This window comes from Manacus candei, unplaced genomic scaffold, assembly GCF_025592945.1.
Source record: "Manacus candei isolate 608988 ecotype Guabito, Panama unplaced genomic scaffold, ASM2559294v1 h1tg000153l, whole genome shotgun sequence".
Lineage (NCBI taxonomy): Eukaryota > Metazoa > Chordata > Aves > Passeriformes > Pipridae > Manacus > Manacus candei.
The window spans coordinates 1432895-1577073 of NW_026138201.1; the positions used below are offsets into that span (position 1 = coordinate 1432895).

Genomic DNA, 144179 nt, shown 5'->3' on the forward strand with positions numbered 1-144179 from the left:
GAAATAAAGCAGGACGAATGAAAAGGAAGGTACAGAGTGCTTGGAAATTCTCTGAAAATCTCTGCACTTACACAGAAACTTTCCTCGGAAAGCCCCAGAGCTACAAGGGAAATTCTGCATGTTCTGCAGATGGAATTACTCAACCTTTTTATTTCTCTGTATGCACTGGAGGGACTCAAGCCTTGGGCTTCTCTGTGGTAGGATCTTCACAAATGCACAGAAGGGAACCAGACCCCAAAAAACCTATAGTCTAAAAAACATGCAGAAATCAAGCAGCAAGGCAGGGGCAACATTAAGTTGATTATCTTACTGGAAGGTCTTCCAGAGAGCACAGGCCAAGTACCATCTTCTGGCTCATCCTACCAAAAATCTCCAATTAATACTACTATGATCAAGTAACTCATAAAAAGCTGTTTGGCCTAAAGGAAGGCTTATCTGTTTGCCATATACTAATATTCCTTATCTTGTATGTGTGCCTGTATTTAAGTATACGATTTCAGTTTATTCCTTTTTTTTTTTAAGGTTGATTCTAGCAATAAAGATAGCTGGAGTTCCCAGTAAAGATAGCTGGAGTTTGCAATAAAAGATAGCTGGAGTTGCCAGGGATAGCAGATAACAACAAATAGCTTTCCTGGTAGTTGAATAGTGCATCTGATGAAGATCTCTGCACAGAAGAGAAAGGATTTTGCAAATCTGCTTACTAGAGGTAGTTTTAGAACCCCTTACACAGTGTCTTTGGAAGCTGTAAGTTAGATAAATTCCTCTGGTACCCAGGAATAAAGGCCAAAACAGAAATCAAGACTTCGAACTTGTGCAAATAAAGCTTTCACTTGGCACTAAAGCCTCTAAGCTAATCAAGAATTGTACAGTGAATTTCAATTAGCTTTTCATTCAAGATTTGCCTTGTAGGCTTTGATATTTTTCCCTGTGTTACTTCACATGTGTTCCATCCTTGCCAAAGAGGGAGGGGAACTTTTGTGCGTGGTGTGTAGTTGTACATTTCCCTGTAAACCCATCAATCAGTACCCATTGTGCCTGCTGCTAACTGGGTATTACTGCTAAATATGCACATCAAATCATCCACTTGGGAAAGTCATTAAATGTGAGATGGCCAAAAATCTCCAGATCTGCAGCAGCTACTGCCCAGGAGCTTTATCAATAGGAGGCAATCAATACATTGGGTATCTTGCCATCTCGAAGTGCTGAAGGGCTGGTGCTGCCTGTGCTTCCACAGAGAGCAGCTCAGACCTTTACAGCAGTAATTGGTAGCTCATCACTTGAAAGCTCAGGTCAAAATCAATGGCTCTGCCAGCTTTCCAGGAATTGCTGTAAATTACCATCGGTCACCTTGAGAAAAGCACCGAGAGCTGAAGAACAGACCAAAAGCCCAGTTAAGTAGCTCATCATCAATTATGTTTAGACAGAGCCCCCTGTACTGAGCTCACCCATCTTTCAAGTAATTTAAATAAGTATGAACAGCAAAGGGTCTGTAATTATTTAAAGCTGAAGTGCACCCATCCCTCATTCACTGCACAGGTTCCTGTGAAATACTGGGTTTGTCCCATTCATTTATGCTAACACTTTGTCTGTCATTAATGCTTTAAAAGGACCACACTTCATGTCTCTGAATCTCTTTTTCCATGTTTGAGAAGAAATGTGATTTACTGAGGACTCTGTAGCTTGTGGGAGAGGGCACACAGGGCTGGAAAAGAGCATTTGGCCAGTGAAGAGAGTGCCATCATTTCCATACCTATCAATCCCATTTAACTTTGTTATTTTTTGGCAAGACAAAATTTTGTTATTTTTTGGCAGAGTTGAAATGACTTGTCCCACTATGTAAAACAGTAATGTCTGTTCACATATTGCTGTTCTAGGGGTATTTGTTGGGCAAAGTAATCTCTGAAAACAGTCAGGTGAGTGCTGTGAAAGGCAGCGTTATTCTGAAACCTACTGAAGAAAAGCAAATGTCTCTGCTGGAACTCACACAGTGATCAGTAGTTGGCTTTTTGGTGATGTTGCAAATGCCTCGGGCAGACGTGGAGGTTGTACAAGTCAGTTGCTTGAAGTGTTATTACAAACAGAGTGATTCTTGAACACTGCAGACAGTCGATTGCCCTGGTGTCAAGTGAGGCCCAGTTCCACCAACCAGTGCTAATAAAGACATCCTCAGCTGGCATAAAGTTTTCAGTGAACACTGGATACAGCAGTGCCTAACAAGCACTGAGAGACAGACCCTTGCCTTGCAAAATACTCAGCAGGACACATTTATAACCCAAAGAGCCCGTGGGCTAAACAGGCAAGGGGATGGCAATCATCAACTGCACGATTATTGCTTTTTCCTCTCCTGGGTTTACTCTGGAGGTGAAGTGTCAATTGGAACTCAAAGCAAAAAAAGGAAGGGAACTTAGGAGAAATAAGGATGAAGGGATTAGGAGACAGGGCTTGAGGAACTGCCAGGTAGCACAAAAAGAGAGAAAACTAAGCAAGAGCTGTGGGCTGCTGCTTTCTGTCTGGAGAAGAGAAAGTTGTGGTGGAGAAATCACAGCACCTGAAGGGGCTACAAGGAAGCTGGAGGGGGACTGTTCATCAGGAACTGTCATGATAGGACAAGGGAGAATGAATTCAAACTGACAGAGAACAGGTTTAGATTGGATATTAGGAAAGAAATTCTTCCCTCTGTGAGTGGTGAGGCCCTGGCACAGGTTGCCCAGAGAAGCTGTGGCTGCCCCAGCCCTGGAAGTGTCCAAGGCCAGGTTGGACAGGGCTTGGAGCAACCTGGGCTAGTGGAAGGTGTCCCTGCCCATGTCAGGGGGTCAGACTGGATGGTCTTTAAGGTCCCTTCCAACCCAAACCAGTCTGGGATTCTGATTCTGTGATTCTTTCCCTATTTCTGCAGGCACTGCCTGGCTCTTCCACAGCGGCTGCAGAAGACAGAAATAGTGGGAGTGCTGTAATGCTGCTGAAGTTTCAACCCCACATTGGTGTAACAACCTCTGGAAAGGTGTCCCATCACGTCACCCAGGCTGTCCACATTTCATTTTAGCATGGAGCAGGTGGCCTCAGCATTGCCAGGGAGAAAGCATCACTCAAAATTAAACAGCCTTCACTGGATGGCCAGAATTGAACAGCCTTCCCTGGCATGTCACAGGACTGAGCTTAATTTTGCTTTATACCAGATGAAAATAGAAGTCAAGGAGATCTTGGCCTCCAGAGTAATCAAATAAAATAGACTACACACAACTCGTTCTACAATGGGCCAGGGAAAACAAGTGTCAATCAGCTGTAAAGGTAATGCATGAGGAAGCAATCTCCAGAACTGAATTAGGAAGCTAATGCCTGCATTTCCAGGAATGGGAATAAAAGGTCCTGAACTTCCAGGTGAGCCCTAGAATTCAACCAGGTGTCCATTTTCTGACCACATTCCCCATAAAAACCTTATAGCATCAACACGAAACAAAGAAGTAATAACAACATTTGCACTGCAACTTCCATCTCAGGATCTAAACCCCACCATCTAGAATCCCCAAATGCTAACAGTTTTGCATGCCTCAAAAGGGCAGTTTGTTTCAAGTCATTACTATCTATTTCAGAATCCAAATTTATACATGAACTGAAGATTTTTGTCGGCTGGTATGACATTATCAAATCATGTTCGGTGAGGCTCAAACCACAACATTTTGCTATAGCATTTTGAGACAGATTTTTTTGCTTCAGTAAAACTGTTCCTGTGCAAGATCCGCCAGGTGATTGTAAAGTGAGCTGCTGACAACCAACAGCACGCAGAGCATCCCTGTGGCTGGGAATGTTGCACAGAGCCCACGATAGGAATTAAAAACCACCCCCACACAGTCCTGTCCGAGTCAGGGGTCAGAGCAGTAAGCTGGAAACCTGGAGTCTGACATGCACTAAGAGTCAGTACTCTAGGGTTTTTTTGGGCGTGTGCATGACCTGCAATCACAGCTCTGTGCTTGGAGAAGAGCAAAACACGACCTGCTGCTCTCAGCACCGCAGCTCATTGAATTCCCTCTCACGAACGTGCCTTCGCATCCCCCCAGCCTGACAAAGCAGAGCTAACACGGGGTGTTTATTAAACAAAAAGATAAGGACAACTGAGCTGATCTCAGTGTTTAAACACACTGTAGCATCTCAGTGTCTGTAAACGTTGTAAAAACAAAGCTGACGAAATTTAGCGGCGCTGAATTGAGCTGTTTGCACCGAGGCTAAAAAAGGCTCGGCTGGTATTTCCTGAATGCAAGGTCACTGTGGCTCCGGGGGAGGAAAAACAACTTGCAGGAGTGGGAAGGAAGCATCGTTGCAAGACGAGAATATATGGTACTCTCTCTAGTGGGAAAAAAAATCATTTAAATTAAACTACTAATATCTATCTAGCTCATAAATATGTAACTCCAGATCCTTCTGCCTTAATTTTCCTCCCCTTTTTTGCTGTTGCATTTTCAGCTTTCCCGTGTGTAGCCAGGCCCCAATGAAATCCAGAGCCCACCTTAAACTCAGGACTTTCCCTCTCAAGTCTCTCATTTAAGCCAGGTCTACCCCGACTTTAAACAGCTTCAGCCAAACCTGTGCAAAAAGCTGTCTGCCTTTAGTTCTGGGAAGGTGCTTTTGGATTCCCCAGCAATTTCTTGTGGTTGGATTCCTTCATTCTCTCTCTCAGTGGCAAAATAAATAATATCAGAGTTGTGAAGGGAATCTTTGCTACTTTCCTATCTCGGGAGAGTCCCTGCTTTGTGGGTTACAAGCTCTGCCCTGCAGTTGATACATGGTGAAGGCCAATATTGCAGAGTATATATTTATCTTTGTGCTTCCCATAAACTGAGCACAGATATTTTATCACATCCCTTTCAAATCAGAGGACTTACCCATTTCCTTTCAGGAGACAGAGAGATTACTAAGGGCACAGAATTGCCCAGCAAAGTTCTGAACACAGTTGGACTCAGTGGTCTCAAAGGTCCTTTCCAACCTAATCAATTCTGTGATTCTAAACGAGGACTTTTTTTTTTCTCCTTTTTTAAAGATGAAGGGAGAGGAGGATGACTAGAGATGGAAGGCAAAAGCAACTTTTCTGCTTTGCTGGTGACAGGGAGATAAAGCTTAAGAAGTTTTCTGGAGGGGAAAAAGCATATTAGAAGAGATAAATATTTCTTTACCAAAAAGCCCACAACCCAAAACTTCACTGTGCTTTGATGCAGAGATCAAAACCAATCCTGCCATTTAGAAAATGGCAGAAAGGTGCCCATGCAGGCAGGGAGCACTGGGGCCTTGGCCTTTGGGTAGATTTCTTCATGCTCATGTTAGTGATGGCATGTTATTAGTGCTACTTAGGTGAAATGAATTGATGGAGCAAGGGACAAAATATTCCAAGTTTCAGCTCTGGTCTGAGCTTCTTTGCACACTTCTTCATCAAAATGCTTGGCAAAACCATCAAAGAATGTGATTTTCTGCCTCTCTACAGCTGCCATTTAAATCTTGCTGGTTTCAAAAGAATGAGCACGGGATAAAAACCAAACTGTTTTGAAACTTCCATCATTCTTTGCTCTGGGTCATGACTGAAGAATTGCATAAAATATTCTTTTTTCTTATAGATTATGTACTGTTCATTTAGAATCAAGGCAGGGACTTCTTCCTGCAGTTTTTGTGAGAATTCATCCCAACACAACACATCGATTTACTTTTTATTCTTAACAGAGCAACACAGCTCAACACCAGCGAAAATTATGATTTGAACCCATTTCTGCTTCTCCTTATGCTTTCTCAAAGGCTAACCTTGGCCCAGAAATGCCACATTTGCTGTATTTATGATGATTCATCTGCCCATCTGGGGCAGCCTAACAGCTCTGAATAGAAAGCTCTACTGGCTGGTAAATCAATTTATTGTTTCCATGCACACCAGCCACTTGCCTCACCTCCAGAAGCCGAGTCTGCTGTGGCATCAGACAGCTTTGCCCCCGGGGCTGTGTCAGCAATCAGTACAACATCAACTGGATAATTAAAACACACCTAACACAATCTCTTTTGGCATCAGTCCAGTTCTAGGTGGCTGTGATCTGTACCAGAGGAATGAAAACCAGCAGGTGCTGGAGCCACCTCGGCAGTGAGGCCAAAGGAAATGCAGGTCTCCTGCACCCTGTTAGACTGGTAAGGGTCTGGGTTCTGGAGATGAGATTGTCATTCTGCTCCTCTTCTCTGGAGGGAAATTTTACTTTGCTTCTTCTTTCCAAGGGGCAGAATTCACACTGAGAAAAAAAAAAACCAAACAACCCAAACCCAACCCAAATCCTCCAAGTGACGAGCTGTCAGCAGGTTCTTTGTGGCTGTTACTTGGCATACACTGTAATACTGACAGAAATTTCCCTTTCCCAGTCATTGTCAGAAGGCACTAAGCCATTTTTCTGGTGCCTTCTCCCAGCCCAGAAAAGTGTGTCCAGAAGGGCTGGCCTTACAGAGGGATAATCCCAACACAGGGTCCTTTGCAGGCAAAGATTTGAAGGGCAGGAGGAAGGGCTGTGCAGCCCAGCACAGCAGACAATCCCAAAGGGAATCATGCACTGCTATCTCCCCCTTGGTGCAGTCTTCTACAACAACACCACCAAGTTAACTGTGGGTTTGGTTTTTTAAGCCAGGTGTGCAAAACAAAGCAGCTTCTACACTCTTCAGTATGGCATTACCTCTACAGCATTACCACAGTAATGCCACACAGATAAAGACACAAACCCCCTTATCTCATGCTCTGAGATATATATTAAATTCAGTCATTCTTGAGACAAATATTGTGTATCACAGCCAGGAACAGCAGCATAGAGCTTTTATCAACAACAAACTGTGAAACCTTCTTGCAAGCCTAACTGAATCATCCAAAGCATCCCTGAAAATGACTGCACAGTTACATCAAATAGCCTCAAACAATCCCAAATATTTGGCAACTTGTAAAGCTGGGTTACTTCCTCCCTACTCTGAGGATGTATTTTTAAGATACAGGTTCCTTTTGAACTCAGCATTTCCTAAGGGCACCTTAAATTACAACTCAACAATGACTGCAAAGCTTAACTGTCGTGTTTGCACAATACATCTGGTTTTCTGTGAAGTAAATACACATTCCACCGTTATTTCTCCAAATAACAGTGCTGGAGTACATTGTAGAGATTCTTGCAGTCTCTGTACACACAAGTAATCCCAGTGACTTTGATTGCAGTGAAGTTTTTTAATTTAGCCGAGGTCAGGGGGCACAGTGATAAAGCAATGAATATGTCTTGCTAGACGTGAGTTAAGCACCTCAGTCTGAACTTGTTTTGCAGCCTGCCTTGCCTTAAGCCCAGCTATACATGAGCTCAAGGACTGGATGCAATGCCAGGGACTCCCCTTCTCCTGTGCTCTGGGAATGGACCATGCACCACCTAAAGGGAAACAAGGCAAAGCTCTTCTCTTGTTTTCAGTGCCAGCTCTTCCCCCACTCCCACAGCTGTGCTGATTCTGCACAAGTAGCTTTATATCCTCCTTGGTTCAGAAAAGCCAGCAAGGTGGCCCACCAGTCATGGAATTGTTAGGGTTGGAAAAGACCTTTAAGATGATTCCTCAGCACTGCCAAGCCCACCACTAAACCCACGTCTCCAAGTGCCATATCCACAGGGCTTTGAAATCCCTCCAGGGATGGGGACTTAACCATTTCCTTGGGCTTAACCACCCTATTTTCCAATGCTTAACCAGCCTTTCTGTGAAGAAATTCTTCTTACAATGCTCAGGTTTTTCTCATCATTAAGGTTTTGCTCAGCATAACAAGAATCTCATTGTCAAAAAGGTTCTCAGAGTTAATATCAGAGGTTTTAGGCACAAGCAATCACGTTAATACCCATGAGAGGAGCAGTGTTACCAGAGGAAATAGAAATACCTGAACTGTGGCTTTTAGGTGATGGGCTAAATATCAAATGAACTGGAACTTCTGGGCAGTCAATCCAAAGTCACAATAGAGAATTAGGGTCCACTGAGGCATCTGACAACACAAAGAAGAATCTGACTGACTGAGCAGAGACCTGCAATGTAAGCACAAGCTGTGGCAGGTCAGGTTTGGGGAAACTCCCCCAAAAACCTCAGAGGAGACCCACTGGAGGATCTGAACACCAATTATAGGGTTTCCTTGCCTTGCACAAGGCCTGAGGCAGAGGATCTATATGTGGGACCCCTGGTCCAAACCTGTAGGAGGGTCAGCTGGCCTCTCTGTAGCAATGGATCTGTCACCGAGCTCCAGCAGCCCTGCAGCAGCCTCAGGCTGCTGGATCCTGGAGTGGGGCATAGGGACCACAGCAGCAGCTCCAGGCACACCTGGGCTGAGAGAGGTGATGTCTGGGGTGGAAGCAAGACAGTTATTGCAAGAGCCATTTGCTCCAGTTCATTAAAAGGCCTTTCCACACCCCAATTCTCCACATCCCAGAAGACAGCTCTGCTGTCATGGATACGTTGTGCAGCCTGGACTCTGCCTTTCTGTGCTGTTGCTTCTTCCTCTCACCAGGGTCTTTCAAAAGAGCAGTTGGTTCTCTAAGCTGCTCAGCCTTCTCACCTTCACCATGAGATGAGAGGCCACGGACAGGATGTTCTTCTGAAGCTCCAGGCAGCAGCTCTTGCCCAGCTCTTCACCAGACCGTGTGTGTGGCCGAGTACACCACAGGAACCAGGGCCTGAGTGCTGGTTGTGTTTCTCATCCCCACCAGCCCACAAAGCTCGACCAGAAGCTGATTTTCTTGTAGCAGGCTCAGCATGTTGGTGCTGTTCTCTCAGAGGGACCCTGGGAAGCAAGAACACAGAAGGTGTTTCACACACAGAGCTGGCTCTGCTCTCAGGAGCTGCGCTGCTTTCAGATGCATTATTTGGAGCAATGGTGCAATCCAGTGGCCAGTTTGGATAGTAACACAGAGATACTGTGCAAACTCACCCACTGCAAACCCAGGAAGCACCTAAAGGGAGCTGCAGTGCCCCTCAGCCTGCAGAGCAGCAGTGATATCTGTCAGTGAGTGACCTGAAAGAGCCACAGAGAAGCTCCATGTTTCCTGAGCAGAGAGGCCCAGGACTGAGTTGCTGGAATCCATAAATGGGGCAGCTCTTCTGAGTCCTCACAGGACTGTACAACCCCCACTGACATTTTTCTGAGTGTAGATAACAGAGGTGATCCTGTAGATCCACTTCTTTACCTTGCTCCATGTGCTCTCGAGGCCTCTCACCCCAACAGAAAACGGTGTAGGCTTGTTACCACTGCTCAGGCAAGGAATCACAGAGGTGAGGCCATGGAAAGGGATTTCTGTGACCAAGACAGTGGAAAATCTTAGTCTGAAGCTTAACTGCTATACCTAGCCAGTTGTGAGGAAGGATCTCCCCTCTGAGAATTACCTTTGGACTCCTGAACTGGAAAAACATCATCTGGTGGCAGTGACTTGGGCAAACCTTACATGGTGCTCCTGAAAAGCCTCTGCTGGAAGGGGAAGCATCTATGCTGAGTAGACTCCTGCTACTCTCCACACTCCTACTACTCTGTGTGCTTTTTACATATGCTTCAGTCTGGAGAAAAGAGAGAGGAAGGGCTGCTGAAGGAAGCTGATCATCAGTTTTTAGACCACATGAGATGAGGAACTGTCTTCTGCAATTAGGCTGCAACACGAGCACCTCCAAGGAAACAGACCCTGCACCCCAACGAGATTATTGTGGTGTCTTTCTCTGTAGCTTGTAGATTCAACAAGCTTGGTCAGAAAGGCAACAGCAGCTGGATTGGTGATGGAAAGAGGAATCCCAGTGGAAAGAGCAAACAGCAAAGCCATTCTGAGTCAGTCCTGTGTCTCAGCTGGCATGGAGCCTGGCCACTGGCACACTGCTGAGGGAGCATCTCCTTACATGAAGCCAGTGATCTGCTTTGTCACAGTGTCCCAGAGAAGTAGCTGGCAGGGTTACTGTACAGCAGAAGAAATAATGACACTACAGCCATCTGTATTAGAAAAAACAGAGGGATAACCCCAGCATGTGCCAAGAGAAGAGGAGGAGGACTACAGGTTTGGTTTAAAGAATCCTCTTGGAAAACAACAAACAAGTAAAAAAAAAAAATCCCACACCACACATGTAAATCTCTGAACTCTGCTTAACAAGTAAGTGGAAAATACATGACAGTTCCAAGAATAAGGAGAAAAACAACCTTATCTTCCTATGTATGGGACTGCTTAGCAGTGATTTGGGGCTATATTTTAACTCTCCTACAACCTGAACCAAGACTACACATCCACTGGGAGCATTTGAAACGAAGCACTGAATTGCAGCAGTACCAAGAACCCTCACCCACACACAGCATTTAAGAAACAGCTTTTGGAAGATGCAAAAGGTGAAATATCAAATTTGTGCTTCAATGTGAGTGAGTCTTTAGGTGATACTTGCTGACAGAAGGTCGGATTTGCCCAAGTCTGCAGAGTAACCACGTGTGTGGTCCTCGAGACTGCACATGCAAAGAGGAGGAATCCACGTGTGGCTTCTTTCCCTGCTCAGTGTGGCACCAGCTTTACTCTCCTCCTTCATCATTTGACAATTCCAGACTGACAGGACCAGACCCTGAGCTGTGCAGAGGCTGCAGTCCACGGACGAGCCCAGTGGAACTATCTGGATGGATCCCCACACTGTGGATGCATCTATAGTACCTTCCAGGGCTTGACCCATGCAAGACCACTTCCAAAATACTAAAGCTGTTTGTCAGTAATCAGTAATTACTTGTTTATAGGAGGTTGAAGAAAAGGAGGGACTAGTGCTGCCATGGATATGTTTGGCTGCTGACAGAGTAAAAATTCAAATGCCACCTTGGGCCTTGGCACCCAAATCCCATTTTGTGCAGGAACAGAGTCCTTGGTGTTTAGTCCAAGTAGGGGAGAAGTCAATCTGGAAAATAATTAATGTCTGGAGCTTGTTTTTCTCGGCACTGTTCCTCATATCCCGGAGAGTGCAGCTGATCCCTTCCCCCTGGCTGTGCACGGCAGCAGCTGGGGAGCTGCAGGAATGTTTGTGCAACAAAGCCCTTTCTTCCTCCTCTCAGTCAACATGCCCTGGGAATCTGCAGTTTTCTTCAGAAAGCTTTTATCCACTTGAGCCCTGCCTGGTTTGCTCGTGGTGCCACGTACCCAGCTGCCACCACTCCTCACTTCGGGAGTGGATGACACAAAAAGCTGTTAAAAATAAATTTAAAAGCCAATTTTGCCAAAGATCGAGAACATTCTGTATGACAAATCAGGGTTTATACTGAACCAGTGAAACTGAAAATGTTTTCCACCCTTACCCTGAGAAATTCCTCCCCTCATAAGCCTTACAAAATTCTCCATTCGGGAGCTGTGTACGACCTTTTTCTTCAGAATAATTTCTGCTCACCTTCCTCCCCTGGGAGGCTTGAACAAGATTTAAGAACAGGGTCATTACAAAGGTGCTGGCCAAGATGTGGGGTGTGATATTAGAATTACAGAATCCCAGAACAGCCTGGGTTGGAAGGGATCTTGAAGATCATCTCATTCACCCCCTGCCATGGGCAGGGACACCTCCCACTAGCCCAGGTTGCTCCAAGCCCCGTCCAACCTGGCCTTGGACACTTCCAGGGATCCAGGGGCAGCCACAGCTTCTCTGGGCAACCTGTGCCAGGGCCTCCCCACCCTCACAGCCAAGAATTTCTTCTCTAATATCTAATCTAAACTGCATTTGAAGTCAGTTGAGTTTTGCCTCAAATGATTTGCATCTTTTGTCTGCTCTGGCACCCACATCCCATTCTGCTTCCAATTTTTAGGTGCAGCATTTCCATTTCTACTTTTCCTCCTCCATCTTACCATTTAAAGGGATTGCCTGTGGATACCCCAAGGGTTGCCAACTTTCTCCAGCTTCCTGTAGTACGTTGCCATCCCAGATGATTCCGTACCCATGAGGTTTAAGAATGAACTGGTTTAATAATTCACAGCCAAGGGAGCACTTCTGACAGACAGACATTGCTGTAGAGAACTGGAGAGCACAAATACCATATCTGTATTTAAACATATGCCTGAGGCTATGATCCAAAAGCTCACAAACTAGCAACCTTTACATCTATATCTGGGAAAAAACCCAGTTTGAGTTATCATGAAGAACAGAATATTATGAGCTCAATTTTCCACAAAACTACTGCAAGTGGGAAGATAAATTTTCGTCTTTGGAAGTCAATCCTAATGCCTTCCAGTTTTTCTGATTGGAAGAGATGAATGAAGTATGAGCAGAGATATTTGATCCTGGGGGTTACAGAACATGAGGAATTGCAGAGGGAACTATTTAGAGTAATGGGCAAGAAGAAGCTCAAAGCTGGTAAGACAAAAGTAAAAAAAAGAGGGAAAAAAAAGTCATGGAAGTGGTCAGAGCTCACAGGGTATTAAAAAGGTAACATCAGCTAAAGAAAGAGAGCTTAGTGACATCGTAAATGTGTCAGTGAAGATCACAATTAGGAGGAAAGACAAAGACATGTAGATAGATAGGGAATGCATGATAAATAAGAATTAATTAGCATGTACAGACCTAAATTAGGGATGCAGTTACATTAAAAGAATATGATGGCACCACAATTAAATACAGAAATGTTAGGGGTGCATTGCTAATTTACAATTCCCCACTCCACAGCCTCCTCTCCTCACTGTGGACACTTTATCAAAAAACCTTTAAGCAACAGACAATCCACTAAACAATTTGAAACGAAGAAAGACAGGTAAGAACATTATCCCCATGTTCTGAAGAGATATAGAGCTATTAAGTGACTTAAATCTATGCAAAAAGCCCACCGAGGACATGGGATTAAGGCATCTCAGCCTCTGAGTTCCAGCCCAGCAATCTGATCCTGACTAATCTTCATGGTAAAGACAACAGCACCCTTAGAATTCTCTTCAAATCCTGGTTTCCAAACCCAGAGTTCAGAGGGCGAGGATTTATAAAGCTAAAACTCTGCCTAAGACTATTTGCTTTTGCAAGGGAGAAAAATATTTCATCAAAAACCAATCAGGAAATAAATACACTTGGGAAGAGTTTGCAATCTTAAGGTGAAAATGCTGATGCAGACCCTCAGAAACACAAGCTTAGCCCGCAGTACCTCATTTTACAAAGACAACTAATAAACTTCTGGCAGGTTTATTAGCCCAGCACTTCCACAGCTGTTCACACCTCCAGTTTTCCCTTCCCTCTCTCCCGTGGCTTTGGCAGAGCATCCTGGCAGCTCCTGTCCCAGGTAGGCAATCCAGCTGCAGGCAGGAGAGCTGCCAGCTCCTAACCCAAGGATGCAACACAAGACCCGAGGGGGCACTGTTTGTGAAAGAATAGGCTGTGCTCATTACTTAATTACCAGTCAAGTTACCTGCCCAGAGAATATTAAAATGCCAGAATAATTGTAACACTGAGACTCAGTCAGAGCCAGCTCCTTTCTGCTGATCACCCCAAGAGGTGCCTTCTGAGGGTGGCACAGAGAAGGAGCACTTTAAGAGAGGCAGGGGATTGCAGGGAGATGACTCATTAGCCTAATTGATGAAGCCAGTCAAGTTCAACCCTGGTTTTGATGGAGCAATAGGCCAACATGCACCATCTGGGGGAGTTCATATCTGCTCTCCTGTGGTATCCTGGGACCACACAAAACATTTCAACCACTTTCAGGGACTTCTCTCAGTAGCTCGGGGAGTTCAATCATTTGGTGTCACCTCCACCCCCCAGAGATCCCTCATGTGTCAGTAACATCAGAGAACAGCCCTGAGGTCCTCCAGGCCTGATGGAGTGACCACCTTGGATGCCTCCAGCTGCTCTTCTCCAGTGGGCTGGAAACTCTGCCAGTGCAGCCCCAGAACCATCAGGTGGCCTGTGGTTTTCTGCAGTTCTGGCAAACTGCCTCGAGCAGCTCTGAGCTGGATTTCAGGGGACACAGTGGCCCAGCTGCTTTCCTGGCACACATCACCCTGCCCCCAGCTCGAGGTGCTGGCCACCTCCTCCAGTCCCAAGCACCATCTCCTCCCTTCTCACAGAAGAAAGAGTCTAGCACCTCTGAAACCACTGAGCACAGCAAGCTGCTGCTGCTGCTACCACACCACATGAAGAGAAAGGGATGCTGGAAGTCTCTCTGACACAAAATACATTTATTCTCCTTTTAGAAGTGTGTTTTTTCCTTTGGGGAAAGGTGCAAGCAAGACTTCAGCTGCACACCAAGCATTTTGTTCTCCTGGAGAGCACAGCAGCACTGATTTATGTATTATTAAAATGGCTACATATGTTCTTTGCAGCACTGCTGGCTCGACTGGTATCTGGGTTTCTGCTCCCTGCCTCCAAATTTTGGTGCTTTTCTCAAAGTTCTGGAACGACAGTCACATTTTTGTAGACCAGAGCTCAAAAATAACACTAAAGGCTTTCTGACATCATCATTTCCAAGGTGTTCTTTGAGCATATAATCATAATAAAGGGGCAATCCATACATGTCCAACAGAACTGTAGAGAGATCAGTTATTTTCACACCCTCACATGTCTGTATGGTGGCCCTAGAAGGTGGCCCATAGCTCTCCTGTCACCACAGCTCAGTTGTTCAGGTGTTTTGTTTTAGTCAAAAGCCCCATCAAAACCAGCGTGCCAGCAGCTAACTGAATAATGGGAAAGTCATTTTCCCAGCATTATCTGCAGCCAATTATTCTGCTCTTTCCAGCAGTGCTCCAGGGAGCTGCAGCACTTCTCCACAGGGCTCAGCAGCTGTTCATTAGGTTGGTCTCCCAGTTCCCCTGGCTTGCTTAATGCTCACCCTGCAGTGCCAGATGACAGAAGCTGTACCTGCTATCTGTTGCTCTGTCTTATCCCCAGTAGGGCTCTGGAACCTGTCCCAGCCAGGGAAAGAGCAGAGAGCTTCGATTCTTGGATTAGGATACAAAATGCCACGATTTATCCCAACGAAGGAAAGGTGGTGAGGAGTAACTGGCACACTGAAAATGCCCCCCTGGGGCAAAGCTCCAGTACCACTTGTGCACTGGGACACTGCAGCTGGAAGCTGAAAAACATCACTTCATTAATATATTTTGGCAAGAACCTGCACTATTCTCTTTGATACACATCTTTCCTTTGTAAGGACTCCCTGGTTTGTCTCTGAAACCACCACACCCCTGACCTGCCTGCACTGGGATTACCAGTAGGAGCATCACAAATGTGGGTGGTCTCTCTCATCTGTGCAACATTTACAGCCAAGGAACACTCCTCAGAGGAGGATTTTGACTGTGCAAGGTGGGAGAAGTCAGTTCATTGCCAGCATTCTCTTCCATCAGAGGGGAGGGCACTAACCATGCAAAAGCTCAGGTGGGAAGGGTCCCAGCAGTCCTCTTCTCCCTTGAAACTGTGCTTAAATATTCCCCAATAATTAAATGAGCTTATGACTCTTAATACATTTGTAGTTCCTTGAAGGAAAAAGGTGTGCAGAGGCCTTGATCCACTGGATTTTTTTATGTTTTCCTGTAGAAGTCTGAATCTCATCTTTGGATTTTCCTCAGAACACGGCTGTGGATACCCTTTTCCTCCGAGTTAAATAATAATTCAGAGGGGTAGTTCAGTGCCTGCTTCCTAAACCATTTCATCTGTTGGACCCCAAAGATCCTCCCAGGCACCAGAGCTGGTCCCACTGAGGGCACGTTCCGCTGCCTGTTGGTGTTCAGCCCCCCCTTCCTCACTGATTCTGCCCCACATCGTGTGTTCCCTGGCTGTTTGAGACTGCTGGGACGTAGGAGAGATTATTTATCAATTATTTATCTCTGCCTAAGAGAAACTTTTCAGCATAACTTAAGGATTAGACAGGATTTCTACTTCACCTCAGTACCCTGTGCATCAGCCCTCTGACACAGCTCTTACACCACGTTACTGCCAGGGGAAATCCCAGAGCTGGGAGTGCTCAGGAGGAGAGGGGCTGCAAGGTTCACACTCCCCAAATATCTACACTGACAGCACGTGCATTATGGCATTTCTTTAAGGATACAGATATATAATTAGGATTTCCCCCAAGAGGCCTTAATAAATTGTCATTTATTAAGGAAACAAGTAGGTTGAACTGTCGTGGAATCTCTCTGCACAACGGATGCTCCAGGAGCTGACAGCGCAGATTTCTTGGAAGTGTCACATTCAGAGCAAATTAACACACAATTAAAAGCCAGTTTCGAGACAACTCTCTCACAGACACCAAGCACTGGCTGTGACACAGGACATGAGACATCTCGTGACATCAGGAAGCACATTTCTGTTTATTTGCCTTTCTTCAAGAACTCTCACTCACCATCAGGCCAAGGAGCGCATACAAGATGTACAAGAGAAAGATTAAAAGAGACTTCTTTATCACTGTACTCTGTGGTATAAAGGCCCACAGCCTCTGGGGTTTGTTTGTTTGGTTTTCCTTTTTTTTTAAAGGATACGTTTTTACCCTGGCTGAGGTGTTACAGTTCAGAGAACAACCCGTTGTCTGCGGGAAATCTCTTTAGACAATTAGAAGTGAGCACAGCTACTTGCTGGGCTGTTTTACTGAACAAACACTGCCAGCTGCACTGAGAGCATTTTACCAGACACTTGCCAGCTCCTGAACGCCCCAAGTTCATAAAGACAATAGGAAATCCAACTGCAGAGTGACAGGGAGAAGTGGTCGGAGCTTCTCCCCCCTCAGCACATTCCTGCCTGCCGCAAACTTGGGTTTCTTCACTTGAGCAGAGCTGTGGTGACCTACAGCAGAGGTTCTGCCCTGGAACAAACAGCTGGCCCACAGTCTGACTCCTCGTGTTAGTAACTTCCATATGTAATACTAAACCCCAAGGTTTGTCTCCCAGTCTCCTTCACATGATGCTCTGCCTGTTCACGTCCACGTTGTACGCCGAGGAATTGGCACAGCCCCGCCCGAAATCGATAAAAATGCCTTCGGGATCCGAGTCCATCGACTCCAAAATCTGATCCACTATGTTCTCGGGGCTGGAAGAGGGAACTGGAATCAAGGAAGGGTCTCTCTCCAGCTCAAAAGACCTGTGTGGGTCGTCCATGGGGTGGAAGAGTCCTTTCTGCTGCTCGGCCGCGCCGAGCTTGCCGGAGCACTGCCCCGAGCCGGCGCTGGGCCGCTCCTGCTCCCCGGACAGGGAGCTCTTGGTGGTGGTCACGGAGCTCTTGGAGCCGTTGTCCATGATGGTGGTGAGGTTGGAGTAGCCCTGGAGCTCGAGGCAGGAGGTCATTTCGGACACGGAGTGCCTGCGGATGCCGGTGCCGTTGGAGGCCATGCCCTCGGTCTCGTACTCGGCCACGGGCGTCAGCAGCGGGTTGTTGTAGCTCTTGGACCTCACCACGGGGTTCTTGGCCAGCACGTCGCCCGACTTGGAGCGCCTGAAGAACCTCTTCTCTGTGAACACAGGAACAGCCAGAGTCACCCCCACAAACTCCGTCTGCATGGCTCTAACAACCACGAGTGCTCAAAATGCACGAGCTTTTCCTAAACGACAGAAGCTCTTACACAAGAACACGCTTCACTGGTTTTGTAGGTCTGCAGGCTTCACGTTTCCTGCTTTTCTTCAGCACGCTGAAGCCCCCAAACCTATCTTCACAAATAACAGCTGAAATTCACTTTTATTTACACAACTTCAGCGGCTGGAGCAAAACAGTAAATATTGTGGGAGAGGTAACATAAAATTGTAAATATTTTCGTTATTCAAGAGCAGAAAGTGCAGTTCTGCTCTTCTTCAGGCTACAATCACTCTTTTCTAGCAGCTGAACTTTTAAGTTTTCCACCTACTCTGGGAAAATCAAGTCTCTTTAAATGTGGGGCAACGAGGATTGAGACAGACAGTCTTTCTATTGACTCTGGAAAAATCAGATTCAAAGCATCATTCAGAGATCACACGTGGGGACAGCACCAGGGGTGTTTGGAAATGTCAACTGGAGGGCAGTGCCCACAGGAACCTATTTTTGGGGAACAAACCTGCACTCAAGCCACTGACTGCCCGAACGCTGCTGTTAAGCAAGTGGGATTTTTCCAAAAAATAGGCAGCAGGTGGCAGCACGGAAGCACAGAGCTCCTTCTCCAGCAGTGGTTTAGGACTGGAGTGCTCTAAAAATCACCAAGCAAGCAAACTTTGTGCTCAGACTCACTCATGCTAACAAAAGACAAAGTGGTGTGAATAATGAGTCTCACTTTGGAAGCTTTCTTCCTGCTCCTCTCATTTTGCCATCCATGGCTGGAGCAAGGGATCAAAACACCCTCTGGAAGTCAACCACAGGCACTGCAAATACACTGTCTGCTTTAAATCAGGATGCTGGTACATGTTCCCTGCAAACCAGGCAACTTCCTTTACAAATGCCAGCCTCATAAAATTACACTTATATGTAATTATGTGCTTACCTGGACACAAATCCCAATCATGTGCTGTACTACTAAAAAAGCCAGTTTCTGTACTTAAAACTGTATTTTGCTGTTGTGCCTGTGACAGCAGTGAAACATCTGAACCAAGTTCACTTTTGGACTTTTTCTTTGTTAGGAGTCTGACCTGGCAAACAGAGAAGGTTTCCTGGGGCTGCCCTGCCACAGGAACTCTGGCTTTTGGTCACAACATGTCACGTGTTGCCAAAGCAGTTCGGTTCAAAAGCAGCAGAGACTCCAGCACTCAACTTCCTTGGATCCAGGCTCAGTGACTGCAGTCAGACCTATTCAGGGGTTCTGCTACAGCTCCACACCCCAGACCACAGCAAGAGGCCCACCAGAACCTTCCTATCTTCTGCAGTCATGTAATGCAACATTTATTTTCTAACAGTTCATTTCACTGGTGTTTTATTCTCTTTGGGTGAGTTTTTTTCCCCTCACATACAAAAGCTTGTATTGAGAAAACTGTCAATTTGGGGCTCCATTTAAATGCTTGTGGCATTTTAGTGGCAAGCAGTGAATACAAAGTAGTAATTCTGAACCATTTTCCATAAATAACTGGCCTCTATTTATTCACCTAAAACTGATTTGTTTCTTAAACTGCAACACAACCACTTTTCCATTCAGCTTCAAGGGAAAATCAACTTCCTTACTGACCGTTTCTGACAAGCAAACAGATTAAATTGACTGCACAGAAAACACACAATTGAACTTATTTTCCCCTCTGTTTGCTCTATTCAAGCAGGCCATCACAGCATTTACATTAAAATGCTCAGGTGCTATCACATTTCCTATTTCATTTACACTGGTTGTATCCCTCCTGCATTTTCAACAGACTGAATTGCTATGGGGGATATTCAAAAGGCCTTCCTTCATCTTGGCCAAACCTTGCCCTCACAGAAGTCACAGGATGCTTCAGAGCTCAAAGAATCCCAGAAAATAAGCTGGAGGGGACTCCAGAAGGTTCTGCCTCAGCCTCTGCCACCAGGCTGGCCCACGTTTACCCCCCCTGCTCCTTACGGGTGTTGATGTAGGTGACATGTATGAAGTGCCTCACAGTGAAGATTTAACAGCCTCCAGAGGCAGTTCATGTGACATTAGAGATTTTTCCTTCCATGTAACCTGAATTTCCCCTGCTACGTGTGGCTCGCTCTATTTTTCTTACCTCCACTGGGATGGAGAACACTTTATTACCTTCTACTCTGCAGAAAGCTTTTTACCTGTTTGAAGGCTTATGGATTAGTCTGCTCTAAGATAAATTCCTGCTCTCTTCCCTAATTTTAACAGCCTTGTAGGATCTTTGTGTACTAATGAACACTAATGAACCACCGAGCACTTCAGAGGTGGCTTCTTGCTTCTTCCTCTCCCTGCCCATAAAACACCCCGTGTTAAAGCTGTCTTGTTAAAAGGCAGGATGGAAATGCTAAACACACTCTAGATTCACTTTTACTGATTTTTATTACTGAGCACTGTTATGATGATCTGTTTTCATCTTCTGCCACTGGCAAGTTTCACTGTGACTCTGCACACTGCAAAGAGCAAGGGCACAGAAAAGGAGCCTGACTGCCTGCTGTGGGTACTGCAAGCTGTCTCTTGTGAGGATCCTGGCCCTGTACAGAGCAAGGTTTTGGGGAAGCCTCTGTGCTGTGCCAGACAGAGCCCAGATTCTTACCCAGGATGCAGGAAGAGTGCGTGAAGGGTCCGTCGCTGGAGTACAGACCGTACGTGCCCAGGTAAGGAGACACAACCTTCTGGATCAGGGATTCCAGCTTCAAGTAATCTTCAGTCACACCTTTCGACTCGTGAACCCCCTGAAAAAGAGAAAATACCCAGGATGAGCCCCCTCCAGCTTTCCTGGCTCACCAGGGCAAGCATTCTCACTGAGCCATGGCAAAGGTGCACTGTGGTGTGATCCAGGTTTGTTCCCACAGCTGATTCCTCTCACTGTAAAGCCAAGAGATGTGAGTCAGGCCAGAGCTACTTCCAGGGCATTTAAACCCAGGAAGGTGCATCCTCCTTAGTGCAAAGGCACTCAGGGATGATGGAGGGTCTGGTCCAGTGAAGAGGAATTAGAAACATCCTGGACTTTTTGCTTATTTACACTGGTTGTATCCTTCTTGCATTTTCAACAGACTGAATTGCTATGGGGGAATATTCAAAAGGCCTTCCTTCATCTTGGCCAAACCTTGCCTTCACAGAAGTCACAGGATGCTTCAGAGCTCAAAGAATCATAGAAAATAAGCTGGAGGGGACTCAACTCCTGAACGACAGTGTCTGGTACCACAGGGTGTCACTGCCACCTCAGCCATACCAGCAGCACTAAGGAAAAGGTGAAACTGAGACCCTCAGAAGTATTTCTTCCAGGGTATTTTCAACAATGAATATTTACAGTGAAGAAACTTGTTCTCCTTCCTCACCCCTTCCCCGGCACTTGCCATTATTATCCAGGCAAAAGTCACATTATAATTAGCAGGGTAAGAGTCACCCACAGGGAAAATCTTTGGCCTTTAGCTGTTAACTCTGCTCTTCCACCCCCAAGTGGGCTTGTAAGGCTGCAGAGGTGATGGAAAGGCCCTGCAGAGCTGTTATTCTCCCTTTGTGTGCTCCTGCACTGTCTGAGCAGAGCCCTGCACACTCACGTGCAGGATTCCTCCTGCAACAAGGAGCAAATTCACATTTTAGTGTGTTGCTATGTGGCCATATGCTTGAGACACCACGTTGCAGAATTTAAGATCCTAAATGCCACGCTCAGCAAGAGCTCTGCTTGAATTTTGCAGAATCCCAGATTTCATAACGTGCCCCTGGAATTACTGTAAGAAGAAACACGTTGGGATGAAAGCCTCCAGAGAGCAATATGCAGATCAAGTGAGTAAAACTGCAACACTTCCTTCAGCATGTGAAAGGATCCTGACGTTCAGGATGTATTCAGAGCTCAGTATGACTCATTAACCAGAGTCTGGGGTGACTATCAGAGGTGTTTGTGAATGGCTGACTTCACCCCTCGGCTGCTCGTCACTTCAGAGAAGTTTATGAATGGAAAATGAATAATGGCCAGCAGAGAACCTGAATTTGGACAGAATTGGAATTTGGGCAGAATTTGAATTCTGTGTGGGTCACAGATTCACCTCATCCCCATCACTGCTGCCCTGCAGCTGCTGTGCCTGGAGAGCCCATCAGCTCCTTGCTCATGAGAAACACCCTCTTCTCTCAAAACCCCGACTCCAAAATCACCTCAATCAGCTGCTTCTTTAGTCTTGCCCTCAACCTTCACCCCTGCTCTCCCCAGAGCAGTGCTAATCCCCACCCCCTTTTCCTTTCACCCTCTTTCAGTTCACACTTTTGCAGTGCAGAGGCCACAAAACACCACCTTTACAGTGTAAACCCACCAGCACTGACACAGCCTGCCACAAGCCTTTTTCCTCAGCTCTGCATCCTTTTAAAAACATCAGGATGCTTTTAAAAACATCCTGAAAAGTCACAAAACAACAGCTGGTGTCTGCTGGAGCCGTGCTGACTTCTCTTCTGCTCTGCACCTTGACACAAATGTGCTGTATCCACCTGCAACATCCTTCCTGCTCTGGCCATTGTTCCAGCCTTTCCTGCAGTTCCCTTGAACCATTTAATTGCTGTGGAGCTTCTGGGAGAGCAGGAGTGTAACAGGCTCCTGAACCTGTAAAACAGTGGTTTTCCTGCATTTCTTTCTGCTGTGCTATTTATTGACAAACGCCCCCCGGGCCTCTATTTAACCACACACAACTACATCCCAAAGGTCAGCAAGGACTATTTCAGCTTCCCAAACCCAAACTTTCCATATGATCTGAAGGACACCATCACTTATTTATGAACCAGCCCGGCCCAAGTAAAAAGTTTAGGTTTGGAAAGCTGAAATAGTCCTTGCTATATGGGGCAAAGGAGCTTCATGGGGAAGGACAGACACCCCCTAGAGCAGATCAGCTTTTAGGAGGTCAGGGAAAGCTTCTGTTTTGCTTTATCTGCCAGCCCTGAGGGTGCACTTAAACTCTTATCTCTCCACCAGAGGTTTCTACCCCATCCACTGTGCCACAGGCAAAATGACTTGTTTGTGTGACACCAAACTCAGTGGGAAGGTACTTCTGGTGGAAGTTTAGGAGAGAGGAAAACATGGTTAGAATACTTTATATAGATATAAACCCATAAATATTTCATATATCTGTGTGTAAAGATAGATACATCTAGACATTTATACATCTATTCACATCGATATCAATATATACTTAAAGTTACATGAAGTCCTTCTTAGACCCTTCACCAAACTTGTAAGTGATTGTGCTTAGAAAGGCAAAATTAGCTTCAGAGTTAAACCAGCTTGGAATAGTTATTAGTGCCAAAATAGTTTATGAAAAACTGATGACAGGACTTAAAAGTCACCAATAAAATAATAATAATAATAATAATAATAATAATAATTTGCTGTTATTTTGGCAGCTCATGGTTCTTCTTGTATTTGCTTGATGACTTACTGGTTTGGTATGTCACTACAGAGTAACAAAGCAAAAGTCATATCTAGCAGGCTGGCTGCTCAGCTGGCAGGAAGCTCTACCACAGTTTGGAGGAAAAAAGAAAACTTGGAGCATTATCAGCAAAACAGAGACTCTCCCCTTATCTTTAATGCAGCATTTGCTCTGCAGACATGCAAAAACTTGCTTTAAAAGATAACTGTGACCTTTCATGAACCCAATTTCATTTTAGCAGGAGAGTTTCATGCTTCTCTGTGACTGTGAGACGTATCTATTAAATTCCTTTCAAAGGCCTTGCCTGACCTATTTATTTCTCAATTGAGGGCCAAAATAGCTCAATATCAAATATCTGCAAGTACCTCAGCACTTTTGGAAGAGTGGAGCTGCTGGATCAAATCCTCATCTCAGTCACAGTGTTTTGAAATGCAACAGGAGTCACATCATTATCTTTGGAAGGATGACAATGTTATATTATGACAAGAGCCTGCCTTGCTCTCAAGGCACGGAAAACGAGGATTTGAGTCCTGAATAAGTGAACACCATTGCAAATGGAGAAGTTCTATCAAGAACAAAGACATGTATTTCTGCATTTAACACAGCATCCATGTCCCAAACTTCATTAACCTGTAATTAAATCATTTAGGACCAAAAAATTGTATACAGTAGTTCAAAAGCATTAAAAGGGCCCTATGCATGATTATTTTTGCTGTGTAAATATATAAGTATTCCTTGAAGGGCCATATACCCTGAAGACTACAGGTTATTGATGCATCTACTTTATGAAGATGCTGCCCCATCTGCTGAACTGCTGGAACAAAACTTTTCTTCTGCTTGAGAACAGAACCAAAGACAAACCTATAAGTCATTCCAGGAGAATGGACCCTCTAAACTGCTCAGGTTTCTGTCCCTGTTAATTCTGTAAATTAACCACAAACTCCTACTGTGTTTTTAAAGGGCACAAGGGCTTCTTGCAAAAGCACAGAGGAAAGAACAAACACATCTGTTCAGAAGAATAGAGGGAGGGTTTCACAACCCCACATAAGGTCACAGTCTCCTTTTTCCATGTGCAGAATCAGAGAATGGTTGGGGTTGGAAGGGACCTTAAAGATCATCCAGTTCCACCCCCCTGCCATGGGCAGGGACACCTTCCACTAGCCCAGGTTCCTCCAAGCCCCATCCAGCCTGGCCTTGGACACTTCCAGGGATCCAGGGGCAGCCACAGCTTCTCTGGGCAACCTGTGCCAGGGCCTCCCCACCCTCACAGGGAAGAATTTCTTCTTAAAACAGGACTTCTCTACATGTCTCTATATGTCTCATATATGGCAAGAGACTAGAACCCAACCTCTGCTGGCTGTTCTCTTTGCTCCCTGGCTGCTTTCCCTTGCTGCCTGGCCATGTAACTCCAGTTCAGTGGCTGAGCTGGATCTCCCCCTGGCCATCACTCCCTCATGCCTGATTCCTTTCGTTTTAACCCTCAGCTTTGTCCCCTTCACATCTGCAGTTCCAAAACACCCCACATCCATCCTCAGCTCCTCTTTCAGGCCCTGGGCAAGCCCCCTGTCATCTGCTGATCTTCTCTGCCACATGAGCCTCTCTGCATTCATCTTTACTGCAGCTGCTTCAGCTCTGGCTGGACAACTGCCCATTGTCCCAGGTAACTCCTCACTCATCTGTGTCTGAAAACAATCATAAAGAACTCTTAAACACCAAACTGCTTTTAACTGACCAGCAGTAACTCAGTGTTTTGCTGAGTGTTTATAAAAACCACAGGCCCTCTGTGGTTTCCAGTTCTGACTAAAAGCACCCACCACCAGTAACATCTAGAAATGGTGGTACTGCTCAGTTGCTTTTCACTTCCCTCTTTAGCACAGAATACTGTAAGGTCATTAACCTAATAAATCATACATTAAAAAGTATCACCAGTGTCTAAGGGTGCCCTAAAAAACCACTTCACACCCTCCTGCAGCTCATGGATGTGCTGAAGTGTGCACTGGCCATGGGTTAAAGGATGCAGCACTCAGGCTGAGCTGTAACACTTCAGCTGAGCAGCACCTGTACATGAATGAGTATCAGTGCAGAAGGCTGTCTTCTGTTTCAACTGGCAAACTGCTGCATAGCTTTTAAATTAAGAAAAAAAAAAGAATAAAATAAAACATAAACAAAATCTGCCTTTCTCCAGCCAGGGTGGGCAAAGCAGGGCTTCTGGAGCAAGTCCCACCCTCTGCCAGGAGCAGACATGGCACTGAGGGAGGCACAGCATGTCTTGGTCCTTGACAAAGGGGCAGCTTTACCCCAGGACACCAAGCAGGACCAGCTGTGAGCCAATCCCTGGGTCACCAACTTCTGGACTCAGGAGAGAAAGGAGTAAAAGACAGACTTCTGGATTATTTAATGATCATTTCAGCAATGATCACTTCTGGTAACTTGATGGACCAGAAGGGCAAAGCCCTCTGCCCATGGACAAGAAGTGACTGTGTACAGCTCAGCTCATGGCCAAATAACACCCCCTGACCCTCAGTCTGTGGGGCACCCTCAGTGTGGGTGCACAGGGGCACCCTTGGTGGCTGGACTCACCCTTGGTGGCTGGAGCAGTCCTGACCTGGTGCTGTGTGACAGGAACACACTGCCAGAAGCATTTACAGGGTCAGGCCCCAGAGCAAAGGGAGGTCCTGGCCTCATGTCTTAACCACACAGGAAAGCAGCTCAGAAATGTAACTGCTTTGTGCTCAAAAGCAGCAGATTCCTCTGAGGAAAGACAAACGCAGCCAGAATCCCATTTCTTTCTGTAAGTGACGACTCAGATCAATATGACTGCAAGAAACACTCATGCAGTGGTGATAATCTGACACATACTGGATAATAATAGTTGCCCAGCCACTCCCAGGGAAAACTGAAATGAGAAGTCACAAGACACACCGCAAGGCAGACACGGAATAATATCTGGAGTGAAAACACACGTTATTCAGCCAACACTGCTGGAGAACTGATAAGGGTGTGCAGGCTGCAGTGCACACCCTGCTGACCACAGGAACAGTGAGAGCTGCTGCTTGGCTGTGTCAGAGACAAGCCTTGCTCGTAAGAGCTTGGGAAAGCAGTGCTCTTAGAGGCTGTGACTGCTGGTTATCCCACTCTGGTGCAAGGAACAACTTTCACTGCACCACATCTGGAACCTGAGCAACACAGACTAGCCCCACCTCAGGGCAGGCACAGGCATAAATAGGGCCCCAGTCCTTGCCACCTGCACCACTGGTGGCACAGCACAAGCCCCCAGTTAGCTTTGGGTCACATTCTGGACAGAGATCTGCAGCCCTCCCTCTGCCTTTGAACAGAGGTATGCACACACTTAAAGGCTAATAATCCAATTGTTACTGATCCTGCAATGCTCTCAGACAAACCTACAGCAGAAAAAGTTATGTTTTGGTTTACCTGGTTGAGAAGAGGCTTCAGGAGTCGTCCCCAGGTGTGTACAGTTGTTGTTTTCTCTACAGCACTGTGGCCCTTTCATTGACTAAGCCCACCCAGCCCCATCTTCAGTGGACATGCACAGCACTCTACTGAAAAACAGAGACCTTGCTCTTATACCCCCTGGGCTTCCACACAAATCAGAAAGCCCAAGCAGAAGGAGGTACCCGGTTCCTTCACCTCCAGCTGCCCACCATGGTCCCTGGAAGTCAGCCCTGCAGAGCAAATCTCCCAGTATTACACAAACACAATTCCTTTTGTGGAGCAGCACCTCCATTTACACATGGAGGCATCAGATGTGATAATGGATTCTTCTCAGCCTTTGCAATCTTGGCACTGAGGGTAACCCAGGGCACAGAATCAGCTGTGCAGTGTCAGACTAAAAGTTAACTTAATTCAATGTTTTCTTGCCAACAGTGGTAGCAGGACAAATGCACAAGCAAAGAAAGGAAATAAGTCATGCTCAGTGCAGGCTTTCTTGCAGAATCTGTTGGTGCTTCTGGCAGACAGGGATGTAAAAACCTGCTGCACGGGACTCTGTGGTAGCCCTTAAGCATAAACAATCTGTGCTAGAAATTATTTAACCATCAAGATGAAGATGTTCAATAACTGATAGAGCAACTAGTTTCCAGAAATAAAGAACCAGCTTAACTACTGAGTCCTCTGAACATGGAGAGGATGGACTGTTTTGCTACTTTTGCCAAGTGCTTTTCTTGACCCCTTCTGCTCAGTCACCTTCACAGTCACACAGTGTTTCCTGATGTTCAGAGGGACCCTCCTCTGTTTCAGTTTGTGCCCATTGCCTCTGGTCCTGTCACTGAGCACCACAAAAAGTCCTTGGCTTCATTTTCTGTACATTCCCCCTTCAGGTGTTTGTAACAATGGATAAGATGCCCCCGAGCCATCTTTTCTGCAGGCTGAGCAGTCCCAGCTCTCTCACTCTTTCCTCACACGAGAGATGCTCCTGTCCCTGTATCATCCTCATGGCCCTTTGTTGGATTGTCTCCATTGTGTCCATGTCTCTGTCGTGCTGAGGAGCCCAGAACTAGACACAGCAGGTGTGGCCTCCAAGATTGCAGAGAAGAGGGGAAGGATCACCTCCTTCAACCTCCTTCTATCCCACTTGTCTGTGTTTGCCAGGCTAGAAAATGTCAGGTACTTCCTCCTGGGTTTCCCTGATGACTCAGGCCACTTTCATCCCAAGCAGACAACTCTGACATTTTTTAGCCTTTAGGAAACAGTTTCAGAACAGGAGCAAAACTGCTCTGAGCGAGGACTAAATTTTGCTTTGTCAAAGCCTGTGTTGACTAAGCTGAACCTGATCTGCTTGAACTGTGTGTGCCCTCCTCCCTGTGGGGGTTTCTCTGCTGCAGTCCAAAAGCAGAAACAGAGGTCACACCTTTGCAGACTGGAACAAGCTGGAAGAAAGCAGACTGCTCTCTGAGAGGGCTCTCTGAGCCCGGTGCAGGGGGCTGAGAATTCACAATGAACCCATTTTCAGTAAACCTCTGTTTTGTGTTCACAAACAGGTATTTATCTCACAGTAAAGAACAAAGTGGGAAAGGTAAGACTGACACATCAAATTCTCAAGTGCTCTTAAATCAGAATAACCCCTGTTGGGTGAATAATTTAATACCAGTTAACAACTGCCCTGGGCATTACATCCCCATTCCTGGGCACTGGTGTTCTTTCTGCACGTGCTGGACAGATGCAGTCATTATGAACCCACGAGAATGTTGCCTCACAATATTTTTTCCTCTCTCCATTTTATCCTAAGTCACTGGCAGACTGCTAAAGCCTCTGCCTTTCTCATAGCAACAGCAGTCAGGGCAGGGAGAGAAGCTTGCCACTGCCCCATTGACAGGAGTCAGCACTTCAGGGCCCTGTGGCTGCCTCAGAAATAAAGATCTTGTCATATTCCCTCGACTCTCCAGCACGTGCCAAGTTGTGTCACTGTCAGGGGGAGAAGCTGCTCTGTCTCTCCCTCTTTTCACTGGTGGTACTGAGACACAGACAAAAGATAAGGATCACTAAACACCCAGACAGGGTTTGTGTGCAGCTGGTGAGAGGTTTTCAAATGTCTTGGCTGCAGAGGGAGAGCCAGCAACAGGATTCTGCTTCCCAGAAAGCATCAAACACTGAGACAGGCCAGTCTTCCCCTGACTCCCCAAACCCTATGTGTTAATTTTCTTAACCTGTCACTAAACATTTCATATGAGACTGCAAAAGACAAAGCAGAGGATGAAGATTAATACAAGATATGAAATGACTGGAAGCAAGGAAGTTACTTTTGAGGCTTTAAATACAGTGCTTAGAGTCCTGAAGCAGAAGCTGAACAGCCAGTTTGCTAATAAAGTTCCAATAGAAATAATGGCATGAATTTCTGCCTTTTACAGGTTTAGGGTTAGAGGTTTCTGATTCCCAGCTGAGTGACTCCCCTGAGCACAGACCAGAGCACTCAAACAACCTCATGTGACTTTGAAACAACCTCATGTGACTTTGAAACAACCCACCAAAGGAATCTGTACGACGGTGAGTGTCTCTGAAGAGCTCTTTATGGAATAAAGTCGAGCTGGAGTCAGTTTATGTGCATTTACAAGTGCTTTAGGACTGTCACATCACACTCCCAGGCAAGCACACATGTGCACAGAAGTGCACGTGCAGCCCCTGCAGAACCAGCCTGTGAGTTACCAAATTAGATGTGATGTTTCATGTCCAAGAGAATAAATCTCTTTCTTTTTTTAGGCTCCCTCCTGAAGTTCTTGCTGATCTATACATGTTAAGCTCATCTAACCTTGCTGGGGAATTGCTGACTTTGAGCATTCAAGGCCTTTACCTACTCTTGGCTCTGAGTGTTTTCTCATTTATTACAAGAAAATCCATCTCGCATTTATTTTCAGGTGGATACTCAAAGACAAAAAGGATGGCAGAGCCCTCCTTCAGTGCATCCAGGCTGTTTTGATGCTTTTGTGGAGCCACAAACATTCACTTGGCTACTTTGACCTGCTTGTGAGGATTTCTGACACTGCCTTTCAGAGTCACACTCCCCTTTTAAACCATTCATGAGCATTCCTCCCTCAGCATCCTCCAAGCTGCTTCACCCTTCACAGGTGACTGAATCTACTCCAGGAATCATCTTCTTTTCTGAAATACACTTGAATAGACTGAGCAGATGAGCTCTGCCTTCTGGATTTTTAAAATTTTCGCTATTTCTGGTGGCAACACCATTTCCATCACCAACACTCATCCCTGTGAGCCAGGAAGCAGCAGATCACCTGTTTACCCTGGCACTTTGTGGTTATTCTCCTGCCCAATGAGGCTGAGCTTCCATCAATCCCAGAAGGCAATAATTTAGGAGCCCAGGTGCCCAGGCCTGAAGGAGCCCTCCTGGCTTGTAGCTAAAGCTTTGTTGAAAGCAACACCTTTCTACATAACAGTTTAATTTCAATAAAAATGTCTTGACAAATTCAAAATACTTGGAAAGCAACTGATTGGCTCTGGAATGGATACCCTCCCTCAGCAATCCAGTGTGTAGGGAATAAGAGGAAACACAGAAACACAAGCAGACAAATCTGAGTTTCCAGCACTGAGCAGTGCCCTCCCCAAATGCAAACAGCCCGGGCATCAGGGATGTGACTGTAGAAATGGCTCTAAAGGGACGATTTTCTCTCCTCCATCACCCGCCAGGGACTGGCAAAATCCAGCAGCACTCAGAATTCCTGCAACCACCAGAGTAATGGAAACCTGTGTGGCTGGAACCAACAGATACCTCTTGGCAATATGACCCTACTACTGAAGCAAAAGTGTTTCTTTTGCCCCTCAGCACTGGTGCTTTGATTTAGTGCACACAATATCACACAGCCACCTGCAGGGAGCAAGCCTTCTCCTTGCTTCTGTTTCAAGTGTTAACAACACAGCTCTGTGTATAACCACATTCTACAGCTTTTCAGGCAACACTGCTGCCCAGTTCCCCCTCTGCTACCCAGGGGCTTCAGCAGAGCTGCACCAGCTTCATACTGCCTGCACATCTGTCCTCGTGGCACTCAGGCATTCTGACAAACAAAAGAAATATCCCACAGCTTCTTCCAGGGTTTTGTTCTTTTCAACTGAAGAAGGAAAGCCCAAGAAAGGCTCTCGAGTGACACAGGAGGAATGAGGGATGGATTTTTTTCCTTGGAGCCCAACAAGCACCCTACAACAAGGAGACAAGTCCACAGTCTCTGGGGGACATCAAGAGCACCGAGGCCAACGATGTGTGATTGGTGTGGCTCAATGGAAACAGGAGGAGGCTCCCAGGAGATAATGGTTTAAATCAAATAATGTAATCTGAGTCCTGCTCTATCACATGAAGAACTGTTTACCTTTTAATTGTTTGTAGTAATTGGGTAGCTAATGAATTTCACAGTACATGTTGCACATCACCCTGTCACATAGTTGTTCCTTCTGCAGCTGCAGCAAAACTACGGGTGAGACCGTGAAATTACTGATAGAAGACAATTAACCCTGCCCACCCAGCAGGGGAGAAAGGATGCCTCCAAGAGACTCATTCCATCCTTCCCCTACCTTGAGCAAATTATAACAGATTTGCCTTTTCATTTTTGGGAGAAACACTCCACAAAGCAGCTGCCCTTTGCAGAAGTCCCTGTGCCACCAGCCTGGTACCCACTGCACCCACGGGCTGCTGGTTCTGGCACCTGCAACCACAGAGCAGGAGAGGAAAGGCCTGGGGATGGGGCTCAGGTGGTGTGGCAGAGCAGGAGCTTCCACAACTTCCACAACTCTTCCCCCTCTCAGTGCACCTTCTTGGGAAGAGAAAGAAGCTGAAACATTTAATATAATTTGTTTTGATCACCCTGTCAGTTTAAATGGAAACACGTCTTCCCATAAGAGTAAAATTCTATAGCAGAGAAGCAGGCAGGCAACAGGCTGCTACTGGGTCTTGACCCAATTTATGGGCATAACCAAAGCCAGCAGAGGGAAACTGAGACCAGAGAAGGAGCTGCCTGCAAGGATGAGCCTCCAAGCTGTGCTCTGTGGGACTGACATGCTGCCAGTCACTCCCCTCTCTGCCTCCCTCCCTTCTGCCCCAGGGGAGAGCAAGATGGGGAGGGGGAGGAAAAGAGGCAGAAGGCAACATATGGAAGGTAAAAGGTGATGAAGCAGCCAGGAAGATGAGGGGAGAAGAGGCTGTTACCAGTGCCCAAAATGCAGAGAGCACGTGCAGCTGCAGGAAAGGTTTGAGGAGCAGGAGAACAGGCACCTGGGCTGGCTCTGGAACCCCCTGGCAGGGAGTTTCTCTGCCAGGCCCGTGCTCAGACAGACAGCTCTAGGCTGTGAGAGGGCAGGGGCACAGTGGCACCTGCCCAGGGGACCAGCCAAGCTGCTCTGTGCCCAGCAGGTCTGACTGGAACCCGTGGCCACTTGTCTCTGAAAACCACAGGAAAGCCCACGGTGGGACACTGCAAAACAGCCCTGCACAGCCTCTCTGTTGGAAACTCCTCCTGCTGTTCTTCTCACGAGCAGGAGGTGCTGCCCCAGTGACCCCAAACAGCACCAGCTGACCCTGTTACCTGCACAGACACAACCCAGCCCCCCTTCTGTGCCTGGTGCCACCACTGCCACAGGCTGGGAGACACCACTCACGGGGCTGGTGGCACCTGGGATGGCTCCCAGCTCTGTGGTTGATCCCAAAAGTGAAGAAGTGAGAGCCACCTCCTGAGGACCTCACCTGTAGCGCCCTGGGCAATTCAAAAGCCACTATTCCCTATTCCAATTTGTCTATCTGGAATTAAATTAAATTAAAATGGAATTACACTAACTGAATTAAGAACAGAGAGCTGTTAAGATAAACTGTGCTTAAAGCCTCTGATGTAGAACTGAAGTGCCATTAATTAAACTTCCCTCCCTTCCCACTCCCTTTAATTGTCAGAATGAGTGTCCATACAGAGTTGTAATGAGGTTTAATTAATCTTTTTTAAAAGGTAGCTTAGATTAACTTTCTTATGTTCCCCCTGTAGACAACCCATGAATTACAGTATTAAAGCACCCTGACTCAAAGGATTCTTGCACTGTGGGAACATTCCTTGCTCAGAGCTTTTCAATAGTCAAAATTTCTATGCCTTTATGCCAGTTTTAGTCTACTGGCCCAAATGGGTCCACAAAAGTCATTGGTACAGATTAATGCAATTAGTTAAAACCTTCTCCCTCTTACTCAACAAAATTATAGGTTCTGCAAGGACCAATTCAAGTTAAGAATAATTTTACTGATTTTGCTCTATTTTAAGGATTAAGGATTTGCCTACCAATGAACTTGCACTGGTTTAAATAGGCCACTTTCATTAACACAGGCAAACTCCAGGAGACATTTTACATTATTTTGACCAACTCCACCTGCAGCCATGCCCTTGATTAACTAACTGGTATCCTGCACAGAACTGACACTTTACTTGTTGCAAGGTACTCTTAAAATGCACTGTGAGCACACACCCAAAGGGAATCTGCACAATGCAAACTGCCTTGGAAAACCATCATATTTAATTGGTATGGACAAGGTTACAGTCATGTTCCCAAGAACTGTCCTTCTGCTAAAGATGAGGGACAAGATGCACATTTAAATCCCTGTGCCATGGTGTTCATGAGCCAGGGTCACATGTAACAAAGGAGAACTGTACCATTTTATGTAGTTTCCTTGTTTTTCCACTGCCTAAGGTTACAGAAGTGTTAACACACGGTGATGTCAAGTATATTGAGAGCTAGTTTGGGAGAGCACTCGATCTCAAAATGAAATCTGTTCCCCTCACGTGGCAATGGCCTTCCACTGGCCTTGGTTACAAGGGAGGGCCCAGGAGTGCAGATCTATCTGTGTCTGTGGGGGTGAAGCCCAGGTCAGGTCACTGCTGCTGTCACTGCTCTGAGCTCTCTGGTCAGCTCCCAGCTTCTTGTCTCATTAACACAGCACATCCCAACCTGCCCCAGGCAAGATGCAGATGAAACAGTTCCAGCATTTCTGCTGCTTCCATGCAGACGTGATTCCCAGCGCCAGAAAACCACCACACTAACAGAGACCACACGAAGGAACTCAAAATCAAATGTGACAAGTACTCCTCACTGGCCAAAAGGTCAAGATTTTCTTTTAAAAATATCTTTTTCCTACAACAAATAAATGCTGTGCCTTGCTAAAAACCCCAGCAATACAAATTCACTCCAGGATAACAAACTCCTGTCAATTTAATCACTGCAAACTGCACTTGCTGATAGAGACAGTAAACAAAACACAGTAAGAGAAAATATTGCACAGAAGCAAATGTATCCACAAAATACTCCAAAGTGTAAATCTTGAGGGCCAGATTCTCAGTTTTTGCATATGTCAACACAAAGCAACAAAGGACTCTTCCCTTTGTGTCAGGCAGTGTCCTGGCTGCAAGATTTCTTCCCTTTTGTGCCTGTGGAGCTGCTGGAAACACAGACAAGTCACCCCTTCACCAGGAAGGAAGGAAGGAAGGAAACAAATTTACGCACAACCCAGGGGAAGCACAGGTTTTTTGATATGGTGATTTGCATTTAAATAAGGTCTGCAATACCTGGGTTTCTTCTTTTTGTGTCTTCTAAACCAGGAATTCAGAAAAAAAGGGAAAGAGAAACTAAAAGCATGTGGAAACCTCACACCCAGACCACTTTGTTCAACCGATGCCTTCAGGTAGAAGAGACTTTACAGTAGGACAAGCTCTCAAAAGCAATCACCGAATTTGAAAACATATGGCCATAAACAACTGATCCCAGCTGACACACACTGCAGTGCTACAGCAAATCTCTGGCTGCAGCTTTGTGATAGCAAAGGGTATTTTGTTTTTTAACCACTAGGCTGCCTTTGGTTTGCTGTGTGGCTGCTGAGATGAAAAAACAGCCCTCTTTGCATCTTGCTTTCAGATCTTGCAATGTACTTTTTCTGCCCCCTTTAAAGTGTAAGGAACTTTCCAGAGATAACAAATAGGTCCCACTGGGCAGTTTTATGTATTTATTTTGTCTTCCTTTACAGACAAAGACAACGGGCAAGGGAGTTCAAACGAAGCTCAGAGAGCCAGAAAGGAAACCACAGGTTTCATTTTTCTCTTCAGAGCTTATGTTTAGTGAGGCCTCATCCCTCAGCATGAGATATTGTTTTCTGTTCTGTGAGGCCTCATCCCTCAGCACGAGAGATATCATGTTGTGCTCTTCTTGGCTTTTTAAATACCCCAGGTCACCCAGAGAGGTTCTGTGAACTCAGATAATCTTGATGTCAACTGGAAGATGCAGATAAACACTCTTCAGTTCTTCTCTTCCAAATTTCTCAGACCTCAGGAGAGATACCTGGAGACAGGATGTTCCAGTTTCGGTGGCAAAGGTAATCTCTGACAACACGCCTTGGGAAATAAGTCAGATTGTTTATCCTCTGCTGGCAGTTTTGCTCTCTTTGGTTCACAGAGCACAAAGAGATAGCTCTTTTCTAAACTCTTCTCCTGTCTATCCCTCTCCCTCCAGCTCCCTAATTTCACCCAAAGTGAAAGGGTCATCAGGGTGAGACTGACAACTTGCTGCAGTCTCGAGAGCTCTTGAGCATCGCTCACTGCTCAAAAGCACTTTTACTTCTTTTACCTCCCTCAGTCGTGACTCTGGCTCTTGAAGGCCCTGCAAGTGCAAGGGGAGCATCCTGGAGGCCTTACATTGCCTGTCAGCAGCCACAAAGGGTGAACATTTCAGTGTGTGCTTCCTAACCAGGTCACGCTGCGCAGGCAGCTCACACTTTGAGTGGTACAAGGCCCTTCTTCCAAACTGTGAGAGAACTGCCACTGACTTTACCAGCACAGGAATATCCCTCCTCCCCCCAGTTCTGGGGACTGCCTCTTTCCTGGCAGATTGCTGGTCTGTCATTAGACCAGGTTATAGCACTGGTGACACTGAAGAACCCAAGTATAATGATTAACCAAGGACTGATTTCTCTCCTTTCAAAGGAGAGTATCTTCCAACAAAGCTTCAGATATACAAGCTGCTATTATAATACTCATCACAGCTTTATCCCAGAGATGAAGGTTCTTCTAGTCCTTCAGAAGGAGACATAGGGAAGATACATTTTCCTTCTCCAAGGCTTTTTAATAGTCTGAAATTGAGGTATTTGTCTCTCTGCACAAATTGTGAGATCTGTGCCAGGTTGATGACCCCATCTGTCTCAAAGTATATCCTCTCTCATGTGTGCCAGAGGACTGGTGTGGGTGCTGTGTCCCACACCAGGGTGTTCCATCCATGGCTGGCATGGAACTCCAGCAAACTGCTCACTGCGGACAGGAGAAAAGATGTGATGCAAAGAAGGGAAAACAACCCACCAAACGACAGAGTAAGGGGTGCAACTTAATTTCAGGCCCTTTTATTCAGAAGGCCTTTGGCAGGGATTGTTTTATTCTCCCTGCCAGGGCCCAGACAATGAGTGCACCTTGCAGTAGGTCAGTCAGGGACTTCCCAGAGGTCCCTGAAATCCCACACAAGTCTTTTCCTGACAAACTGACAGAGCTCTTCCCCTACACCGTGACAAGCTGCAACATAATACCAGATGCATCAGTTACCAAATCTGTGCCACTTTAATCCAGTCATGGTGGACACAAACAGGGATTAGACAACATCCACATCAGGACATCAGCCCTCAGTCTGGGAAATACAAGCACACAAGGCCACCACGTGCTCACTGGACAGCTGATTTTTTATGTCCCTTCCAGCCCCATTAACACATGGAGTTAAACTGAACCAAGAAAATTCCATTATTATGTCACAAATGTATAAAATTTGCTGTTGTTTAATGTGACATTTGAGTTAGGAAAAAAGCCTTTGTTCTGAAATCCAATTACTGACTAACACTGCTAAGCATGTAAATAGATAATTCCCAGATCTTCTTCTGACCTTTTCCCACAATTTCCATTAGACTTTAAACCACCAGTTTGGCAGAACAATTTCCAAGAAAGGACTTTCACCATCCCCACCACACAACCAGAGGTAACCTATGCAGAAATAAACACCCAGGGGCAAACTCTCTCTCACTTGGTTATTGATTTCCATCAACAGCTTTGCAACTAGAATGCATTTGGCCTTTTACCCTAAACAGGCAAAATGAGAAAACCAGGTTAAACACACCATTATACACTCCAACAAATGGACACTGAGAAAATCCCTTTTCTTGACCCAGCAGATAGAATCTTACTCCTTGCCTCCGTTTTCATCACTGGCCTGATTAGATTATTGTGCTCTTCAAAAAAATTTCAGACACAGAACTAATTCATACTGTGAACAGCAAAGAAACATATTTATAAAAAAAATGAAATCATGAGCCAGGAACATCTCAATTTCCTCAACCTCTAAGAATCCACTGTTGATTCTCTGCCTCCCTTCTGCCTCATCCCCCTTCTCCTCACATGCTCATGCTTTTCTTTAATTAAGCAAGTAAAAAAATCTTTGCCTGGAATTCCTCATTTTGTTTCTCCTCATTAGTACTAAAAAAAAATAATCCAACACTGAAGGCAAATAGCACTATCTGGTCTTAATATTTTTGTATCACCAGCTTTGATAGAATTTGGTTCCAGTGACCAAATATGACCATGATTCAACCATAAATTGCATATTCACTTTGCTGCCTGCTCCAGATGTGAAGCTTCATATCCTGAACTGCCAGTGCAGCAAAACCCAGCATTTAATGGAAATCCTGCCGTTACCACACACACTGCTCTGTTTGCAAAACCTGGTGTTTCAAGGTCCACAGTTTCAATACAAGTCTGTGCTCAGACCATCTGGATCTCAAGGCATCTCTCCAGCCCCTACTTTTGGACAGCAAGACCACAGCTGATTGTTCTGGAACTCTGGGTCAGGAGTCTTCAATGAACGAGCAAAGATTTCAGCAACACAGCACAGAAAGACAGAGGGAAAAAAACCAACCTGAGAAAAGTAACCAATTTACCTGGAGTATTAACAGCATCTGAATGATAGAGGGTGGAACTCTGGCTCTGGAACGGGACAATGCATCTTCCAGCTTTATGTTGAGGGTGATGATGTTCCTGAAGTGCAGCAGAGCCAGCTGCCGGACCGAGGGCTCCTTCCCCTGGCACACACAAACACAGCAAGGCCCAGCACGGCCAGGGTGAAACACAGCTTGCAAAAACCCTCTGGCAAAATCCCTTCCTCCCCTTCTGAGGGACTGCAGGAGTGGCAAACCCAAGTGAAAAGCCAAAGAAACATAACAAAGGCTGGGGAGCAGCCTATGAGTCTGCACAGTAAATCTGATTTTGGCAGCAGTGAAGGCTACAGGCAATGACTGAGTGTGTGTGCAGATGAAGGGCTGGGGTGAGCACTGAATTACACATATATTCATATATATATGAATATTTTGTACTTAACAGTATATCACTAATGAAATGTATCATATGTTTGAAAAAAAAAATAATAAAAAGCAGGGTTGCAAACTGGTTGAATTTCCATTATTTCCTAAGATTTTCAATACTGGCTGGCTACTGTTTTCAAATTGTGGCTGGAATCCTGAGTCAGCCCCACCTGTGGATCCTCTTTTCTCTCCAGTTTGAGAGACTTCACTACAAGGCAGGAGGAGCAGAGCTGAAGTTTCACAGTGCATTCTCAAAGACATCTTTTTGCAGTTCAGCATTACCATGTCACTGAAGGAACTCTCAGCTGAAGAACACAAAAGAATACACCACCACCTCTGTCTGCAGAGATTAACAGCTCTTGCCTTAGGGGGAGTTGTAAAACTGTTCCTCCTGCTGGCATTAGGGGTTTTCCCTTGGGTATATATGGCTGTACACATATATTTCTGCCCGCTGTTGTGAGAGTTGTGGGCCAAATATTAACACTTCTGGAAGGTCTGGTATTCAGGTGGTGTTGACTTACCTAAGTCTGGACTAAAGAAGCCTGACCCAACCCCACCCATTCCTTTTCACTTTGTTAATATTTATACTGAACACTTTGTTAATATTTATGCTGAAGAAGAGAAGACTCCAAACCTGCTTCAGTTGCTAATGAACAGAATTTAGAAGAGCACATAAGCACCAGTTGGGCTTTGTGAAGTAACCTCAGGACATCAGCAACAAGATCTACTTGAATTTACCCCTCAAGGTTCCCTTAAAAATTCAAGTAATTATTTCCATCTGATAGGGGAGGAGACTCGTGTTACTAAAATATTTTCAAAGGCCTCAGAAACACAACAGAGAAAAGGAGTGTTCAGTGCAATTTCCAAAACATAATTTAGTTAAGTGCTTTGGAAAACCAGGTTGAGAGCCTACTTATATCTCTAGGTGCCCAAATAACTTGGATTTAAATTATGGGGCACTTAGAAAAACCTCCCTTTGTGTTTCAGTATGTTTTTAATACCATCTTATTTCTGTTGTTTTGAAGTTTCTCCTGGTAAGACACAAGCCTATGAGTGAAGTAGCCCTCTGTGCTTTTGAGCTCTTCCCTTTCAGAATCAAATTCTGTGTGAAGTTACAGCTTTTCCACTGAAATCAGATTTCATGTACCTGTCACTATCTGCAAATGCAAATGGTAATATTGTTAATATCTGGGCATTCGTTTTAGGCATGAAGTTCACTTGGAAAAAAGGGAGAAGGTTTCTGAAGTTTCCCCAAATATGTTCAGGCACCAAGCTCCCACTAACATCTGAAGGCACCTATGAGCAGCCCCAGAAAGTCACTTGTACCTCTCTGGTACAGATTTCCTTGGGACCTCAGTGATAAACAACACTTTGTGGCCACCAGTAAATTAGAAGATTGAGCCTTCACCCAAAGCAGATCAACTATCTGTGGTGAATTTAAAATTACTGGAGTCAAAATCTGTGCTCATCTAAACTGGTGTAACTCCACTGGCTATTGCTGTCCCCTTCCAGCAGCACAGGATTTGATCTCAGAAGCATAATTCCTTCTCAAAAGTGGAAACACTACAGGAACAAATTCACAGTGCAGAGGAGGAAATGCAATATTGAAGTCCACACAGCTCCACTTATTTCATGGTGTGCATATCTCAGTTTATCAGTCACAACACTTTTTTTCACTTCTAGTGTGAGTTGGCACAAGGACCAACCAGCCTCCCTGCACTCCACTTTTGTTTGCAAAGTTCCCCTTCACGTTTTCCACCCAAGCACTTCAAACCCATTTGCATAAGGAACTTATTTGCATGACATGACTGTACAGAACAGCTGCACTGTGAGGTTGGCCCAAGGAGAGAGAATGAAGGATTGCATCAATCTGCTCATGAACCAGTAAAGTTGCTTTTTCCAGTTTTTCAAGATTCTGTAGTAACAGAGTAATTTTTCACCTGCACAGGATAGAAAATAGCCTGGAGCATGGGCAGGACATCACTGAAGAAAAAATCCCAGGTTTCAGCTAAGGTATCCAGTAGTTTCTGCCCTGCAAAAACACAAAACAAACTCGTGAAGTGTTTAGGTTGTAACCAGCTCACTGCCAAGAGTAAAACATGCAGGAAACAATGTGAATCTCCTATTAAACACTAAGATGAATCACGTAGCAGCTACTGGCAGCAGTGTGGAATTAGTACCCTTTTGGTGGCTTTTCTGGCTTTTCAGGTGACACGTAAAATCAGTAAACTAATAGTAAACTAATTAGTAAACTAATAGTAAACTCTTAGTAAACTCAGAGACTCTGAGGTTACTCAGGAGCCCAGATCCACAGGGAGGAAACGTGGCTCGACAGCTGGATGCTGGCTTCAAATCCCTGCTCCCCAAAATGGCCCTGTGACTTTTTGGACAAGCTCTTTGCCATCCCTGTGCCCCAAAACCAACCGTGAAAGGAGAGCAATGCCCCTGCACCTCCACCAGCACTATGGAGATGAACACACCAATGATTAGGAGGCTTTCAGATGAGACAACATGACTTATCAGGAAGAAAATTCAATGGCAATCAATCAATATTACTATTGGTGTCAGAATCAGATACTATTCTTAAGTTTTGTATTGCTCTGGGCCTCAGTCAGGGAACATTTTGCCCAGAATTCCACACATATCAGAAAGCAACTACGCATGAAAGCATCTCCAGTGCTAACTGCAAAGTTAGCCAAGTGCCAATCTTGATTATGGGATACTTGATCCCCCTGCATTTTTAAGCACATGACCAACAGCACCAGCTCTGGCCCATCTGCAGCTCCTGAATTATTCCTGGGCTGCTGACTTTAAGTGCTTTCAGTGACAAATGTGGATCACCAGGCTGTACTGCAGCTGCTGGCTCGTGCAGCACACCAAGGTCCTCATTTCTGCACCACCAGGCAGGAGTTCTCCCTGTCCTACACACTGAAGAGGGTGTTCTCTGTTTCAGGTTTTTAAAACTTTCAAAAAACTTCTCTTCCAATAGTTCTAATGAAACACAGCAGGGAACCAAGTCCAAAGTTTCCTGGGAGCTGTAGCAGTAACAATAATAATAATAATAAATACCTGTGCTGGTTTTGGTTGGGCTAAGGCAATTTTCTTCCCAGTAGCTGTAGGGGCCGTGCTTTGGGTTTGTGCTGGATCAGTGCTGGTAACACAGGGATCTTTTAGTTCTTGCTGAGCAGGGCCTGCACAGAGCCAAGGCCTTTTCTGCTCCCCACCCGCCCCACCAGCGAGGGGCTGGGGGGCACAAGGGCTTGGGAGGGGACAGGACAGGACAGCTGATCCCAGCTGGCCACAGGGACATCCCAGACCACGTGGGGTCATGCTCAGCACATAGAGCTGGGGGAGAAGGAGGAAGGGGGGATGTTGGAGTGATGGTGTTCATCTTCCCAAGCCAGTGCTGTGTGTGATGGGGCCCTGCTGCCCCGGAGATGCTGAACCACTGACCAACCATGGGAAGTGGGGAAGGAATTCCTTGCTTTGCTTTGCTTCCATGCACAATTTTTGCTTTCCCTAATAAACTCTCCTTACTGCAACCCATAAGTTCTCCTCCATCCCATCAGGGGGGTGGGACAGTGGCTGTGTGGGGCTGAGCTGCCGGCTGGGTTCAACCACGACACCACCTTTGCATTTTAACACCCATCTACCAGTGCCCGAAACACTGAAGTGTTTGCAAGACACCAATCTGATCATGAAGGAGAAGCCCAGCCACTCCACACCTCCAGGGCAGGGTTTTAAAGAGTTAAACAAGTTAGTTGTCCACAAGTTGAGGTTAGGTAGAAAGGAAGCCCTTACAAATCCGGTCCTTTCCAAACCTTGCTGCTAGAATTGTATGAAGTCAAATTACCTGGTGAGATAAACATGCCTTTACTGTCACACACTTATTCCACCTTGTGGGCAGCTTGTTCTGTGAAGTGATGGATTTCTGTACAGCAGTGTTAAATGCCTTAGGCAGGCAGGCCTTTTATTGAGGGCTGTGGAAGAATTCCTATGCTTTGCTGATGATTTCACATGAAGGAACAGGACTTACATGTCCTTTCAAAAATATATCTTTTTTTTTACTATCAGGCAAAGGTCCCTACATTTACCATAAGCATTTGCTGGATTCCAGGAAACTGGGTTACTCTAAATGCTCATTTTAATGAAGCACAATATAATCAATATTGTATGACATAAAAAATGCATGCATCACTTTTCACAGGGCTTCTAAAAGTTAACTGAAACTCCTGAAAGAAATGTAAGAATAAATAATTAGGTATGAGGAAGAAATTCCTCCCTGTGAGGCTGGTGAGGCCCTGGCACAGGTTGCCCAGAGAAGCTGTGGCTGCCCCAGCCCTGGGAGTCTCCAAGGCCAGGCTGGACAGGGCTTGGAGTAACCTGGGATAGTAGAAGGTGTCCCTATTTAATCCCCACCTTACCAGAATTTCTGACCATATTTTAAGGGGGCACCCACAAAAGGACACACTAAATCAAAAACACAACATAAGCTTGAAGTCAACAGTTTGCTAAAATTTTGTATTTCCTAAACACGTTCCTATATTTGAAAGTCCTTCAGTGGTCTCACATTTCAGTTTTTCATCTCAGCTTTGATCTCAAACACCAGATATAGTATTTTTGATTTTCAAGCTGGTAAAATCAGAAAAAAATAGGGTTGGACCTTGCTAGGTCTCATTTGCTGATCTGATACTTAAAATCCAACTTTCTTTGTGATTTGAAAAGCAGCTGTGAAGGCCCTGAGATCCTTACAGCTCCCCTTGTGCTCTCCAAGCTGTTATTTTATACCACTGAGGAATTTGGTGTTCAGCTTAAAGAGTTTCAGTACTCTTTTTGTGGGTTTTGGGGTTTTTAATGTGAAATTGGTTCTCTTTTTGTGGTGTTCAGGGCTATTGTCTCTTCATCAGGAAAGCTGGGTCCCAATAGCACCATCTTAATCTGATCAGTGGTACTGTCAGCAATGAAAGGTCACATCCAGGATTTATAGAGAGCTGAGACTAATGGAAATGGTTGTCTCCAAGCTCCTGCTTGAGCAGTTTATTTAAACTAAGTGATATCATGACTGCATCTTTGAAAAAGGAGAGACGGATTTCTTTAAAATCGAACTTAACTTCCCAAAGGTCTTCGGACTGTTTACATGGGCAATAATTCCTGAAGATACTCCCAAACCATTTCACACCTGATGATGTATAAAATCAAGAGAATCACTGAGGTTGGAAAAGACCTTGAAGATCATCAAGTCCAACCATTCCCCCAGCACTGCCCAGGCCACCACAAAACCTCGTACCCAAGTGCCACATCTACACTTTTAAACCCCTCCAGGGTTGGTAACTCAACCACTTCCCTGGGCAGCCCGTTCCAGTGCCTGAACAACCCTCTTGGTGAGGAGATTTTTCCTAATATCAGATCTAAACTTCCCCTGGCACAACCTGGCATATTTAACAGCACATCTAAATGCCACTTCATAGCACAGGACACAAACCAGGGGCGGCTGTAAAACAACCCATCAGGTGGAGGTTTATCCTTCACGTCCACTTCCATAAGGTGACGCCTCCAGAGGGTGCAGACACTCAAATAAAGTGACTGCTGAAAAGAGACAGTGTCTTACCTCATTTATGGAAGCTCTTAAAACAACCTACTGCATTATTCTGGACTGAGATACTTTGACTAACTGGGATCTTCCTGCTCCTTTTTTTGTTTCCTCAGAGATCTCAGTCTATTTTTCCACTTTTCCTGAACATTAAGCAGGCTATAACTGAAGGAGGTGTCCATAGTGGAGGCAATCCTTCCTTTACCCCCTGGATGCTGCTCCAGGCAATCACCTCCCCTTGATGAAAGCTCATGAGAACACCAAGGCAGGACACAACAGGCTGTAGGAATGGATTCCTACTCGCTAATCCATAGTCCCAGGAAGATAATGGAAAGCATTCCACTGCCTCCAGAATGCATTTGCTAGAACTCCTGTGACAGACACAGCTCAAAAGCCAAGTTACCTTCATAAAACCGGATCTTGTCCCTTAGGATCACCATGCCTTTTGTGAGCAGTTGATTCTGTAAATAAAATATAAACTACCTTTACTCAACTCTGCACTTCCCTGCAGCCAGCACATTTCACATTTTGTTCATTCCTAACCTTTGACAATGAGGGGGATCTTTTATTTTATCTTAATGATCAATCATCAGAGGGCTCCTCCTGTGTCCATCCTGCTTAAATCACCTGGGACACTCGTCAAATGATGATGTTTTCAGGACACAGCACGTATTTTGTGCAGTACAAAGTGCTTCTCAAACTTCAAATGGCTGACCCACAAAACATGGACTCTATTTTAGAGAAGCCAAAAGAATATTGCTTCAAAACCAGACAGTGGTACTTACTGTTAAATGTCTTTCCTAGCAACTGTACTACAAGGAACTTCACTGGTTTACTCAGGAACTTAAATTTTAAGTTAAAAAAGAGAATGTGTGAAATCTGCTGAAAGACAGCAATGTCATACAGAAATACAGGGGCAGCTCAGGCTTTCACTATCTAATTATATATATTTATATATAAAATCCAAATCTTACTAGCCCATAAATGACAAAAGCTCAGAGAAGCCAGTGCACATCTCTGAATGGTTTCAAGGGTCTCCAGATCAGCATTTAGAGTGGGTGACATGATTTTGCTCAGTAGCACATAACAAAATTGGATTTAAATAAAGCAAGCACGTGCCTACCTGCAGATATTCAGTGAAAAAGGATCCCAGTTCTGTTTTCAGTAATTGCCTGTATTGAAAAGAGTAAGAAAAGAATCCGTGTGATCAGCTGTGCACTGCATGAGAGAGGGGAAGTCACTGACAGCAAAATATTTCTGTATGGGCACAGAGCCTGTCAGTAATGACTAACTGCAAAAAGGGCCAGCAGGATCAGCAAATACCAAGACTCCCAACCAGCCTTTCTGGGTGTTGGAAAATATCTGCTGTGGTTTTGGATGGCTCAGTTGCACAAACACCCAGGAAAGGAAATTTAAGATTTGATGAAAAGAGGATGCTTTCCATCCTACATCCAACCCTTTTAAAAATGCTCCAGTTGTTCCCCTGCAGTGCCAGGGCTTCACTGGTGCCTGGTGACACGGGAGAACTCCTGGTGACCTCTGACCATCTGTGGCTCTGAGCCCAAAACTGAGCACGTGACTTGGCTGTCGTCTTCAAAGAGTCAAATCATCCCTGTCCTGCACAAGGGTGAAAAACAGAGCTGTGAAAAAATACTTGGAGAGAAACCTGCAGCAGGATGATACTCTGTGTGGTTTGTTGCTGGTGTGAAACTTTTCACTGAAAGGGCCACAATTTTCCACTCAGGAGACTCAACAATTTAAGTTTTATATGCTTTCAGGGGAAAAAGCAGGCAGGAACTGAACAGTTTAGCTCTGCCTTTCATGATTCCTCCAGACTCAAACCTGCAAAGCTACTCTGAAGAGTAAACAAAACTAAAAGAAAATATCCCACAAACAACCCTCAAATCCAGAAATTTAATTCAATTCAGTCCATGAGCTCACTGTTTGTATCCAGGGAAAACTCATTACATTGCTAAAAAGCTATATGTTATTTAAGTCTCACATATTAGTTCTCTGCAGCCAGGTCACTACTTAAATGCATAAATGACAGCTCAGGCCTCACAGAAATGCAGCCCCAGCTGGGTTTTCTGAACACATGCAAGTCTGGCCTGGAGCTCTTTTGAAAACCTGTCTGTGTGACCACCTCAGGTCCCATGAAGAAATGAGGTCAAATTTGATTTAAAATCCAAACACCCACTGTAATTAGGGTAGTAATGAAATTCTACTTTCAGTAGCTTGTCATCTATCTCTTTGTGTTATGTCTTTGACTGACAAATAACTCCTTAATCAAATTATTTTACCAGTAAACAAAGAGACATCAAACCAATTCCATGAAAGTCTACAGGAGCTGGTTCTGATGTTTTTGCAACAGATGCTTTGGCACAGCCTCTCAAGAACTCCTGAAAGTTCAGGGCAAAGAGGAGCAGGTCAGTCTCTAGGAGGCTGAAATAAGAGTATCTGATTTATTTATCCTTAAGCACATGTCCACACTGACCCCACAGCACCCTGTGGAAACACTCCAGGCAGAAATGAAAGAAAAAATAAACAAAAAGAAGAGGGGTTTTTGGATGCTCACAGGCATCAAAATCCTTTTCAGCTTGAAACTTGATTGATCAAGACAAACTATCCACAGACAAGAATTCTAAAACCCAGCTCAGGCTTTACCCTCAGGTCTCTCATTGCCATGAGGAGCCATTGGGTTGCCAGACCCTTTGGCACGTGGTTGCAGTGGCACTAAAGGTTCATCTTGCTTTGAACATGGATACAGAAACTATTTTTAGGCTAAAATAATAAGGAAGTTGCAGTTTTGAATTCTCCTGCAAGAGAGAATTTATTCCCAGGCATCTCTTCATGCCACTGTCTCAAAAAAATGCTGATACTCTCTGCTGACATTTCCTTAACTTCCTACCCTCTCCTCAAGCTGGCAGCTCCACCTGGATTCCTCACTGCCTTGAACACAGTCTTGCAAATACCTTCTCTCTTCATATTTTAGGTTCTACTGATAATTCCTGGCATTTAGGACAGGAAATTAAAAAAAAAAAAAAGTTCTACTTATCCAGCAATAAGCAGACATAAACCAAACAGATAAACCAAACAGATAGACAGATAAAACAAAACCCCAGCACATTTCCATTCTTTCAGCTGGGAATGAACCAAACAACCTGTTTGAAGTTAATTACATGCACTGGACTGCACCACACCAAGCAGCACCACGGCCACACAACATCTCTGTTCACAGGGCAGGAGAACTGACAGCACAATTAATGCATCTTGCTTTTTGAATCCCTTATAATAAAGGTCCTTCAAGCTACTTAATTAATTTCTAGTGAAACAGTGAGGCCCTCAGGCCAGATCAGAACACTGGGGTTTGATGTTTTTTGTATGTATTCATTTAAAAGGGATCCCCAGCAAAACTGGATCCAAGACATTGCTTGTGATTTCTTTTTCACCCTTGCTTCGTTTCATTTAACAGGAATCAGTCAGATCCTGGAGAGTTCCAATTACTGACCAACCTTAGACATGTGGACACCATGGTGGAATCCAGGGGAAAATCTGATTAAACCTGAAAGAGATCCCTGACCAGACTGCAGGGCTCATTTCAAATACATCTAATTTTTAAGCCACTCCTGTCTGCCACTGCCATCAGGTCTTCATTGCCTATCTAATGAATTAATAAATTAAGAAAATATAAATTCACATAAAACATGCTAAAGTAGCTCATGACTATTTTTCTCCCTGCTGCTGCTTCTTTGGTTCATTTTGAAGTTAACTCTTGCAACATTACTCAGAATGGAAAGGTTAACACTGTAATAACTACTCAATACAGTTAAATGAAGCACATGGAAACAAGTGATTTGACTGGGTTTGAACTCTTGCTGTTGAAGAGGAAATGCCACTAAAATGTGCTTTGTTTGCATCAAATCAGTATCCTGAAACTCAGAAAAGAGGCAGCTATAAATATGTATTAGCTTTAATACAGGACATCCTGCTTCCACTGCACTTCCTTTTCCTTCCTCTTCTTCCTTGTTTTACAAGTGGTCAAAATAAACACTTTGAAATGGTACATGAAATAAAAAAGGACCACTGTTGGATTACAAGCATCTCACACTTGCACCAAGGGAAAACTAAACAGTACATATACAAATGTAGATTTCTACTGCCTGGCTTTTGGATCAAAAGTTACAGCAGTGTGAGAGAAACTCAAATCCCACGCTGGTTTTATTGGCAATAGGGATTCTGAGTGCTGTGAAACTGCATATTTAAGGCCACTTTCTAACACCAGAGGAATGCAAGAATAGTGTCAAAAGGTACAGACAAGTGGCAGCTCTTATGAACCAAATCTGGAAGAAAAGTAAGTGGTACTGTACAGATTTGTACCCAGTGATGTTTCCTTAAACCATCAGGGTTCAAAGCCTTGAGATGTGTGCTCAGAAAAGGAAGTTTTATGTATTTATTTGCATGTATGTCATAACAATATAGGTGACACTCCTGAGCCAAAACAATGGTGAGCAAATATTGTTCAAATATTTACACTAGGGTTGGGAGTCAACTTGGACATTCAGGGGTTTATATTATGAAAAGTATTCCAGAATCTGCTGTAATTAAAGTGGTAAGATAAAATAACATCTTTTACTGTCCTGTAACTGTTAGAAAAAGTAACTAACTAATATTAACCATTTACCTGAGTGCTGCCCAGTGGAAAATAATGGCTGTGTGTTTCTTTTTTCATTATGTAGTTGTGGGGAAAACGCACCTAAAACAATCATAAGGCAAGCATACACTTGTTCCACTTCTGAGGTCTTGCTAATGAATCTGATATTTTTGCACTCAATAATAACATGACCACAAAGAAAGTTATTTTGAAATAAATAGCAGTAGGACAAGTATTTTTGGCATGTATCAGATCAGTAATTTCTTAGCTTAGTTTTGAGCTGAACTTAAGTGAGGCAAAAGGGTTTTGGTTAAAATTAGTTAGGAGGTTCATGGTCTAAAATGAAGTGCACAGCAGGAGTGCAGCAGCTTCTGGAAAGAGGTTGTGGCTGGATATGTGAAAAAAAACCCCTAAAAATCAGTGTATTTGTAGTCAGCTGCCTGTTCAGCTGCATGGGGTGTTGCAATAAATTCAACACAACAGTTTTGTAAGGTGCAGGGTCTACACCCAGGTAAATTCAAGCAAAATTTGGGCACAATTCTATCTGTCTTCTATTTGTTGGTTTGTACAAGATGCCACCAGCCTCTGTCACAGCAGCAGACAACTCTTCCTCTTTGTCCCCCACCAGGCAAATGCACTGGGCCAGGAAATCTCAGCCCAGAACTACTGCTTTTTGTCATTCAGATAAAGCTGAAGAATCCTAACTGCACTTACAATAATGATGATTAACCATTATCCCAATAACTACCTCAGCATGATTGAAGGATCAGGCTAACTGACAGCCATCCTAGAGAAGCTATTCTTTGCATGTCATTTTCTCCCCAGAGAAGTAAGAAATAACTGAGTAAGTTTCTTTTCATTTTAAAAAGAAAAAGAGAGGGAAGAAGAGTGAACACAGGCTCAATGCCATTTGTCTGGACTTCTCTGAAGGTATTCCCACAATTAAAGGCCAGCTACCCCAGACTGGGAACCAGACAGGGACAGATAAACCCCGAATATCTGGATATTTTGGGGATTTTGTCAGACTCCAGTGCCCAGACAGAGCAGGAATAAGCAGTAAGGGAAAGGGAATAACTGAGGCTCTTATCTGAAGACAATCAGGGAATGCAATAAGCTGTCTGTCTTTTTGTAAGTGCAGATCCTTCTCCACCATTTATTTTACAAAGCACTAGCACAAATTTCTACAAGAAAATCTGCTGCCTTGCCCTTGCCAGCAAGAGAAGGTTTGGTGAGCAATACTAAGTGCTGAAAAAGCAGTAAAAAGTGAAGTGCTGTAAATCCAGATATCAGTTTATCTCTTGGTAAACTTTTCAACTATACCTGAAATAACTTGAATGGTAGGATTTTTGCCCCCCCTCTTTTTTTTAAAGAAAAAAATTCCCATTATACACCTCTTGGTGTGCATTTAGTCTGTTGCAAACAATGCCATCATAGTATGAGAAGGGAATAGGAACCTTAACCAATGTTGACAAGACAGCTTTGTAACTTCTACTCATGTTCAGGCTGTGAGGAAGGAGCAGCTAAATCCAAGGGACCACCAGGCAGCACATCTTCCCTTGCCATGTCCCACTGAGTGCTTGGAGGCTTTCCCTCCTCCAGGGATGCAAGGGAAGCACCCCAGAGCCAGGCCTGGCCCATGGCAACGGCAGCACCACTGCAGTGGAACAGGGCTGCATCACTAGAGGGGTCCAGGTTTTCCCTTCCTCAGTTTTAAACCAGCACATCAAGACAGAAATAAAGCCTCCTCCTCTTGGCTGGATTCCTTCCCGCAGGAGGAACCCAGCCCAGCTCTCAGAGCACGGCCAGGTGTCGGCACACGGCAGCAACAGCGATTCACTGAGGCCAAACTGACTCAAAAACCACCACTGGGGGGGAAAAAACCACCTTAATAGTGCTGCAGGAGCTCTACAGTGCAAGTGCTGCCAACAACACCCCGCCAGAGCCGAGCCTCTCACCTGACTCCTTCGTTGAGGTTGTAGAGTTCATGGTCTGGGAGACCCTTGCGCTGGAACACCGCGATTACTCCATTGTGGATGCTGCAAGAGGACACGGGGAGACATCAGCACCCAGAAACACTTCAGAAGGGTCTCACTTCCACAGTGAGCTCAACATTTCTTTCTAGACACTGCAGGACCTTTTTAGAAGTCATAGGTGATTTCTGGTACCCCATCCATGCCCTAAAGGGGATTATTGCCTGGAAAAGAGATGACACCTTTGAAAATCAGCTCTTTTTGTTCTGCTCCAGTTTTGTAGCTTTAACAGTTGCACATCTGAAATCAGTAATTTCAGAAAACTTAGGCCTATATATTTTAGGTATTTTAAGAATCTTAAGTGTAACTTTTACTATATTTGCATATTAAGTATATTTGAAGTATTTTGAAATATGGTTTTGTCTCTGTGGCTCACTAGAGAGACAATTAACAGCTTTGCTATGAGACCAGTGATGATATTCCCAGCATTGCTGGCATATATTTGTTTGAGCTGTGGTTATTTGATTTCATTATCAACAAATCATCATTTATACAGGCTAGACACTATACCTGAACTTTTACCCCTAAATATAGCATCCCTTTTCTAGAATGTAATCTCAAGAATTTTTAGTTCTTAACCCCCCACGAGCACCAGATAATTATGCATTTTAAGTCCATTTAACCCGTCTCTCATTCATTTTTGAAAATGGAACAACAGAAACAGGGCAATTGGTTACAAAGACTGTTTCCTATCACCACTCAGTCATTTCTCAGAGATTTACCCTTCAGCTAAAGCAAAGGCAAGGCTGTGCTGAAAGAACTACAGGTTAAGAGTTTCTAAGGGGGACAGCAGGAGAGGAAGCGACGTGCTCAGCACAGGCCAACCATCTGTCCTACAAAAATGCTCCATTTTCGCTTTCAGTGCCATTTGTAACTGTTCTGGAGGCAGATGTTGCTCAGAGGTGATGACTTTCTGCTGCAATCAGGTGCAATCAATGCCAGGACTGAGACCACAGAACTCTCTAGCTCAGTACAAAGCCACACACCCAACTTGTCTCTGGCCACCTGCCCTAAGAATTCCAGGATGCTGAAAGACAAAAACCTGCCAGGTACTGCAGGTACCTGGCAATTCACATGCTGAAGCAGAGACACTGAATGGTGCCCTGACCTCAACAAGACTGCACCTCAAAGGATGACTGAAATGAGTGTGTGCTTCAAAAGGAAACTCTGAAACGCTCCTGAAATACACTGAAAACAATTAGTGTGGTGACACATCACCCTAATTCACCGAGCTTGGGTCTGAGGACAAAGGTGAAGCAGTGCCAGAGAAAAGTGAGACTAAACCTGTTCCAGCATTAGGAGAAGCGTCCTTCCCCAACCCAGTGCCACCTTTTTTAGCCTCACAGTTTTGACTCCAGAAGGAAAGAAGACTCACACAGTCCCTCCATCTGTCAGCTCACCCCCTTTTCTCAAACACTCCTCCACTCTTGTAACTGCTTAGCAACTTCTACCACATTTAACTATGGAATGGAAGTCCCCAAAACATTAAGGTCTTTTAGGTTTCAGCTGGGGTAGAAGGAGCTTCTTTTAGTGACTAAGAACACTGTGCAGGGTGAGCTCAGCCTTTATTTGACATGCACACAGATGCTTTTATAGCTTCCTGACACTAACACACAAAAAAAGCAGCTTTTATCTGCTCCACTGCCCGTGGTACTGCTACATGAATTCCAACGTGACTGCTCTTAGTGAAGTGACCCAGTCAGTGCCAGTGGTGGGAATGAAGTTATTTCTGTCTGACTTTACCCCATGTGTACCATAAAGATGATGCCACAGCTTCTCTGGGCAACCTGTGCCAGGGCCTCACCACCCTCACAGGGAAGAATTTCTTCTTAACATCTAACCTAACCCTACCCTCTGTCAGTTTGAAGCCATTCCCCCTTGTCCTGCCACCACATGTCCTTGTAAATAGTCCCTCTCCATCTTTCCTGTAGGCTTGGTCAGCTCCAGGGCCACATCCAGCCCCGTGGGGCTGCTCCCCCTGCAAGGGGATGTCACTGCAGGAGCTGTGCCAGGAGGCAGCACAGCGTGCCTGGGGCCCTCAGGCACCCACACTGAACCTTCCCAGGTAAAACAGTCCCTTCCAGTGCCTGCTGGGAGCACAGGGAGGGAGGTGGGGGGTAAACCCACCACTGTTCACCGAGAGATTCAAAATGCAGGTACACAGCAGCAAAGAGAGGCACTGCTGGAAAAGCTCTGCCACGTTCAGCTGCGGGAAAAGGAAATTAAAAGTGGCAGGTGAAGGACAGGGTACACTGTGGAGAAACCCAGAAGCAGATAAAAAATAAGAACCATTATCCTCTTCTCTCTTTTGGAGACGTTTCCCTTATCCACTCCCCCCCCACCCCAGCAGCCCCTCTTTCCCCCCTCCACCCACGGGCACAGACACACACTCCTGATCTCACCCAGCTTGTTTTGGCTGGCTCCAACAGACACACTCAATTTACGATTATTTGAAAATTGGCAGCTAAATGTCTCTGGTACACAGGGAAGTGACTTGGGTGTTTTAATATTATGAGTAATATGGGAAGAACGATTAATGTAGTGAATAAAACAAGCAGTCTTTACACGCTCCTCTGATTCGGAAATGAACTTTGCAATGTTCCCTGCCAGCCTTCTGCAGAGAACAATGACTAAATATCTCTCCTAAAAGCCAGCCTGCTCTCTTCTCTTTCTCTCTGGCACTACTTTCTGAATGAGGGGGAGGTTTTCTCTCTCCAGCTTAACAGGTCCATTATTATTCCTTAAAGAAATAAGAGAGAGTAAGCTTTTTAAGCAATAAGGGGGACAGGTTGTGAGGATTTAAGTTATTGCCTGCATAAAACATCCCAGCAACCATCTTTTAACCTGCCTGGGATCTCCCTTGTAGTGAGGGACAATATCCTTGTCTGGAAAACAAGTCTTGGCCTCACTATGTTGACCTTTCCTTTCCATTGCAGACAGCAGTGCTTGTATGGAGGGTGCAGGATTACAGCCCCTGGCTGCAGGTGACATGGGAATGCCACCATGATCTGGCCCTCCACTTGCCCAAGAGGCAACAAAAAGGAACTGGAGTAACTAGCATGCTGTTGGTGGCCTTGGTGCCAAGATATTAAAAGGTTGGCTCAAATCTTCTCAGTTACATTAAGCTAATGAAAAAAACCCAACCCTTGCTTGAATCAAAGCAATTCTATGGTTTCTACGAGTGATTGTTTAAAAGGGTTTGGTCACAATGGTATAACCTTTTGGTGTAAAGAAAATCTGAGCTGCTGCTTACAAACCAAAGTCCTGCAGGATGCTTGAGGTGGGTGGATCACCCTTACTGTGCCTGTGACCAGCCTTCACTGAGGCTTAAGTCAATAATGAATGCAATTAAACTCACATTGTAATAGTTAACCTGAACTGAAAATGCCTTGTAAACTCCCTGCTGTGACTCTTTTACAATGTGAAAGTTAATAATGGGGGCACTCGTGCACTGATATTACTCGGAACACCTTCCCTGTAGTTGCTGTGTTTGTAAACGTGTGCACAAGAACACAGGAAACAAAACAGAGCCCAAAGAGCTCTACAGAGCAGGCTGGCTGTAGGAGGGGAAATCAGGATCAGAAAACTGAAGAGACCAGTCTTTTTGGAGGGGAAACAAAATGTCAGATGGCTCCAGCAATGTATTGTACTTATCTATCCCACCACAGGCACAGATTGCCAAAGGAAAACTACGTACAACCAAGGCAGCACTCACAGCCACAGAAATCAAGCCAGCAGCCTAAGGAACTTCACCTCTCTGGAAAGACAACTCGTTCTGGATTTGTCTGATCCTCCAGAGGAGGAGGAGGCAGCTCCAGGACTCATTATTCAGCTGTGCAGGAGGTGGGGAATGGCAGCTCCAGCACTCACAGCACGGACCTTCCCCACCTTTTGCTTCAGCACAAAGGGATCAGAAAGGTGTAAATTCCCAAAGCACAGAGCTGGATCCTCACTGATGTTCTTTCACTGACATTTGGAAGCCAAGAAGGAAAAACTACTGTGATTAAAACACCCTTTTCTGCCAGGTGAGAATCAGTTTGGCCACAGAGATGAGGAACAACTCCAAAGCTGGACTCGCAAGTCTCTAAATCCTGACCTGTGTGCTTCAACTGAGGCCACAGTTCTCCCAGCTCAACATTTCCTGGGAAAAGCATTTAGACTGGCCCGTGTTTACATTCCTGCACAGCACACAGGTAATTTTAGTTCTCTAAAGCAGCCGCTGCCTTTGTATGCAAATAGCATGGGTGAAAATACCACTGTGATTTTTATGTAGTGTTTGCAAATTCTCCCCTTCCCAGAGCTCCAGGTGAGGTCCCGGAACAAAAACAATGCTGTGTGAATAATCACACCCTGTGACTACCAGGCAGTTAAAGACAACATTTTCATTTTCAAAAGGGACTAAATGACTGAGGGCTCGTTTCCTCTGGACAGTTACAGGAACAGCTAATTAACAATAATTAACCTGATACACTTGCATCAAAACCTTCTTGAAGACATCCTTGCTACAGAATAAAACCTCACTTTTCTGAACTAGCCTAATCCAATTGGGAAGAGCCCATCTTCAGCACAGCTTCAGTCCAGCTGCAACTGCACAGGCTTTCCATGAGGCTTTGACCACTTCCAAATAAGCTTCCAGCTGCTAGTTCACTTATGGTCCTGGAATTTCTACCAAGGTAAAGCAGCCTGCAAAGAGGGATAGGTTTCAGTTTTGCACTGGATCATGCAACTGAAAATAAGCTGGTCTGCAAAACTCCTTCTTCAAAGAGTTTGGGAGGCATTAGTTCACTGACTTCACCAACTACAAACACCTGTCTTACACATGAAGAAGCTGAGACAGCCAGCTGATGGGATTTCCCAGAGGTGTTACTGAGTCAGTATTTCTATGGATTGTAGGACAAAGGAGACTTTGGCATCCAATTATAACTGCATTGAAGGAAGGATAAATAATTAGGGAGGGCTATGGGGAGCAGCAATTCTCCATCATCACCACCACTTTGTATTACTGCAGTCAAGGCTGGAACATGCTCTGTGGTGCAGTGGTGGCTTGACCAGTGGGAAATCCCTTCAGCAGCCCCATTCCTCCCCCTCACTCCAGTTAGGCTCTGTCTACCCTCCATGCACACAGTGTCAAACATTCCAAATAAAGGGTCAGGGAAAAAAAAAGGGTGATCCTCAGACAGGCAGAAGAATTTCAAAATATTTCTAAACAACCACGAAATATTGGAAGAAGTAAAATTTCCTAGTAGTAGAAGTCACAGATAAATAGGCTAGTCTGGAATATTTTCTCCATTAGAAAAGCCTCCCCGTGATCTGAAAAAAACCCATTCATTTTTAATTAGAAGATGAAACATGGTTTGCATAACTGTAAAAATTACTTTACAGCAAGTTATTGTGCTTATTACAACCCCATAAAAAATTAGCCCTAACCATAAAACCCTCTGTGATTCCATATGTCTCCTCGGATTTAGTGCTGATCCCACTAATGTCACAAGCATCTCATCTGCGTTTTCTTCGCCTCCTCTTTGCTGTCTCCCACTCCTTCATGTTTCCGTGGATCTTCCCCGTTTTCTTACACCAAAAAGGATCTAAGTGCCTTTGACCAGAGGCTTTTCCCACAGCACAACTGAGACAGCATCAACTCCTGATTAGGCAGCCTGTGTGAGCTCAGTCAGAAGGAAAACCTCGCGATGGATTTTATTCGCCCTGAGAGGGCCCCCCTGGCTTTGCAAAAGGCTCAAGATTAAAACCCCGGGGTTCTCAGTCCAATTGGTTTAGTCAGCGTTCAGCCCTCAGTTTTTGCCTGAAGCAGAAATGGGGGGGGGGGGGGAAGAGGAACAGAAGACAACGCTAGTGAAAAAAAATCTGAACTATTTTAATACAATGCAAATTCTGTGAGCTGTGAGGAAACCGGGCAGTTCTGCTGTTGGCTGCCACTGACATTGCTCTGCTGCACACATCTTCTGGGGTTCATGGGAAAGCCATGAGATAAAGTCTCATTTGCATAACAGCAGACAGCAGCTCGGCACCACTTTCTCTTTGATCTCACAGCGTGGAGAAGTTTTAGTTTGGAGGTGAAGGGAAGTTATCAGGGAGGAAGAGACTTTCCTTGCTTCCACAGTGCTGCTTGACCCCCTGCACGCTGAACCCGACATTTGGCTCCTTCAGCTTGTCCTCCCCTGGTGTCAGAGGGCAGCAGGAACCCTCTGGTATGAACAGTCTGAGGCTGAGACTGGCCTGAACAGAGCGGAGGTGGCGGAGGGGACATCGCTGGGCGGCCGGACTGTGGCCACACACCGGGGCACTGCAGAGGGGCAGCTGCATGTCCTCCTCAGAAGGACCCCACAGTGCCAGAGCTGCTAACACACCCCACCAGGATGACTCCAGCTTGAAGCTTTTCAGCTTTTCCCTGGCGTGGCTGGAGCAGCATCCTTGGTCTGCCTCAAAAAATCTTCCTTTCAGCTCGGGACCCACAGACTCGCGTAGGGCCGGGCCCGAGCGGGGTTGTGCTCTAACTCTCCCCACCTTGGTTTTGATGAGCCTGGTTCAAAGCCTCTTTCAAAAGCAGATACACACATGCCACACCCAGGTAAGGCTGCTAACATTAGGCAAGAAACCAGCAGACATTTAAATATAGAACAGCCAGGCTTGGTGAGAGGGAAGAGCTCTGCCAGCGCACCTCGGCTTCTTGATCAGCAAGCTCTTAATGCTCAATATTGCACAGAATGAAAGAGCACAGGCAATCCTTTTGTTTGGAAGGAAAAATATCCCCGTAAAAAGAAGGATGGTGTGCTAGTCCTGTGTTGTGTTGTTTTAAATTTGCAGCGGAAAAATAAAAAAAAAAATCTTCCACGGCCCAAGATTTTAAAAACCTGGACAAGATTTCTGCCAAGTTTAGATGCCCACTGACATGATGGTCTCTCCAGGAGAGATGAACTCCCTCAAGACCAGACCCTCCTATACATGTCAAGATGGGCACACACTGGTGATAGGTAGAAGCTACAGTGGGTACCTTCTTAATACAACTTACCCAACAACATTTAAGCCCTGGCTCTCCTGAGGATAAAGCCCCAGTTTTACAGCCTGTAGACTACTGGAGCTCCTTAAAACCGGCAGAGGATACAAGCCTTTCTGTGCCTGAAAGAGGCATTACCCTCACTCTCTCTCTCACTCAGGAGAAAGCCTTGCACTGTTAAATAAGAAGTAAGAGGCCTTCCCTTTGCCCATGGCTCGTAATCTGCAGTACTTGCCACAGCTTTAGGCAGCTCTCAGTGCAGGCACACGGTGCCTACTTGACCTGACACCACACAACAGCCCTGCCAGTGCTCCCAAGGCGTTTTGGAGGTACGTGCCACCAAAGAGCAGGGACAGCCCAGCAACCCCTGCACAGGGAAAAGGCAACCCAGGGCAGGAAAACACAGCTAGGTCTGAATCCATGCAAAGCAGGGACAGGATGACTGGCGGGCACCCATTCCAGGAACAGGCGGTGGGACAGTTGTTTAGTTGTTTGGATGAAAGGTACAGATGTCTGGTTCAATGATACTTCTGGCCAGAGTTATATTTGTCTTGTCCAAATTAAAAGTAACAATCTCTTGCTCCATCTCAGTTAGGAAAATCCTCTGGTTTGAGTACCAGCAGCCCCTGTGCCTGGAAGGCTCCCCCTCCCAGCCAGCCTGGTGCCTGACCTTCTCCCCCTTCACATCTGCCTCCACAGCAGGACCTGGAAAAGCTGTCAGAACACCACCACAAAAAGGCTCTGGGGACTGTGTTCTGTCACCTTGATTCACACCAAGGAGTGTCTCACTCCCTGCTGCTTCCTGTGAGGCTGCTGGCCAAATGAAGTCCAACTGGCACAAAGGTTGCCCAGTCTATCCTTTAATTACCACCACTGCCCATCCAGACCTCAGGTGCAACTTTGGGTCATATAAACAGCGTGATATTTGAGCAGAAACTCAATCTCCTTTGTGACCAGCACAGTTTCAGTGCACTGCTGCCATTCAACAACTAATTCTTGATGCTGACATGAAACCACAAATGAAGAGGTGAGAAGGACAGAAGATGTGGTATTTTATATGGTTCATTTCTCTCAAAACTGAACTACCTTTAACAAACGTGTCTGTAATCCACTGGTATTTTTCTTCCTACACTTGTACTGCCATACAATTATAAAACATTACAAGACACTTGCCAAGCTGTGACCCAGGAGATGACATTTCATTTTCAAAAATGACTTGAGAATTTAATTCCTAACAACTTAGAGACTCATGTTCATCTTTTAAGAGCGTCACCAAGACCGTCATTAAGATGCTTTCTGAATATCTGGGCTAATTCCCGTTCACAACAAAATGTTTGTATGGGTTTTCTTGTAGAACAGTCATAAAATTCAAATGTATAAACACAGTAAAGGAAACAAGCAGGTTTTGTCCAAAGTGCAGGTGCTTGCGTGGGCACATACACATATAGAGAGTAAATATTTTTTGTAATAATGGGAGTAAATTGAGTAGACTTTGTCATATCTGTATCAACAACCAGCAATATGGTTATGCAGATAAAAACAATGTGTTTTAATAGCTGCGTGTAACTTTTTAAAAAAGAGCAAACTAAAATGAAACCAAAATAAACCTTGAATGAGAGTATCTAGATAGACACAAAGTCACATCTGCAGCCGGGCAAACATGAAACAAGTGAAACAAGTCTCGGTGTGCCAGGAGGAAGGCTGAGCCATCTGCAGGGAAGGCTCTTCGCTGTCAGCCTTTAGAGAAAGGTCGACAGCGACGGGGGAAAGCGCCGCTCCCGCTTCCACCTGCCCGAGGCTGGGATGGGAGCCAGGCGTTCCAGCTGGGAGCCGGCAGGGCACCGGCCGGGCGGGCACCGGCCCGGGGAGGCTGCGGGGAGCGAGCCCTTACCTGTTCCAGGTAGCGTTGGAGCAGGCCCGGCGCTGCTGGGTCCCCCGCTCATCCAAGGCTGCCTGCTCTCTCTTGCCCAGATCACTGAGGCTGGGCGAACTCATGAACTTCAACCTGCGAAGAGTCCTCATGGTCAAATGTGTGTTCGCGCGTGGCGGCTACAGACACACCATCCTGCTCACGCACCCACGCACGGCGGGGCGCGGGGCAGCTCCCTCCGGCCGCTGGGCAAAAAGGGAACTTAAAGAAAAAAAGAAGAGAGAACCAGTCTCTACGGAGCACACCTTCTCTGCCAGCAAGAAAACAAACCTTTAATCAGATCAACTCTGACGTCATCAACCGTGGTTAATAATTTTCTCCAGTCCTTTTTCAAAAAAAAAAAAAAAAATAAAAATAAAAAGTCCAACTTTTCTGGCGGCTGCTGCTGCTGCTGCTGCAGCGCTTTGAAGGGGCCCCTCGGTGCCCCGGGTGCGAGGGCTTCCCCTCCCCCTGTGCCCGGGCACCGCGTCCCGGGAATGTCGCTCAGTGCCGCGGTGCTGGGCTCCACCTGCCATGGGAACCGCTCGGCTCCTCCGGCAGCTCTGGGGGGCTCAGGGCATCTCCCAGTCTCTCCCCCCTCCCCTCTCTCTCTCTGCACTCATAAATGGAAATGAAACTGGAGGGCAACGGGCAGGGGAAAAAAACAAAACAAAACAAAACAAAAACCAAAACAAAAAAGCAAAGCAACCAAACCCCAAGCAACCAATACTGACGCACTGAGACTTTATTGGGAAGTTTCATAACTGGCTGTGCCCTGCCACGTTACGACACTGCACACACGCTCCCACAGACACATCCACACCCTCCCTTCACCCTACACACTCAGCTCCCTCCCAGGCTGCTCCTCCTCACGGTGCCACAGAGCCACAGGACGGCACAGGATTCACAAGCAACGCGACTGCGGAGTGAAAGTGCTGGCTTGGGGTTGAGCATTTTGAGGAATATCTGGCGGTGCACAGAAGAGCCAGATGCTTTGTCTTTCTCTGCCTTTTAATTGAGATAACAGCTGCACAACTCAGGGCATACTTCGTTTCTACAAAAGCCCCAGGTGTCTTATCTTCAAAGGAAAAATCTCCTTTCTCTCCCTGACTGCAGCAGTCAGCTGAAGGATACGCTGCTACAAGACTCCAGCCTGCGCTCAGCTCGCTGTCACTCACTGGCAGTTCTGGTTTAAATTCAGGAGTGCCTGGCTCATCTGCTGGGAAGTAACCTAACAAAACAGTGATTAGCTTTCTCAGAAAAGGAATTGTTTGCAATAGACTGAGCCAGAGTGTAAGAACTGCTCTCTGTTGCTACGGCATTGGTCTGCAAATAGTCTGGTAAAAGCCACGATGGCTCCTTGCAGAGTAACCTCCCACTCACTGCAAAGGGGCTGCAATATAGAACTTACCCTTTCTTTTTCTTTTTTCTTCCTGCTTTCTACTTACTCTTTTCATCTGTGATAACCTATTGTCTAGATTCAGGCTACAACTGCATTTTCTGTGTCCAAATAATATGGCAAACCTTACACTGCAGGAGAGCTGAATTTCTCAGAGAGAGCTCTGCCTTATGTGCATCATTTACTGACATATTTAGTAAAAACCAATTTATCTCACTATTCACCCTAAGTCAGATAAGATGATTGCATATAAACATTCACTTCCAAAGTTTGTATTTGGTATTACCTCCATGTGAACCAGCTGCAGAACTACCTTGGGAAATCAATCCATTTTTACCTTGTGCTGGTTTTAGCAGTAGTGGTTTTATCCAGCTGCTTGGATTAGCGTTATACTGACTGCCCTTCCCACACCAAAATCCTCAGGTATAGCTCTCAAGTTTACAAACAAGCATCACAGTAGATGCCACATAACATTTCACTTTGTAAGGGACGTGCAGCTCCTCATCTAAGCCATGGACAAAGACATTGCTATCCCTGGTCTCTTCCAGATGTTTAAACCCTTCAAACAAACAAACAAACAAACAAACAATTCACTCTGTACACGGCAGCAGAAGGAAAACAAACACAACAATATATGGCTGTATTCTAAGGAATACAGCATACAAATCAGGGCCCAAGCACAGCTCCAGCAGAACACTGCCCTGTTCAAATCCAAGGAAGGGCACTCCATTTCTGTGGATAACACAGCCAGGGAGCACAGCTCGGGCTGAGCTCCTGCTGAGGCCTCAGATAAAACCTGTGTCTGCCCTGCTAAGTGAAATAACCAGTTAGATAAACCCGTGGCAACATAATGCCACCTAATTTCATTTTCCACCTAGCTCGGTTGCTTTTCTGCTTCTCACTTTCCATGAATTCGATAGGCCTCGCAAAATGTCATTATACTGGATTAAACCCTGGGGATTTTTAACTCTTTGATCCTTGGCAGCACCAGAGACTTTACAAACTGTGGTGCCAGTATGTCAGCATCTACCTGGTAATGTTTCATCTGCTTTTTTTCCCTAAAATCCCCAAGTAGCTAATTGACTAAACTCAAGGAGCTGCTGTGTCAGCCTTGGACAACGCTGCAAAAAGCAGTTCTTTGCTTCCTCATAAAATGCCGAATCCCAAGAGACGAGGGGAAAAAAAAAAAAAGATCTCTTTCCTTCTGTATGGTGAAATATTACACCTATGGAAGTCAGTCTATTTTTATGCCACCCATCCATCTCAGTAACCAGGACTGGATTCAGAGCCTGTGCATGCAAGTACACGGGAGAGCCAGCATTCCAGCTGTCTGAAAAATTCCTGCTTGAGGTAACAGGCTGCCCTTCCTCTATACTTCCTTCTCCTTCCCGTGATTTCACCTGATCAAACGTTGATTTCTGATGAAATAACTCACTTTCAACACGTGTTACCTCCCCCCATAATTGCTGGGTGATACTTCACGTTTGCCTTGTGCTGTGTGTCCATGGCCACCCCTGACTGCCCAGCATCACCTCGGCCTGAGCAGCCCCTGGGAACGAAGGGAAAAGATGTGATCTGCACTTCAGCTTTAAGAGTGAAGAAGACAAAGGGGCAGTGACTTGCCCAGGCCACCCCATGATGTCCCAGGGTGTCTGCCTCCTGTTCCAGCACACTACACCCAGTGGATGCTGCCAGGAGGGAGGGGAGGACTGGGGAGCCTTCCCGTAGGCTCAACACAAGCTTCTTAAACAGAACAACTGCACTCAGCTCAGTCAGAGAGCTGAGACTGGAAAGCACTGTCACATCAAGTCACTGAAACCCAGCAGGCCCTACCCTGCTAATTCCACCATTTCCCTCGGCTCAAAGGTCAAGTGACTTAATCAGAGCCACACAACCACCTCGGTGTGGAAGGCACATCCTAACTCCTGCTCCCTCTCTTTCCCCTCCAACATTTCTCCTCATAAAACCAGGCCTGTCTCTACCAGACAGGTAGATTTGGGGGGCCCATGTCCCATGGGGACTGCACGGCAAGTCCCGGAGCCGCCGCGGTGCCAGGAATTTCTGCTCACCTGGACTTTCTATCTGGAGGCCTAAAACAATAGGTAGGCTGGGAGTCCAAGAGGATTTATGCTGTTATTAGAAGACAACATTAGCACACGAATCCAGGACCTTGCAGCGAGCATGGCTTTGAAAACAAGGGTAACTCCACAGTCACCTCCTGGTCCGCCTGTAAATCTGCAATATTCCCCCTGGGAGCTGTGCTTTTGAGACTGTGTTGCTGTCCCTAGCAAATGAAAAAAACCAAAAAATCCAGGCACACCTCCTCAAGTACATATGTGCTTTAAAAAGAATGAGATTTGCTAAGAATACAAACAAACAAAAAAAAAAAGAAAAGAAAAAGAAGAGAAACCCTCCTACATTTTATTTACGTAACGCTATGCTAATTTTCACAGTATAACTGTATTGTCTCCTTACAAGTTTCTTTATGACCATGATGAGGGGGGAAAAAGAACATTAAGAAATTCATAATATAAGAAATTTATAATAAAGCTGCCAGTGGTGTGACTGTGATAGGTGAAAGGTGTCTTAGGCCTGCTACTGCAATGGCAGGTGAGCACTGCAGTGCCAGGGGGAGGATAAAAACAGCAAGAGAATTTGCCATCTTGGCTTGCCATGTAAAAGAACTTGCTATGTGGAAGAACAACTCAATAAATAAAAATTTTAATTGGGAAAAAAAAGAAAAAAAATGTCCCCATTTCTTTTGGAGAAGAGAGCAGAGCTCCCCATGGTGATGCCGAGTGAGCAAAGAACAGAAAGGTAAAGCACATCCATGGCAGAGAGGAGTTAAAAACCTCCCTAGACAAATGCACTTTAGTTTTTCATAAAACACACCACCAAAGTGAGGGCATGCCTCGACACATGCCAAAGCTCAGGAATTAGTCCTCTGACAAAACACTTCTTAAAGGCACAGCACGTCCTGCTGCGCCAGCAGAGGAGGGGAAAGGCAGAAAGGAAGGAGATGGGACCATCAGGAAAAAATAAAGAGAGCCAGGGGGAAATGCAGTTGTAAACCTTATGACTCATCAATTCCTTTGCTGCAATATCCACATAAAGCTCCTTTATGGTCAGAAAACAAAGAATAAAGAGAGTAAAGAGAGTACAAAACCAAGCAGGCTCTATTGACACCCTTCCTCCTCCATCCCACTGACTCTCTGCAACCTCTGGAGATAAAGGCACTCTCAAGGACAGCTTCTGGCTGTTGTTTATTGAGGTTGGTCATAGGACAGCCTTGCTTTTGCCTGATTTTTGCCCTCTCCACAGCCAAGCACTGATTTGATTTATAAGAGGGGGCTTGGGCTTACTTACACATCTTCCCAACCTTTGGAACACCTCCTGTGTACTACTCCTGTACTTCTGCATCCTGTGACCAACCCTGCCCCCAACCCTTTGGACAGAGTTGGGCTCTCTGCCCCTTCACCTGCATGAGGGACACACATGGGGTTTGCCTTTTATGCAGTGGAAAAGAAATGCCCAAGACACCATCTCCTCCCTGAGCATGCAGAAGGTGACACCTTCTAAAAAGAGCCCTTTGGCTACAGTAGAAAGAGATGCTCTGGTAGTTTTTAAATATAAAGGAAAAAGGAAAGGGAGATCAAAATGTTGGTACTAACGCAGTGTTTGCAAACCACTCCTCAGCTGGCTCTAGGTGAATCAAGGCTTCATGTTTGAATTGTGAGTTCTTCTTTACCCTTTTCTCTTGGTGTTTGTGCTCCAGGCAGCAAAACAGGGCCCTGAGCTCAGACTAAGTCCCCAGTCCCCAGCCTAATGTAGCACAGGTCACGAATCGAACAGTGCCTGCTCAAAGCATCCATGAAATCCCACCCCTTTGTCAGCAGCAGTTTTGGTTTACAGAGCACAGCAACATAAGCAGTTCTTAAAATACACTAGACAGCTAAATCTTTTTTCCTTCCCCTTCAGGAGAAAGGCATTAAGAGAGAATTAGGATAGGAACAGGCCTGTTACACCACCATGTCAAAACATCAAGCTTTCCATCACACAGCAATTCCCCTGGCTGGCAGTATCATTCCTTCCTACCTCTTTATGGGTTCTGGGGATTAAAGCTAGTGCAGTGATCAGAATAAACATAATGGTCATGCTGGAAGAGGTGAGGATCAATGCTCTGGATTACAGGGCCTGTGGCATTACCACCTTCCATTCACACCCCCCTCCAGGGGAGGAAGGAGGTGGATTTCTGAGCACCAGATGTGCCTGTTCCAGGTTTCACTGCTGCCCACTCACTGAACTCACAACCCATTGTAACCACTGTATATTCCAAAGCGAGCTCACGACTCTGCTGTTAAATGGAAGTCAAACCTTTAATTTTGATTTAGGAAGTAAAGCCTCAAGAGTTCTGATCAATAAGTAAATCAAACGTTTAAAATACTTTGTGCTCTTATTACAAGATCATGAGATAGTGGAAAATTAATCTTGCAAAGTAACTGAGCTCATAACGCACATGACTTTCTTCCCTTCCTGAGCTCTATGTGAATTCTTTCCTAAATTGCCTATCTTGCATAATTTTAATTGGATCCTGGAACACCCTGACCTTGATGCAGCCGCTACAGTATCTCAGTGCTGTCTTCTACAGTTATATATGGTACAGTGCCTTCCAAACCCGTGAACCCTGAGAGATCACAAGTGTGTGCTGCACAGGGCTGGTTTTCTCCTACCCAAACATTTTTTGATTCAAGGTCTTCCAAGAAGGCTCTGATTGCTTTGGAAGGTCACCAAGACAAAGAACCCACTTCAGTAACTAGCTGAGTTTCTAATCAGCTGCACTGGTGGCCAGCTGGTAGTTCTGAGTGATAATCCTGGCTTTGCTCTGGAAGATGGGATATCACTTGTGTGATGTTGTCTCTCAGAATCTGAGCATGGCTGGAAACATAAACCACACCTTGAGGCTGCTGCCACCTCCTGTGCCTAAGTCAGGGAGGTCACTTCAGACCTGAGCAAGGCAAGAGACAGCTCTGCACACTTGGGGGATCTCTGGTGGCACTACACTGCTGTTACTCAAAGGGTACTACAGCTCTCCTGAAGTCCTACAAAAGCCTTGCCTTCGATACAAATGGATTCTTACAGAAAATTTATCTTTCTCCCTTTGCATCACAAGGAATGCAAAATTCACCAGAAAGACTTAAAAGATACTCCCAAATTGCAACAACTCGCCATGCACTTTGGCTCTGCAGCATGCAGCACGGTGGAGCCTTTCATTAGGAACATAAAAATGGGGCCTTTTTGCCATCTTTCATCCAAACATGCTGAGGCAGTCCCTGCAGACTGAGACATGGGGCAGTGGGAACAGCAAGAGTAAAAAAAGGCTTCTTTGCACACATTATTTTACACTTGTACCTATAAATCCCCATTTCACCGGGTCAGCAGGGCCAGTACTACGACCTCTCAGCATGTATCATGTCCTGAGTGTTTTCTCAGGGTGCTCTGTGAAATAACTGATCTCAAAAGGCAGAGTGATGGAATTTTCTAAACTCCGCACCAAGGTTTGGAAAAACTCCTTCCACTCTCACTCCAGCTCTTAAGCCTGTCTCAGTCTTCAATCAAACATCCCCGTTTGAGCTATCACCATGAAGGAATGCCTCATTATCAACGAGGTAAGACAAATTCCATTACGTTTCCATCAGGAAAACACTCTTTTCCCCACAAGGCAGCAACAACTAGATAACTAGTCAAAGAACTCCCTAAAACCAGCATTAACACCAACCTCCTCAAGCCACTGAGGGATGCAGGACAAGAACACAGCATCATTCAGAAGGTCTGTGCACCTTCCTCAGCTTTATGGTATCGTCCCTGTCTCTCCTTCCTGACGAGTCCTGCTGCTCCAGCTCTTGTGTCCACCAGGCTTCATTTAATCATTTCAAATGATCTGTTCTCCAAACTCAGGCTATAGTGATTTTCCATTGCAAAACAGTTCAAGCTCTCTAAACCTACAGAAAACTTAAAACTTTTTTTTTTGGTCTCCCTCAGAAAACCATAAAGGTTTGAGGCTTCCTGGCATCAGGAGCTGTGAGCCACGCAGGGTCTTTCAGGTTGGCTGCCCCAGGGCCAGATTGAGCTCCCACACTCCAAAACAGAAAGGCTGAAGGACTCAAATCCTGAGCAAGGCTCCCAGATGCCCTGCTGAGATCCTGGTACCAAAAGCCATGTTTCTAGGATGCACAGCTCCTTCACACAGAAAGCCCCATAGGCCAGGTAGTCAATGCCAGGCTTGCATCCAGCACTTGTGTGAACTGCTTCCTTCCTTCCACATTCCATTTTGGGAATGTCATTGGAAAAATAAATAAATTGAAAACTTCTCATGAGTGGAGAAGTGGTGAGCTCCACACTCAAATCTGTCTCTCAAGTCCTTTTGAGATACTTTAGTCTTTACAAATATGTTCACACCAAACTCCACAACTCAGCGTTTTCCCAGTGACTGGAGGATCACAGGAGGGTGGACAAAGCTGGGCCCCAGGAGAAACTGCAGCCTTTGCTCACCCTGACTCTTAAAAACATCTGCCAAACCCGCTTGTGTCAGCCTACTTTTTTTACATTTTATTTCAGGCCCATCTGAGCCACGTGCCGGGTTTGGGTGTGACGATACCTGAGGTGATGAGGGCACTCGGGAGGGCTGGGCTGGGGCTGTGTCCCCATCCCTCAGATGCATGGGGAGGGAGCCCTGGAAAACACAGAAACTCCCCCAATAAAACCTGAACCTTAACAGCTGTGAGCACCTGCTCCCTGGTATGTTGCTTTTAACAAGATTTTAACTTTTTAACCGAGCCCCTCGCAGGGTTAAACAGCTTAACTCCCACAAACACTTATAAATCGACCTCTGCTCTGTCACCTGTGGGGTTTTTTATAAAAGGTGTCTGCCTTTGGGCTTTCCAGATGGTATGAAAGGGGCAGTGGCTGCAGGGCAAACACGACAGGCAGGACACATCCCTGGCACCCTCTTCCCTCAGGGAGCTTGGGGGAGCCACCCCCGGTTTAGAGGGGACAAAGCTGAGGCCAGCACCCCTCCTGGCTGGGAGGTGCTTCCCACAGGGCACTCTGTGACCCTGGCAAACAATTGGAACCTCCTCACCTCACACTTCTGCTCAGTTCTCCACAGGGCTCCCCCCCCTGCTCCTGGCACATACCTGAGCAGTGGCACTGCGAGTCTTCCAGCTCTGCTGCATCCTTAAAGCTTCAGGCCCTGCTGGGATATTTTAGCACTTGCAAATTGGAGGGGCATCAGTCAAAAGATGGAAAAGGAAATAAATAAAAAAAAAAAGGATCTCCCTTTCCCCCCCCCTCAGTCTCGGAAAGGTCAGACTTGGAATTAATTTTATCCTGTGTAATGTTTTGGCTTGGTTCGTATTTATTCCAAGTGAGTTCACCCATTTCTACTGCAGAAATAAAAGGTCATGAAACCAGTGAATTCTCTTTCTCCTAAAAGGGGTGAATCCCTTCTAGGGAGTGAATCACCAGTGAAGTGTAGGGAAAGAAAAGAAAATGCAAAAATATCTTCTGTGGGACTGTAATCACAGCTGGGTGCAATTACAAAATGCACAAGGGGACTTCGGATGCCATTTGTTTGCATCAATTTTTAAGCCATCTGTTTAATTTGATTGATGAAAAAAAGTAAACCAAACCTTTTATCTTCTTGCTAAAACCAAAAGAAAAAAAATAAGGCAGTTCCTTTCTGCAATATTTGTCTGTGCAGCAATAGGAGCCAGCACAAACATTTGACCAGACTAGGAGAAGGGAGGAGGACAGGGCAGGGACTTGAATCACTTTTTCATAAGATAAATCTAAAATGATCCTGGCTCTCAGCTAATACTCCACATGTTAAACAGGAGATATGTGTGTGCACATATGTGCAAGTCATTATGTTGGTTTTATGAGTCATCTGTTATGGAGATTGGTTCCAACAGAAAGTCTGGGCTCCAGAGCTGGACTCTCTGAGGAAGGACAGTATCCAGAACTGAACTTTTGACTCAGACTGGCATAAATACAAATGGCTTTTGAATCCAGGTTTTTGGTTCATTGACTCCATTTGGGTTTCCTTGGTTTGTTTAGTGCAAGAATTTCAGCGTGTCAGAAGAAATGTAAATGCACCTAAACTTATTCTGCTGGGACAGAGTGAAAAGTTTCAGTGTTAGTTTGTAGTGCATTGTTTTCAATCTGATGCTTTCAACAAAAAAAATCTTCTTGGTTCACATGTTTTGAAGCATTCTTTTTAAAGGCTTCCCAACTCTACTGTTGGTACCCAGTAGTGTTAAAAAAAAAAAAACCAAACCAAACTAACAAACTAACAAACTAACAAAGTATAGGAGCCTTAATCTTTAAAGGCTGAATCCTTAATAGTGTAAAACTGTCCCTCCCTATGAGAGACTAAACCTTTGTAGTCAAAACCAAAGGCATCCAACATTATTAGATACTTTGTTAAGTCCTAGTTAAGAGGTTTAATGAAAATATGATCAGGACCCACTTGCATGTCACACTTTTCTTAGACCTTTATTAAAAAATGCTACCTGGTTATCAATGCTAGGTGTTGAAACACGGATTTTTGTATATTTTAGCGAGAAAAAGATACTGTAAAAATATCAGATTCTTGACATGTTTGTAGACAGAACTTTAAGACTGCAAGTTGCTTATTTTAAAATAAGGTCAATCAGTGCATAAACTAAATTTCCCATTTCAGTTCAAATGCAGAACCCAAATTCTAAAGACATTAAAAAACCCCAACTGATTTTCAAGCCCACATTATGATTTTTTTTTTTTTTTTGGTGCCAGGCACATGACCTTTTAAGGCCTTATTCTGGTAATCCTCATTATTTAACTTCTGGGAGATTATTCTGGCCTCGTTGAGGTGACCTGTTCTCCTCTGCTCAGCTCTATGACAGTTATTTGGGTTGCATTTGCATGGAGTTGGGGAAGAAAGAGGAATGCAAGCTCCTATTTTCACCCTCACTTAGCAAAGTTAAATGTAATAAATGTAAGTCTTCAGCTGTTATACTGAGTTATTTTATATAATGTTAGATAAGTAGATGTACAGATAAAATATTTACGCTTTTATCTACACTTCACTTCTGCCTGTGTTTTAGTGAGATGGCAAGTAAGTAACTGGAATAAAAGTGGAAATAATATTTGAAATAATTCCTTCCTTTTGATTAAATTCTCTGCAAGAGCTGTGAAGAGAGTCAATCACTGCAGTGACAGCAGTGCAGTGACCTGGGAGGTCAGAACTCAAAGGTCCAATTAAGACACTCCCGTGATAAAGTTCGGCCCCTCCAGTTTGTTCTTCTATTTTTCTTAAGCTCATTTAGCACTAACTACTGGGAAGTGAGGTGATGGATATCAGAAGTGGGTCTCAAAAGTAGAGGTGTGCAGAAAAACCCATTTCTCACTGCTGGAGCAAACCGAGCAGGTCCAGGGTGCACTTCAGCACATCCCAGGAGGGACATTTGAGCCTGGGCGAGGGAAGGCACACTGGGATGTGCCTCTTCTCTCCACTGACTATAGGGAGAACATAATGTGAGCAGCTCAGATATGGATATGGCATCCCAAGCTGTAAATATCTAAAATTAGCTAAGAAGAATGTCATCCCCAGCCTCTTATTGCCTGATTGATCATTACACAAGTGTAAATAATCTGGCGTCCAACTAATGAATGTTTCATTTCCTCGAGCACATGCCCTGACCCTCAATGAAGAAATCTTTGAGAGCTATCTTTGGTTTACAGGCTCAGCTGGTATTTCAAGTTGGGAAGTATTAAATCAGTATTTCTAGAAGAATCTGCTGCTGACCAAAGGCACTGAGGGATTGAGAGAAAAGGACAAAGTTTGCAGCCTGCGTGGGACAGCCTGGCCAGGGAGTCAGCTGAAGGGTTAGGGGAGAGGTGAGCTGAGAGTTAACACCCCCCAGCAGTGAACAAGAAGAATTAAACAATAAATAAAAATACTGCCAGGTTCTCCTCTTTGTATTTGGAGGAGAAGAAAAAAAGGGAGCAAACGAAGGGTTACAACTTTGCCAGGAACTTCTCAAAATACTAATTATGAAAAGCATGAGTGCTTATCCCCTGCGACCCAGCAAACCTCTTTTATTATCTCAACACTCTCCTACTGACTTCTGTCCCCTTGTGAGGAAGGCAAACCTATTATTTTGCTGCTTCTGATTAGGCTCCTGCCATTCCAAGGGTTCTGTATGTGCTTCATTTGAAACCTGTGACATTTCCATGGAACAATACAGGGCACATCCAGAAAGTAAAACCTCTGTACATCTGTCTACAGAGTCCATGGCCTGCAGATGTAAATTAATGGGGGCCTGACACCTTCAATACCTGTTTTCTATGGTCTCTGTTACAGTAGGGCCAGACTCCTAAGACCTTTAAATTACACCACACCACAATAAAGAGCAAATAGTACTTGTGGGTTTATGCACACTGTTGGAATATAAAATTTTAATACAATCAAGCTGTAAGCATCACTTAAGGTTTACTATATTGCCAGCAAGTTATGGCTTTAGCAATGAAAAAACCCCAAGCGATTATAAAATGCTGGGTTTGCAGCAGGCAGGCAGGGTTTTTTTTCAGAAGGAATTGGTATTTCCAGGCAGCAAACACTCTGTCAGGGTGGTGGCAAGCTGCTCAAGGGATGATATTTGATTATGACTCCTTGCATGGTGGGAAGTCTGACTGTCCATCACGGTACAGTTACAGATTACACAATAATCTATAAACAGTTTACAGTGGGATGGTTTGCAAACGCTCTGCTAAAAACAGAAGGTTTACATGTGTGTTCTCTGTTTACTCTGCGGGGCAGTTATTTAGAAAACTGAGAATGAAAAGTTGAACAACGAACAAAACAAAGATGGATTGTTCACAGTGAGCTTTCTGAAATATTTCAGTGAAGCATTAAAGCAGCTTTTAGCTCTGCTGGCAGGGGCTGAACCCTCCCAGGAGCTGTATTTGGAGCTGCTGCTGACAGAACTCATGTTTGGGAACAGATCAGTTGGTAGACTGGTAACTGAGTTAACAGCAGATGCGGGTGTTTGTCTTAGAGAGGGTTGTTAAGTTCAGGAGCAGAAATTTTCGGGGTATACTTGAAATAATGTGGGTCGGGACAGCAGGGATTTCCTGCCTGGGTTATTCTTCCCTCACCTCTTCCAGAGGAATAAGGAGAAAAGCAATGCCCATACTCATATTCTTGATGACCTGGGACTATCAGGTTCCCCCTGTGCAATGCCCCCTCTCTGCTACTGATGATGCCCTTAACCCACCTGCCAGGGAACGCAGAGCAGCAGCAGCTGAACAACACCCTGGAAACCCTCAGGGAAAAAAAAGTGCAGCTCAAGTCAAAATGAGTTCTCTCCTTTTTCTCTCACTTTGAAACATCTGTGCCCAGGTCACAGAACAAGCTCAGTTCTGCTGTAGGTCCCAGCCTTGCTCACGTCCCTGGAAATGCCCAAGGCCAGGTTGGATGGGGCTCTGAGAAACCTGGGCTAGTGGAAGGTGTCTAGTGGCAGGGGGTTGGAACAAGATAATCTTTAATTATCCCTTCCAACCCCAAATTGTGACTCTGTGAGTGCCATGCAAGGCCCTGACAAACTGCAGGTTATAGGGGACCATTCACTCTTGAAGCCTGGGATGAGACCAAGTAATGCTGTAGGAAAATCCAGCTAGCACTGCAATAAAGTAGCACAGAACAGGAATTCCCATCATTCACCACTAGATATAGATTGGGCAGAAAGCATCCACTACCACCAAATAAATCAAACCAGAAGTTTGCAAGAGCCAACCCTTCAGAAAAGACCTTTTTCCTTAAAAAACACAGGGAAAAAGCTGTGGCAGAGATTATATCCTGCACCTTAGTAATAAAGTAAGTGTTTAACAGAGAATAAACCACTCAATACGTTCAGAAAGAAAATTCTTTTGGAGGAGGAAACTGGCAACTGTTTTCTGAGATTTCTAAAAAAAATAACTACATGCAACAATGATGTTAAAAGCAAAACAGAACAACACCAAAGACAGATTAGGCACATTTACTTTCCTTTCACGTAAGTGCACTCGCACACCCCCATGCACACTCTCTCCTTTGATGACTACCAGCATTTACTGAAAGCCATTTCAAGAAATCTTTAAAAAGTTCCTCCTTCCCAAAAACCTTCAATCTCAAACGAGACTCCAGTTCCAGTGAGGAACATGAAGGAACTCTGGAGGGCCCTTCCAAGCCCCTCTGCAGAAACAGCTGCAGCTGGGGAAGATATTCCTCCTGCTCGGCTGCTCAGTGCCCCTTCCTGCCACACCCACGGACCATCAATCATCCCCAGGTCACTGGAGAATCCCTCCCATGCTCCAGTGCACAGCCAGCCTTCATCTGTTCCTGCAGCACTCACCGGGATCTCGGGGAACAGCATCTCAACCCTCTCTGCAGCTCGAGGTCGCCGTGCTGGGTGACACCCAAGCTCTCCCATCACCCACCCTGGCCCTCCCCTTCAGGGCTTTTTTTCCCCCCAGGGACATGGAAGTTATTTAGAGGCTCCTCTCAGACAGCAGAAATTCGAGCAATTTTCTGTATGGCTTGCTCACAATCCTGATTCAGCTGTAAATAGACTCCCAGCTGAAAGTCCATGCACACCATGTTTTTAAGCTGTACCAGAGCTAGAGGGATGCAGGCTGACATGCACTGATGCTAAAAACCCCAGAGTGCTGCATTGTGATTCACATATTTCCCTATGGCAGTGGGTTTGGAGGAAATTCTGGAGGAGAGGCATTAACCCTACTGAGTCCAACAAAACTCTGCAGGCGTCTGAAATTGGAAACGTTTTCCAGTTGCAAATAACGTCGCAGAAACATGAGCTTACCTGCTAAAGGGAGAAGAAAACGGGGTTGAATAGCAAAAAGGGCAGACTTTGCAGCAGGTTTCCGAGAGTCACATGAAAATTCTTGACAGGCAACACAAACTGGTTGAAAAAAATTCAGCCCCTGGCAAAAAAGGCAGCTCTGCAACAAGAGATGAAGAGAAAAGCAGCATTGCAAATATTGCTATTCTAGAATGTGGTTCAAGAGTGCACTAATAACCCCCTAATGGCACACAAAGAAGTAAAATAAGCAGGATAATCAGTGCTGTTCCACCTCATCACTGACACAAATATTTCTTCTTGCACTTTTCCCCTTTGTTTTATTTTCTTGGGGGGGAGCAATTAACTGGCACCAATGCTGAGAGCTACACTTATCACTAAAGGAGTAAGAGAGTTTCCAAGAGCACACACAGTGCAAGTGGTTCTGTCTTCCAGCACTAAGGAGGTGACATGAAGAGGTTGGAAGTATGCTGCATGATCTGCTGTGATCAGCTTTGGAGAGCAGCTGCCCTGGAAGGCCCACAAAAGTCTGAAATGCATCATCTGGAAATACTGGAAATTCTTTCTCTAGGGCTTCAAATTATGGCTGCAATGTCACTGCCTGCCCTGCTCTGGTCTTGAAGTGCCTCTCTAAGATGACTATTAACACAACAAAAACACCAGAGTGGGTAACTTGGTACAGCAAAGAATTTAGAATTATGTGACTTGAATACAAACATCCTCATAATTTAAATATTTTTTTAAATCAATAAATATCAAACACTCTTAGGAAAAAAACTCTATACACACACATACCTATATACATACATATACACAGTGGTATTCACATGCATCCACATTCTGAGTACAGCTCTCCATGCCTTGCACTTTGCACAGGCATTAGTAACACACTGCTAAATTTAACTAGAAATGTAGAGCTGTCCTGCTTGGCTCAGTTCACCCTGGGCACAAACCACTCTTGCTTTCGTTTCGTGGCGTTTCAGACCCACTTCCCGAGGATGTCACAGCTTGAGTGCAAAAATATGTATTTTAAGGTTAATCTTTGCTGTGCTTGAGAGAACTGAATAATCCCCTTATACTCCCACCTTTTGTCTGAGCTTCACTCTGTTACCACTCATTTTAGGTGTTGCTTTGAGGCAGAGCTGTGTGGAGCTGGGTTTTTCTGCCTGCAGCGTGTTCAGGAGCTCAGCCGGGAGCAGAAACGGGGCCATCACCCCCAGCCTGCAGGATGCAGGGCCACAAACTGCTGCTTTGGGCACCTGGGGGCAAGGCAGGGAAAGCAACCTCTCAGTGGCACCTGGGAGGTGACACCTGGACGGATTTGAGGTGAGGGATGTAGACGAAAGCACAAGATGTGAGCGTGGTACGCTGGGTGTGGCACACCAGGCCAGCAAAAACTCCTGTGGACACAGCTGGATGTGGCACCAGCACATGGAAAACTGCCTTAAGCAAACAAGATCTATCAGGGTAGAGCTTTGTTGATGGAGCTGGGTTTATACTGGCAGTGCCTGGCAACTCCCAGAGTGGTCAGGACACTGAGGGCTTCCAAAAGATCCACTGATCTCAGCTGGAAGCGGATCCTTTCAAAGCACACACCCAAAATAACAGGTTTCCCTCTCTGGAGGCTTTCCAAACCCACCTGGACGAGTTCCTGTGTCACTGAATGATCTCCAGAGGTCCCTTCCAACCCCAATAATTCTGTGAGTCTTATAATCAGTTTTGGCTTTTTTTCCCCCCCCTCCCTGGTTAAAAGGCAAACTGAACAAGATTCATCATTTTCTGCTTGAAAGTATATGAGAAATCCCACTGATTTTAGACAGATATTATGGACAGACAGTGCAATAATATTTAATCAGTTCCCAGAAGATTGGATACCTATGGATATGGAAATACTGTTTTGCTTGGAGATCGTGCTTTGACATTTCTGTGCCAGCAGACAAAAAAAATCTTCCATTTTGCCTATAACTTGTGATAATTTGATTAGTCAGGATAATAAAACTACATCACAGTGCTATTCTTCAGGATTTAAGGGGGTCATTTCAGAATGAAATTCCACTGCCGTTTTTACTTAAACCAACCTAACTTTGATGATCAAAGCTCAGCTATTCCACCAATGCAAGCACGAAGGATAAATTATGATTTTTTAAAAACTTGTGAATTACATTTATCTTACTTTCATCTAATATCCTGTATATCTTAAACTATTTATAGGTTTGGGGGGAAAAAAAAAAAGAAAATGCCTGAAAAAACCAACCCATGATGCTGCTGTACACTGTAATTAAGCATATTCCTCACTCCTGCTGAGCAATCAGTGCGTTACTTTGGCAGATAAAGCAAATGAAGAATTCATTTGTTATCAAGTACTGATGCCATGCCTTAAACCAGGCATCTCCCAGAGGCAGAATTCCAGAACTGCTTTCCAGTTTCCTCAGGCACACACTGCTTACCCACCCCTCCACCTGAACACGGGGAAAGCAGCAACACGAGTCTCTGAGGAGAACCACTGGGAAGGACCCAAAATACTTTTGCAGGCAAAACCATCAGGTTGTAGCTTTAGAGACCTCCTGTCCAGCATGGAAAAAAACCTGACTCTGGAGGGTCTTGGACCCTAAAGCTGCCACAAAGTCCAGATTCATCTCAAGCTGCTCTGAGCCACAGGGCAGTGTCATTTCCAGGGATGTTCCACACATGAGGCAGAGGAGGAAAAGATGCAGCAGATGATTCTTGGCTGCTGATGCCACTTGAAAAAAAAAAAAAAACAACAGCTGTTTGGGAATTTGTTCAAAACCAAAATGCTACTCCTGGTAGAGAGTTGTCCAAATGTTAGAGAGTATTAAAAAACAAAGGGTAAAACGCAGGATCATTCCTCACAAGTGCATGACAAATAATACAACTGCCCTCCCTTTCTAAGTGACTGCATTTTAAAATTAATTTATTTGTGACTGCGGGTGAAATTTGATTTCTCACACAGCGTGAGCTTGCTCAGTGAAGGGAATGTCAGCTCCTCCTCAGGACTGACAAGGAGAGCTGCTGTAAATCAGCATTTCAGTGGAGCTGACAGAGTTGCCCCACTTATCACCCACTGCTCAGGCAGCTCCAGCCCAAGGAATCGGTCACACGGACTCTAATTTCAGGTATTACTGTGCATGTCTTTCACTCCAGCCCTGAGTGGCCAGCAAATAAGCTCTATAATTTCAGTGACTACAAAGGTCCAAGCCAAGAATCAAGGCACTGGTGACTGCAATTAAAGGCCAATCAGCCCGGCGGGTGATCCAGGGCTGGCTGCTCAAACCCACGGCAGCACCAGCAAGGACCTTCTCCTACTGGAAGGTTTTACTCTGGGGCTGCAGTGACAGGGCAGCACGGCCATGGCTGGGAACTGCAAAGGCTTGCTCACCTCTTTCAGGATTTCACCAGCTCAGCCCCATCAACCAGAAGTGTGGGAAAAAAAAGTGCCCATGAAGAATGAAGTGCAAAGCCATGAATGTAAAATGCACCATCTGTGCTCTTGGCTTCATTCCTTGGTTACATACGTGCAGATTTTCCTCTGGGCTTGCTGAGCTTTATTTCAGGCTATGAAGCAAGAGGCCTTTTGTGCTCTTGGCCATCCCCTCCCCAGCCATTTCACTGGTCAGTCTACAACTGGTCCCAACAAGCAGAACCACAGGGTTCAGCCTGTGCTATCCCTGGCTTCCCAAAACCTTTCAACCTCTGAAGGACTTTTTCTTCCTTTTTTTGCCAGATATAAAAAGATGGCACTATGTCTTCTGGACTTTCCTTCCTTGATCTTTCTCCTTTAAAAAAAATATTTCCTCTAATGGAATTAAAGCTCACACTGTAGCTTCAACTTATAACTAAAGGATGGATTCTGATGAGTTCTGGCCACAGAAAAGCTCCTGTTGACTTTCCCTGGGGCAACATTGTACCTCAGACAAATAATTAGATTGTTTTTAAGGCTGACTTCTCACTGCTGATTTTTTTTTTTTTTGCTGACAGCCCATTTCTGCTGCATGTATTGCTGAGTTTCTTTTCTGCTGCAATAGTGACACTTAATCTGCTTTTATATCTCCGAGGACATAAACTAATGAAGATCAAAACCTAAAGGCAACAATTTCTCCTGAAAACCCTTGGTGTTACTCTTGAAAGAAGCCAGATGAAAAAGTTGCAGAAAGCTCTGCATTAAAAAGTGTTGACTTTAACTCTGTGGTGACAAAGAAAAAGCTAGAACATACCAAAAACAAAACTGAAAATGTAAAGCCAGTCTCTCTTGAACAATTCCAGGGATGGCTCTGCCTTAATGAAAATCACAGTAAAATATTCAACAATTTCAGCAGGAAAAAGACTGGAAAATCCTATAGCATGTATCATTTTAAACTAAATTCACACTGGTGCCCTGTTTAACAGGCTGCCCATTTACAGGGCTCACGTGAAAGTCAACATCCCACAGTGATTTCAACACAGCATTAAAGCTTCAGGTTAACTCAGGGAGAAGAGTTCTTGGATGGGTGAGTGCAGCAAAACTAAACACTAAAAGTTCCCTTTGAACTTTCCACAGGCTTTTTAAGGATGAGACAGAAAAGTCTCTCCTTTGCTTCCATTAAAGCACTCAAACTCATGAATTTTTGAAGCAGCATTTGAAGGGTTTTACTGGAAAAGGAAGCACTGAGTGTAAACGAGAGCATTTTGGAAGAATTTCACTTGAGCCCCTGCTGGGTCTCCTTTGCTGGCTCAGTCACTTCAGGCAATCTCAGGCACAGGAACTGTCAAACTGCTTTACCCCTCAATTCGAGAACTGAACAAATCCAGGCAGGATTCTCTGCACAGCAGCTTTGCAGTATCTCTGCAGCAGCATTTCTCTCCCCACCACCCCCAAAAAAATAAAAGAAAGCAGGCATTCCACTTCAGCTGCCTTTGCTTTCCACTGAAATGCCAACATTTCTCAGTGGCCTCCTTCCTCATTCCCAAGAACTGTGGGAGGTGGGAAAACAAAAAAAGGGAACATTTCAACGTGTCCCCCCTATTTATAAGCAATTCCTGCACCTGGGGGAGGCCCTGCCCACAGCCACCCTGCCCCAGCCCCTCTCCAGCCCCTGCCTGCAGAGCTGCCAGACCACACAAAGCAACCTGAAAAACATCTGCCACAGACAGCAGCTTCCTACTAGGAACAACAGAGAGATTAAGAGACTGGTGGATCCTGGGCAACTGAGAGTCACAAATCTCACCCTCCTCATCCCACCCCATGGCTCCTGGCACGGCCAGCTTTGGATGGAGCATCAGAAGAGGGAGGGAGAGGCACCTGACAGCAGAGCAGAGCCAGAAGTGACTTCCAAGGCAGCAAGGATTTGTGGCAAAAAAAAGGAATGACAAAGTCCCAACCCACAAACCCCCTTGACAACTTTATCTGCCCCTTTTCCCACATCTGCAGGCTCTGCTGAACGTGCTCTGAGGCTCACCAGCGTTATCCTGGGCATCTCTACTCAAAACACCAAGCTGCTGGCTCAGCACCCTTCAGGCACACACCTCTCACAGGTCTATTTTTAGAGCAGAGCTGGGGTCACTCATGGCCACTGTAGGGATCACAGAGCCAGCACTGGCACCAGACTAGAGACATATGCAGAACCTGCAGTGGAGTTTTACAAGAGATGCTCACAAGGCCTGGGCTGCAAAGAAAAACTGTGGTTGGGTGGCACGGGCTGGGCAAAAGGAATGGGAAATGTTGGAATCCTCCATTCCCATGGCTGCTAGGACTGCAGGGAAAGAGGAAAAAAAAAGGATAAAAAGAGAGTCCAATCCTTACACAGACAGCACTCCACAGTCAGGAATCCTGAAAGCAGAAGTAATTGTCACTTGCATTTAATAACGAGAGGGAAACAGGGAAAAAATTAATAAGAATAATAAGTAGGCAGCTCATCCTAAGCTCATTACAAATGGTTTCCCAGCCTGCAAAGAGAGATTTAAGAAATGATGACACTGCTACCCCTCCTGCCCCTCCCTGCTCTGCCAAAGCAAGGGTGGCCCTGGGCTGTGTTTTACTGTCCCTGTGCAAATCCAGTGGTGCCAAGGGGGGTGAGGATCCGGTGAAGCTGCCAGATGCAATACTGAGATCCTTTCTGCTCCACCAGCCCTGCAGATTTGGAAGAAAGGTAGCAAATAGCTGCAGGCAGCAACTTCTTATATTTCCTCTGACGTTTCTACTACACTCTCAGACTCAGATCGTGACTCTGCACGAGGCAGCAGCTGCTTAGTCAAAAGCTTCCTGAGGAAACCCAGAAACATGAGAATACAGCTCCACAGCCTGCATCTGCTGCCACACACTGCTGCCTGAGCCCCTGGGGAATATTGGGAGAAAAGGGTATAAAAGCAGTATTTGACTCCTCTCTAGTGAGGATGACACGCCTGGATATCAGAGGATAAATTACTGGGGGAGGAGACAGAGCAGGTCCCTCACCTCTTAGCTGACAAAGTTTGGGGAGATGTATTGGGCTTGGATTTACACAGAAGTTGGCAAGTTTCTGGCTCCATCAATGCTCCATCACTGGATAAACTGTGCAGCAAAGTCAGGACCTGGTGTGCTGGAGGCACCGTGGAGGGAAAGGTTTTGTGGGAATTAAACTGACTTCAAAAACAAGAGGTAAAGTGAAGTAGCAGCCATTACAGGACAAAAAGCACCTGGATCCAACTCCTCTTTCTGTGTCCTGCCATCACTAATTTATAGTGCTACAGTGCAAACACCAGGGATGTAAAAACTGTCATCTCATCATCACCTCTGAACAGTTACAAGAGACACCTTGAGCATCCAAACAATATCCAGATTTTCAGCAATAACTCAGTTGCAGAGCTATTCTCAGGGATTAACAACTGCCCAAATGGTCCTTCAGGCTCGGGAAGGGGCACTTGGCAGTGACTAATCTCTGGAAAATCTCTGTCATCGTTAGTAACACCAGGAGAGGAGTATCAGAAGTAGCATTGTGTTGGATTTTTCCATATTGGGTACACAAGGTATTCTTCTATTGCTGTCAACAGATGCTGGATCAGGACCCAGGCTGTTATGAGACCACCCCAAAGAGCCTGTGGCTCTGGGAGAGGAAAGGTGGACTCCACACACCCTGTGCTGGGGGAACCCCTCAGACACCTCTTGCCTGCCCAGTGAGATTCCAACAGAGGTACCTGAAGCCATGCACAAAAGCACACTACACCCTTGGTGTTTTTGGTTAGTTTTGGGTCTGTTACCCTGCACTCAGTGTTTGCCTGTTCTCCACAGCACTTGTTGCAGAGTGCATTCTCCTCTCAAATAAAAGGAGGGCGTTGTCCACACGCCCCCCGAGCTGGGACTGTCACACACTGGGCAGCCCCAGGCAGCAGATGGAGGCCCTGAGCTAATGAAGCATTTAAACCCATCTTTAACTCATTTTAAGCACTGAAGTAGTCCCACTTACAGCTCCAACTGGCCGTTCCCCTTTGCTTCTAGATAACCTTTTCATGTTCCAAAACTGATTGTGCTGCATTCAGAGGTATGGGATTCCATCCAGAAAAACCATGTGTGTTGAAATTCTGCCTGGCTCCCGAATTCTGAGAAAATCCTCGATGAAGAGAAGTGAGAAACGAGATAAAAGGGAGAGGATACTTAAAGGTTTCAAGCCTTTAAAGGTTTCAAGCCACTGGAGGCTCTGCCTTGGGGTAGTTTTTTGTGACCAGGCTATTTACCAGCATTAATCTTCGGTGATCTGTGCTCACAACACGGGTCATCTGCCTGTCTGGGCTGGGTTCAGACACAGCAGCGTGTCAGTGGCAGAGCAGCTGCACCAGCCCAAGTGCACAGATGGTGAGGACACAGCTCGATTCCTTCCTCCCTCTACTTCCCTCCTATAATTTTCTTTTCTCCACCTCCTCCCCCCTCCAATTCTTTGGTCGGGGAGGGGGAAGGAGAGCTACTTAGACCTCAACGTGCCTGAAGAGCAAATTAAATTCTCCTTCTAATTACTTCCTGAGTCTCTGTCCTGGCAATCTGTCCTCACCCCAGACGGAAGGCAACTGCTGCTGCACAGCTGGCTGGCACTGGCAGAGCTGGGGGGGAATGGCAGGCAGGTGTGAGGTTGGTTTGGCTCACCAGCTGCAAAGAAATCGAGGGAGGAAACCCTGCCCATGGCCCGAGCAGAGTGAGATTTGAAAGCTCTTCCTGCAGGATGGCTGGTGGTTCAGTCACAGCAAAGCCTGAGATGTATTTGTCCATTAATTCCTGGATCATGCCAGTTGACACATTTACACTTTTGCTACAGCTAAAAACTCAGTGCTAAGTAATAGAAACCTTTGGCTACTGTAAATGCACGGGCATCCCTTGACTTCACATGTGTTCATGTAAACCCTGCACTTATAATTCCTTCCAGAACTTCCCCAACCCTGCAGCACGACAGTCCAAGCCCTGGCTCACCACCTGCAAAGCAAGACATGAGCACTGAGATTTGTTTGCAACACCAGAGTCACCATTCCCAGACATCTCCTGTCACCACCCAAAGCACCACAATCCATTTAACCTCCTCTCAGTAAGCAAAAAACACAATAAATTAGGAGCTAAACTGAGTCTTGGTCTGAGATCTGCAGCACCAGCATGCTAAAGGTTTTGTTCCCACAGCAGGAAGAGGGGGGCTTTGCTGTGGTCAGCAAAACAAGGTGGTTTTAAAACATAAGCAAGTCTCTCTTCACTTCAAACACCCCCTGTGACTTTGCTCACCCTGACCAAGGGCATCATCTCCCAGCACTTTATTCCAGCACACCATGCTGGGCTGCTCAGTGGCCTGAACTGTCTTCAAATTCCACTAAATCCACAGTTTCTTCCTGTTCTTTATCAGCTTAACAAATCTGCTCCATTGCTGTCTCATTTGTAGGGGCAGGCAGGACACTGTCAAGGCAGCAGATGCAGGAGGTTGAAAAAAATAAATAAAAATTCGGGGGGGGGGGGGGGAACCAAAGCAAATGGCTTTTATTTGCTTCTGCCTGGGGTCTCTGAATGTGTGCCCAGAGCTCTGGGGCAGCCCAAGCAGTAGCAATGGCTGCCTGAGCTCCCTCATGCCCCTCCAGGAGTTCTCCTAATCACTGTGGCCACCCCAAACCACAGCCCACCTCTGGACTTCATATGGGATCATCCAGTGGTGGAGAGTTGGGTCACACCCAAAGCTCAAACCACGGGGGATCCTGCCCCCAGTTATGTGAACATTGCTCAGCAGGGCTCCTGGATAAAAAGCCATTCTAAGGTCTTCAGGACTCAGAATGTATCTGAGGTATCAGATATATCCTGCCAGGCTTTGGAAAGCTCAGGTTGAGAGAGCAGGAACCCCAAAGATGTGCCTGTCAGCTGTTCCACTGGGCTTGTGACCCTGCAGCATTCTCCACATTCCTGTAAGAGCATGAAGGAAGGAGCTTTCATGGATGTGTCCCAGCTGTTCAAAGCCACAGCCAACCCTCCCAGCAGCTGATGCTGATGGGATCACCCCACAGGGGCCATCCAGGGTCTGTCTGGACGTGCCTTTTCCTGGCCCAAAGGAAGGGCAAGCCCCACACACTTCTTCCACCAGCTGTGTCAGCATAAGAAAGACATCACCCAGACACCCAATGTGTCCTTCCAGGAGTCATATTCCATTTAATTCCCCAAACAAGGCTGCAGCAGGCTCTAGGGAGGACATGTGAAACCTGCAGAGGGGTGCTCACTGTTTCAAGAGCAGGGGCTCAGCCATCTGCCACCCACCATGTGTCTGCATGTTCACCCACATCCATCCCTGTGCAGATGAGCACCTGCATGGAAAACCAAAGGAAAAACAAGGAACGCTTAGGAAGGAGCCTAGTTCAGTTAATTCTGAACCTTTGCTGCCTACCAAACCCACTCCAGGCTGGAGCCTCCAAAGGGTTCAGAGCTCCAGCCACAGGAGCTCGTGCTCAGCCAAGCAGTGATCTGCAATTTCAATCTGCTTTTCTCATTCTTCCTGCCACCACATTTTAGGGCCAGCAAGGAACTTTTCTACTTTGCCCACCTGTGGGGGAAGCAGAACATCCTTCTTTCACATGACGAGGGCTGACAACAGAATATCTTTATTTTTTAAGCGTTTTGTTTAACACTGAATGGAGAAGCTGCTGAAAGAAGGCGAGCAAAGAAGACAAACAGGAGGGACACATTCCTCCCAAGCATTCATCACCCCCCTTGCTTGAATGAGAGGAAAATCAAAGCAGGAAGGAGAGGAAGGAGCACCACATTTTTGCCTAAACACACAGATCATGGGTAGTCTCTACGAACTTAAATTCTTACAGCTTCCAGCAGCACAAGGATTGTTCTGGCAAGAGTGGCGCTCAGTTTTAGTTCTTTTTCCCCCTAAACTGGAGATTTACTTTCTAAATGCTGCTAAAGAGACAACTGAGTGTCTGGAGAGGTCTGAGTACCAGGTAATGAAGAGGAATTCCCCTCATTTAGTCATAAAAAGCAAGTGTTAACGTGCAGGGCAGGGTCTGCGCTTAGTTTCGTGTCTCTACTCTGCCTAACACAGGGTGGTCTTGGTGCCTCAACCCAGGGGCTTAAAGGCAGAAAAAAAATCATCACTAAACAACTAAGGCAGATAAATGAGGGACTGGAACTATTTGTTAAATAAGCATGACAAAGGCTACCAGAATTAGCATCTATTAGCATCTAGAACTTCCCATGTGCTACAAAATAATTATGAGAGCCGGGATTAAAATGAGAACGATCAAGAAACCTTCATGGGAGTTTAGGAAAGACCTCAACAGTATTCAGGGGGAGATAACAGGATCTGCAATTCAGTTGCATCTCTCATTAAACATTGTTAAAAGCTCCATGAAAGGGAAATGAACTGAATTTAAATCAGCTAATAAATATTCTTTTCCTAGTAAAAAAAAAAAAGTCAAAAGGGATGACGCCAGGAGTGTATTACCAATGTTAAGAACTTGACCCTAAAAACAGCAGAAGAATTTATTGTATGTGAAGATGCTAAGCATAAACCTTGCATCTTGTTCCTGGCTGGGGATCATTCTTCAAATCAAATATTCAGGTAAACTGAGAAGTCCCTGATGACTCTAACAAAGTATAGACAGTGCTGCAGATGGGAAAAATTCATCTTTTAATCTGGATTAGTATTTTCTCTCCTGTCTGTGTAACTGTAGACAATTCTGGTAGTCATACAAAACACACACTTAAGCCTGAGTATCTCCAGGAAATTGTTTAATAATGATAAATGAACAAAAGTCATGCAGAATAAAATGGAAAATCGACTCGTGCTGGAATTACGCATTACAGAATTAATTTGGGAAGGATGCTGTAATGCCAAATGTGAGCCATGCAAGCAAATCTCACTAGCTGGGGCCAACATCTGGCTTCTTATCTGAACCTTCCAAGCTGCTTCTCAGTTATACAAAACTGGCTCGGATATTTTATGAGACTCTCAAATTTTCCAATACTTTCTGTCTTCAGGGATGCCAGAATTACTACAAGAATGTCTTTTTCCTGGCACTTTGGAGTGAGTCAGACCTCCCTGATAGGACACACTACGGGATAATTCATACCAGGAACTTTATTTAGGAGGAGTGGTTTTGTCATGCCGAGCCAAACCAATCATCTGTTAAGTCTGATAACCCACTGACAGCAGCCTTTGCCTAGTCCTCCAGGGCAAAAATGGAAATAAACTTGGAGAAAGAAAACAACCACAAACCCCAGCAAAACAAACAAACAAACCCACGAGCACAAAGTCGTGGTCACCACCACAGAGCAGCCAGGGGTGCACCAAGGCTCTGTGCAGGATCCTTAGGGCCCATATTTTTAAAAACTAGTTGATGCTACAAACCCAAGTCACACCTATGCAGACAGCAGTGGGTGCTTCCTCTTAGAGGGAAAACTGGATATGAAATTAATTTACTCACTGTAATCAATGAAAAATCACCAAATGCAGTTTGCTGGTATTTCTACAGATCAGGATATAAGTAGATAATCAAAGGAATAAGAAGTGGCCCTCTGTTCTTCCTGGAGAGAACCTCACCAGAATATTTTACAGAAAGAAAAATTAATATAGTGGTGAAAGGAAAACCAGCAGTACTGGATTACAGAGAGGCTGGATGAGCACATCCAAGCTGGGTTAACACACTTTCTGGAAGATCACTTAACTTCTCTCAGCTTTCTGATCTCCTTTGCAACCAAGACAACAAAATTTCACATTTTTCTTCTAAATCTCCACATCAAATGGACAACACAGGAAGTGAAAATCTTGTACCAAGTCACCAGATGAGGAAATTTTGGGACTCAAGTTACACTTAATTAAAAGAGGCTCATCCTTAAGCCAGCTCTGTAAATGCTTTTCAATGTTTTCCCTGCCTGCCCTCCAATAAACCATTCATGCTGAAGACAAACAGTCTCCAACTTTTAAAGCAGCCACTGTGAGTCAGAATAAAAATACTCCTCCCTATCTAGCAACAACACACCATCTTGGAGCCCTTATAACTGCACCTGTTCTGCAGGAAGAGCATGTCTAACTTATATAACTCTGGTTTATTCTGGGATACAACGAGAAATCGAGTGGAGGAAAGATGGCACGTTATGGCACCAAACCACTCAGGGGTCCCATCAGGCTTCTCATGAGCTGACCCACCTTGAATATGAAAGCAGAAAACCAGCACACAGCAGCACCATAACAAAACAATTAAGTTCAAAATCGCAGCATCTTTATATTCTTGGAACCACGTTCTAAAAAATAACTCAACCCCAAAGAAAGTGATTCATTCCAAACACAAGCAAAGGTGAGACCTTGGACTGAAGACCTGCTGGGCCTGACCCAAAGCTGCAGCATCTCCCACATTTTGGATCATGGCCCTCAGCCCTTCCAATCCCTTTATGCATCACCTACAACTTCAGCAGAGCTGCACAACCCTTTAACTTAAGCAAGAACTCAGTGTTGTGTCAGCAAAGGAAGAAGCAAGAATATCCAAGAATATCCATTAATTTTTTTTTCCCACCAGTAATGGCTGGAATGTAAAGCAGGAAAACACCCCAAGCCTGCTGCTTTCCAACTTTTCCTCCAGAGGAGAATCCCACATGGGTCCAAGGACACAAATTAACAGAGTCAATGCAAACCCAGCAATATTTCCAGCCTGGCCTGCTGAGCTCACCCCAGGAGTGCCTTCCATCCCTTCCCTACTCCCATATTCCCTCCCTGCATGATCAGAACGGCATTTGTTTTAAACTATAATGGCCCAAGTGTCAGCTGCCAGCAAGATAAGTGATCAAATATCTCCTGGATCGGCAGCTAAGGATGGAATAATATTTATTCCTTCATCCAGTCCATCTCCTTCCATACAGGAGGCAGCAGGGAATGACTCCCTTCCAGCAGACCACAGCGGGCAGCTGAGCAGAGGAGCTGCCCTGCTGACTCCAGAGCCTTGTTTCCAAAACCTCCACCCTGACCCCCGGGACTAGGCCAGGGGAGACGTGACCCTGAGCCACCAGCCCTGCAGAACATCTTCCAGGGCTCTCTGGGAGCTTTACACAGCCCTGACCAACAACCCAACCAGCATTTTTCAGGGAAGATTATTTAGCTTCATTCCAAGCAGCTTGTCTTGATGTTCAAGTTACCCTCTCTAAGTGAAATCTAGTTGCACCCTCTTGCAAAGGCTAAGAGATTATCTTTTGAGCACCCACACCTGAAAGTGCTGGTGTCTTTGCTTCTTAGATTATCTATGTTAAGCATTTTTAATCACTCTCCAGAAATGCCCCTTTGCTCTCCTGAGCAGCTCTTTCCCTTCCCTCAGAAACTTTGGAAGGGCAGGTGTCCCATATTTAAGCCGGGGGGCCAGATGCACCCACACTGCACATATAAAGCTTGTTATCCTTCCATTCCTAACTGGAATATCACGGCCAAGTGAGCTGTGTGGTGTCACTGCTTCCCTGCAGCCCTGCCCGACCACGGGCCCTCCATTTGTTCCAGCCCTGTGACTGGGGGTGCTCCTTCACACCCCGTTCACACCTTAACCCATCATTCATTTGCCTTTCCCAGTCCCACTCCTCAGTCTCCTCAGATTGTTCTGCACCAGTGCTCTGCCTGCCCAGGGACAGCTTATTGCCAATAACTGCAGACACACGAGTTTCACACATGAAAAGGTAAAACCCACTGAGCTTTGTTCCCTCCTCAGTTGGCATCGCCCCAGCTCCTCTATCACACCACCCCGAGCAGAAATGCTTTACTCTGGTACAGGAGAAGCTTCACCACCCCGAGCAGAAATGCTTTACTCTGGTACAGGAGAAGCTTCACCACATTCCCCAAAAGAGCTGCTGCTTTGTCTGCTCGCACCATCAACATAAGGGTACCTCTGTGGTGATATCCAACACCTCTGGGATCACCACTGTGCCCCAAACCACTCCTCGGCCTCCCAAGCAGATTGAATTTCAGCCTGAGGGACACAAAGGAGGATATTGTGGCTATCTGATGGGCAGAAAGGGGTTTGGGGTTTACAGTTCCTGGGAGTTTTCAAACAGTCACAGGGAAACGTGACAGAAAGTAAACATCTTGCCACTGAAAACAGCTCAGAATAGAACTGACATCTCATTTTTGTCAGACTCTGTCTTTGTTTCAGATCCATAATCATTAAAAGAAACAGATTTCCAACTCAATTGTCCAAGCAAAGGAATGCCCAGCCCGGCTGTGTGGTGTTTTCAGAGTTAGCTGTCAGGTTTTGTTTAGCATTCTGCACCGGTCCTACGCTTCGGCTCGCCTGGAAATTTTAAATGCAAATGTATTTGCAGGGTGGCATGTGAGAACAATATCAGAATTTTACCTCACACAACAGCTCCCCTCTCGGTTCCATTCAACTCCCTTTTCCTCCTTCCCTAACACAGAGATCTTGCAACTACTAAAAAAAAGAACAAGGCTGAAACAAGAAAATCTTTACCTATTATTTTTTCCTACAGAAAGACTTTCCCAGGCCCCTCTGCTAAAACAAATCTAAACAAACCTAAACCACGGTTTAAATAATGCTTTAAAATCGCCTACGACTCCAACCTGAGACGCAGAGCAGGCAAGCAATTTCTTTAATAGCAGGGAATAACAGCACTTGATTCAAATCATCCCCACCTAGTATTTTCCATCTTCCAAGGGCTAAATGAGCACTAGATAATTAATCACTGTTCTATCCACACCCCAAACTTGCCAGTGGTATCCTGAGGAACCAGGGGAGAAGCAAACACCTCGCAGAGGATGTGCTGCTGGCCAAGGATTTGTCATCTGCTCCTGCTCTTTGTGCTCAGTGTCAATGAGTCCCGGGCCACAGATGAAAGCAGATAACTACCAGCTCTCATAACTCAACAGTTCCTTGAGAGGCTGTGACAGGGCTGTTGGAGAGGCGAGTTTTTCACTGACCTTATTACAGGCATCTCTCGAGCAGTGACGTTGGACCACTTCAAACAGGCTCAGGGATCAGAACCAGAGCTCCTGGTTTTCCAGCTGGTGGGAGGATGCTGTTGTTGCCCACACGTGGGACCAGCCGCTCGCGCAGACCCGGGCACGGCTCAGCAGTTTGTGCTGAGCTCCACGGCATCAGAACACATTCTAGAAATTACAGTGCCTCCGTGCTGCAGCAGCAGAACCTCCAGTCCTCCCTTTAAACACCAGCTTTTTGGGTTGCATTTGTGGTTTATTACCAAACACACATACAAGAGTGATACTTTAAAGGATCATAAAGAAGCAGGTCGAACGGTCAGCAGGCACAAGTGATCAAACCTCCAGCTCTGGACCCATCCACCTTGTTGCAGTTTACATCCATTGCAGTATTTAACTCTATTGTTGAAAGAGGAAATACTATTTTTAGCCACTACCTATCACTTTTGTTCTGAAATTAGGTGCCACATTGAGTTCTGTTACTGATCATGCATTTTTTTCATATGCATTTACAGAGCTGTTCATTAATCCTGATGGCTTCTATATTGAAAAAAAAATTAAAGCAATTTTACTGGCATGCTTTATTGCAGCTAGAATTTACAACTATAATTCTATCTGTTGTAAAAATTAAAAGGAAATACCTCCAGAATGGAAGTGGCAGGAGGTCTGACTGCAACCCAAGGCTCAGAGTTTTTTAAGTGCTCAGGGCTTGATCTTAAGCACTGAAGATTCAGACCTTGGGTTACACAGATATGTCTCCCTTACTGTCCCCCAAAGCACTCTGGATATAAGACTTTGAAAACTGAAAAGAAAGGCCTGAAAATCCAGCAATTTTCTCTGGAGTGTTTGAAACCTGGCTCTGTCTCGGGTGATGAGCAAGTACTTCTGGAAACTCCTCTTACACTGTCTGCTCTGTAATGTCTTTCTTACTGTGCATCCAATGGGAATGTGTCTTAATTCCATATTCCTTCCAGAGTCTTCCCCTAATTAGATTACCGATGAGAAAGGATGAAGTATTAAGTCATTCAATCAATGGTGTATGCTATAAATATGAAACCCCTGTCCATATGTGTTCCATAGTAAGTCCCATATTACTTGCCTATCCCAGAAGAATCAAGAGTATTCACCTGACTCCCAGAACAAAGTTTTCCGTCCACTTTGGCTACAGAAGTTACAAAGAACAGTTTTGCCAGGCAGCACCACAACTCCACATCCAACTCTGCACTAGATGCCAGGTGGGTCCATTATCCTACAGCTCTCCTATACTGAACTACTTACTTTATTCAAGTGGTAAGAAAGCTGCCCAATCACCACCTAATAGTCGTCTTTTCCCTAAAAGCTAATAGGTGCGTGAGACAGAACAAATTACAAGTATTTATTTTAAATGAAGCACCGACATTTAGCTTTAGACCTGTCTTTCCATTATTCATCAACGTGTTAGTAAACACATTGTTTCCTGCAATTTACCGTGAGATGCCTACAAGTACACTGCCTGGAAACGATGAACATCAGAAGAGCTAAATCATTTCCTCGAACCTTTCTCTAAGGCTCTTGTGGCTTTTACAATATCAAAACACTGGCACACATCCACTTTAATGTATTCCTGAAGAATACGAAGACGCCGGACCTTTACCAACGATCGCTTACGAGCTGCCAAAATTAACAGGGACCGCACACACGCACACACAGAGAGAGGGACAAGCCCATCTCCTGCAGGAGCTGTCGGAGATCGTGCACTCCAGGGTGGAAACATGCAAAATCATCCTGCAAAAACCATCTCGCTCAGGCACAGAGGTCTTACTTGCGCGAACAAGGCTTACAGCTCCCAGCCCCCGGGAATCACATCGGGAGCCAACTCCAGCTACCTGAGATCGCTATTTCAGACTGGAAGAGAAGGAGAGCAGCGTCTGCACAAACACCGACTGAATATTCACGCAGGGAGCAGAACCTGCGCGCCCGAGCTCCAGCATCCCCGGGGACCACGGGAGCGCTGCCAGGGCTGCGCTCCGCCGCCGCGAACAAAGCCGGAGCCCCCTGAGCCCACCCCGACCACCGGGAGGTCCCCGGGGCCGCTCCCCGAGCCCGTGCCCGGCGGGGAGGGGCACAGGGTCAGCCCCTCTTTGCCTCCCCCAGCTGTGCGGGGCTCGCAGAGCCGGCGGTGCCATCGCCCGCTTCCCCCCGAGCCCCACTCACCGCGCACGACCCCGGGCAGCGCCGCCGGGGCAGGAGCCGGAGCGCCCTCCTGACGGCCCGGGAGGGTGCGGGGGCCGCCGGGGGCCCTGCCCTGCCCTGCCCTGCCGAGCCGTGTCCCCGGGCCGGGAGCGCTGCTCGGGGCTCCGGCGATGCTGAGCGCGGCAGCCGCGCCGGCGGGGCGGGGACGGGCGGGCCGGGGACGCCCCCGCCGCCGGGAGGGGCACGGGGAGGGACCCGCCGATACAGCAGCACCGCAGACATCCCCAATCTGCCCGGCCCCGCCCGGCACGGCACGCCCGGGCACCCGCGGCCGGCAGCGGGGGCTGTGCCCGGCCCGGCATTGTCGGGGAGCCCCGGCTTGTCACAGAATCACGGGATGTGCTGAGCTGGAAGGGACCCACAAGGTTCATCGAGTCCAACTCCTGGCCCTGCACAGGACCAGCCCCAGGAATCACATCCTGTGCCCCAGAGGATCATCCAAACCCTCCTGGAGCTCTGGCAGCCTTGGGGCTGTGCCCACTGCCCTGGGGAGCCTGGGCAGTGCCAACCAGCCTCTGGGGGAAGAACCTTTGCCTGAGATCCACCCTGAGCCTGCCCTGACACAGCTCCAGCCATTCCCTGGGTGCTGTCCCTGGTCCCCCCAGAGCAGAGCTCAGTCCCTGCCCCTCCTCTGCCCCTGCCCAGGAATTGGAACTGCACTGAGGTCTCCCCTCAGTCTCCTCTGCTCCAGCTGAACACACCATACAGCTCCTCATACTCCTCACACAGCTTCCCTCACCACCTTCATTGCCCTCCTTTGGGCACTCTCTAATAGTTTGATAATATCTTTCTTACAGCCCAGCTGAGGGGCCCTTTCCCTGCTGCAGCCAGGGAAACAAGGGAGGAGCGGGCAGGCAGCCACACACACACGTCATGCCTACCAGGAAGGTGCAGGTGGAGCAGGAGCACATCCACACAAAGGTCCAGCAAAGGTGGTGTGACTCAAGGAGACACGTTGCTGCTCCAGCTGCTCCAGTGCCAGAGGAGCTGGAAGGCCACTGGGAAGCATCACCCCTTCTTCTGTCAGCACATGGACCTGTGTGTGGGGAGATCCACAGCAAAAACTTGTGCTTTTGCCAGAGCTGTAGTTCATAGATTTGCTCTGATTTACGGGATTTTAAGTACACCCCACAGGGATTCAAACCAAAGGAAGCTTTACACAAATCAGTTCCACCTCGAGTTCCAGCCACATCAAATCATAGCTCGGTTGGGGTATCTGGCAGGCACATTGCTTTGGTTTCCCACCTGCCTGAGGGAGTGACAGTGCCAAGAAAGCTCAAATGTTTGGTGTTAATGACACAATTTCATGTCACAGTGCCATAGGCTTCAACACATGGAGTCTCCTGATCTCAGAAGGGGCTGCCTGTGCTTCACAGCCTTCCCCTTCCAGAGGAAGCTGGACATCAGTGACATACTATAATGACTTGATCTAGTTTATGTTCAAACTATAATGACTTTGAATTGGTGGCACTGGTGAAGGAATGAAGAGGAGATGAAGAGAAGTAAGGATTCTACAAAGGAGTCCTCCTTGGCAGCCTTCAGGTGAAATAATTGCTGTTGAAGTGCAACAAAGTGCCCTGGTGTCTTATTTTCTGACTGCAAAGAGAACAGCAGCAGTGTGTGAGTTGTCACTGGGTCATTGTCATACCTGCTGAATTCATGGTGCCTTTTGTGATTAAATGGTGAAACCACCAAGTTCGTGACTAAGTAGGCCAAGAGTCATGTAGCCTATAAAGATATAATCCAGCATTAAAAAAGCCACGATTTTTCATCAGCTTCACTGACCCAGAAATCTGGAGAACACAAGTTTGCCCTTCTAGTCTTTGTGGAGGAATGAAAGGAATGTCCCTGACTGCCCTTGTCCCTGAATGCAAAGAAGAGTTAATCTTAGAATCAGGGAGCAGTTTCTTCTCCAGATCTGGCATTTTTTTTCCAACAGTAGGTCCAGAGGACAAACTAAAGCCCTTGGAAGAGACATTTTCATCACTGTTTTCTTTTAAGTTGTGTCTGTTTTAAAAATCTAAACCAAATGATTAAAACACAATTATGTAACACGCAAAGGAACCTGAGTTGAGTCTTTGATCCACAAGTGTTACAGAATCACTATTGAGAGAGGCTTTTTTTAGTAGGAACTGGTATCTGAATTTGTCATCACAAGCCTCAAATACATTCATTTGTTTATTCAACAAAGCAGAGATGTGCAGGTTACATTCTCTCTGGAAGTTTTCCAAAAGCTTTGCTTTAAAAACTACAAAAAAAGCATAAAAATGAGAGAAATTGGTACTTCCAATTAATTCTAATGCTGACTACCAGGATCATAGCCACAGCTGAATGAGCAACCTCTCTGCACCTCTCCACAGCCCAGCTGGCTTCCATCAGAACTAGCATGGAAAACAAAACTTCTCTTAGGAACCTCTTGCAGGATCAGAGCCTCATTTTCCAGGATTAATTTGCACATTATGCTGGGTAAGTGAAATATCACCCCACTACAGTACCTTGCTGTGAGAAATATTTAGTTAAGCTAAGTTTTCACAACAGCACAAAACTCCACAGGATTCAAATTAATCCTGGTGCCAGATGGAGTCACATCAGTCAGAATAATTTGCTAACAGCCAGAGGAATCCAGTGGCATCAGAAAAAGACTCACGTCTTCTGCTCGGATCTGATCCTGAGTGGCACAGTAAAGGCTGAGGTGAGCAGTGAGAGCACCTCCAGAAGTTGTGCTCAGCCAGGCTGCCAAGCTCCAAGGCAGCTCTGCAAGAAACCTGGTCCTCCACGTGTTGTTGGAGACCCTGGTGCTCACACTCTCAGGCTGCCAAAGCAATAGGAGACTGGTAAAATTAGTTTTCAGCAAATATTTCCTGGTGCCTGATAAGCTGAACTGGCACATTTTTCAGATGTCTCAGCTGTGGCAGCAGAAAGAATACGTAGGGCTTTGGGAAAGGTAAGGTGATAGATATGAGTGCTTTTTTGTGTGTCCTCAGCAGTTCACAGCTACCAAATCAAGGCAAACCTCCGGCCTCCTGAAGTAAAAACTGCACGACAAAGTTGTGGATGGAAGGAAATTCGCCCCAGAACAAGCACAGGAAACCACAGAGCGGCAGAAAGGATGAGTTCATGGGAAAAGGTTGATGTCCTGATAGCGGGTAAAGGCTGTGGAAAACTCCCAGCACTCCCTGCCAGAGTGTCCTCTGTGAGCCACAGCACGGCCACTCCAGGCAGCCTCATTCCACAGACATTACTGCAGGCACACATGTCCCTCCATCTGCAAGAACAGGAACTCACAACCAGTCCTTTTTCTAAACAATGAAGGGACAAGAGCAGAGACAGCTCAGTTTTCACCAGCTGGTTAAAATTAACAGGAGGCTGGATTTACTTTGCTGGGCTTGTGTGCACACTTGTTTTACACATCCCTGCTGCTCCATGTCCCCAAGTGGCACCAGGGGCTCTTGGCAGAGGAGCTGAGGATGGGAAGCTCAGGGGAAGTGAAGAGGAACCACAATCACACCATTTTAAACAGGGTTTGTGCTACAAAGGCACAGTTGCAGACAGTGGAAAAGGAAACCCACCTGGGAAGCCAAGTGATTAAATAACTTCCTCAACTGTAGCACAGCTGAGATAAAGACCTCTAACTTCTGGTTCTTAGTGGAGCTGTAGGTCTTTGGCTTCCTTCATAACCTGAGTGGCTTACAAGTGGGATGCTCATCTCAGGCTTCTTCCCTCCTCTATCCACAAAGTAATTAGCTCCTATTTAACTTATCATGGGAAGCCTTTTCTTTATTGTTTCTTGGCTGGTGAAATTGTTCACTGTAGATGTCTTTTCATCTGAAAAGGAAAGATCTTCTCTAATTAAAGATGCCCTCAGGCAACTGTATCTTACTACTTCTTTTTTTTATGAGCTGTTGGTTTTAGCTATCAGCCTTAGATAATACAAGTGTTTAGGAACAGAGTGGAAATCTTGATTTGCAACAGAAGGGGTAATAATTTGTTTTTCTGTAATGTCTTTTATCCAAGAATACCAAATGCTTCACTAATGTTAATTAATTGGCTCTCTCAAAGCATCCAGTTGAGATGCTGATAACTATTTGGCAAAATGGGTAAAACACCAAAATACACCTAAGGGCACTTACAACAGGAGAGGTGTAAAAGCAGGTATGAGCTGATGAAGGGCACGTAGCAAATCAGGGAAGTACCATCTCATGTTGCTTCTCAGAGGTCCCAGAACTTTCCAGCCTCAGGATATCTCCAAGTGTTCTGATGAGTTACATGGAAGTACAGCAGGAGATGATCCTTCCTCCTGTGTTCATCTTCTCTTGTGAACTAACCAGGGCTGGGTAATTTTCAAATATCAGAAACCCAGGCTGAGACTTTTCACGCAGATCAGGGAATTGGGTTATAGGACTTCTCTGGCCATCCTTTCCTAGATTTTGGGTGATGAATCAATTGGGACTGCTGTTTGCCTTGCTACTTAGTGGTTGCCACACTCCATGCCAGGGCTGGCTGCATTTCCCCAATTGCAAAAGGGATCCTTGCACCTCATATGATTAAAAGTTGAAGTGCTAATGGTCTTTGTCAAGATGAGATGTCTCTGGCTAAAGAGCCCACACATATAATTTGCAGGGATTTCAGCTTTTTACAAAAATATTTTCATTTTGATATTTTTCAGTTTATATTTTCTGATTTGTTTCTATAAACAGTTTGTTTATTACACTGCTGAGTTTATTACATACTCTCTTCCTTGAGAGAGTCTCTTTCTTTTTAAAGTACAGTTTTTAATACCCTGAAGATCAAACTCACAGCAGCCCTATATAATAGATTTTAAGTGTTAATAGCAGCACATTAGTAATGCTGTAGGGAATAATATCTTCCTCAATATCCATACATGGAAATGACTTTAATAAATAACATTATGACTCTGATGCTGGACTAAAAGTAATAAAGTTATAAATTCACATATTTGCTCCCTTATACCCACTGTTGCAACAGCTCTTCAAAAAAAAACTACCATAAAGAGATTTGAAATTTCTGTAAGATTCCAACAGTGTATCCTATTTGTCTTTGCACAGCCACTGCTGTTTCCCAATAAAAAAATAAAAGTGTTTGATCTCTCTTCATGTATCCAGATACTTTACTTGCCCGATGACTGGCTGCCCAGGACTGTTTAGACCACTCCACCTCACTTATTCTTTGGCTAACACTTGTTTGCAGCAGCACCTGCAGCTCACCTTTCTCCAACAGCAGATACAGATCAACTCAAATCTTATATATTTGAGGGTTAGAAGCTCTCCGAGTTTAAGCTGCTGGCCCTCTACTGCCCACAAAAAGCAGTGAGGCATCAGTACAGACACCTTTGAACAGTTCACCGTGAGGGAGAGGAGCAGTAAAGGCAGACTGAGAAAATTCCAGCTGCTCCCGAGCATCACCTCTCTCAGGGAATGGCTGAAGAGTCTGGGATTTGTACAAAGCAATGTCAGCAGGTAGCTCAACATTTAGGCAGCATCCAAAGTCTGCAAGTTTTCTACTTTCAAGAGGTTTAGTGGTGCATCCATGTGGATAAGTACATATATAGATAGTTACGTGGCATTCCTGCCTAAAGGACAGTTTTGCTGCCATGAGCAAAACATGCTGCCTGATCAAACACCAGGACACTGGCAAAGAACAGCTCTGTGTGAGAGAAATAACCTCAGTCAGGGAGCAGTGTACAGTTGTTAAGGACTTTTTCTTGCTTATACCTTGAAGAGAGTCAGTTCAAGGACGTTTAAAAGAGAAAAACATTTATCAGCACAGAAAAATGCCCGAGCTCTGCAAACAGCTGGAGGAAAGGCCCGTGTGCCTCAGGAACACTGCCTATGCCACTCAGTTCCTTTGGAAAAGTCCTGTGCTGCAGGCTGTCCATCATCAGGCACCCAAAGCACACAAGCCTGCAGGTGTAATAACCCTTCCTGCTTTCATCCAAACCAAGTTTTTCAACCTCCTTTTGCTGCTGAACAAAACCCCAAACTGGAACACGCCGAAAAATGAGGTGGAAAAGCACACTGAGAGCAACAGCCAAGGATGGGTGGGGTGGGTGGAAGCAGTTTTAGGGCATTTGCTGGCTCCCAACTCCTCCAGCAGTGGAAAATCTGCGTGTTCTCCTCAGGAATACATTGTCCCTGCCACTGAAGGAGCACAACCTGCCCTTCACACCAAATCAAGGTGTGCTCCAAGGAATATTTAGAGCTCCCCCACCCCCCATGCTAGAGATGTTATCTGTGCCATGTGCTGCTCTAATAAATACCTTTGTTTAATGAATAATATGTAGGGGAAGATTCCATGATGTAGAAGACTGGTTAGACCAGCTGCAAACCCACTGAAGGGTTTCAAAGTGATATTGTATAACATTTTTTCAAGCTCAGCTGTGTACCCTTAATGCCTTTTTTTTTTTGCTTGTGGGAAGTACCTACTTCCCTTTTACTGTGCTTCTTTCTCACGTGGACAGGGGGGATTTAATGGACACCAGCACGTTTGTGAACACTGGGTAGAAAACACTCCCCCTCCTTCTCCCCAAGCAATAGGGATGGAAAAGCACCTTATATTCGTGGGGATCTAATGATTCAGTCCCAGGATTTTCTGTGGAGTCTGGTAACGTGAGAACAAGGTGTCATTTACTACTACAACTGATTCAGTGGGCTCAGATTGCTAATTCATTTTATGAAAACCACAGGACCATGTGATGGGATCCCAGACTAGCCCAGACCTTGATACAGATCTATTGACTTTTTCTTTCACAGGGAGCTCCTCAAAGACAACCTAAAAGGCATTCAAATTTGGGAAAAGCCAGTCTTTATTACACCAAAAACCTGATTTGTTGCCTTTTTAGCTCAGAAGACGCCAAAGTGACCAGGAGTCACTTGGACAGAGGACTTATTTCAAAGGTTTATGAACAAATCTCCCCCTGCACATTGTATCCAAGCAAGGCAGACTCTCAAGCTTTATTTGGGAGTTTTTTTTGGTGGGTTGCAACAATGCACACTCAGCTCTAAGACATTTTCTCTCCCATCAGCAGAGCCCTTTGGTGTCCTCCCTGTGCTCAAGCTGCTGCCTCGCTGCTGCTTCCTCTGATCCACCCCAGAAGCCAAATCTCTCTTTCCCTTGGGCACATTCAGTTGCTCCCTAAGGGAAGGAGCATCCCCCCTCCTTCCAGAGAGCTCTTCACCCAGCTACTCTCTCCTCACAGGGGGAGAATCCGCAGAGCCAAGCAGATGCCATGTCACAGAGAGCTGTCACTGTTATCAGCAGATGGCAATTAATATCTGTCACTCTGATCACCAGGTGACACAACTTCACTTCCCAGCCTTTGCAGGTGCCCCAGCACAAGGTCCTGCTCCCAGGACCAGCCCCAAGAAACTGCCTTTCCAGCCCCATTAACACACACAGGCAGGCAGGAGGGGTGCAGGGCAGGAACAACTGCTATGCTGCAGATGGAGATAAGAAGAGAGGACATCACCAGATCCTCCCACAAGCTAGACTTTGTCAATCTGAAGGGGAACTTTCAGCATCCCAAACTTGGAAAGAGGACATTTCTAAAGAAAGCCACTTGCTCTGACAGTATTTTGGGGGTGGTGGGTGTGAGATTCACAGTGTTGAGACATTGAATTTGTCAAAAGATTGGGAAGATGCTCTAGCCAAGAAGCCCCAACAAATATCTGTAGGGAACAGACTCCTCGTCAGGTCTGATGGAAGCTTTCAGAGGAGTCAGCTTTAAAAGGGTATCACCATATCTGCTGCCAGCAAATGTTCTGGGAGAGTGATGGAAAACTAAAATACATGTATTTGGAAGTAAAGGAACACAAGAATTACTCTATTAGATCTTATTTTCTGTCACATTGGGCATCAGAGAAGGCTGCAGGATCACACAGGAGGCTGCATAAATGTATGGGCAGTCATTGTGTGTGTGCTGTGCATGCCAAAACCATTGTCAGCAACAGCCTGGTGACTGAAGGAGTAAAGAACAGGCTCTTCCTTGTTCTGCTAGCAATTCAAGATATTAGTACTTCAGAGCACATTTTTTTCCCCCAAAACTACTTTTATTTAACCTGTGCCTGAGGAAATAATTCCCACCCAGGCATCTACATCTCAGCTGCACTGTGGAGATTTCTGGAGCACCACCAGGACAACTGCAAAGTGGGTAGAAGCTGTTCCCCAGCCCCAAATGGCCACTGCAAGGTAAAGGCTGTAGATTCTTGCAGGCAAAACTCTTCACACCATGGGACCACCCCCACACAATTTATTCCTCCTGCACTAGCACGTTTTTAATGCAGGCAGTAAAACTCCTAATCCTGCCAAAGTGCTGTCACCTTCTGCCTCTGGGTCCATTTAATCCATTGTTCCTCCTGGGGCTGTGCAGCTTTCCCACTGTGGTCATATTTTTAAGGATGCATTTAGCTGTGTGCAGCCCCAGAGCAAAAAAAAAACCCCTATGACTGAATGAAGACCACCCATGGCAGGAATTGGGCACACCCAGAACTCAGAGGGGGGCTGAAATGGGGGGCTCTTGTGAGTTCCACCCACCTTGCTCCTCCAGCATTTTCACCCAACAACACTAAATGAATTAAGAAAGCATCTGGGAAAAAACCCAACTCAGCAGTGCACAACCTCACTGCAGAAAATTATTCCTCACTCAGCAGAAAAGAAGAGGAAAGTGAGTAAAACAATGCGAATGATTTATATCATTCCACTTAAGCAGCTTCTCGAAGGGCGGTGTGTGGGCACGCCACAATTATTCATTTTTTAACTGTATCTCACTACTGGTATGAAGTGGATTCTGTGAACTGGCTGGCTCAGGCACTGCAGGGCTGAACCTGCTGGCCCTGACACCCTCCCCAAAGTTAAACTCAGGACATCTCCCCGTTAAACTGTGCGTCGTTTGCACAATATAAAGTTATCACTGCCTTGCCCACAACTGGAGCAATGAGCTGTGGGAATCCTGTGTGCAGAACCACTCAAAACAGCCAAATTCAGCTTTTTATACCAGGTGGCCATAAGACAGGAAAAAGCAGGTGAAGTTTGTGCTTTCAGAACTCCCTCCACCTGCCACACACCTACAAAGGGGGCAACGCTGTGGAAGAACAAAAGACCACAGCCTTGAGAAGATCTTTTTCTGAAACTTGCCATATATTTGTTAAATCACACTGGTATGTCTAAGCACACACATGTGCAAGCACGTGGACCCAGAGGGCTCAGTTCTCAGAGCATACACCACTTTTAGCCCATTTTCACTCTAAAACCATACAAAGCCCCTTCTGACACAATGTTTTATGGCCCCAATGTAGACGAAAGTTCTCTTTCTTTTCCTGAACTAAGGCAGTAGATCACAACACGTGTTATGTGAAGGGTGGTGGATATTTAATTGCCCTCCATCCAATCTTGCACATCACTCATGGGTGTCTCTGCTCCATCATCTGGACCGTGTGCAAGCACCCTCTAATGAGCCCCTCTGCTAACACTGAGCAGTTTTCAAGCCTACATGAAAGAACTGATGATAATCTTAGATTTTTTGCTTGAGCTTTAACTGATGTTTTGCTTAATTAGAGCATTCTTTCGGTTTTGAATTTATCTTTTTTCCAAACGTCAAAGCTGCGTTGCTTCAAAGGATCATTTCAGTCGCCCCTGCAGGAGGAGAGAAAATTGCTCAGAGAGATTAAAGAGAGTGTGAGAGAGGGAGGTGCAGACAGACAGACAGAGCACAGAGCAAAATATCTGACTGATCCTACTCCCACCACAGTGACTCTGCACAGAAAACAGAGATCAAATACAATTTCTGCATCTAGGACACACTCATGACAACACACCAGAATAGGAAATGCGACTTCTGTGACATTTTCAAGAGGTTTTGGGTGAAGCTCCTCTACTTCAATAAGATCATGGCAATTCTGTACTCCAGGTATCATACTGCTGATACTCATTCCAGCTCAGGAGAGCTCCAAAAACAGCCAATTTTAATTCTTCATTCTCTACTCCTTTCTTCTTTCTCCCAGCAGTTTAACTTAAACAAGCCTTAAAACCCCAACACCTCATTTTTCAAATACACACCACGTGATGTGTCAAAGCTTTAGGATAGAAATGTATTATTTGACATATTTCCAATGTTCTCGTGCTCTGCAGTTGCTTCAGTGGGTTTCTGTTGTAGGTCACACTGACAGACAGAAAAACATGCCCGTGTAGAAGAATCCAGAAGGATGAAGCCCAGCTGCATCGTTGTGAACATGTCTAAAAATCAGTCTTGCTTCAGCCTAGGCTGCAGTGAGGTCTCTCTATATTTTAACAGCCAAGGAGGTGGACTTGATGCCTCAAAGAGTTTATAAACACAGAATCACTGACTGCAGTGGGCCCCTGCATGGAAATAGGAATGCCTTGGCTCAGCACTGCCCCATGCCATGCACAGGTATCCAGAGGGGAAAACTCACACCAGCTTCTCCAGGCTTTCCTATTTGGAGTAATGCTTGTGCTGCCTGTGCAGCTACTGAATAACAGAGGCTGCATTTCCTGCTGGGGGAAGGGATAATTCAAAGCACTGAGGTTTAGTGCCAAAAGCAGCTGATTTGATTAGCCTTTCCCAAAAATATTCCGCTCAAGTGCTGCGAAGGACCATTTTAAGGCACTAAATAGACACAGACAGCTCCAAGTTCTTGGAGGAAAAGCCTACCCACTTCTAAAAATGTCCTCAGAAAAACATACCTGCGTTGTAGGACGCAAGTAAGTCTAAGAACCATGGATATTTCTAACCTGAGTCTGGTGTTTTCCAAATACCCAGCCCCCAGGAAAAGACAAATACAATGGCAAAAATGAAAAGGTTCAAAGATCATTGTCTCTCAACTTCCCTTCTTCCCAGTTACAAGGCAGCAGTTCATCCCAGACCACGTTTCAAAGCAGCCAAAATAAGGTACGAGGATAAAATGGGTGACTTGAGGACTGGGAAGCCTGCCCTCATTCCATCACACTGGAGGAGACCTGATGACCAGCTCTTACCAAGCTCCACACAGAACTGACTTGGGAGACCAGATGGATAATTAAACTAATCCCAGAATATTCCGAGCTGGAAGGGACCCACAAGGATCCAGTCCTAGTAGCAAATAGTTCTACAGGATGCAGTGACTGGAAGTAGAGAAAGCTCAGAGCTGGACAACAGACTTCTCTTTCTGAGGTATCACACCACTGAAATGGTGATCTGCTGCACTGGCATCACCTGCCAGCTCCCAGCTCTGCAGTGATCTAAACACACTCCAACCTCAGGCACATGAGTGAGCTGGGTGGTGTTTGGCTTTTGTTTGGCTTACAGTTACTTTTTGGATGGATTATAGGTGTAAACCTGTGGGTGCAGTCACACGGGCACATACCCAGAAATGCCACATGAATCTTGCAGGACTCCTGCTTTTCCTGGCCCTAGCCAAGAAATACATGGTCTAGACAAAGTAATAATCCCCATAACCACCCTTGCCTCATTTCCTTGCTCTCCTGTATTCTTTAGTTTGGACCCAAGGCTCCTACTGAAAGCTTTTCTTTCGACCTTTCATTCTTCCATTTCACCTGAGTATTCCTGGTCCTGCAGCAAGATCACAGGCAAAAGCCTTGACCCAGGGAATTTTTATTTTGTTCAATTTATTGCCTATTAACACACACTGATCATTAATTGAGCTGATTAATTTAAAGGGAAAAAGGAGTGCAAACACTTGAGACGTTGTCTTCTTTCTAAGGGTATTTTAACAGCTGAATGTGCAAGGCCCTCCCTATGGTGTGTCCAATTTGGTATTTTATCAGGGAAACCTGTGCACATCTAGTGAACATTTGAGTTAAACCAAACAGGTTGTTGCAGACAAAGCTCTACAAGGCTACCCAGGCAGTGCAAAAATAGAACAATAACTGGGAGGGGGAGGGAGATAAAAAAGAAAGGAAAAAAAAAAAGAAAGAGAAAACACAGCATGGGAAGGAAGGCTGGGCAGGCAGCCTTGCCCAGTTGAACAGAACAGGGAGTTACAGCCCCATTCAGAAATATTCTTAGGGCAAACAAGAGCCCAACCTTCTCAAGAAGCAACACCTTCAGCTCTTCAGGCAATTCTGGGCACAAGATGAAGACAGGTTCCTGGCTGGGATCCCTGACACTAATCTTTACATCTTTTTGGCCTCAGAAAGAATTGGGTTGGATGTGCAGGATAGGTTTGTTAGTTTTTTTACCCTCTGCCAGTCTGAGGATGTTGTGCTTGTCACAGACTGAAAAAAATTACATGGGAGAAGCTGCTTAGATTATCTAATAGCTGTGAGCTTGAGAAGAGAGGCCTTTTGATCCATTTTGTTGCTGCAAAAACTTAGGCTATTTTGCTTGGCCACGAGACCTGAAGGCATCTGCAGCCAGGGTGGAAATTCTGATGATATTCCAGTGAAATGACCATTGTTTGCTCCATAGTTACCTGCATTTGTGTCTGCTAAGGAAGGAGACAAGTAAACAGTGAGGGCAATGGGCTTCATAACTGATTTTCTAAAACAAGAATAATAAAAACTCCACGTGGCTGAAAACACAAAAGCACCAGAAGAAATACAATGAAGATACTTGTCCTAAAAAAACCCCATGGCTAACAAGGCAGAGACACTTTGCTGCATTTCTTTACTTGGCAGGCACATATGGCAAGTGACATTCCCAAATCTTTGCCACACTTCCTAGTTCTTTACATGTGCCAGGTTTTGCTTTTCCCTCCACTCCCAGGCATTCTGAGGCAGCCCCCTTCCTACCCTGCCTCTTTTTGCAGATTTTGCAGATTTTTGAAGATTTGCAGATGAAAGAAACAGGATGTATTTTTAGGAGACCTACATCACTTCATGCAGGGCTCCTCCAAACCCTCCTCAGTCAATGCTTTCTTCATCTGAGCTGTTTGTCATTAGATTAGGCAAAAAAAAAAAACACCAAAAAACCAAAGAACTGTGATCATGAATGGGAACACTGCCATTGACCTGCTTGCAGAGCTGCACTGGTCATCCCTTGGGATACAGAGCTGACCTGAGGGAATGGTGACTTGTCTGCAGAGAGGCAAGTTTGAGATAAATGAAATCCAGATTGCAACAGAAATACTTGCTGAGACAAAACTCTCAAGAGTTCCAAAAGAAAAGACTGCTTTTTACAACGTGGAGAAAGTTCTGTTCCCTCTTTGGAATGAAATCCTAAACAAAATACATATTTCATACAATGAGCTCTCCAAAAAGAAGTGACATACACTTTACACCACCTTTCCTTTTTTTGTCTACTTGTAGCTTGGACCTAAGATAGTGGTTTTCAGAACACAATTACGAGGAATTAAATAGTTAATTACATTAGCCTCTTGTTAATTTTTTTTCCAATTCCTAGTTTCCTATTCAAGGATTTAGGAGCAACTCATCAGAACAACTGCTTTTAAACCTGCCAATAATGTTAATTTTATTAGTGGCACTTAGAGGTGTAGTTTAATTTGATTCCTCACCTTGTCTCTCCTCTCTTGGCTGTGTCCTCCCACTATTTTCATTGCATCCAGTACAGATTTTTGCAGCCATGGGCTGAATCAGATCAGTTTGCAGAAACAAGAAAAGAAACTTGTTGGCTTTGAGATGAGGGAGGTGATCTCCTGGCAGTGAGGCTACTGATGAGGACAAGGCTGCCCTTCTCATAAATCAGAGAGGGTCCCTTGTGAAGTCACACCCTTGGATAACCAAGGAGGGAATGGAAATTCCGTGGCCTGGGCTCCACATCTCTTTCATCCCTGTGAAAGCAGGAATGCAAATCCCGGGTACAAACCTTGACATCAGCACCCAGTGAACAGAGGGCTGGCAATGTGAACTGCAGAAATGACCTGGGGAGTCCTTCTGAACCACAGAGCCAGTGCTCCACCCTGAAATCAGCTGGTGAAACATCTGGAAGCCATCAGAAAAAAAACCAACAAAGCCAGGAAGGATTACTTGGGAATGCAATGCTTTGGCTGTCAATCTATTTTCAATTATAAACTCCTAAAGACATCTCATATGTCTTGTCCTATTTACAACAGAGCAGTGATGGTGCTATTAGCTTTCAACAGCACCTAAATTATGAGCATGAAATTAAAGCAATGAGCACACTAGGCTGGAATAACAACTGCAATCACCAAGAGGTAAAAGATGAAATAATTGCAGGTGAATTGTCAGGGACAACTCAGAGGGGCAGGCATGTCCCCCATGTGAAATGCCAACTGGTTTCAAAAGGGAGGAGCCATAACACACTGCTGAAGTTGAAAAGGTGAAAAAATATTAAATTAATTGCCTATTTTATTCACAGTAATATTTAACTGCTGAGGAATAGCAGCTCTGATAGGCCTTGCTTTGGCAGGGTGAGAGGGATACCTTTATGCTTATACTGACCAATACACCAATATTCTGAAGGTTTTTGAACTGCAATCTGTGATCAAAACCTGTATTCAGCAGACTGCCACTCTGAGCTACAACACACCCAGAAAAGACACTAATAAAGACCATGGCTTGTAATAAAATATATTAAATACCCTGTTTTGGGTCACAGAAATAATGGTTATAACAAATCCATGTTATTGATGATATAGTTCTGTATCATTCATCTATAAATTGAAATACAGAATTATAGGCCCAGTGCATTTCAGAAGAGTTGCATTAAAAGTGAATTGCTACACCTGTTTTATGAGTGAGCTGCATGCAACATGTGCAGTGAAATATTTTTTCTTTTATTAAAATTCCCTCAACTTTCTAGAAATGCCTTTTTCTCGTCAGACTGATTTTTCTGTCCATTATTGCTGCATCAGGACAGTCTGGAAACTCAGTGAAAATCACAAAGGCACCTTAACAATAGACACCCATATATACCTGATAAATTCCACATGATTGTCTAGTCTGGGACTTGTATTAATTCACTTTGCATTGATTATTGTTGATTTGCTCTGGAAGATTCCCAGCAGCCCAAAGCTAGAGTGCTGAAGAAAGAAAAGAGACTTTATCCACTTTTCTTCCAAGAAAAGGGAAAAAAAAAAAAAAAAGAAAGTGAGCAAAAAGCAAAGCTGGTGACAAGCAGTCATGAATAATTCAATTTTACTGCCTTGGCTGAAACTCAGATGATTTTTGAATGGGTGGTCTGCCTGCATCCCACAGAATGAGTATTCCCAAGACATAGCAAGGTATGAATAGCAAAGCCAGTATGGCTGTGATTGCATCAACTGCTCCAGATTATCACTGACATCCCTCCTGTATCTGCACCCACAAAAGGAGTGAATTCCAGCACTGCTCACCACGAAAACCCTGTGCACCATCTCCAAAGCACACACTCTGAGGGCAGACCTGCTGCATTGCATTTGGACTGGTGACAGGTGCCTGTGAGACCTCACATTCTCATTTTTCCCCTCAGACATTGTGCAGTTTCTGGGTGCTCTCTGAAGGTGGCCAGGCTGTGGATGAAGGTTTTGGAGCTCTCTGTTGAGGCTGTGAGTGTTACACTGTACTGTGTGACTGGAAAATCATTTAGCCCACCTCTTCCAAGGCAGAGAGCAACGTTGTTGGAGGGGAAAGTTTGGCCACGGGGGCAGTAAAACAAAAAGCCAAAACGTTTGGCTCCCTAAACCAAAAGCCAAGTGAGATGCAACATGTGGCTCATGGATGGGCTGTAAGGGATGAGCAGCCTGCTTGGCTCCACTCAGGGGGGAAAGGGAGGAACAGAGAGGCTCAGGAGGTAAAAGTGTTGGCAGTAGGAGCCCTCCTGAGTGAAAGCAGGACTCAGACGAGGGGAGAAGAAAACCTGGCACCAGATTTAGAGTCCTGCAGCCCAGAACAAGTGTGGTTCTGCCTCACCCCTTTGCTCATTTCAGCACAGCTTTACACTTCTCTCCTCCAGCAGTCCCTTTGCTCAGACATTCACAGCGAGCGGTGCCGCGCTCCCGGCATTCCCAGTTGGATGGAGCATCCTGCCTTTCTGACAGTGCCTCCAACAGTCATTGGCACTTCCTCCCAGGAAAAAATGTCTGGAACGAGCGTTTGGCTAGACATCAAATGTGATGTCTGCCATCAGTGGGACAGCACAGAGGCTGCTGTTTTCACTGCTCCCCTTCACTGCCACACAGCGTGCCTGCAGCTGACCTCCACCACACACGTGGTCCCGTGCCTTGCAAAACACAGATGGGTTCCCTTCATCTTCTGCAGTGTCAGCAGCTATTTGGAAGGTAAAAGCGAACAGCAGTGGCACGAGAAAGCAGCCAGGTTTGTAGGGCTTGGTACCCAAGTGTCATTTGTAGCAATAACATTTGTTCTGGCAGAACAGATGGAGAATGGGGGGAATGTTTCTGCGTTGCACCAACATTATTAACAACGTTGGTACTTCATAATTACACAGGGAAATACTGAACCAGAGTGAGCTCTTCTGAGTCACCCGTGCAAGAGTTAGTCAGCAATACTCAGCAGAGCTGGCTGGAGTAGAAGTAGGTGTGGGAAGGGAGCTATCACAGCGAAAACACCTGACAAATTCATCACTCAGGCATTCAGCCCATTTTTTTTTTTCTAAGATGAGACTTGAGAGCATCCTACATTTCCTATCATCTGGCCATGAGTTAACATTTACAGGAGCTGTTGGATCTCACAGTCAAGCCTCATCATGACATAACAACTGCACATAAAGATTGGGAGTATCACATGGACTGGCTCTCCAGAGTCTTTCTCTGTAAAAGCAGGAATTGGTTGCAGAAAGGAATGCAGGCTGGTTAGACCACAGGATTATCAGCTGGAGGGTTTATAGGGGAAAATTAGGAGCTGCATACCCAGTTTGCATTTGCTTCATTGTCCATAAGGTGCCTGGCACTTAACCACCCTTAACACCTTCGACCATTCTTTTCTAGGTAAATGGCTCAAAAACTTGCCACAGTTGCTGTTGAAAGGCTTCCCCTGAAGGAAAGTCAGTTGTGGAAGAAGCTTTGTGAGCTGTACTCTGGGCACACTTAACACAAGGGGTTTTTTCCAGTGCTTTGTTAAAGGCAACAGAGTTTTAAAGCATCACTAATGCAACAGTGGTTCAGGTCTCACCCAGAGGTCTGGGGAAGCTTAAACTGAACATTCCAGTTCTAACAACTGCATGTTTTACTCAAGAGCCAGTCCTAGCTCCTGTGCCCCCAGGGAGACCAAAGAGGTTAATGTACAACACCTAATTCCTCAAGTGCAGCTGTAAACATCCCCAAGATCTCTCCTCTGGGCTGCTGTCGTCAGGTTGTGTCCTTTTCCCAGCCTTACCTGTAGGTACTAATTGCTCTGCAGTCTGGGTGAAGCATTTGGTGTCCAAGGCAGCACTGGTGTGGTGGTGTGAGCTGTTCCTCCTGTGCCACTCGCTCCTTATTCTGCGAGCCCATCTCTCCCAGGAGCAACTGCAGGTCCACAGAGACACAGCAGGTCCCAGGTCAAGCCAGGAAGTCAGTCCATGCCCTGAGATCAAGGGTGGTTGGAGCAGCAGCTGTGGGTCAGCACTTCTCCAACGTGGCTCAAAGGGGAACAAAGGCCTCGAGGGCTCAGCTTAAATTGCACCCATGGGTGTGGGTGGAGGCCCCAGGTGAGGCTGCTCAGGGTCATTGAGGTCTATCACTGACCCCCAGGGCCCTTCCAGAAATCCTCTCCAGGACTGTAAAACTGTAAAGGCTTCTCAGACCTTCCTGTCTTCTTCCAGCTGGAGCTGTGCTCGATTTTGGGCACATGGAGAGGACATAACTTCTCTTTTAGGCTTCAGCTGAGGAGTATTCCTGTTTCTGTCCATCCTACCATCCACAGATATACACACAGCTGTGCTCATGTTTTAGAAGTGATTGGTACTGCTTAGCAATGGAGTAATGTCTGTAACAGAGAGAGGGTGAAATTAAAAACATTCCCTATGTGCTGACACGTAATTCCAAACCAACTGGCTCTTGGATAAGTTTCTTTTTCCCCTGAAATGCTGCAATCTGGTTGCTGCTGCACTTGGAGTACAGGAGCAGCTGGACTGTGCTCGTGGTGGACACATCCTCCAGTTCCAGCACAGTTCCCTGGGTGAGGAGTATCCATTCTCTTTCCCTGAGGGCTGGGGCTCTGTTTCAGATTTAGACCTGCCTCTGTTACCAGAGAGAACAGCACCACTCAAAACATAATGAAGCATTTGCATTTGGAGCACGACCCCCTGTGTCCCCTGTCACAGCTGCCTTCCTAAAGCAGCAGGACAGCCCCTGTCCTTGGTGCATCCCTGTGGGAATGCCTCCATGGTGCCTTCACCAGCTCCAACTCCAGGCTGGCCCTGGGCATGGCAGTTCCCCTCTGCTGTCACTCTCTTTGTACCTAACAAAGCTTTTTGTACCCAACTAATTTGGCCAGAAATCCCTCTGACCACAGAAGTGCTGGTGCTGTCACCAGTGGGAAAGCAGGACTGCAGGTGAGGATTTACACATCCCTCAGGGGAATGTGCCACCAACCCCTAACCTGCCTTCCCAGCCAGCGTGGAAGAGTTGGAAAAGAGCTTAACTCTAGTGCTGACATCCACCAGGGAGGCTTTTTGCTCCCCACATTCTCATACTCTCCCCCCATCTTGCCTCTAGAGAGGACAGAATGAAAGTATGCCCACGAGGCAGTGGTGATGGTGGGAGGAACTGATGCCATTAATTAATTACTATTAATGTGCAAATTATTGGCTAAAGACCTTTTTAAGAGAAAAGCGTTTTATCATTTTATCTCTTCTTCATCTCAATTTTCTGCCTTTTCTTATCAGGAGAGAAGAAAATGTGCAGAAAACCCTGTTTTCTACACCTTTTCCTGGTTTTCTCCCCTTATTTCTTTCCTTTGTTTTAGCAATGTGCAAAGACTGGGAAAGGATACAGGGAGAGACAAAAAGGGTATCAAAGAGGGAATATTAGAAGACAAAAGAGCATTTTGCATGAAAATGTTTGCAAACTGTGACAGACACACGAAATTACTTCCTTTCAAAACCTGTAGGCTGAAAAGGACTTAAAAATCAGCCCGTTTTTTAAATCTTGATTTATTTTTTTTTCCCCTACCGATTTTGTTATCAGTGTTTCCAGGGACACATTTGTGTAATAATGACTTTTCAAATGATAAAATCCTGCAAGGAGCAGCCTGGCCTGAAGCAGAACTTCCCAGAGCACAAGCCAGCAAGGTAGATAAGGTCTTCATTGTGCTCAGGTTCTTATGCTCCCAGCTGTCACTTTTAATAAACACGTCTCAGATCAAGCCTTACAGGGTGTGAAATACAGGAATAGTAAAGGAGGAGAAATAATCACTTGGATACTTTTTGAATATAATCAATACACATGAAATATTGCCTTGTGACAAGTAGAGAAGGGATAAAATGTAGGCAGCTGTATTTTTTTAATAAACTGGTATTAGGGGACATGAAAGCAATGTGAGTTATATTATCATGCAGAGTTGCACCATGAATCCCAAATCTCTATTTCTCCTCATTGCATCAAGGTATTCTCCAAGAATCTTTGACACATTAAGCTTGTTTAAAAGCCCAGAGAGCCTCAAGCAGCATAAATAGAGCTGCCTCCTTGCAATTAATGGGGTTGTGTCAGATTCTACCACAGACTACACGACCTTGATTTTTTTATGAGCTAGTAAAACAGGAAATGGGATTTAAAATAAGTCCAAACAAACAAAAACATGGCTGTGTCTCTTGTTCTGATATATTAAGATGAGCTCATAAAGCTGGATTTATTTTTATAAACCACAGTGTCCCCCCTGGGTTTGATGGTGGAAGTGTTAGGACGTTTGTGGCCTGATTCCTCCCTGTCTCTCCAGGGATCTTGGCAGTAGTGGAGCTGCTGGACATGAAGACTAAAGTGCAGCTTGTTTTCCAGCTGCCAACAGAGAGAAGAGGCCATCAGGATTCTGGTGTCTCTGTGTCTTTTCTCCTCCCTGCCTGGATACCAGGAGCCTGTACCCCATGGGAGTTCCCCCCCTGATGCCTTGGAAATCTGCATTACACACTCCAGAAACGCTGCTGTGTTTGTCAAGGAAGGAAATCCACTGCAAATTGTTGCATGTCCAACAGAAAAATAATCGTGGAAGGCTGTCTAGAAGTGGAAGAAAACCAAACAGTGTTTGAGGAGGTCCTGCAGCAGACAGGGTGGAAAAGTGTCTTCCCTGTGCTGTTAAACTGGGATGTGTTTGTATCAAGGCCCTCTGGAGCAAATAAACTGAAATATGCTGTCTGCAGAACGTGTTGTCATATTCCTGCCTGATGAGGAGCTGCCTTGTGGTTCAGGAGATCCAAACCTTCTGAAGAGACACAAAGTTCCTGTGGTTTGTGCTCCCTAAAGGATCCTCAGGACATTTATGAAGGAGGCAGATGTGAACCAAACCACTGTGGCCCCGATCACTTTGCACTGGATCTCCTCCTGTACCCAAATCCATTAAAGATGTATCTGACAACATTAATTAAAGTTATTAACAACATTTCTGCTGCACACGTGTCATAGTCCTGCTGCTTTTCAGGAGGGGGGAGGGACTGCACAGAGGGCTCTGCACAGATGCACTTTTGGCTGTACTTGTAGCCCCACTGACTTGTCCCAGTTGACACAGGACTATCCATGTGCCTGAGCTCCATGGCCAGTTGGGACATTCCTGCTCCAGGACCTTTCAGGATGAAAGATGTTAAATGGTCTAAAAGAGAGCATGAATTGGTTCCCAAGTTATTACAGGTTGCTGAGCAGGGAGTCTTCCAGGGATAAAGGAATGGAAACTGGGCTCTCCTGAGCTTTGCAAACAAACAAGAAGCCATCCCAAGTGTGGGCAATTCCAAGCTGATCTGCTGAGGAGCTGCACAGTGAGCTTGCCTGACGCTGGCATTGCTGCTGGAAGTGAACTGAACATCTGAAATTTTATGGGAGTGGAAGGAGGAGCCTGAGACCTTTTAATACAGATGGTTGTCATTCACATAGAATTGTATAAAATGCTTTGGAATGAAAGCTAATTGAAGCTAAAGGGAGCAGCAGAAGTAGGAAACAAAAGTATTCAACTCCTTACCAAAAGGATTGCCCTTTTTTTTCTTTTTTTTGCCTCATTTGAGTTCTAATTCAAAGTTTTGTTTAATTACAATTGCTATTCTTAACCCAAATTTCAGACAGCAGTTTAACAGTCATTGAAATGTTGGGTGTATTGTTTGTGCAGGCACAAGCCATGAGAGGCACCACATGAATTCCTCCTGGCACTGAAAAGCAGCTCAGATGCAAAGCAGCCAAAGGCTTTTGGCTGTGACAAAAACTGATGCATGTCATTAGCCAGCTCTGCATTGGACATGTTTTTCCCAGCTGAAGGTGTGCAACCCCCTCCCCCTTTTCCCACAGCAGCTCACTCAGTGCTGATTGCACAGATTTGATTGCTGTGGTGTGGCTTTTGCCAGGTTTGGCTGCAACTTCTTAACTGCTGCCCTGGGTCCCAAAGATCTCGAGGGAAGGTCCCTCAGTCAAGATCTGGGGCTGCTCTTCTTCAGCCTTCAGGTGTGATCCTGGTGCATTCACTGGGGATGCTCAGGTCTTAATCCTCATCATCCTTTGGCCCTGGCTTCATGGTTCTGTCCTAAACAACATATTTCTCCTACTTAGCCCTTTCATTCCTGGAGCTTTGCTTAAACATGGTGTGAGTTCAGACCAGGTGACACATTAGGAAGGCACTTCAACTCAGTTAAATTGGCCCAGTGTCATTCATTTCAGGGTATTTTTATTTACTGGACATTGGAAGTAAATGTATATTTGTCTTATTCAGACTGGAAATATATTAAAGAGTTGGAAAAAAAAAAAAGACAGGAAAAGATTGAGGGTTTGCCACTACTAACACAAAGACAAAAATATTCTTTTTGATGGTAAAGAACATTCACTTTTAGTAACAGAGCAGTCTACAGTAAAACCCATTCTTGTGCTTGCAGACATCTGAACAACTCTTCTTCAAATGCAAAAAGTGCTCCCAGTGCTTGCAGTGCCACTCTTTTCTCTGCACTCCCACGTGTGCCTTGTGATCCGGACAGACAATTTCACACCACTGCTCAGTCATCCTGATTCCAAACAGAACCAACCTGTATTTGCAGACTTATTTGTTCCCTACATTTTCTGTCTGTTTTCCTTTAATTCTAATGCTCTTCCCTCCTCCTCAGGGGAAGGTCTGTCCTTGCACAGCACTGAAGTCAGGTGCATGTTGTCATAACAGCTTCCAGGACACAGGTCTGGCTTGCTGGTACCCAAACAAACTTGCTCTCAGAACACAACAACTAACTATAAGCTAAGAAATCCCAAACCAGTTTTGTTTTCTTGTATAAGTCAGGTACCTGAACAAACCAGATCCTTTCAGTGTTTGCTTCCCCTAAATCTAAAAGTATTTTTCTGGCCAATAAAAGTGACATTTATTTCATACAAAATATTGGCTTCACTACTCCTACTCCAATTGGTGATAATGTCTTTTCAGAGACATTTACTTAATCATAGCTCTTTTAAGTGAATCAACAATGCAGTTGGATAATTACAGTGCAGCAGAGCCAGTTAAATCAGAGCATCTAAAACCAGTACTGCTGAAATCAGAAAACAGCTAGTTTGGAGATACCTCCTATTTCCTAGTCAAAAAAAAGCAAGTGAGAAACCCACAGTTTTGCTGGGCTCAGTGAAAAAGCACCAAACATACTGAAGAAATTAAGGGATTGTATCAGGCAAAACTTCCCACCATCAACATATACAGGAGAGCATCATTCTCTGCCAAAGGAAGTTCTGAAATCTCAAAATGGACTAACTAACCACTGGAAAATCTGCTGTCTTGGTAGATCCTTCCATAGCAAAAGGTTGGCTTAGGAGGTTGAATGATTCGTTTGTATTTCTAAATTGGTTTAACAAACACAAGAGAAAAGAGTTCCTAAGATTTGCTCCTGTAGAGGCTCTGAAATAAGTGGTGTGGTTTTCATCTGTTATTTCTGTACTGGGCCCACTGAAAAGCAAGCACTTAGTTAGGGTTGTACTGTGAATCACAACAAATTTTTACTTTTGGCTTTCAAATTTCAAATTCTGACTTACCCAGGTTTTCAAAAAGTGCTGCTGCTGAGCCAAGCAGCCTTTGAGGCTCCAATCCAACTCCATCTGAAATGGCCACTGTTGTGCAGAGAAAAATGGTGCACCCTAATTGTTGAGGACACTGGGATCAGATGGAAGAACTGGGGATAGATCAGTACTGCTGGAATAACACCTTTCACAACAGTTTTTCTGGAGTAGCCAGCATGACTTCCTCCTTCCCCTCTCCTCTAGATACATCAGGACACCCCCCAGAATTACAGGGCAACCACAAAGCAATCTGATTGCTCTCTGGGAAGTTATGTTTCCTTGAGCCAGGCAGATGAACCTCGTTACAAGCTGCTCATCTCATCTCATCTCATCTCATCTCGTGCTGCTTTCCACATTTCAAGTACTTGCAGCCAAAATGTCCATTAATCAAATTAGAAGTCAAAAAAAGTCTTTGTAGTCCTCAGGCTCTTGAGCTCTCCAAAATCTCTGTTTTGCTGAGTCTGACTGGAATAATATTTTCTTGTACTCTTTGCTTTGTGCAGGACTGCAGGTTGTAAAAAAGGAATACATTTTTTAAGCTAAGAAGAAAACTCCCTGCTCAGAAGAGAAAGGAATTCCAAGTCTTCTCAAGGGGTGGGTTTTTTTTTTTTTCCCCACTGACAGCACTGAGCATTTGATCAGCTCTTTAATTCCTCTGCTATAGTAGTCTGAAAGAAGAGAGGTAGAGCTGCATTTCCCTCCAGGCCTGCTGTGGATTCATGAACTTTTGCTGCTTGGATCCAGGGTCACAGAATTAAGAGAATGCACTGAAACAGTGTAAAACCCTCACACCTGCAAACCTGCTTATGTCTGCTGTTAAAGGAGGGCTGGCATTACATTTTTATCCTTATGACATCATATATTCATAAATAAGAGCTCGACATGGTTCCTTTCTAAAATCAGTGACAAACTGGCCACTAATGCTTTCTAAGTATTAAACACACACTTAGAAAACCTGAAATCCAGGACTCCTGATTATTTTAATGATCGATTCAGGATGCTACACAACTCCAAAAATACCCCTTCCTTCCTATGCTGCATGGAAACAGAAAATGCAAACTCAGTTCCTGCAGATAAGTGGGGCTGGAGCAGTGGAACCCAGCAAACAGGAGCTTGCACAAGGAACAGTGTTCTTGATGCCACAGTGCTGAAATAGAGCACATTTTTGACTTGTGTTAAGTCTTCCCCCCACGACACGCTGAGGAGAAAACCTTCAGTTCCTCTTCTTACATAAAGGTATTCATTGCAGTGGAACTGAAAGTCAAAATTTTAACAACCACAGTAAAATTTGGAGCAAATCACAGGGCCCCTCAGGTCATGAGATCTGGAGAGGCACCCAGATTTTATAAACCAATGCCATTTATTACTCTTGCTATTAGCAGGCAACACGTGGTAGTGAATATTGCAAAATACTCTGTAATTGTGGCTTCCTGCTTTCAGTTCCCTAAAACTGCCTTCAAAGGATCAATGTCACATTAAAAGTTTCTCAAGTTTAAGGAATATTTTATCACTTATATTTGAACTTGTATTTTAGCAAATTACACCCTACAACAGTAGTATTTTCCAAGGTGAAATCATGGCAGCAGAGCAAGTGACAGAATGAACTCTTGGATGTGTTAAACATTAAAAATAGATTCTGCAACTGGCCTTCACTGTAAAGCACTGGCACCAAATTAGAAAAAAGCCAGAAGGACTCTTCAGTGCGTGCCTGGGATTCAGAAATGGCATCACAGAGTACTGCTGAAAGAGAAAAACTCTAACTACATGAAAGACACGAAAGAAATGTTCCAAAAATACTTGTACGTGGCAGAGAAGGCAGAGATGTTTGTTCCTTCAGCCAGTTGTGATGATGCACAGGGGACACACAGCAGCTGAAACAAGGCAAGCAAGCAGGATGCTGGAAGTCCAAATGTAGTCACAACAAGCTACAGACTTCCCCAGGGCAATGCAAAAGAAGAAACCAAGTAAGAACCAAGCTAAAATGATGAGACTGCACGTCCCCAGTATTCCCACAGCAGTTTAAATTGTGAACGGGCTGCCTGGAAAAGAGACTGGATTTCACTCAGTGCTTCCAGCACAGGAGTTAGTGGTGACAGCTGAAATAAGTGAAAACAGCAAAACTGGCACTAATGGGGCGTAGGATGGGTGCACAAGGGAACCCAAAACACGTGCCCACTACAGACAATGCACTATCACAGCCCTGCTGAAAGATTATGCAAAAAGAAGATCATTCCCAAATAGGTTTCTGCTGGGATAAAATTATTCAGATGGTTAAACAGCTGCTGCTGAAAACAGCAATTACGTGCAAAGAAGTAAGTAATGGGAGTAATAAAGGCAATGGAATAATCAGAAATCTTTCCTAAAGTGCTATGGCCCATGTTAACAGAATATTGGATATTGAGGAGCCTGGCAGCTTCTCCTTTGCAAAGACCAAGCAACTCTGTGCCCTAAAAAGATCTCCTTCCCAAAAGTCAAGAATATTCTGTAACTTAGCCTAACCTAGCACATTGACAGGAATTCACACCGAAGAGTTACCGTAGAAAAGAATATCCTGATATCCTCGTGTTTGGGCCCTGCTCAGTAGACAGATGGGTGAGAGTGTTGTTTAGAGATCAAGCTGCCAGCAGAAGACTATCAGAATTGCCAGGCAGATATGTTAATGGGTCTCAGAGGGATCAGCATCATCATTTATCACGTTCTTGTATAAAAACATTTGGAAAAAGAGGAGCAGAAGCTACAGAAGGGTCTCAATCATAGTACCACCTCTACCACCAAGGGGCCTGGGGAATTCATCAAATACTGAAGAAAGAACGTGGCACTCCATGCTCTGGCCTAGTGGAAAAGGTAGTGATCAGTCACAGGTTGGACTCTGATCTCAGAGGTCTTTTCCAGCTTAACTGATTCTGTGAAAAAAAAAAGAGGTAAAATAGAAATAAAATAACAAACCCATTCTGGTTCACTTTTACAGGTTCTATTTTAGCCCCCCCAAAATTTAAGAACTGCAGGACAGCTCTCTGTACCTAATGACACCAAATCAGTGTCAGAACACAAAGGGGTATCTGTAAAAAAAGCTTTACACCCAAGGTCTGACTGTTCTGTCCAAAGATATGATCTGAAGAAGGGAAAAACTATTGTGAATTACCCTGGGGATTTTACAAAAGCCCTCTCTCACTAAAGGCTTTTGACTCATGCTCTTGAGCTCCACTGAAGAGCATTGTGCCTTCCTTCCCAGCACCTACACCCAGCACAGAAATGCAGAGGCAACAGAAAAGTTTCATCTGATACCCTTAAATAAGCCAGTTTAGTGCCATTTTCGTAGCAGGAGTCAGAATGAATCATTTATAGTGCAGATTTTCCCTTGTTCACGCCCAGGATGACATTCCCAGGGCAAGATGCCCAATTGTCCTTCATGAATACTTGAACTGTTTGAAACAAACGGAGCAAACATGACAAAATTGATATGAAAGAGCTGTGAGAGTCAGACCACTGATAACTCTTGACACACTCCAGCATTTCCAGAGTGCAAGAATTTATCTTGATAAGCAAATCATGATTTGAAGTCCTGGAGTCAAAGCCAAGGGGGGGAAATGCAGGCCAACTGCAGACCTTCAGGGAAAGCAGAAATGGTCTTTTCCACTGAAAACTGTCCAGGTGTTTTCCTTGCTTTTGCTTTCAGATGTCTGGGAACCAAGACTTGGAGCATCAGTGACCACTGCAGTGCTCAGCTGATGTTATCAGCAAGCAGGACAGTTCTGCAGGACAAACAGACAGGCAACTTTTTGGTAGTGATTTCTAGGAAGCAGGAGCTAAGTCATGTCCTCTCAGCCCTAAGGCATTGTCAGTCCCAAGGCTACAGCAAAACTAAGCTGGCAGTTTTAATGACCTTATTTTAGGATGCTGTAAGCTGGTCTCTTCTAGGAAGAAGACCAATATTGCAGCTTGTTTGGTGAAAAGGAACAATTATACCTTGCTGCCTGTAGGAGCATTGCCAAACTGGCATTTTAAAATAAACTGGTGCCTGGCTTATGAGGGAAGGGTGGCAGAGAGCCCTGTGCTGCACACAGTATGTTCATGGGCACTCAAATCTCTCCAAAATCTTACTTTTCAGTTATGTGCACAGGCAGAACCAGAAATAGTACAATCCCTAAAAAATATAACCAGTTTAATCTGATCACATATTGCAATCCAAGGCACAAATGCTCGGTTGAACCCAACCCCTGGAAAGCAATGAAGACAGTGAAGGATGAAGACACAAGACTCAGAGTGAGGAACTTCAGAGCTGTGAATGACCATGGCACAGGGAGCTGTCACTACAGATCAAACATGCAGAGATGCAGTTCCCATGTCAGCCTTCCATCACACAAGGAAACAGTGCCCAGAGACAAAGCCAAATTCGTTCTGACTCGTTCACTCTGACTGCCTAGAGCTCTGGACCAGGGCACTGGACACATCCATCACCTTCCCAGCCCTGCTACTGATGTGTTGGAGCCAGGAAAGTTGTCCATTTCTAACCCAAGGAATCACATTGGCTTCAAGCATAAAAGCCTGTGGAATCTGCTGATGAAGGAGATTCCACATTACAGTCACATGCTGTAATTCTGAATTACAGTGGTACTAAAAAAAAAAAAAACAAACGACAAACACAATAGGAAAATCATACAATCATAGAATGGCCTGGACTGGGAGGGACCTTAAAGACCATCTTGTTCCACCCCCTGCCATGGGCAGGGACACCTTCCACTGTCCCAGGTTGCTCCAAGCCCCGTCCAACCTGCCCTTGGGCACTTCCAGAGATGGGGCAGCCACAGCTTCTCTGGGCAACCTGTGCCAGGGCCTCCCCACCCTCACAGGGGAGAATTGCTTCCCAATATCCAACCTAAACCTACTCTCTGTCAGTTTGAAGCCATTCCCCCTTGTCCTGTCACTCCAGGCCCTTGGAAATACTCTCTCACCATCTCATTCTTCACTGCTGTGAACTTTATGGCCCACACAAAACCAGGACTGCATTTCTTGCCCTCTTCCTGACACTCCAATGTACAAGAGGCTGCCTGTTTACAGGTTGGAGGAATCACAGCTCCAGGAAGGTGCTGTAAGACACAGATTACATTTCACATGCTCACTCTCTTTAGTCATATCTTATTTTTATCCTGAGTTAGAATGAAATCTGTCCTAGAAATCACTGATGCGCAGTTGCCGTTGCAAATATGGCAGTTTGCTGACAGCATGCTTCAAAATATCCCTGGGAAGGAGCAGGATGGAGGAAGAAAGAGGAAGTTAGAAGGATGCCAAAGGCCCAGGGAAGTTGCAGGTGATCCAAGAAAACGCTGAGAGCCTTCCTATGTGCTGTAATTTCTTTCACTGCAACAGGGAAGAAACTTGCAGGACGTGATCGGTGCTGTCCTCCGAGATCTCGGCTGCAACTGCAGCCAGCATTAACATTTCCATCGACTTCAGCAGGATGAAGATTCCACCCCAAGCCAATCTGCAAGACAGATGTGTTTGGGGTGCAGTGAAACTAAGGACAGCACTAAATGACACGTCCCTGGCACGAAGCAGCTGGAAGGGATCCCCAACACCTCGGAGGAGCCGAGGAACGACCATCTCCCCCCGGGACATCACTGCACGTGTGGTACGAGTGTCTTAATTTGAAATGATGGCAAAAACTCTTGGGGGAAAATAAATTCCACAGGGGCAAACAGAGACACAAACATGACTTTTCCAATTAAAGTCTTCTGAATATTTTGTTCTCACTGGTTTCAGAACCTCCTAGGTACAGTCTGCCAAACTCCTAGAAATCGTTTTGTGCCCTGATAAAAACTCGGTCGGCTTTTCTCTTGGGTATATATTCCTGTTTAAATTAGCTTAGTGCAAAGTCAGGATGAGAAAACACCAAGTATTTTCCATCATTAATAAATAGAATATGGAAAGTAACCACAACAGCCTTTCAAAAAAAATAGAAAACAGGAAAAGAAAAACATGGAGAGAATAACACTGGGTAGAATTGGTAAAAATAAAAACTGAGAAGGTACTTGCTTCACTAAAAATAGGAACTGTTTTGATCAGAAAATTGAGATTTCCTCAATTTTATTCTGGCTTTTTGACTTGCTTTAATATGAGGTGTTAAATACTGCACCCTCCAAATGGCACCCAGTGTTTAACACTGCATTTCTTGTTGCATTTTCTGTATTGTTCTCATACAAAAAAATTCAGAAACAACCAAGAAAAAAACCAGAAGGCAATACAGGCAGAAGTACCACCTTACCCAGTTGAAATATGAGCCACCAGAGAAAGAAAATTTAGATTTGCTAAAATTCAGTAAAAATGGCAGGTTCTGTAAAATAATTTGAATACCTGCTGAAGTCTTTGTCTTCTTGTTGTTATTATTCTCTTTTCTTTCTATTCCTTGCTGGAACTGGGCTTTCATGTCTCATGAGTTATGATAACTAAAGATATAGGATGTCCCAGATGTACAATGAAATGCATATTAGATTATTTGGATTACAGAAAATAGTATTTATGAAAGTTCGTGGGAGAGATTTTCGAAGAAGGAACCTTCTGAAGTCTGGTCCAAGGAGTGAGCCCACTAATCCCACACCTGCTTGTAGGTTAAATACACATTGCTGAGAAATTTAAAGGGTTAAAAAAGCTGTTTGTCTTCACCAAGGCACTGTGAAGTTTGTGTGTTTATAATACAAAAGGGTATTGGGAAGGCTTAAAAATTGGGTGGTGTGAAAATGGTGAGGAAATATTTACTGATTTATGTCTTGTTTCAAGTACTTTTGGAAAGAGAAAGGGAGAAGAATGTGGGAACATAAATTCACAAACAGTTCTGCTACAGAAAATGAAGGTTTTTTGAGGATTTTTTTCTTTTTTTTCTCTACTATTCAGCCATTCTGCTATAAACAGAAAACAGACCTGTGGGGAAGAGGGGTGGGATTGTGTGGGTTCTTTTAGAGAGGGGGCAAATACATTAATATTTTGATAGAAGTGCTGCCACTTCTTCCATATATCAATCTTTCTCTGGCACAGACCCAAGAAAAGAGTATTTCTTCCAAGCTGTTCCAAGGTATTCCCCCAAAAAAATAATGCCTGCACTAGGTTTCAGTTCATAAATAAATGAACTAATAGAACCTCATTTTGACCTGTTCACATCAAACAGGAAAAAAAAAAAATTAGTAGGAATTACTACACGTTGCCAAGTCAAAGGGATGAAGGTACAGGAGGCCTCTTGAAAACAATGGAGTCAAACTGGTTGCTACTTAAGGTCATAATTCTGAGCTTTTCAGAGTCATATTAGCAAGAGCTTCTCTGTGATCACACAAATTAAAACATCTTGTTTTTAAAGGAAAGTTCGTGTTGCCACATTACCTGAGACCCTACAAAAATATCATACCTGTAAGATGGAATGGATTGCCTAGGCAGGGATATGCTACATATGGAGAATCTCTCATTAGGAACCTTATATATCAAAACAGCTCCTTTATGTAATTGGGAAGAATTTATCCCAAATTTATAGAATCCCAGAATGGTTTGGGTTGGAAGGGACCTTAAAGCCCATCTCATTCCACCCCCTGCCATGGGCATGGACACCTTCCACCAGCCCAGGTTGCTCCAAGCCCTGTCCAACCTGGCCTTGGACACTTCCAGGGCTGGGGCAGCCACAGCTTCTCTGGGCAACCTGGGCCAGGGCCTCCCCACCCTCACAGGGGAGAATGTTTTCCCAATATCCAATTTAAACCTCCTCTCTGTCAGTCTGAAGCCATTCTCCCTTGTCCTGTCACTCCAGGCCCTTGTCAATAGTCTCTCTTCATCTTCCTTGTTGGCTCCTTCAGGCACTGAAAAGCCACAGTCAGGTCACCCTGAAGCTTCTCTTCTCCAGGCTGAACAATCCCAACTCTCCCAGCAGAGCTGCTCCAGCCCTCTGATCCTCTTGGTGCCTCCTCTGGACTCTCTTCAGCAGCTCCATGTCCTTGCTGGGCTGTTCCCCAGGGCTGGAGTAGCTCTGCAGGGGGGTCTCACCTGAGGGGCAGAGGGGCAGAATCCCCTCCCTGCCCTGTTGCCCACACTGGGGGATCAGCCCAGGGCACGTTTGGCTTTCTGGGCTGCAATTTATACTTTGATATCCATGGCTCCCAAAAAGTTCTCCAACGTGAGCACCTGACGATGGGGGAGCAAGTGGAAGGAATTCAGTCCTTTCACAGACACGTTTGCCTTGGCTGCCATTTAGGGGTGTCGGGAGTCGGGCATGGTCCCTGCGTGGGTGGAAGACTGAGCAGGAGGGGGAAGAGGAATTTGAGATGCCTGGAATGGGGTTCATCCCACAGACAGCAGTGCCATGTACGTCCTCCATCTGCTGCAGCCTCCCAGCAGGGCAGAGCCTCAGCTGGTCCCCAGCTGCCACAGCTCAGCCCGAGCGTCACCAAGTGACAGCAGCACCTGCTCCTGCTGCTGATCTCAGCCACTGCAAAGTGGTGCCCAGGTGCCTCCAGCGCTTCTCCCAGATGGAACTCCCCCAGGGAATTCTTTCCCTGCACCCCTGTGAGCCTCAGGCTAACACTGACGTGGGCAGAGGGAACTGGGGCACCCGTGAGCAGCTGCTGGGTCTGTACCTGACGGTGCGTGAGGAACTGCTTTGGAAAATCAACCCTCTGCAAAATTCTCCTTTCAACACCATCATAAAGGCTGAACTAAGAGCTGGGGTTGAGTTTTCTTGGGTTTAAATTGATCATCTTTTGGTTCACCACAGGAATTGTCACGATGAGTTCGCTCCTTATAACTCCAGTTCTTGATCTCAGTGCTTAGCAGGGAATTTGGAGTGGCTCTGGAAACCTGGGAACCTCAATTAGGAGCAGAATAACTTCTACTAAACCTTTTTCCTCCTTTTTTTTTTGCCTAGAAATTGTACATGGAATATGACTGAAATGAGGCAGCCACTGGGGTATGCAAAACATTCCACAGGCATAATTCATATTTCATGAGATCCTTCACAGAGAACTGAATGGTTAAAGGGAAGAGTAAGTTATATTAAATATTTAAGAATCTGCTACACTCCATACAAGCCTTAGCAGTGCAGTAAGCAGCTAATAGATGCTTATCATTGTTCTTGTCCTCTTAAATTACTCTTAAATATTTAGATTAGGATAAAAATAATGCAGATGGCAGAAAGCAAGCAGTGGAATGCAATGACAGAGAAGAACGAGGTCAAACCTTCTAAGAAAAAAAGTTATTATTGAGCAAACAATAAAAAGCTACATAACAAGCTAAACAAGTGTGTTTTTTTACTTAAATAATGAGATCCTTGACTGAGAATCAAGTCAAAGGATCCCACAGAGATCAAATACTCTACAAAAGTCATTGACACTTTTGCTTCTCTTCCACTTGGGCTTTTTTGCAAAACAGAGGCGTGACAGGTGCTGTGGTGTTTGAAAACATCCTCATTTGAACTGGAACCTTTGCCGTATCAGAGACCAAAATGAACAGTTTAAGTTTTAAGACTAGTTTAATCACCTTTTTCCTCAGTTGGCTGAACTTTGTACTGAATCGGTTTCTGAGATTTGTTCATTGCTTTTTCATCCCACAGAACCAAAAGGCCTCTGCTGACCAGCTCTCCCAGGGGCTGCAAAGATGGACCACGATGGTCTCCACAAGCTCCAATGTCTCCACCTCCCCATCCCCTGTTCATATTGCCTGGCAGGACAGACTTTGGGCTTAGTACCAGCTCACTGTCTGGACCACCATCTCCTCTGAGCCCGGGCTTACACACAGCAATATTTATACACAGAGCAGAAAACATCCTGTGATTTGGACACCCATGTGTTGGATGAGGAACAAATACCTCAGAAAACTCAAACAATTGCCTGGGATATCAGCAACAACGACCACGGACAAACAAAAGGCAGGCAAAGATGAGAAGGAGGGGTGGAGGTGAAATCGAGACAGCAGAGTTCTTCAGCCAGGTTTTTATTTCAGAAGAAAACTTTCTACCCCATCCCCTGGTTATCTCCTTGCTTTGTTCCTTCTCCCTTCCCTCTATCCATCCCTTTTTTCTTAGGTTTTTGTCACTCACCCATCCCTCCCCTTTTTCTGCTTCCCCAAGTCTCACCAACGTGAAAAACATGTAATTTGCAAGTGTTTTAACAGCATTCTGGTGCAGATACAGCAATCCAGGGGTCTGGGACCATCGCTGAGGTGACTTTGAGAACATTTGAACACACGTTTGGTTTGATTAATCCCTAATTCCTGAGTCCTGTTTGTAAAAATAACATCTGCACCACAGTTCTGTCATATCACAAGGTTAGTAATACACTTACACCAGATGTTTCTTTCAGATTTCTAGGACCAAAAATTATAAGGATACGGAAAAAACACAAAAGCTTAACAGCTTTCATGCCCAATCTGTCGTTTCTATTGGAGCTGTGGAACCTGAGAATTAATGGAAAGAAGACAACTAGAAGAGATGGGAATGGGCTAATATGCATTTATTACTGGGATACCATGAGGAATTGAAAATAAGGATTTTTACGTGTTTTTTTCCTGTATAAGAACTTGACATTTTCTAAATAATTTAAATTGTTTTGACAGTTTACAAACTGATGGCTGTAAATATTCAGCAGTAGAGGTGCAATGTTTCACAATATTTAGGCTGAAAGTGAAAAAATAAATATTCTGCACTGTGAATTTCCTGGCTTACAACATGCAATCATTCCCAGAGTGGAAAAGCCAGCCATTATGGGATGGGGGCACTCTTGCTGGCAGGGAGAACTCAAAATGAAGGAGTTTATGGGGAAATCTTTTTCCCCACAAAGATAACTTTTCTTTCTACTAACCCCTCAGCAGAACTAACAGAACAAGGCAACACACAAGACAAATCACACAAGCAATGAATAATTAAGCCTATCTGACCCAATTTATGTAGAAATTTTAAATTTCTCCAAGTCTGATTTACAAAGAATAGTAAAATTTAAAATATTTATCCTAGAAAAGGTGAGGCAAATACATCTTATATTTCAGTTTTTGTGAAAAAGGGAGAATTATTGACCAGGAAGGAAAAGAGATGATCCTAAAAATGATGGCAGATTTCTCCATCTTTCTCAGTAGTTCAGAGATAGAAATTATTGATCTCTCGTGAATGACAGCCAAAAAATTTTCATGGATGAAGGTAGTTTAAGAATTTTGGAAAAATGCCTGCTAACTCTGTAAGTTCAATAATAAGTGGTGGAACCTTAGGAAAAAATACTCAAGTAGAAAATCCAGGCATGTCTTATTTAACCACACAAGAAGGTAGAAAACAGCAACTCCTTATTGGCAATTTAGAAAAATCCAGATATCAGGAGCAGTGTGCATCTTTCAGAGGAGAGGGAAGAATAACTTGGAGGGGGAAAAAAAATTGAAATGCTCTCCATCGCTGCCAGTTTGCAGCTCGTGTTTGCTGGCTGCTCGAGGAGAGCTTTACTCACAGCGGCAGCTAGTGGCTGTGGGGGAAACCGAATAAAGATGGGAACGCAGGAATTGATTTTCCGGAGTACTTGTGAACTGATGCCATGGGTTTGCCTGGGCAAGCAGCTTCTGATCAATCTGACCCACTGTCTGTAGCAGAATGTCACATCTCCCTTCAGCCTCAGCCATCCCTGGGCAAGCCTTGCTTTTGATATTCACTTTCTGATCTCACACGGGTCGTGTAGTGTCATCATGGAATGGTTTGGGTTGGAAGGGACCTTAAAGGTCATCTCATTCCACCCCCTGCCATGGGCAGGACACCTTCCACCAGCCCAGGTTGCTCCAAGCCCCGTCCAACCTGGCCTGGGACACTTCCATGGATCCAGGGGCAGCCACAGCTTCTCTGGGCAACCTGTGCCAGGGCCTGCCCACCCTCACAGGGAGGAATTCCTTCCTCATATCCCATCTAAACCTGCTCTCTGTCAGTTTGAATCACAGAATCCACTATATTTGTAAAGGACCTCTGAGACCATCGAGTCCAACCTGTGACCGATCCCACAGGGATGGAGGGAAGGAGGGAAGAAGGACAGTCTCCTACTCTGGAGAGATTCAACCCCCTCCTGGTCACAGTCCCGTGCAACCTGCTGCAGGTGACCCTGCTTGAGCAGGGGTCGGACTGGCTGATCTCCAGAGATCCCTGCCGGTCCCCCCCAGCCCGGGTGACCCCGACACCCGCTGTGCCACTGCCCGGGACGTGTCCCTGACCCTGTGGCTGCTCTCACACACCCGCCTCTGCCCTGAGCTCGCACAGAACGCTGCTCTGGGATGTCTCTGGGTTGGGGTCGGCACGCTCTGTCCCTTCTGTCCATTTTACCCCAAAATAAGGGGTCAGGGGATGCCGGGCCGGCGGTGCCGCGCGCGGCCACCAGAGAGCGGCACAGACCCACCATCGACCCCCGGGGGGGCTGCGGGTCCCTCCCTCCATCCCTCCACTTCATTCCTGCCTCCTCCCCTCTGACCCTCCTTCATCTCTTTCTTCCCTCAATCCATTCCTCCCCTCTAACCTTCCTTCCTCCTCTCCATCCATCCCTCCCCTTCACCTCTCCTTCCTCCTCTCCATCCATCCCTCCCCTTCACCTCTCCTTCCTTCCATCCCTCCTTCCCTCCCCTTCACCTCTCCTTCCTTCCATCCCTCCTTCCCTCCCCTTCACCTCTCCTTCCTTCCATCCCTCCTTCCCTCCCCTTCACCTCTCCTTCCTTCCATCCCTCCTTCCCTCCCCTTCACCTCTCCTTCCTTCCATCCCTCCTTCCCTCCCCTTCACCTCTCCTTCCTTCCATCCCTCCTTCCCTCCCCTTCACCTCTCCTTCCTTCCATCCCTCCTTCCCTCCCCTTCACCTCTCCTTCCTTCCATCCCTCCTTCCCTCCCCTTCACCTCTCCTTCCTTCCATCCCTCCTTCCCTCCCCTTCACCTCTCCTTCCTTCCATCCCTCCTTCCCTCCCCTTCACCTCTCCTTCCTTCTATCCCTCCTTCCCTCCCCTTCATCTCTCCCTCCTTCCATCCCTCCTTCCCTCCCCTTCACCTCTCCTTCCTTCTATCCCTCCTTCCCTCCCCTTCATCTCTCCCTCCTTCTATCCCTCCTTCCCTCCCATCCCTCCTTCTCTCCCTCCTCCTATCCCTCCTTCCCTCCCCTTCATCTCTCCCTCCTTCCATCCCTCCTTCCCTCCATCCCTGTGTTCCCCCCTCCCTGGGAGGGCTGGCTCTCCCCCAGAAGCAGGGTCAGTGTTCTGAACTCCTGACACACATGTGCACCCCCTTTCTCCTCCCCCAGCCCTGTGGGTGCATAAGGTACCCAGGAACAGGGCCACAGCACTGAGATGTGTGATGCAGAGCCAGGAGAGGCAGGTGCTGACTCACCACTCACACCCCACATCCACCTCAGGGGCCTGGAGAGCCGGGCACTCCCTGTGGGGCCACCCAGCAAACACAGTCCCTGAAGCCACCTGGGTTAAGTGACTCTTCCCAATTAACTGATTTGCTGTTCCAGGCTGGGTCACTTCACGAGTGTGACTTGCCTTTAGAAATGTGTTTTCCTTCAGCTCTGGGGTTTTACTCATACAGTATCCTGAGTTAGAAAGGATCCACAAGGATCATCCAGTCCAGCTCCTGGCCCTGCACAAACACCCCAACAATCCCACCCTGTCCCTCAAAGCATTGTCCAAACCCTCCTGGAGCTCTGGCAGCCTTGGGGCTGTGCCCAACCACCCTCTGGGGGAAGAACCTTTCCCTGAGATCCAACCTGAGCCTGCCCTGACACAGCTCCAGCCATTCCCTGGGTGCTGTCACTGGTCACAGAGAGCAGAGATTGGAGCTGCCCCTTAGGAGGAGCTGCAGACCCCCATGAGCTCTGCCCTCAGTCTCCCCCAGCTGAACAAACCAAGTGCCCTCAGCCTCTCCTCACAGGGCTTTCCCTGCAGGCTCCATGCTATTTAATAATTGAAATAATTTGGGTGCTCATGAAAAACCAACAAAGTGTCATGCTTATTTATGTTTAAGGACCATACAGCCAGACCAGAATGAATTCAAGTAAGTCCTCAAGCCCTTCTACCACCTCTAAATTCAGAGGCATCACGTGCTGAGGAACAAAGGCACATGATTTGTTTTCACCTGTCTCTTTTTCATCAGCTTTTTCCTAAGGAAATGTCCCAGGGACAGTGATGCTGATCTGAGTGCACCTGCTGATAGTGCTGTGCATGCACAAAGGCCAAAGCACAGCCCAGCCTCTCCCCTGCTCCTCTTGCTCCAGAACTGACACACTTCCAGGTCAGGAAGTACAGGGGGAATTAGATAACGGGGATTTATTTGATTAACTGTGCCTAACACAGCACTCATGGGGATGCTGTGAAAGACAGTAACATAATTATATGCAAACATAGTGCTCGTTGACATTTCCTTCCTCTGTGAGCAAATTACCCCAGCAGCTGATTGTCAGCAATCTGTTACTTAGCAGAACCTGCCCTGTTGCTGGAAGCCCAAACACAACTTTGGGCAGTAAGTCAACATTAACAACAGTCCAGTCTTTACTACACAGAAGAAAAGCTGCTCTGAAAGAACACTGAAGCTACAAGATCAAACACTCATACTGTAAGAAATAATAGAATTGAGCTTTTCTGGGCAAACTTTACTTGGGACATTGTCCACACGTTCTAGTATAGCTTTAGTGAAGTGATAATAAGGCATTTCTCTGAAGTTCTCCCCATCTTTTCTCTGCTCATACAAGGAAAACTCTTTCTGAAAAGTAATAAACGACATTGGCTTATTTTAAAGCCCAAGCCCTCTGATTTGCTTTAGCAGACTGCAGGCGCACAAGGAGTTAATTTTAGCAATTCCACTTCCCTCCAGTGCCATGAGATACTGAGGAAAGCAAAGCACCTGGAGGAGATCAGAACTTAAACCAATTATAGATAGAATTTGAAAGCACCATTTGTCTAATTCCAGCCAAGGTCACGGGAGAAATTTGTGCTAAAAATAGTCATTTTACTATTCTGGAGAAAAGCGAAAAGATTAATTTTTAATTAGAGAAAAAGCATTTAATTTTAGAAGCTCATTGAGGAGTGCAGCGAAGAAACAAGGCAAGGGGAAGCACAGCAGTAGAAAAATCTGAAACCTGACTTCAGGTCTTGAGAAAATTCTATGTTCTACATAAAATGGTTTGCAGGATAGAGAAAGAAGAAAGTAGGGTTATCAATATTTCTGAAATATAAGGCATGGAAGAAATGAACCCTGCAGAGATGAAATTATTTGAAAGCTTTTAAAATGGAAATTGATTGAATTGGAGCTCTTCGGATTTAACACTGATTTGAAATGGAGAGGATGGGAGTTGCTCTGAACCTGGTTTAGTTCTGCAATACCAATACAGATTTTAACCAATTTCTGATACAGGATTTTTCCTAATGTTTTCTCAGCATAGCTTTTGCCAATCCTATCCACAGCAGAAAGAGTGTGCACATGGGCTTACACCTGATGATTTATATTGCTGGTGGATGTGCTGGGCAACATTTGCTGAGATTATAAAGCCCTTTTATCATTCAAAGTCTCTCAGCAATGCTGGAAAACCAGCAGTGAGCTGGAGGATTACAGAAATCAACACACAGTGGTTACATTCCAAAGAATTAACTGTGTTATTTAGGGACTACTAACAGGATTCTCCAAAGAAAGGTGAACTTATGAGTCATATCATGTAATTTGTTGAACTTTTGATATTTGATGAAATACTAGGTGTAATCCAAAGCAATTGCACGTTTTCCTTTGAGACCACAGCATATTTTACCTTCTGTATTTCGTGTCTGTACTGTGTTTATACACTGAAACATTTTCCAGATGTACAAATAAGCTTGGGATTAGGATCACTTGCATGAACAATTTGATTGATATGAAATCTGGAGAGAATACCTGCAGTTATGCTTAAATTCTTAAATACCATCTGATATTGAGAGTTCATTCTGGGGAGTGAATAAAAAAAGCAAAATAGAGTGAGAGACATTTTGGAGAAATACTGGAGAGCTGGTAACCAACGCTTAGTGCTACTCTGCTAATTAGATTGCAGCTTAGAGAGGGGAATTAAGCAATTAATTTCCTCCACAATAACAGTTTGTGCTTCCACTGGACAGTGATGTATCATGCAATCTACTTTTTTCAGGAAGAGATAAGACAATAACATTCCACCATCAAATATTTGTATTTATATTGTAGCTTAAGGCAGTTAATGAGATGGGGAGCTGTGTTTATACAACTACTATTGCAAGAAGATAGAAAAAGCTTTCCCTCATTAATTGAAAGGATGATAATTAAAGCCTGATCCCGTGGCAACAACCCCCTGCAGCTCCAGGCTGGGGCAGAGGGGCTGGAAAGCTGGGAAAGGCCCTGGGGGTGCTGGTGACAGAGGCTGGACATGAGCTGGGTGTGCCCAGGGGGGCAAGAAGGCCAAGGGCACCTGGTTTGGATCAGCAATAGTGTGGCAGCAGGAGCAGGGCAGGGATTGTCCCCCTGTGCTGGCACTGCTGAGGCCACACCTCAAATCCTGGGGGCAGTTTTGGGCCCCTCAGGACAAGAAAGACATGAAGGGGTTGGAGCGTGTCCGGGGAAGGGAACAGAGCTGGGAAGGGGCTGGAGCAGCAGGAGAGCTGATGGAGCTGGGGGGGCTCAGCCTGGAGAAAAGGAGGCTCAGGGGGGACCTTCTGGCTCTGCAACCCCCTGACAGGAGGGGGGAGCCGGGGGGGGTCGGGCTGTGCTCCAGGGAACAAGGGACAGGAGGAGAGGGAACGGCCTCCAGCTGTGCCAGGGGAGGCTCAGGTTGGACATCAGGAGGAATTTCTCCCTGGAAAGGGTGGTCAGGCACTGGCAGGGGCTGCCCAGGGAGGTTTGGAGTGCCCATCCCTGGAGGTGTCCCAGGAAGGCCTGGATGTGGCACTCAGTGCTCTGGGCTGGGGAACAAGGTGGGCATCAGTCATGGGTTGGGCTCCATGACCCCGAAGGTCTTTTCCAGCCTCAGTGACTCTCTGATGCCCTCGAGGGCAATGAGGCTTGGCAGAATTCAGTGATTTCAATGAAGTGCTAAAAGCATTGCAGAGTCAGAGTGCCTGATGACCCAGAACATGACAAGTTAACTTTAAGTTTACAGTAATTCATGTTTGTGACAGCATTAAGAGGAAAGTAAGACTTTGGTAATTTTAAAGCCTGACAGTAAAAGGCTTGGTAGCTGCACAGTTCTGTCAGATTTTTTTTCATTTCAGCATTTTCCTTAAAGTTATTAGAATTTCCCCAAATCAAGCAGCTGCCTGTTAAAAGCTCCCCCATAAAACACTTGATTTTCTTCTGCTAAGCCCCTTTATAACAAACAGATTTATGTGCATTCACCATTTATTGTGACACCCACTACAGCCATATAAACTCCAAGAATGAGAAGCTCAGCAGTTATAAATTACCATGCACAGGTATTTTGACAGAAAGGAAGAAAATGGAAGGGGCAGTTTTGCTTCCAGCCTGATGAAGCTTAGCTGGAAACAATTAGTTGCACGATTTGGAATAAATGTGGGAAGCCAACAGCAAAACAACATTGATCTCATTCAGTTGCTGAATCTTGCAGTCTATGGCAAACAGAATTTAAAAGCCCATTCAGTGGTCCTGTTCAAAGGTAAAACTTCTGCGTTCAACTGTGTAGTGCATTCTCAACATTAGATTCTTCTCTTCCAGTAAAAACATTAGTTGTGTGAGAATTGAAAACTGCACTAAGTTATTTATAGATGAAGACTAAAATGTTTCTTCTATCAAAATAAAAAAAATATTTTCTAGAATCATCTTCTGATGAGGTGACCAGAGCTTTTGCACAGCTGAAACTCAGTGGTGTCTTAGGTAATGCCTGTGTTGAAAGGCTTTTAGGATTGAGTTATTTCTCTTAATTGAAACATTTCCATCAGCTGGACTTAAAAATACTACCTTAGGTATTAAATACATCTCAAGAACTTCCCCTTAAAAACAAACCAACCCAGGCTGCATTCCCTTCTTGCTTCCACTAGTGCTGTGAGAAGGCTTCAGTAACAAGATTTCAGTTCACTCTAAGTTAAATTCCATTGAAGTGGAAATAAATACACCTTTTCAGGGAGTTAATTCATGCTCCTGCTAAAATCATCTGAGTTAACAGCTCTGTGAATTGTTAGGCAGTGTTCAGATTTGTACTTAATGAAGAGGAAAATCATAAAATTATGATAATGGTCAACTTCTCTTCTTAATCCAGCATTTCCTTACCTTTCAATTTATCTATTTTGTTGTTCAAAACCGTCCTTAGAACACTAGTAGGGTAGTAACCCAGTTCTTAGCTCCGTGGAGGAATTGCAGAGTGCACATACCAGCCCTTCAATTACCTCCAGGGATGGCTGTTTAATTTTAATAAGTGCAGACTTCTCATTTTGATTTTCAGGAGGTGTTACAGTAGTGCAACACTGAGCACTGGGGATGAACTCATGGCACAGCAGGTTACCAGGCTTTCAGAGTGTGCTAAATTATTTGGAAACAATTGCCATATCTCTGAGGTGAATTTGTGAAATAGCCTTATGAATACTTGGAAGCCTTTCTATTTCTTGTTCTAAGGTTTTGCTGTATTGTACCACAAATCCCTTTACTCCCCGTTACTTAGACAGCTATTAAATAATTCAAATATATATATACACACATAAAAGTACTTTACAGGGCATTCTTTCTCCTCTATTCCTTGTGCCTCAGAAATTGTGTCACCTGGACCTCATACCCTTTGGATAATAAATTCTGGTGTGTTTTCCATATAATCAAGGTTGATAGGAAGCACAGTTAATAAAACAATGTTAAGACAGCAGCTTATAGGCAGGAATGCTCTACATTTAAAACTGCCTTCACTATAATATTCTTACTTTGTAGGTCACATGACAAAGTTTTTTTGTCCTAAGCCAAGTTGTGCAAGAAATTCTATTATAGTCCACTCTCCCTTAGGTTAAAGTTCAACCATAAGACTCTAATCTGTCAAGAAGGGAAGTGTCCACAGCTCCATTTGTCTCCTGTGCTGGGTGTTCTCTATAAATAATGTCATTTCTATGTGAAATTATCCTTTTACTTCTCATATGAGCACATCTTTTGTGATATGAGATGCATCACTGGCAAAATCTGAGCTAAAGATAGAGCAGCACTCAGGTGTCCCTCAGGTGACTTAAAATCTAAATAAGGACAGATTTCCCTGCAATCTGCTCTCTGAATTTGGTATCACTTGCAACTTACTGTGAAACTTCTTTTTTTTTACTCTTATTTTTCAGCCATTAATTAACTTAATTGAGTCTTCTCTCTTTCCCTGTCTCATCCACTTCTGTCTTGTTCACTTTAATATCCCTTTGAAGCAGTGTTAATGTGAGTGGTCAAAAGAATGTGGGAAATGACCATCAAATAAGCAACAGAGTATGGAATATGTTGCTCCTGTGTTTGTTTTCTGACCTGTCAGTGTGCTGAAAGGCTGAAATCAACTGCTGTTCCTCACTTTTGTTGAGATTTCGAGCACTCCTAAGTATGAGCTGTCACCATGATGGGATGGAGCCAAACTGAACCCCCAAAAAACCTCAAATGAAGTGATTTACAGAATGTGAACTTTGCTCCTGCATATCTATTTTTATTGTAGAGCTTCACACCTGTAAAAATGCTGTCAAAAACCATTTAAAGACAGTGTTTTGCCTTCTAGAAGTGACTGAGATTCACAGGTGTCAGGTGTGAGACAACAGGGGCTCACACCGATGACCTGGAGGGCAGAATTTGAGTGCAATCACAACTGCAGTCCTTCAAATCAACCTGACACAAACACAAGCTTCTCATGGCTATTCCCTCTCGGTATTTAACATCTGGATATTTTTTTTTTAAAGAAAGCTAAATGGATCATGAAGAAAGTAAACTCTTATAACAGCACATAAGAAGGAAAGTTAATCAGCTGTGAGGAGGTAGTTATCATCCCCAGAGAAATTAGTGTCACCAGAGAACTCTGACCCTGCAGAGTATCTGCAAACTCTAAGACTGTCCTCACACATAACAGACAGAAAGTAAAGCACCTCCTTCAGAGACCCTGAGAACATTATCAGCCCAGCTTGCAAACATTTGCAGAGTTATTAGTTCTGAGTCTTTGTGACAGGAAGCCTAATTATAGCTGAATATCTTCTCATAATAAGAGGAGTTACTTGACACCGTGTCAAAACCACTCATCTGGTCTGATTACATTGGGATACTTTTTTTTCAGGTTGCCCTTTTCCCCTTCCCCTCTTCTTTTATAGGGTGTTTGCACAGCACACAGGAGCATCTTTTGTTTCATTGCTTATGATACTCTGCTCATGGGGGACCTGTAAACTTATTTAAATAACAAAAGCAGAAAATTGTGCTCCTGAGGCCAATTCATTAGAACCACCTATGACTCGTTTCAGGCACCATCTCCTGGCTTATTGCACTGCAAAAAGGAAGCTTTCCTTAGTTAATGTTTGTGCAGCATCTTACGAGTACTTCTGCCTGGGAAAAGCACGGAATTCAGGCTCAGAGCAGAGAGTGGCAGAGAAACATCTGAAATCCACGTGGTTCCCAGTGAATTTTAATCCCACCCAGGTTATCTCACTACAGCCAGTGAGATTCCCTCACTGGCTTTGCTCCCACTGCTCTGTTGTGCAGCACATCCTTTCCACAGCCAAATACTCGCCTTACTAAGAGGTGACCAAAGCAGCATGAGGCTGAAGCTGTCCAGGACAAAGAGGGATTAAAAGATCGATTTGGGGTTCAGATTGCAAGGAATTTTGTCAGGACTAGGTTGAACATACAAAGTGGTTGGTTAGAAAGGCCATGTACCTTTTGTGGGAGGTGCAGGCTCTGCAGTCCCTACCCCTGCTTGGAAACACAAGCCTGTCAGGAGGTTTGAAAACTGACTCTTCCATAAATATGGATCACATAAGAAGGAAGCTCCTGTTTATGCTGTTCTAATTATTCACTCTGCTGCAGCAGTTGCTGATTTATGTATCACAACAGCCCTCCCAGTCAATACCAATAGTGGGAATGTTGTTGAAGAAGGAGGAGTTCCAGCTCAGCAGAACTGATGGCTGCAGGTCGAGAACACATTGCAGAGAGAATCCTCACTCTTCCAGGAATTAGCTTTCCCAGCCAGATTTCAGACTACCTCAACAGTAAAACCTCTTGCAACATGGCCATTTCTTTGTGAAACACCTAAAAGGAAGCTTTGCACATTTTACCTGAAGCTTCTGTGTATTCTCGTCATTCAGTCAGAGAAATGTAACTTTGTTGGGGTTTGGGTTTGTTTGTTTGGGGTTCTTTTTCATTTGCTACCAGCTGAAATTATGGAAGTGGTTTTCCTGTGCCCTGCCCTCTGGAATGCCCTTTTGTTCCCCACATCCTCTCTCTCTGAGCACCCCCCCAATGCTGTCCTGCTGCCTGAATTTCTGGAAACAGCTGGGGATTAAACTCGGAGGCTGCCATTGTGCTGAGGGAATCGATTAGCACATCACGCCAGCTGCCTTCGGGACGTGGGATTTGTGGTGTGCTGACTCCAGAGGATGCCGGTGATGAGTTCTGTTACTAAACCTGCCCCCAACCTGGCAGCTGCTTTGCAAACACGGTCATTGGAGGGTTGCACATGGAACACTGACTGTGGGGGGCTGTAAAAACGGTCAAGGTTTTTGGGGTTACTTATTTTGCTCAGAACCTGTGCTTTTCTTATCCCTGTCAATCTGTCTCATTGAAAGAAAAAAAAAAAATCAAACTCTGGCTATGACTCAACAGCAGACTGAATAAATTAAAAATTAAAAATAAATGGCATCCTTATCACTGGATTGCAGCGATTCTGAAGGAGTAACACGTAGTTCTCACAGTCATAGTGTTCTCTCTTTGGGTGATGTGGGAAGCAAAACCATTTAGGGAAAACAAGGGCCTTTGTTTAAAGTGATGTCAGCTTAACAAAGCTTTTAAGCACACGGGGGGGACTGAGGGAACTATTCAGGAGACCAATTTCCTAAGGTACAACTACACATCTATAAATATGTAAAAATATCTGAAAGTATGAATAAGTACACTGCTGGTGCTAAACCTAAAAATCTTTTTTATCTCTACCAAAAGAAACAGACCTGGGGAAGGCTTGCACTCGAGCATATCTTCAAGCAACTAAAAGGAAATATTTCCATTTTGAACAGAAAGTCACTCTAGAGAAGTGATTGCCATAAGAATTTGTCAGACATTGTGTGGTGGAGTTTTTGTTTAAATAAACAAAGAAGGAACTAAATATTTACAGGACAAAAGACTATGTTAGAGCAATAACTTAAATGTGCTCCAGAGCTCAGTCTGATTAGTTTTCCTCATTACACAGCCAGGTAGGACTTCTCTTTTTCTCCTCTTTGTTCCAGAAGGATTTCAGAGTCAGCTATCAAAGACAGGATTTTGAATTAAGTCTCAAACTGGAATTAGAACAAGTGAAGACAAGTGAAAACAACTCATAATCACAGGCTTAGCTTTTCTCCTGATTTAACTGAACTGACATGAAATGGCATTAAGTTAATGCTGAGCACAATCTTCATGGCCTTGTTCCCAGGGAATGAGAACACTCTCAGAAGAACACGAGATGATCCTAAATATTTCCTCCTCTTCCTTACCCAGGCAGTATTTCCTCAATCAGTAGATTTATAATTCATCTGTGATTGCTTTTCTGGGCAAAGCTGGCCAAATTATGACACTGTTGCCTGGTGCTCTGCCTCCATCCTATCCCTGTTCAGGGCTCCTGGGGAGCTCTTGAACCTGCTCCAGGCATCTCCTTAAAGGGATTTGGCTTCCTAATCCTCTGTGAACGCATCCTGGGAAATACCAGGTGCTGCAGGAGTTGCTTGTGTCTGAGGAGCAGAATGAGAGAAGGGGGAGCAGAGACTGCAGCAACTATTCCAAATTAGTAGCCACTTTCTTTAAGCCTTTGACAACAGAGACTTCATTTAGAAACAGGAACAGTCATTTCTAGGTGGTAGAGGTCCCAGGGAAAGTTTGTGGTGTCTCTCTCTACTTGCCAGTGCTCAAATCCTGGTGCAGAGCAGCTGCTCCAGGTCCAACCCCCCGACTGCTGTGTGAGTGAAGAGCTGGCTTAGATCTCTCATCAATAAACAAATATAAGGAAGGCTTTTTCAGCAGTCCTGTTACCAGGTAACCACGTCCTTTCCTCATGGATCACTATGGAAACCCGATTCCCTCCCTCTGTTTCCCCTAAATGAGAAAGCATTTTCCCCTGCCGGCAGAGAGGGGAACTCTTGGATTTCCTATTCCAGCCCTCGACTCCACAATAGCACGGGGTCACTTTTAATTCTGATGTGAGGCACTTAAATTTGAGCAGTGTTGAAACAGTCACCCCAGGCAGTCTCACAGCTGCTTCAAAACAACCTGCTCAAAATTGATTGGAGAGACACAGAAGCCTTTATTTCTCAGAGAAGGGTGCTATTCTATGCAGACAAAGATGCAGAACACAGCTCAGCTCCCATCCTTCCACCAGCCCTGCCTGGGTCACAAGGTGTTTCCACCTGCACATTAATTGCCATCATGCTCAGCTGATGCAAAAGGAGTCCCAGAAAACTTTAGTGGTGAACTTGAACTGGTCTAAAGTCAGGATGAAACTTTCTGAGCACATCTCAGGATGATTCCCAAACTGCTCCCGTCTGCATTTGGTCAGGTCTTTTTCTTACCAGCTGACATGGAGAAGTGTCGTGATGAAAACAGACCTACTTCACCTTTCATTTTGGCCACAATGCCCACCAGACAACACTGATTTCACCTATACTTCCATCTTCACTTAAAAAAAAAAATAAAGGCAGTAGCACATCCCCCAGCCCCAAACACAACCAGGTGCTTAACTTTTGTTGAAATGCTTCTGACCACAAAAAGCTGATTTTGGTTTTGTTTGTTTGTTTTTGTTTTTTTTTTTCCAAAGGCTTCCAGGGTTCTGTCTTATGATGTTATTTAAGTCCTGCAACATTGAGGGGTTTTGATGACCAAAATCTGTGGCTTTCTTTCTTGGTACTCCCCAGTTTTTAAAATGTATGGTGGTATGTCCTATCAGTACCACAGATGGGCATATCAGCATTTTTCCCCTACTTTCTGAGCTTGCATACTGAGATCTTAACATCTCACGCATTTCAACTTGTATATTTATGTGTCTTTGTCCTGGGATCTCTGCAGATCTGCAGCCATAAATGACATTATCCATTCACCCTTTAATTATCATCATTATTGCTTTCTTTGGAGCAATAAAGATGCCTAGAGGCATCTGGAGTTTCAGACAAACAAGTACAACAAAGCAGCCCTTTCCTGTTATTAGCTTCCATGACAATCAGAAAATTAGTTCCCACTCTAATAAGTTATTTCCAACAAAATTCCTTTGCTCTTTTAAGTTGCTGCCCCTGAGGCTGAAGCAGGGAGAACCACAGGCAGGCAGTATTTTGCTCCTTAGCTTCATGTTGCTTTACCATGATTTTTCATATTGAAATTCCTAATTTCCAGACAAGGAGAGGCTTCCAGTGAAAAACTTGCACTGAGAGCCAAGAGTTTCAGTATTTTTGCATAAAATTATGAAAATTTCATAGCTTGTTCTGGCTGGAATTGTTTTTTTCTAATTTGCGAGCAACCTTAATAAAAAGGGTTATTTTACCTGATCTTTTTCTGGACACATTTAAGGCCACTTTTTATGCCCCTGGGAGGATGTTAGAGTTGAAATTGGCAGAGGCCAATCATAAATCATGTGCAGTGTTGGTCCAGTTCTATTTGTAGATGCACCCAAGGAGAAGCAGATGTAGCATAAGCAAAAAAACCTGAGAGCTGTTCCTAAAAGTGTATTGTTGGAGCAAGAGGAGACAATTTTGCAGGCCTTGGGAGAGCTGTGTGAGTCTAGTTATAGACACTACAGATGAAAACCTTGGAAAAGAGCCTCGTTTGGCCACTGCATCAGAGGACTGAGGTCAAGCAAAAGCTCAAAGCCCCTTTCCTGGTGCAGGGGGTGGTTCTCTCCAGCAGAGACACCACATAAGACAGCACAGAGCCCACTCCAGATGCCTGTGCATCACTCCCCTTTGAGGGATGCCCGTCCCAGTTCAGGAATAGAAAGCTCCACTCTTTGAATTTACTTCAGCATGAGACTGCACTCCTTGGCCCTCGAGCATTGGCTCTTCTCAGCACAACAGCCCAGTCCTCAGAACAGTACAAGTTTGGGAACAACACTACAGAAAAAAAATGAGCTTTGCCCTTGCCTACATGCACATAGCATCTGGTCCAGGCCTGAAAAGGTATTTTAGAATGATATTGTCAGATGCTGATTGCTTTGCATTATTGAAGGAGCTTCTCCTACGGTAACCCAAGTTGCTATTTCATATATTATAATAATGACAATGTGGAAAAAATACTCACTGTGTCCTTCCACCTTCCGTTGACTGTCCCTCTTGACAGGCAGCAAATTCCCCTTTGTGCTAAAGGTAAGCACAAACCAGCAGGAGAGGATATTAGAGAGGGGCTTCTGAGTCTCTGATCAAGCTCCACTTCAGTCTCACCTCAGACTTAGTTACTGGTTGTGGTTTTGCACTGCAGGAGCAGCAGCCCTGGAGGGTTCTTGGGGTTGTTTCCATCTCCCAAGGAGGAGCAGCTGCTTCTCTGTGGGCTGTATATATGTGGGCTGAGCCTTTGGCAAACCAGATACAGCTGTAGAGGGTCAGAGGGATCCCAGGGGCATTGGGAGGATCATTGCCAGCAGGTGATCCTGCCCCTCTGCTCAGCTCTGGGAGGCACCTCTAGGGTGCTGTGTCAAGTTTTGGACTCCTCAGGATAAGAGGGATATGGAGCTCCTGGAGCAGATCCTGCAGGTTGTGAAGATGATTCAGGGACTGGAGCATCTCTGGGAGCAGCAAAGGCTGAGGGAGCTGGGGCTGTTCAGCCTCCAGAGCAGACCCTGAGAGGGGCCCTCCCCAGGGTGTGTCAGGGGCTGCAGGGAGGGGGCAGAGGATGGACCAGGCTCTGCTGGGGGGGGTGGGCAGCAATGGCACAGGAGGAACGGGCAGGAACTGATGCCCAGGAAGTTCCACCTGGACAGGAGGAAGAACTTCTTTGCTGGGCAGTGACCCAGCCCTGAACAGAGACCAGAGAGGGTGTGGAGTCTCCTCCCTGGGGATATTCCAGAACCCTCTGGACACAATCCTGTGCCCTGTGCTCTGGGCTGGCCCTGCCTGAGTGGGGAGGTGGGACCAGATGAGCCACTGTGGTCCCTTCCAGCCTGACCCATCCTGGGATTCTGCGGGTTTGGAGAGTTTACATGCCATGTTCAGTCTTGGAGAGGTGTCAGAAATATTAGGAGGAAAAAGAACTAACAACAAATCCATTTCTTTTTTCTCACAAAACACAGAAAGCAAAAAAGCTTCTTAGCAAAGATCCCTTGCACTGCAGCAAATAATGTTGATTGCAAACATAAAAATTTGAAATAGAGAATAAGTTCTTAGAACCAAAATGCATTTTTAACAAAGGCACACAAATGAGTTGATGATGTTTTTAAAATCTATTTTCTCTTCAGTTCTTTGTGAAATAAGTTACTGTTTTGGCCAGCTTTGGAAGATGTGCTGGTGGTTTGTGCATCAGAAAGAGAATAATAGAGATGATCACATTGACAGTATGGCTTGGCTTGTGAATGAGTGTTTGCAAAAAAGCAGAACTGAGAATCTTAGATAGAAGCACTACAGAAATAAAAAAAATTAGCATAAGTTCTGGAGAAAGCTCCTTCTGTAATAAGGCTAATTTGAACCTGACTGGTATGAAGTACAAAGCTTTTCCTAAAACCAACATGCAAACAAAATCAAAGAAAGTAAACAAAGTATTAAAGAACTATGTAAATCACTGTACTATATAAACCCCAAAGGGGTCACTTAGATTTTTAGCTGTTGCTGCCTTCATAGAAACTTAGTGGCACCTTATGAAGTGTTTAGAAGTGCTCAACTCGTGCTCCTGAAAATGTTATCCATGAGCCACCCTGCCAATTTTTTGTGTTTACTGTTCATTAGAAAATAGGCCACTGACTAAGCTCATCTTAACCAGCCAGTACCAGAAATTTCAAAGGAGATGAAAGCAGAGCAGGTCCTAAACCTTCATGTTCCCCTCACTTATTTTCCCCAGTAGAGAAAGGCTGGTTTGTGGCCCAGCACAAGCATTTCCAGCAGGGATTGCAAGGAAAGGAGAGAGATCTCTCCAGCCTCATGCCTTGTAACCCCAAAAACCTCGTGAAACTTTCTCCAGTTGCAAACAGAAGCTAAACTGGGAATCCTGGAGGGAAGAGAACTTTTTAGGTGCATCCAGGCGGTTTTCCCGTCCCAGCCCCTCGGTGCAGTGTCATCTCCCGTCGTTCCAGCAGGTAGAGCTGTGGCTCCAAATATTTCCCGGAAAAGCAGCTGATCTACTCATTTGAGCCCCGTCTGTCTTCCCAACCGCAGGACTCGGTGTTTTAGATCAGAGCTCTGAAAACAAACCCGGACCAAAGCACATCCATCGTGCCCGCCCTTCCCGAACTGGCAGGAATGAAACCGGGATCCATCGGCTGGACAAGCCTTAATCTCGCTGAGACAGCTCTGAGACTGCCCACAAACAAATACTTAGTGACACGGGCTGAAAAGCTGAGCTAAAAGCCTGGCTGTGTCCATGAACAGCGAGGCAACAGGAGGTGACAGCATTTTCTGCCATAAACAGAGGTGGAACATCCACCCCTGGGAACTCCTGAAGCATCACCAGCAAAAGCAAACCCACTGATTCTCCCCCTCTTCCCCAGCAGGAATGGACACAAAGGAAACTCTTCAGGATGCATGGCAATCCTGGGGATTAGTGTATTTTTTAATTACTTTTTTTTTTAGCTAAGACTCCAAACACAGAATAAAAGTGAATCTGGAAAACGTTCAGTTTTTTAACTCGTCGTTTGTTTGAGCAGTATTTAAACATTTCCCCCCCTCCCCAGAAAATCCATATATTTCCTAAGTCAGTCAGAACTGCCTGGTTTAGATAAAGTACGTGTACTGTTGCTGTTTGTGGGTTATCATGGATAGTTTCCAACCTCAAAATTTTAAGTTTCTTGACAGAGCCTCTTCTGAACCTGGACCAGGCCTGCACTGACTGTCAGACAGAGGTTTAGTGGCTGGAGAGAATTAGATCTCTGGTCTTGTTTCAGTTTCTGACTGTACCAGAGAGAGAAACATCCCTCCTCCCCACGAGAGAGATCCCACTGGACAGGAAGATGGAACCTCCAGATATTTGTCTCCAGCCCAGCCCTCAGATGTGACGCCAGACAAGTAAAAGGGGTGGTTTCTGCACACAGAAACCTGCATGAAGGTGCCCAGTGAGCCACATCTTTGGAGGCTGAATCAAGAAAACACCTTGGGATAATAAATTAACCTCCAAACAGGAAGAGGCAGTTATTTGCACTTTACTACCCTTTCTGGATTTAGTTGATAGCCTTATGATAATTCATTTATTCCTTTTGAACAATATCAGTCCCACCCAAGGCACAATAGTTCTGTGGAAGAGCTGTAATTATTGAGCTCTTTGAAGTTGCTTGCAAGTCACAGTCAGAGGCCGTGCAGGAAAATATGAATATTGAGTATTATAAAGAGAAAGAATGTCATTTGGAGTGTCTCCAGTGCAAGGGCAAAGAGACACTGAATTAATGTTTTCTGACATCAGTGGACAGTGGCGTTTTCAATGCAGGCAACCTCAGTTCCATTGCTTTTCATGGAATTAGTGCAACTGCAATCTGCTGGGGCTGAGGTCTCAAATAGTAGAAATCGGTGCAGTTCCATGAAAAACAGTGAATGTCTGTTTGCAGAGGATCAGAGGAGTAGCTTGTTGCTTTTTTCCCTGCAGCCTGCTGATATTCCATCATTTTCCTCTGCTGTCTTTTGTCACTGACACCCGTTGGTAACAGTTCTGAGCGTGTCTGCACATGCTAGGAGATGATGTGTTACCCTCAGTAGTATGTCTTCCTTAATCCAATATTAGAATTGCCATGGAAACCTCTTAGCAACATGGAAGGGGAAAATGGAATGAGAAAGGGAAGATGCAGTCAGCTCGAATGAGAATTCCAGGGGCAAAAAACCCCAAACCACAGCAACCTGCTTGCCTTGGGAAAACACCAGCAACCAAACTAAGCTGCATGTGAGAGGTTCAGTTTTCAGATTCCAGGGTGGATTATCTCCACCCTTTTTAGAATGCTCCTTTAAGATGCTCTGTGGTTCAGGTCCCCAGCCTATCTTTTAGTTTTAACAGCAAACTCCTTTTACTAGGAGCTCAGCTTCAAGTCTTGAGCCTGGTTTTTATTTTAGCTGTGGGGATTTTATTCTCAGAGTCCACGGAATACATTGAGCAGCGAGCAATATACATTTATTCAGTCGCTGGCAAATGTTTCCTGTGTGGTTTGACAGATTTTGACAGCATGGGTAAGATTTAAAAGATGATAAATGGCATTGGACAGCTAAAGTGACACATGTTGAAGGTACCTGGGGAAACACCTACAGCACAGGGGCAGACAGATCCCACCTCTGCGTTGGTTAGACATGAATTGGCTCCAGAATGGGAACCATGGAGCTGAAAAGATGAGCTGCTGGGGTTGGTTGAACAGAGAGGGTTGGCTGCAACTCAGGGAAAAGGAGAGTTTGTGACCTCTGGAAGAAGGAGCAGGTAATGCAGGAAGACTATGAGGATGTCATGACTTTATGGAGGGAGAAAATTCGAAGGGCCAAAGCCCAGCTGGAACTGCTGTCAAAGACAACAAAAAGTGTTTTTATAAATGCAGCAGCAACAAAAGGCAAACTAAGGAAAATCTCTGCCCTTTCCTGGATGTGGGGGGAAACACAGTGATGAAGGATGAGGAAAAGCCTCTTTATCTACTTCCCTAATTTTCAAGTCAAGGGAGGAGGGACACCATTGGTCTTTTTTTTTTCACACTTCCACAGCCTTTGAAGTCCAGCTCAGCTCTGGGGTCAGAGGAGCACACGTTCCACTGGCTCAGTCTGCAGCCCCCCAGCACTGGTGGAACAGCACCTCAGGCTCTGGCTGGGAGAGGGACATGCAGAGAACAGAAATGCCTGCCCTCAATACTCAGGCCACTCATAAAAACCTGCATAAGACTTAAGGCCTCTGCTGTGCCAGACAGTCTCATCAGATATTT

At 45.2% G+C, this 144179-nt stretch overlaps 1 protein-coding gene across 5 annotated transcripts; it reads right to left on the bottom strand.

The window, feature by feature from the left end:
• Window positions 1-16250: 16250 nt before the first annotated feature.
• PRR5 (proline rich 5) lies at window positions 16251-91052 on the bottom strand. 5 transcript variants are annotated; one of them, XM_051772416.1, is made up of 10 exons: window positions 90859-91007; window positions 73256-73394; window positions 58940-59053; window positions 49962-50042; window positions 44479-44527; window positions 43759-43816; window positions 39706-39797; window positions 37346-37486; window positions 20088-20226; window positions 16251-17401 (listed from the first exon to the last, which is right to left on the bottom strand). In XM_051772416.1, the coding sequence occupies exons 3-10, from the start codon at window positions 59041-59043 to the stop codon at window positions 16851-16853; spliced, it is 1215 nt and encodes a 404-aa protein (XP_051628376.1). In that variant the 5' UTR covers window positions 59044-59053; window positions 73256-73394; window positions 90859-91007; the 3' UTR covers window positions 16251-16850. The 5 variants fall into 5 exon arrangements, with proteins under 5 accessions (XP_051628376.1, XP_051628373.1, XP_051628377.1 ...); XM_051772413.1 differs by lacking the exon at window positions 73256-73394 and having other exon boundaries at window positions 90859-91052; XM_051772417.1 differs by lacking the exons at window positions 73256-73394; window positions 90859-91007 and adding an exon at window positions 59249-59327.
• Between the last annotated feature and the right edge of the window lie 53127 nt (window positions 91053-144179).

Excerpts from the sequence above, each read along its gene's own strand:
- PRR5 (XM_051772415.1), bottom strand. The coding sequence starts at position 59,070 with ATGAGGACTCTTCGCAGGTTGAAGTTCATGAGTTCGCCCAGCCTCAGT. Across the intron at positions 44,528-49,961 it reads AACCTCAACGAAGGAGTCAG|GCAATTACTGAAAACAGAAC; the intron begins GTGAGAGGCTCG and ends TTTTCAATACAG. Across the intron at positions 20,227-37,345 it reads AGATGCTGTTAATACTCCAG|GGGGTTCACGAGTCGAAAGG; the intron begins GTAAATTGGTTA and ends TCTCTTTTTCAG.